The sequence below is a fragment of the Nelumbo lutea genome, chromosome 1, assembly GCF_056320005.1.
Source record: "Nelumbo lutea isolate HS-2025 chromosome 1, American lotus-T2T, whole genome shotgun sequence".
Classification (NCBI taxonomy): Eukaryota; Viridiplantae; Streptophyta; class Magnoliopsida; order Proteales; family Nelumbonaceae; genus Nelumbo; species Nelumbo lutea.
Genome location: NC_142684.1, coordinates 97,768,025 through 97,897,337, shown reverse-complemented (window position 1 = coordinate 97,897,337; position 129,313 = coordinate 97,768,025). Strand labels below are relative to the sequence as shown.

At 38.0% G+C, this 129,313-nt stretch overlaps 3 protein-coding genes and 1 long non-coding RNA gene across 20 annotated transcripts; 3 read left to right on the top strand and 1 right to left on the bottom strand.

Moving 5' to 3' along the window:
• Nucleotides 1-10,477: 10,477 nt before the first annotated feature.
• Nucleotides 10,478-66,762, top strand: LOC148876326 (S-adenosylmethionine carrier 1, chloroplastic/mitochondrial-like). Of its 14 annotated transcripts, none has more exons than XM_088966592.1 (14): nucleotides 10,484-10,665; nucleotides 10,967-11,030; nucleotides 14,257-14,381; nucleotides 23,350-23,436; nucleotides 38,602-38,674; nucleotides 52,516-52,606; nucleotides 53,151-53,204; nucleotides 53,280-53,375; nucleotides 55,796-55,834; nucleotides 64,656-64,745; nucleotides 64,986-65,037; nucleotides 65,352-65,413; nucleotides 65,587-65,667; nucleotides 66,374-66,762. In XM_088966592.1, exons 3-14 carry the CDS (start codon nucleotides 14,291-14,293, stop codon nucleotides 66,500-66,502), a joined length of 945 nt encoding a protein of 314 aa, XP_088822718.1. In that variant the 5' UTR covers nucleotides 10,484-10,665; nucleotides 10,967-11,030; nucleotides 14,257-14,290; the 3' UTR covers nucleotides 66,503-66,762. The 14 variants fall into 14 exon arrangements, with proteins under 14 accessions (XP_088822722.1, XP_088822718.1, XP_088822717.1 ...); XM_088966586.1 differs by having other exon boundaries at nucleotides 10,493-10,665; nucleotides 14,274-14,381; XM_088966588.1 differs by lacking the exon at nucleotides 10,967-11,030 and adding an exon at nucleotides 12,608-12,667 and having other exon boundaries at nucleotides 10,526-10,665; nucleotides 14,274-14,381.
• A 3,824-nt stretch (nucleotides 66,763-70,586) lies between these two features.
• Nucleotides 70,587-74,403, bottom strand: LOC148876325 (zinc finger A20 and AN1 domain-containing stress-associated protein 8-like). Its single transcript, XM_088966581.1, has 2 exons — nucleotides 73,147-74,403; nucleotides 70,587-70,777 (listed from the first exon to the last, which is right to left on the bottom strand). The coding sequence occupies exon 1, from the start codon at nucleotides 73,725-73,727 to the stop codon at nucleotides 73,236-73,238; it is 492 nt and encodes a 163-aa protein (XP_088822707.1). The 5' UTR covers nucleotides 73,728-74,403; the 3' UTR covers nucleotides 70,587-70,777; nucleotides 73,147-73,235.
• A 14,305-nt stretch (nucleotides 74,404-88,708) lies between these two features.
• On the top strand, nucleotides 88,709-103,423 carry LOC148876324 (uncharacterized). The gene is made up of 2 exons (XR_016104585.1): nucleotides 88,709-88,955; nucleotides 102,975-103,423. It is a non-coding gene; the product is annotated as an uncharacterized LOC148876324 (long non-coding RNA).
• A 10,453-nt stretch (nucleotides 103,424-113,876) lies between these two features.
• On the top strand, nucleotides 113,877-120,465 carry LOC148876323 (WRKY transcription factor 28-like). Of its 4 annotated transcripts, none has more exons than XM_088985226.1 (4): nucleotides 114,223-114,713; nucleotides 115,039-115,257; nucleotides 119,397-119,535; nucleotides 120,104-120,241. In XM_088985226.1, the coding sequence occupies exons 1-4, from the start codon at nucleotides 114,430-114,432 to the stop codon at nucleotides 120,194-120,196; spliced, it is 735 nt and encodes a 244-aa protein (XP_088841352.1). In that variant the 5' UTR covers nucleotides 114,223-114,429; the 3' UTR covers nucleotides 120,197-120,241. The 4 variants fall into 4 exon arrangements, with proteins under 4 accessions (XP_088841386.1, XP_088841352.1, XP_088841363.1 ...); XM_088985237.1 differs by having other exon boundaries at nucleotides 114,292-114,713; nucleotides 119,403-119,535; nucleotides 120,104-120,465; XM_088985249.1 differs by having other exon boundaries at nucleotides 114,342-114,713; nucleotides 119,397-119,591; nucleotides 120,104-120,465.
• Nucleotides 120,466-129,313: the final 8,848 nt, after the last annotated feature.

Here is a 129,313-nt window from a genome sequence, read left to right as displayed (position 1 = left end):
ATCCCCGATCATTACCTTTGTCCGACAAAAGGGTTGATCCTGTCACTATGATCACTCACTCAGATGAATTCTCAGACTGTCCCAACATACCCAGGTTTTAACCCCCGCTAAGGATCTCACTGATTGGTATATCAAAGACAGCCTAATCCGACACCAAGTGCAGTATCATAATCGAGTCTAGGGGTCAGGTGTAATTTTCCAGTTTTGCCCATCAATCTACAAAGTCCAGGGCAACACTAGAAATTTGGTCCAGTTCAAAGATTCAATTAATCCTACATTGTATGTGCCTAGGGTCTCACCCTGGCAGTTGACACAGGCCACTCCAGCCGATTTGGTGGCACAACAGTGTCAGCCTTGTCAGGATAGGTCTCCCCAGACCGACCCACTGGCTGTGAACATTCTAAACTAACACGAGTCTCATTAAGTATCCAGTTTAAGGGTATTACACAGAAACATACCAAGGGAACATGAATCAAATATGCACTATTATTCATTTACAATAAATTCATAAAGTACATCATCTTGATTGAAGCTAAGGGCATACAAAACTGTCTAACATGTTTATTTCTTATTTTCTATGAAACCAAAGATAGCCTAAATTTTCTTTGCTATTTGTCATCATATTTTCATTTCAGAAATCTATACTTTTACAATTGTTTTTTTTTTTTGTTTACAATTTTATTACTCATGCATGTTGGCCCTCCTGGTAGGTAAAACATATGTGCTTATCTACACACATATATATAGATAGATAGATGAGGTATAGTCAGACCTATTCAACCTAGACGGTTGAACTAGTGATCTATGGCCCAGAGGAAAAAATGGTTCAACCTTTAGGTTGGTTTTTAAAACAATGACTCTGACCTGTTCACAACCAACAATGTACTTTATTAGGACTTTTAAATAAATACCTTTTGAATAGATATGCATTAGACAAACATTGCTTGATGTGATGTTCTTAATAGGCCTTTCCTTTATGAAAGGGCTTTTCGAGAAGAAGCTAGAAGCTAGAAGCCATTTTTTTGCTTCTTCATTATTATTATTTTTTATTTCTTTTAAAGAGGCTACACAATGGAGGGGTAGCCCATCCCCCAACCTATAAGTTCATTAATGGAAGAAGTTAATTTATCAAAATATCCACTCAAAAAGCTTATGTAACATGGAATTTGCAACAAAAAAAAAAAAAACTAAGAAACTTATATGAAAACCTGAAATTGCAACAAATAAATTGAGATAAATTGATTGGAAATAAAAATTATTTGGTATTATAATATAATTATTTGAACTGAAGTTGTTAAGTTAACTAAGTTAATTTATTGAGCTTTATTAAGATAATTAATTTAACTAAGTTAATTATGATAAGTTAAGTTAAATTAATGTGCTTTTTTAATTAAGTTATTTAAGGAAATTTGATTAAGTTAATTAAGGTTGTAAGTTAGTTATTAATTTTTTTCATTATTTATTTATATGATTAATCCTTTTTAGTTATGTAAACAACTTTTAATTGCTTAATCATTTTTTTATTTTATCAAGCTTAGTTAATTAAGTTGATTAATTTAAGTTAATTAGTGTAATTAAGTTAATTAATTTAACTTAGGAACTAAGTAAAGTTTTAACTTAATTATTAATTTAATTAGGTTATCTTATGTATAAAAGTTTCTATTTTGCCTAATCATGAGAACTGTTCACACACACAAGCCTAGGGGGTGGATTCAAGCTGCCAAACATTAGACTATTTTAGGTTGGCTCAATAAAAAACTATAGGCTCAAGTTAAATTGAGCTTGAGAACGATTCAAGCTAGAAATGCTAACTCGAATTTGATTAAACTCAAAAGCTCATATTTTTTTTAGCTTGGCTCAACTTGAGCTCAAACCCACCCAAAAAAATTAAAATATATGTATAAGCCTTATATATATAGGAAAAAATATACACGTATGTATGTATTTATGTATGTATATTCATATAAGTTCAATTAGGCTCGTGAGTTTCACAAGTCGAGCTTCATTAGATTCAATCTCAGCTTGATTAGCAAACAAGCCTATATATTAGATTTGAGCTTGGCTTGGCTCAAATCAAGTTTTTATTGAGCTTTGCTTAAATAGTTCATTGATTCGTATCCACCCTTGGAGATTTCTATAATGACTATAAGTTTAGGAGAGGGAGATATTTTAGGAGAGAGAGATTTTAGATAATTGGGTAGGAATGGCAACGGGGCGGGGTTGGGGCGAGGATCATATTCCCCGTCCCCAACCCCGATTATGAAATTGACCCCGATCCCCGTTGGGAATAAAATTTGTCTTCCATCCTCGATCCCTGACGGTGATGGGTTCCTCGCGGGGACCCAAATCCCTATATATTTTTTTTAAATAACAGTATTTATTTAAAAAAATACTTAAATTAAATAAACATTTTAAATTATAAACAAAAAATTAAATATGTTTTGATATATATATATATATATATATAAAATAAATAATATAATAATATATATACATAATCGGGGTTAGGGTGGGGTGGGGACCTCAATCCCCATCCCCAACCCGATGCCCGTCAGGGTTGGGAATATTTAATGTATGTTTGCACTTTGCACATGTTATATCATTAGGATGAGGATTTTGGAGTAAAAATAGTTAATGTGATGTGGCTCAAGTTTTTTAGTATATAGTAATAGTTATATTTGATTAAAAAAGAAATAAAAAAAAATATTAGAACTCTTTCAAGTAGGAGTGTAAGAAAGCCAAGCCAACTCGCAAGCTACTTGGGCTCGACTCAAAGATTATGAAGTTGAGTTGATCCTAACTCGAATTGAATAGTTAATCAAGCTGAGTCTTTGTAATACCTGGCTCGAGTAGCTCACGAGCCTAATAAAATATTATTTTATATATATTCAAGTTTTATAATATTTTAAATATTAGTTTATTTGTACTTTTTAATAGCAATTTAATTATAATTGGTTCAAGTCAAGTCAAGCTTGAGTAGCTCATGAGTATTTACTTGAATCAAGTTTGAGTATCTTACTCAAAACTTAATATGGCTCTAGTCCAGTTTCAAGCTTTGAGTTTTTGGGACAAGTTCAAGCTCAAGCCACCCAAAACTTGGTTGAATTACACCCCTACTCTCAAGGATCAAAGATTCAAAATATCTATACACCCAACACAAAAAAATGGGTATTGGTCAATATTAATAAAACCGATACTATTTTTTTTCTTTGATTTTATCATACTAAGAGGGATGCTTTCTACAATCTCAATCTTTCAAAAGTCACAGCCCTATGTTTATATAGGCGTATCATGAGTCTCCATGACCTTGGATACATATCCGATATATCCAATATGAAGCTTATCATATCAATACTTTGACCTTTGCTTTCCCTCAACTTTTCTCTGCTATTTGTCATCCTATTTTCATTTCAAAAATCTATACTTTTGAAATTATTATTATTTTTATTTTTACAATTTTATTACTCATGCATGTTGGCTCTCCTATTAGGTAAAACTTATGTCTGCACCACATCAGTTTGACAATTTGCTTATGTACAATAGGAAACATCAATTTTTTTTGCTCAACAGGTATAGCCATCCTCCATCCCCTTAACCACTCCAACCCTGGTGGCAACAAGATTTGATCCTAGGTCTCTACCATCTCATTGGAGTTTATCAATCTCTCTTTCTTTTTCTTCTATGACATGGTGGATTTATAGGCTACAAGGGAGATCCTGACAGGAAAACGTTTCCTTCGCAGGAAGGTAATGGATTTGCTTATTCCAATTTGAGGGTTGTTGAGTTGGGCTTCTTTAGGCCCAAGTCGAATAGGATTATCATGGATTTCATCTTGTTGGCTTGTCTCCTACACCAAAAAATCAATGGCAACGTCGCACCAATAGCATGGCAAACATAGAAGATCCTCCCTAACCGACATGGATTCTTGCAGAATTGAGTGGGCATTGTGCAAATGAAAAAGATTCTGGAACTTTCAAATAAAAATGGAATTAAAAAAATTATAAAATTAAAGATAAAATTAATAATATGAAGGAGAACTAACAATCATCAAAGTGATAATTGTATATGACTATATTCAATAATGATAATTTATTAAGAAAGTCATAAAATATAGTAGAACATCATATAATCATGCCCTATATTTCTCATTTTCATTCTTTGAGGAAGCTCTATGTTGGCGATTTATAATCGCTGGCCTACTTCTCACAAACCACTGACAGATTTTTACTGGCACATAGTTATCGATTAATGTCCGTCGGCATAAGGTTTCACAATAGCAATGGCCGAGTTAACTGTCAGCCCCTCCATCGGTAAAATCTATGTTGGCGGTTTGTGAGATCTGGGCCAACGGTGTATGACGATTGGCATAGAGCTTGTTTGAAAAATGAAAATGAACAGCATGGAGGGCTGTTATTTTTAGTATTGCAAATTACCTCATTTTTTGTGCTGTAGACTCGTTTTCCATTCTAAAATGAAAGAAGCTCATGGCAAGATTGACTATGAATGATTAAGAATTGAAAGAATGAGGCCTATGACAGCGAGCCAAATATGGCATAATTTACCATGTCATCATTCCATGTGACTTAATCAATATAGTGATGTAGATTGCACATCTAGGAGCACGAGTTCAGATAAATGTTTTCAACCCGTTTGTTGACTGGTTAGTCGAACCATTCAAATTGTCACCTACCCATGGTTTTATCTTTGGTTCTCTTAAAACCCAATGATCGATCAAAAATCATTTTTGACTTGGGTGGTTGAATCATTGACCCATTCGACTTGGTGACCATGTTGCGGTTGCACACTAAAAGTGTATGCAAACTTTTAAAGGCCATAACTTTGTGCTTGGATGTCCAACTGGGGCGATCTTTTTTTTTTTATTTTGGGTAATTTTTAAAGATCTATGTGTTGGCTGTCTCACTATTTTAGCGGAAGAAAAAACCTTTTGGACCTAAATCACAATTTTTAATATTTTTAAAAATATTAAAAACTGAATTAAAACATATAAATTGAATAATATAAAATAGTACATATGTTAAGTGTATAATATAATCATACATCATTTATTGATAAAATATGTGCTTATCTACACACACACACACACACACACACCACACACACACATATATATATTTTTTATATTTATATATATATATATATATATATATATATATATATGTATATAACTTAGATAGTCGAACCAGTGATCCGTGGCCCAAATGAAAGAACGGTTCAACCTTTAGGTTGGTTTTTAGAATATTGATTATGACGTGTTAACAACCAACAATGTACTTATTAACTTGTGTTTAGTGGGCTTCTAAATAAGTACTTTTTGAATAAATATTTATTAGATAAGCATTGTTTAATGTGGTGTTCTTAATGGGATTTGAATTTCTTACCAACTAGCTGCCCGAATCACCTAATGTGGCGACGGATTCTTAACATGCTTTCAAACAACTAAGCCACCTTGTGTGTGTGCTTCTTCTGAATACAATTTTCAGTTATTTTGGGGGTGAAAAAATGTTTTCACCACCACCAAACGATATTTCTAAATTTTTGAGGTGCTTTTATTTAAAATGCAATAAGCTACATAAACAATTGTTAGGTTAGGGATGTTATTAGGACTGAGAAAAATCATTATGGTCTTAATGTGACTGATGAATGGTTTTTTACATTTCCATGTAATCCTATCACAATGAATCATTGCCTCCTTCCAACCATAGTAAGATGGTTCACGTGTTATATGTTGCTTTAGGGCAGCGGCAATTGTGAATTACCCCCTAAACTTTCATTTGTGATCATTGATTAAGTATGTGTTTGGTTCTGATTTTATTTTTTCATTCAATGTTTGTACTTTATTTAATTGCAAAATTAAGAAATGTAATAATTATAACCAATTATGACAAATAGGTGCCACTAGGCACCACATCAACCTAACAGTGACAAAATGCCTAACTGTTTGTAGAAGCTTTAAAAAATAACTTCCCCAAGCGGTAGGTGTGCACAAAAATCGAAATCCACTTTTGCCATTCTAGATTTTGATAAAGGTCTTCATTTTTTCTTAAATTCATTAATGGAATAAGTTAATTTATCGAAATATTCACTAAAAGAGCTTATGTAACATGGAAATTGCAACAAATAGAAAATGGTGAATCACAAAAACCCCCTTATACTGTGGGGTCTTTCATGTTGCAAGTTGGGGCAAGACCCCCTCCTAACTTCAAAAAAGATTCTCATTTAGCTATTTGAAGCCTTTTAAATCCTAAAATTGTCATTTTATTATTTTCTTGGATGATTTTACCATTTCACTTACACATTGATAATCCAACAATTCTTGAAAATATTGGTTCTCATATGGTTAAAATAGCTAATGTGGCATTTGTGTGTACTAGTAATTAAGTGCGTGCATTTGCACATGAAAATTCTAAATTATGAAAACTATTATCATCATCATCATCATCACTATTATTATTATTATTATTATTATTATTAAACATTGTATTCCATTTCTAGAATAAATAAAAATAATTTTTATTTTCATAATTATTTTGTATTTAATATGATGAATATACAACATTAAATGTTCCCAAATGTTTTCGATAAAATTATGTACTTTTTCATTTTTTGTGTTTTATCTTTTTTTTAAGTATTTATTATTCAATTATCACATCATGGGTTTCTTTGAAAAGTTAGATCATTGACTCACCATATAAATAATAAAATAGCTTCGCTTTTTTATTAGTTTTAAATTATATATTTCATCTATATTATATAAATAATTACTTATCACACTTAATTTTTGTTTGACATAATTAATATATATTTTGTATATATTATTTTGATTATCTGTACTTTTTATTTTTTAAATATTTATTATTTAACTATCGTATCATCGATTAATCTATTAGACCCAAATCACAAACCCACTACCTGAAAAAAAAATAGTTTGATTTCTAGGTTGACATTAAATTTTGTATTACATCTCCGTCATTGATAAAATTATTTCCTATGTATAATACTTATTTTTGTTCAATATAATGATTGCACAATAATATAGATTTACCCAGTATTTTATTTTTATAAATATATAACATTAAATATGTGCACAATTTTTTCTCTATTCTTTTATTTTAGTGATTCTTTGTATTTTTTGTTTTTTAAAAATTTATTATTTGATTGTGACATCATTTTATTTCTATTTTGATTTTAAATTTGGCATTCCATTTTGATAATTAATAAAAATACTTCTTACATTTCATACTTATTTTTGTTTAATATAATGAATATACAATATTAAAGATATGCCCAATTCTTTTTTTTTATTACATATTTTATTATTTAATTATATGATTATTTATTAACCCATTTGACCCCAAATGTTTGAATACTTGAACTGATCACCCACCGCTGGGAGGGAAGAAAATGGTTTTGTTTTCAGATTATTTTTCAAAATATTTATTTGTATACTATTAAAATCAATATTGTAGATTTAATTAGTTTAATTTAATGATAAAAAAATATCTTAAATATAGGATTTAATGAGAGAATATACCTTAGATATGAGATTTAATGAGGGAGAATATGAAAATAATTTTATTTCTAATTGGTTTTAAATTTTACATTCCATTTACATCAATAATAAAAACATTTATTATTTATCATACTTATTATTGTTTCATATGTTGAGTATATGATGTTAAAAATGTTTCCATTTTTTAAGTTCAATTTTTTTTTTGCATTTTATCTATTATTGAATTTTATCATTTAATTTTGACAACATGGATTGGCCCATTTGACCCAAAGTGGTTTAATTTCTTACCACCACTTAGACAAAAGCACTATTTTTTTGAGGTAGATTTTAAAAGTATAAGGTTTTATGTTATTGCAATTATTAGTTTATTAGGTATTAATTTAATTAATAGAATTTAATGATGAGAAGAAACAAAAATGCCTTAAATATATGATTAAATGAAGGTGAGTGGAAGTTAATACCTTAAATGCTGGATTTAATGAGAGGGGATTGAATACATTAAATATCTTAAAATTACCTTTTTTTTTACTCATTTAATATAAATTACAAATTACCCTATCTGCCATCATTTTTTATCAATAAATTTAAAGATGGAGGGGTAAATATTGTCCTAAGAAAATTCCATAATTATTTTTAAGGTTGTTCGTGTTTTTTAAAATAGTATAGATATGTTCTTTAAAATTACATTCTTCTTTGACAATGACGTAAAAGATACAAATGATTTTTTTGGTATCATCTAAGATTTTTCTATATTTTACGATTGTGTACTAGACAACTCTTCACCAGTGAGATAGCGGTATCAATTTCCGACGAAGACCAATGTAGGGTTCTTGTCAAATGGTTATTTGACAGTATGCTTGTGTAGGTTAGGGTTTTAAACCAGAAATGGGCGAGGAATAGACAAAAGGGTGAATGGTTTTCCTCTTTTTTTTTGTCATTTTGGTAATTTATTGTTTTTAGCGAGGGCATTTTGGTTATTTATTGTTTTTTATAAATTGACTAACGGTAAGAGGGGTCTTTGTCGTAACATAAAAGCCCACGAGGTCTTCATCACAAATAAAACTAAAGGGAGTCTTTGTAGTTTACCCAATGTAAAAATGTAATTAACATCAATTAAACCACTAATAAATGGAAAGGAAAAAGGGTAAAAATACTTAAACCTGCCTTGATATTTCACTTAAATACTAAAACATCCCACAACTTTTCAAATTGGACTTAGACCTCCTTTCTTAGATTTCTAAACCATTATCTCTAAGGCTATATTTGGTTTGAAGGAAAAAGTAGGGAAAGGAAGGAAAAGGTAGGAAAACCTTTATAAATCTTATATAGGTTTCCTTACCTTTCCCTACATTTTCCTTCAAACCAAATGTAGCCTAAAGGAACAAGGAAAATAACTAATTTACCCAGGTTAAGTTTGGAATTAAACTAATTTGTAATTAATTTAAAGAAAAAACCCATCATCTTCAACCTTAATGAAAACTTGACCGCTGATGGAATTGCATCTAACCACCAATCCACCTATTTTCTTGCATGCAAATTAATTAAAAATAATTTTAAATAAGAAACATAACTACATAAGGGTGCACTTGACATTTAATTTGTTTGTATATATTTTAAAAAATGTTTGCAAAACCATAAATGAGTAACCAACTGAGGGCACATTTGACATTTAATTTGGCCATGTGTGACACAATTGACTAAGCAAATATGCATTAAAGGGCAAAATTGGATTTTTCAAAAAACCTAAATTGCACATGATGTGATGTGCTAACAAGTACATAGGGAGAGTTAACATATGAGTAATTAACCAACCGAGGGGTGGCTCGTTGTTATATTAACTGATTTGGGGGAATACCAAAAAGAAAAAGTTAGCATATGATATGAGTGGTTTGTGTATGCTGATCATTGATGTCATCTAACATGGTGTTTGGAAGTGTAGGCGCTTTTTGGGATTGATTTTCAAGAAAAATTGTTCATGCTTCTAAGACCCGTTTTTTATAAAAAAACGCTTTTGCCATGTAGGCAATGAGCAACACTATGCTGTTTGGTAATGTGATTTTCATCAATGTTTTTCATGTATGTGCTGATAGGTAAGCACCAATAGGATACACATCAGTCAGCCGTTGGGGGAAACGAGTCACCACATAGGATACACCACCGATGCATCACATAGGATACACATAAGTCCCGATTTTCGAGGCATGCCTGATTTTTTAATAATCAGTTGAACCAAACAATGAGATACATGAGCGTTTATTGAAATGCCTATGTGGATTCGACGTGGCACTGTTTTTTTTTTTTTTGAAAAATGGTCACGGTTCCAAACATTCCTAGGATAAGCCTAAGTGAGGGAATATTTTAATATTTAGGTGAATTGGTGAAGGTATGAAGGGAGGTTTAAGTGTTTTAGAAAAAACGAAAAGGCTTGTGGAGCACACTAAGGTTTCTATAAAAAATAACGAAAAAGCTAAAATGAACCCCAACACTTGTTTTAGAAAATCTTTATAAAAACAATAATTTATTAGAAATTTAGAAAAATTTAAGGTTGCATTTGATTGCCATGTAAATCAACCGCTGTAAATTTTATATTTGTATGCGTTTAGAAAGAGGGTATAATTATTATCAACGTAAAATGATACGGTTCAGTTTGCATGATTTAAATGAAGTATCGATATAAAACCTCTTTAACTCTAAAATTTTACATAGATAATAAATATAAAGTTAATCAATATATTAACTTTACATTCTTCCACCCATCATTATTTTCAAAAGAAAGTAACGATCGCTTTTTAATTCAGTGATGACGTTTTTACATTGATTTCAAACACTGCCCAAACAATCACATAAGAATATTCTTTTTTTTTTTTTTTTGTTTTTTCGGAATTCTAAAGTTCAAGGGCTAATTCCAGTTTATTGGTCTTGTTTTTAGGATGTCATATCTTTTCCATGGTCGAACCCATTAAATTTACCCTTTTTTACCCCTTTGCAAAATTATAACACTTCCGGTCCGAAGTCCAGATTCCAGAGCTCTTTTCACTCTTCAGTCTTCGACTCCGGGTACGGATCTCCTTGACTCCACATCTCTTCCTTTCGCAGTGCGGAGAGTACTCAAGATTTAACAGCTTGCCCAACAGGTGTAGCCTCTGTCTCCCCTAAACTCGGTGCTCTTTTCTTCTTATTTTTATATGCTTCTTACTCTATTACATGAAGAGGCATTTCGTGATTTGATGAAGTCAAATCAACAAGTGCTACATTTAGACTGAACGCTTTGGTTATTGGAAATGATTTTCTCATTTCATTCTAACGAATACCATTTTTTTGATAATGTGAAATGATTTTTTGTTCCTCATTTCTCATTTCTCTGTTCGATTTTTAATGCGGACAAATTCAGTGGTGTTGAACTATGATTTTTTTTCTCAATAATACCAATTTCAGGTTTTTTCTCGGATTTTAATGTGTCCTCCATCACTAACCATGGATGTCAAAAGCTCTCCTGCAGGTTCCTCTCGTAATTCCTTTTTGAGACGACCAATTATATAGATTTATAGGCGTTATTTATTTATTTATTTTTGGGTGGGGGTGTTGTTTGGTGTACACACTTGAGTTCTGCAGGAACAGGGTAAGTTGGTCAGTTTCTTTTTTTTCATGGAAACTGTTATTTTTGTAATTGGAGACTTTGATGCATTGGTTTACGTTGGTTGCGACGCGTTGAATGACTTTTGAGGTTTCTTATCATATGCTCTTTGCATTGAGTTGAATGAGTTTGAAGGCTCTTAGGTAGGTAAGTTGATGACAATATTTTCTGTAGTAAGTTTAATCCAGAATGAGTGAATATGGTCTTTCTCTTAAGTGACCACTTTCTCTTTTTTCTCTTCACCATTTTCTATATGCATAAGTTCCATTTTTGGCTTCTTACATGAAAAGCATTGAAGGAAAGCTAACAAAAGATTATAAAACAAGAAATATTCTTGTTGAAACTGAAGAAGAGTATATGATACAAAATGGGGACAAACCCAGTGCCACACCCACAAAAGAAGAAAATGAGGTCTGAACTTTGCAGGACAACAAGGACTAACTGTAATCCGTTCTAGGAGACCACATCAGCCTTTTCATGGGTTAAGCGAGGACCTTGGGGGAATAAGGTGTTCTTGCAGAAGCTCAAGCTGCCATGTTACTAGAATCCCCTTCAACAGTGGATCTTCAATTTTTGAAAATCTTTAGCTGAACTATAAGTGCTGAAGTTCTGATATTTTCTGCACCATTAACAATTGATCTATCTAAATCACCAATTCTAATATTATTAGTAAGAATGACTCTGTTGTTACTCCCATTGAAACCTACATTGAGCTACCCTCCGATCGAGGAGGCAGAACACCTAAAGGTCTGGATTGGGTACTGCAATTCCTTTAAATGTTAGACCAACATCCATTATTCAATTAGAGAAATATCTTTTGAAACAGGGAAAGATGAAAATTTGTCCAGATACTTCCAGATGAAGCCAGGGATAACTATAAGTTTAATTAAATTGAATTACCATGTATTGCACAAAGGGCCATTGCTTGGCCAACTGGTAAAATCTTGGGCTGACAAGCATGAAAATGCAGGTTTGAGTCCGATAGTACATAGTAGTCACTTTGTGCAAAAAATGCTAAAGGGCAAGTCTGTATCCTATTCTATTAATAAAGAGAGAACACTATTAAAATTGACGAAAAAACTTAAAGATATTGTTATAAAATTTTGGGATAAAAACATGAGAATGTAGGCTTGAGTTTGAGAGTCTCATTCGTGCAAGAAAATGCTGAAGGTTAGGTCCATATCTAATCCACCCCTTCTAAGACCCCAGATAGCCAGGATCAACATTGAGTAATGGCCTCATATTACATTTTTTTTTGATATCTTTTGAAGGGCTACACAATGGGGGATAGCCCATCCCCCAACCAAGGTGCAGGCAGGATTTGATCCCAAGTCTCCGCTACAACCAGCAGGAGACCTAACCAACCAGCTGGTTGGCACCTTGCAATGGCCTCATATTACATGCATATATGTTATTCTAACATGCAACTGTTTGCCTTGTAGTTCTGATAGAGAGACAAGACTATAAAGGTCAGAGAAGAAAATTAAAGATTTGTTAAACAGGTATAGAGTTATTTATGGAGGAACACCTCATTTTTTTTGAACTGTAAGGTAAAGTATTCATTCATGATGATCAAAAGAAACAAAATTCCCATGTACAATGAGGCTCTGTACAAAGGATAAACAATCAGCTATATGACTTTACATCAACACCTTTCCATATTAGCATACACAAAGTTTATCCCTATAAAAAAAGTATTACAATTTCTTCCTTTAAATAATTTCTGATTTGCCATCCTAGAACACACCATGCCCATCATTGTCTTGATGATCTCCTTTACGGGCTCTCTTTTCCTTCAAATATCCAAGAATCCCCTCCACACATTTCAACCCCGAATAAATCCATTATTTTAATGTAAGCCAACAGAATATGGTAAGGTGGTGGTGGTGGGGCTCCAAAAGTTCAAGAGGGAACGACAGTGGTTGCAGGGAGTCTGAAAAAGAGAGACCAAGGTGAAGAGGATAAAAAAAATCAAAAGAAAGAGAGAATCTGGACCTCTCCAGTCTCCACCATAATGGGTTTAATGGATGTATTCCTAAGGAGTGTCTTGTTAATGGGTCGCCATGTGGGTATGAGGTCCTATTTATAATGTTTTGGGCTTCCATATTTTGGAACTTTTCTCTATTTTGCTTTTGCCCATTTTACCCTTTAATTGTTATTCTGGAATGTTCTATTACTTAATTATATTATTCCAGAAAGTTCTAGCCTTTAAGTTGATGCAAGTAACTTTAATTAAGTGAATGAATGATTTGAACTGGTCCGGTCAGACTTGGGTTTATGCTGGGTTGACTGGGTTAATGTACTATAAATCCACTATCTTAAATTTAGTCCATGGCCAATGCACAAAATCATAATGCAACAAGAGATGATATGCTGTTTCTTCATATCTGCAGCGCCTCACACACCTTACATCCTTCACTTCAGTACTCCTAATCATATTGTCTTTGGTTAAAATCTTGTTTAAAGCTGCCGTCCAAAGTGAAACTTGTTTCCTCTGGGTCACAAAAAAGTGAGCCATTGCTGAGCAGTTGTGTTGTTTCTAGTTGCTTCCTTTTATCTTGTAGTTCTAGCAAGTGAACTCAAGAACTATAGAAACTGCATAAGCATTTAAGACACTTGGGAACTTTCTAAGTCATTTATTTATTTATTTTTTTTGTTTTTAGATAAAGGTCTTGAAAGGATTTGAAGATTTTCCCAATTGATTCAAAATTTACACGTGTAAATCTGCAACATTCTCCAGAGTGATCACAAAATCCAACTTAGAGATAACAGAAACAAATTTCTGCAAAGATGTCTTAGTAATGACTCCCATTGTGCTCAATAAAAGGATTACAGTAAATGAAAAAAAAAAAAGAAATTATCAGCATACTTGCCAACAAGAAATTATTCATCAAACTTAAATTTTGTTTCTTTTTCTTTATTCATTTGCATTGCATGCCTTTCTTTATTGTACTAGATGCTAACACCCTCGAGTTAGCGTCATTCCTAAGAAATCTCTTCTTCTATAATGTTCCAATAATCTTGTGACATTATGTGTCATCTAAATAGTTTTTTGCAATATGGGATTCATTTTAGTGCTTCTTTTGAGCAGGCCATTTGGTTTTGCAGATGCACTCAAGAACAAAATGAGTAACTCTCAGTTGGAGCCACAGAAGTTTTTTGCATCCGTCAGCATGGGTGAAGAAAAACCATTTGATTTCTTACGTATTTTATTTGGTATGTTCTATGAATATTGCTGAAATTGGAACACTGGATTTTGGTAGGAATACTGATCATATATGAAACAACTAAACATGTTCAGGAAGAGATCCTTTGGTGCTTGTTGTTTGTTGATAGCATTATTTTAATTGATGAAGTAACAAAGGATTAAATGTACAATTAAGTTTATGGACAAAAACATTGGAAGCAAAAGGTTTTAAAATAAGTAGGACTAAAATAGAATATATGTTATGCAAAATTAATAATAATAGGAGTGAAAGTCAGTGTACATTTATGATTGGAGACCATGTGATAACTCAATGTGACCTTTTCTGGTAGTTCAATAATTCATAACAAGGGAGAGATTGAAGAGGATGTCACCCACAGGATTAGAGCAGGATGGGCAAATGGAGGGATGCGTCTGGAGTCTAACGTAATAGGCAAATATCACTTAGGTTAAAAGGAAAATTCTATGAAACAGTTGTAAGGCACTGAGGCTTTTTTCAATTCTGTATGGAGCAAAGTGCTGGGCATCTTATAGACAACATGTTGTAAAAAGGAGTGTGACAGAAATGCATATGCTGACTTGCTGAGATGGAGGAGTGGAAAAACTAAAGGATAGAGTCAGAAATGAAGTCACATTCCAAGGAACCAAGGAGTAACTCCAATAGGTGATAAAATGAGAGAAAGTAGACTAAGATGGTTTGGTCACATGCATAGAAGACCATCTACAACACCCATATGAAGAAGCAATCAGTTGCAAGTTGAAGTGGCTAGAAGGGCTAGGGGCAGACCAAAAGGAGCATGGGTTGAAATAATTAGAAATGATTTAAGCACTCATAATTGAACACTGGATTTGACACTAATGAGCGAAATGGCAAAACAGGATTCATGTTGCTGACCCCATGTAGCTGGGGTAAGGCTTAAATGATGACAATGATGATATCATATATGCTTTGGATGTTTGTCAGATAACTTCTTAAGAGGGTTGATTAGATCGATCAAAACCCTCAAATTCTGGTTTCACCGATAGGCGATAGCCAATCCAGAATCATTGGTCCGACTGATGCACCTCTGTCCTTCATCTTTCAAAAAATTCATCTATTTCTTTCCTGTCGTAACCCTCAAAACTTTGGAAATGGTATAAAACTTCAGCATATCATGGCTTTTGCTACCACTGTTGAACCTTGGCCTTGGCCAGGAAGAGAAAAAAAGAAAAATCTCATGAGGCCGAGAAGGTGTAAACGCAAGATGATTGAACAGGCTGAAGAAATAAGATCAAATTAAAGTTGCCACTTGACAATGAATAAATATATGGTTATGTTCTTGATCCTGATTCCTAAAATAACACAATCGCCAGCCAGAAGATAGCCTTTATTCTTCAAATGATCAATGGTAAGAATAGAATCCAGAAGCACTGACCACACAGATGGAACATCTCTTGGAGGTATCAAGAGAGGGAGGGAGGGAAAGCCACCTAGAACCACATTCTATTACTTATGGAATTACTCTCTCTCTCTATATATTTATATTTATTTATTTATATATTGTATGCACGTATGCATGTATGTATAACATTAAAACTAAGAATTTTGAAATTACAATTTACCATAAGTCCTAATCTACTTAAACAATGACCTCTGAAAATTCAAATATAAATTAAGGCTAAACAAATCCAATTACCTTTTTCTTAGTTTTATGCAAAAGATGTAGTTTGATCATTTTGATAATTTTTTTTGTGCTTTAGGATTGTTTCCAATTTATTTTGGCAAAACTAGTGAAATTTCCCTGATATTTTTGATGAAAATTGTAATATTTGCGTATAAAAAATTGATTTTTATATATTAAAATTTTCTGAAGTATGAGGGAACTTGGAATTTTTTGATTCCAGGATGTTTTTGTTCCACCCCTTGCAGAAATAGAAAAATTTCACTATAAAAGGCCATTATTCAATGTTGGTCCCAGTGTTCTCATGCTTGTCAGAGATAAATTTCACTGTATTTCAGAAAAAAAACTGTGAACTATGATTGTAAGGTTATATATTAAGTGCCGTTGCACAAAACTGTAGAGAACTATTGTGTAATAGGTAAAGCACTTCAGAGAAAATCTAGAATGCTGAAAGTGCTTTTTCTAAATGTTTTTTTCTTCTCACTTGATAACACTCAATTGAACTTCTCCATGATAGTGGTTTAAATAATGCATATTTAGGTAGCCCCTACAAATGGATTTCAATGCCCATTGCAAGACCATATTCTTTTTGTACTTGTAAGTTAGGTCCAAGGGAACCACATGCAGAAATATACTGTGGTCGGGATCAAACAGTTCTGCTCTGCATAGGTGTACATATTGGCAATGCATCCATCTACTTATTTTATCAAGGAAAATGTATCAAATTGAGAAAATTGAAGCATAAACTACTATCAACAATGATGTTTTTATTGTGAAGTAGGTGAGGGTGTATGTTTTGGTTGTACTTGTCCATGAAGCTGATCTTCTTGATTTTGACTAAAATATGGAGTACTAATGGAGGGGCCCCTGTGTTGCAGGGGCTCGCTCGATTCGAATTAGAGACTTGAGCTCGAGCTTGAGCTCGGAAGTTCGAGCTCAACTACCTTTGATTCTAGGTCTCTCAAGCAGCCGAGGTCTCCCTCAGCTGCTGAAGTGTTGTGCTGAGGTTTCCCTAGCAGGGGAGCTGTCGACCTAAGGTCTCCCTTAGTTAACGAGATGCCGAGTTGAGGTCTCCCTCAGTTGTCGAGGTGTTGAGCCGAGATCTCCCTCAGTGACCGAGGTCTCCCTCAATGGTCGAGATGTCGTCTAGCTTGAGCTCGATTTGAATTAGAGACTTGAGATTGAGCTCAGAAGTTCAAGCTTGGCTTGGCTCGAACTCAACTACCTTTGATTGCAGGTCCTCTAGCAGCCGAGATGCCATGTTGAGGTCTCCCTCAGTTGGAGAGAGAGTGTGTCATTCTTGTAATTTGAGAGAGAGAGAGAGAGAGAGAGAGAGAGAGAGAGAGAGAGAGAGAGAGAGAGAGAGAGAGAGAGAGAGGAGTTGGTAGGAGAGAGTGGCATTCTTGTAATTTGAAAGAAAAAAAGAAAAAGAGAGAGAGAGTTGGTAGAGAGTGGCATTCGTGTAATTTCTAAGAAAAAAGGCAAAAAATACTGCTAGATTCCATTTCCCTCATCCTCAGTCTTACGTACACATTTCAACTTAATATATTTATATAGATTTTTCCAGAGGTATAGTTTCAGTCCAGTTGGTTTGATGTGGTTTAAAGTTTTGTTATCGAACTTGAGTTCATTAAACACTTCTTTATGCTAGAAGCTTGTTTTGTTACTATTACTAAGAAATAAGGAAGATAATTGTAGAGAACACTGATGTGGGTTCCATAGCTATGGTCCCACTGTGTTCGTAGGGTAGAATGTGTTCTAGTCATCCTAGGGTTAGCTGGTGGTCAGTTGGTTATTTCAGTTGTTATTTATTTCAGTTTTATTTTGTTCTATTTGTTATGTAAATACTAAGGGCAGATCTGTCCTTTCCATGTAATGAGCATAACCTATAAATACTAAATAGAAGTGGCGGCGACAAAACATTCAGATTCTGTCCCTCCTTTCAACCCTTTGTGTTCTACAGTTCTCTCTTCTCTTTCTCTTCTCTTCTCTACATTTTCCTTCTATTTTCGAACTTGAAATCTATTAGGGTTCAAGACTGATAGCAGTCTTGAACTTCTACTTGGTATCAGAGCATGGTTAGGGTTTCTCATGTGAGTCTAGTCCAACCGACCACATGAGAACCATCTAGGCTGGAAGCTGAGAAAGTATAGTTCGTTGACTGATTCTTGGAGATCGCCAGAGGGTTTAGCAGCTGTTGAAGACTTGCCACGATTGCAAAGTGTTGGTGATCAGGAAGAATCAGAGAAGGCTAGGGTTCGGGTAACCTTGGAAGGCAGCGAACAACATTCTCTTCGTATCAGATCATTCTGGTTCAGCATATCAGATCTTTTAAGGGGTGAAAACTGTACAGACTGTTGCCGTTGTGTTTGCTAATTGGTTTCAGATCAGACTTATACTGGTTTCATGCACATATACCGTGAATACAGATTAGTTCTATACTGATTTTTGATTGTGATTGATAGTCCAAGTGCTATTCTTCGACTGTAGTAACCCTAATTTTTGAGACTACTGGTTCTTGAACGAAATGGAGTTTAAAAATCAGGCAGAAGGCAGTTTTGGGAACAACAGTTCTGGTAGTGTTTCTGAGACATGTTTTCAGATTACAACCGTAAGATTTGATGGATCAAACTATTTGAAATGGGCCCAATCAGCCATGATGGCTATTGGGGGAAGGGGTAAATTAGGGTATCTCTTGGGAGATGTGAAAGAACCTTCCAAGGGAGACCCCATGTATACCAAGTGGGTCCAAGAAAACTACCTGGTTATGACATGGCTGTGTAATTCTGTGCAGCCTTATATCAACCGAAATTACCTGTGGGCAAAGATAGCCTAGGAGATATGGGATGTTATGAAAGAAATTTATTCCCAACCCCTTAATGTTGCCAGAGCTTATGAATTGAAATGTGAAGTGAACACTCTTAAACAAGGAGAGAAACCGGTTTCGGTCTACTTCTCTACCTTGAAGTCCCTGTGGCATGAGATTGATCACTTAGAGACTTGAGTGGGAGAGTTCCAAAGATGCACAGACCCATAGAAAGCAAGTCGAGACAAACAGGGTGTTTGAGTTTCTAGCAGGTCTGAATGCAGAGTATGATATTGTGCGGCAACAGATATTGACCAGAGATGGTGTGTCTCTCTCCTAGGCATACTCCTTAGTGCATAGTGAAGAGACCAAGAGGAAAGTCATGATGCAACTTCAGCTTCTTACACCAGCCCTTGTAGCTGTTAAACCCAAATCAGGAGGTGATTCATAAAGGGACAGGAAGAAGGAAGATAAAAGAGATGTGGTATGTGAGCATTGTAAGAAACCCAAACACACAAAAGAAACATGTTGGAAACTGCATCCTCATTTGGTCTTGACAAAGTTGAGAAGCAAGAAGGGTAATGCTCATGTGGCCGTGAACACTGATTCAGCATCCTCGTCTGGCACAAGAGGCACACCTTTAGAGACCTTAGCTGCAGTTTAGGCTGCTTTAATACAGTTGGAAAAGGAAGTTGGGAACTCAGCTACCATGCCACCGCAGTCACCATCAGCCCCTGCCACATCTGCTTTCGCATATTTAGGTACTCGAGCCTTAGCCTACCATGTCTCAGCTCCAGGTACTACTGCACTCTGTTGGGTAATAGATTCAGGTGCATCCGACCATATGACTAGCTTGCCTTCATTGTTTACCACTTATCATTTGTCTTCTGGTAGGGGTAAAGTATATATTGCTGATGGTTCTCTTGTCCCCATTTCTGGCAAGGGTGACATCAAACTATCGGATACTATCTCCTTGTCCTTTGTCTTGCATGTTCCTAAGCTTGATACTAACATTCTTTTAGTCAGTAGTATTACCAAACATATGAATTGCTCAGTAGCTTTCTTCCATGACCGATGTGTTTTTCCGGACTTGGAGAAGAAGAAGGTGTTTGAGACTGGCCGTGAGATGAATGGGATCTATCTGCTCGGGGAGAGTTCTCGTCGGGAAGAGTCAGTGGATAAGAAGTCACTTGTTTATCAGATTGTGAGTCTGGTTATGCTTTGGCATAACCGATTGGGTCATTTGTCTTTCCGGTCCTTAAATAGTCTGTTTCCTACTTTGTTTGAGTCTGTTGAGTTGTCCTAGTTGAAATGTGAAAGTTGTGAGTTTGCTAAGCATTGTAGAAAATTTTATTCATTGAGTAATAAAAATGAGTAATAGTTCTTTTGATATTGTGCATACTGATGTTTGGGAGCCATATCACATCCCTTCTATGGGTGGGTACAAATATTTTTTGTTATTTGTTGATGACCATACTCGGTTTTCTTGGGTTTATCTTATGCGTTCACAAGATGAGGTTCCCGCCCTGACCCAAAACTTCCACCAAATGATCCTAGCCCAATTTGATGCCAAGATCAAAGTTCTTAGATCTGATAATGCAAATGAATACTTTGCTAAGCCATTGGCATCTTACCTTCTTAATCATGGGGTTATCCACCGGAGCACTTGCCCTCATACACCTCAGCAGAATGGGGTTGCAGAAAGGAAGAATAGGCACATCTTGGAGGTGGATAGAAGTATTATGTTTACCTCCAATGTCCCTATTCGCTTCTGGGGTGATGCTATCCTCACAGCGGTATATCTTATTAATAGGGTTCCTTCTCGGGTTCTTGATATGAAATCTCCTTTTTCCCTTCTATACCCAAATGAGGAGTTGTTTACTGTTCCCCTTAAAACATTTGGTTGTACCTGTTTTGTTCAGCTTCTTAGACCCCATCACTCCAAGTTCGAACCAACGGCCTCCAAATGCATCTTTCTTGGTTATGCACAAACTCAAAAGGGTTATTGCTACTATGATCGTGTCTCAGGGAAGAAGTTTGTCTCCATGGATGTCACTTTCTTTGAGGAGACACCCTATTATTCTCGGGTTTCTCCTCAGGGGGAGAGTAGTGAGAGTGGGGATTTGGGTCTTTTTCTTTAGGGGGAGTACAGTGAGGGTAGGGTTAATACGTTTGGGGCTGTCCCCTTACCTATTACATTGGGTGATGAGGGCTGCAATAGTGAGGGTGGTCAGAGGGATAAGGAGTTGAGAGTCTATCACAGGCGATGCAGGCAAGTTGATCCCGGTCATCAGCAGTCTAGGCTAGCTCCAACCTCTTTTGCGGCTCCAAGTCCAGGTATTACAGTCCTAGGGCCCACAGAGACTCCTTCTACTGTTGCCACTTCACCTTCTGCAGACGACCTTGACCTTCCCATTGTCGTCCGTAAAGGGAAACGACATTGCACCACATCTACAACCCACTGCATTTCCCAGTTTTTATCCTATGATCGCCTATTTCCCTCCTATAGGTCCTATCTTACTTCTGTTGCCAATGCCCCTATTCCAAGAACAGTGCAAGAAGCCCTATCAGTCCCGGAGTGGAAAGGTGCAATGCAAGTTGAAATGGATGCCCTGTTGAAAAATAATACCTGGGAGCTAGTTGATTTGCCCAAAGGAAAGAAACCAGTTGGATGCAGATGGGTATTTACTGTGAAGCACAATGTGGATGGCTCCATTGAGAGGTACAAAGCTCGGCTAGTTGCAAAATGGTTCACCCAGACTTATGGTATAGATTACTTGGAGACCTTTGCCCCGGTAGCCAAGATGACCACCGTTCGAGTTCTATTATCTCTTGTAGCAAGCCACACTTAGCCTTTGTACCAAATGGATGTTAAAAAATGCTTTTCTGAATGGAGACCTGCAGGAAGAGGTTTACATGCGGTTGCTTCCTGGATTCTATGATACAGAGACATGTAAGAAGGTCTGTCGGCTCAATAAGGCATTGTATGGTTTGAAGCAGTCACCTAGAGCTTGGTTCGATAGATTCAGACTAGCCCTTGGGAAGTTCGGTTATGTATAGGCCCAGTCAGATCATACACTGTTCATCAAGAGGGTGGAGTCCTCTCTATCACTACTTGCAGTATATGTTGATGATATTGTGGTGACAGGAAATGATAGCCATGAGATTGAGTCCCTCAAACAATTCCTTCATCAAGAGTTTGAAGTGAAAGATCTTGGTGCACTACAGTATTTTTTGGGTATTGAGGTTGGTAGATCTAAACAGGGGATGCTTGTCTCTCAGAGGAAATATATTCTAGATCTGTTGGCGGAAACTGGAAAGTTAGGTGTCAAGCTTGCGGATACACCCATTGAACAGAACCACAGGATTAGTGCAGAGAGTGGGGAGCCTCTTGAAGACAAAGTTATGTTCCAGCGATTAGTGGGAAAGCTCTTATATCTCTGCCTCATTTGGCCAGATATCAGTTATGCAGTTAGTGTTGTCAGCCAGTACATGCATTCTCCTAGAACCACGCACCTTCTTGCAGCAGAAAGAATATTAGCATACTTGAAAAGATGCCCGGGTAGAGGTGTACTGTTTAAGAACAATGACCACATGAAAGTGGAGGTCTATATGGATGCCGATTGGGCTGGGAGTGTTGATGACAGAAGGTCTACCTTTGGATATTGTGCCCTTATGGGAGGTAACCTTGTCTGTTGGAGGAGTAAAAAACAAAGTGTTGTCTCCTGATCTAGTATTGAAGCTGAATACAGGTCAATGACTAACGGAGTGGCTGAAATTCTATGGCTGAGATCACTACTTGAGGAGTTGGGTATTGAGTATGAGAAGCCCCTGATGCTGTATTGTGATAATCAAGCAGCTTTTAATATAGCATACAATCCGGTGCAGCATGACAGAACTAAACATATTGAAGTTGATCGACATTTTGTACCAGAGAGGGTCTCATCACAAGAAGTGTGTCTCCTGTACATCACATCCAACATGCAGCTAGCAGATATTCTCATCAAAGCTGTACCAAGGAAGAAGCTAGAGGTGGATCTATCCAAGTTGGGAATGATAAACATTTATTCCCAACTTGAGGGGGAGTATAGAGAACACTGATGTGGGCCCCACAGCTATGGTCCCACTGTGTTCGTAGGGTAGAATGTGTTCTAATCATCCTAGTGTTAGTTGGTGGTCAGTTGGTTATTTCAGTTGTTATTTATTTCAGTTTTATTTTTTTCTTTTGTTATGTAAATACTAAGGGTAGATCTGTCCTTTCCATGTAATGAGCATAACCTATAAATACTAAATAGAAGTGGCAGCGGCAGAACATTCAGATTCTGTCCCTCCTTTCAAGCTTTTGTGTTCTACAGTTTTCTCTTCTCTTTCTCTTGTCTTCCCTACATTTTCCTTCTATTTTCGAACCTGAAATCTATTAGGGTTCAAGGCTGATAGCAGTCTTGAACTTCTACTATAATGATTACTGTCCATGCTTCCATATTTGTAATTATGTTGCACTGGATTTTGCAGAGGGAGTTATAGCAGGAGGTACTGCTGGAGTTGTGGTTGAAACAGCTTTATACCCAATTGATACCATAAAAACTCGTCTGCAGGCAGGTGGACCAGATAACAAAATCCATTATGGTTGTGCTTTTGTTGCATAATAGCGGATATTGTCAATTCAACTTATTTTGGTTAGCTACAGAAATGATCATGTTCTGGTAGCATTCATGATATACCATTTTTATAGGAAATGATTAATTGTATTGAATTTGTGTAACTTTTTGGATGAGTTTCCTTTTTGGGATTTACATGATACAAGAAATTACAGTCTGCCCAAACCCCGTTTGCAAGCAAAAAAGCACAGCAGGAGACAAAAGACAAAAAGCTTGAATTTAGAATCTGATTGCCTTATAATATCAACCATTTTTGTCCTGGTAGCATATATGATATGAGGAGCCTACTTGAAATTTTCTTCTATTGAAAAATGTAATGTGGTTGTAATACCTAGACACTATTGCACTGACAGATGGTAGAAGAGGAATGGTTGTTAAAACTGTTAAAAATCTGCAGTTTAGTGCTGCAGGGGCACATATGTAATTTTTCCTTTTTAAATTTTTTTTTTTTTCGGTTGCCCTAATATAAATATAGAAGCTGGTGCCGCCAGCCAATGTTTTTGATTCCAAGTCTTTTCTCTCTTCTCTCTGTTCTGACTTTCTACTGGCCTTTTACCAAGAAGACAGTTGTCAAAATTTAAAGTGGTTATGTGGGCTGGGGAATGGGGTGGGTACATTTTAAATTTTTAATGCATACAAAGTCACACAAAAATCCTTGAATCAAGTAGTAACAGCACCAATTGATCTAGCAGTAAGAAAGAAAGAGAAACAAAACTAATTAGAATGATGAAAATGGAAAAAGGAAAAAGAAATAGAAAAATGACCTGTTGAGTTGGACGAGCCTCACAAGAGAAGGGAAAAATTTCTGTCCAAGAAGATACAAAATTCTATTCAGAAAACATTATTCACATTATCATCAACACTGTTTATAAATCCCTGTAAAACCCACTAGAACTTAAAGAGAATGTGTAAAATTCATATTGGATAATTAAAACAGCTTTAAACCTTAAGGACCCAATATTGAAATGCTGAAAATAACAAAAAAAATTTGTCGTTACAAGATTTTGTAAACTAACTGTAACTTACAAAATAGGTACTTTATCTTAACCCAATTAAACCTAATTAAAGACTACTAGGCTCTCCTGGATTGGTCAAGACATCCTAGTGGGCCCTCTCTGGTTGATTGGAGAGCAGAAGGGCATTATTTACATTTTTGCATATGGAGATACTCTTTACATCTTTTTCAGCCTTGGTTAGTTTTGAAACAGTGATCAGAGCTGAGATTTTAGCATCATTGCAGATTTCAATGCTTATCTATTAATTGGATTTTCAAAGATTGGAACATGAAGAAAACTTCCAAATTATTGGATGGATGAAAAATGCAGTGGATACGGTGGTCCTTGGAAAATGCCACATTTCATTAGAGAATCTATAGCTCTTTTTTTTTTGATAATTGAAAATGATTTCATTAAACAATAGGAATAAGATTTTACAAGAATCCCTTGGAGAGGCATGAGATGCAGCCTCCCCTAACCGTTACAAAAGATCAGAAGAAATTACAATGCTGCCCAGAATAAATGGTCCCCAGTAGCCCCCTGTTTAGCAAGACGATCAGCGAAAACATTTGCTTCCCTATCCACCCACTGATATCTACATGTTATGTGCCTTGTTAAACATTTAACTTTTTTGATGAGATCCCTATAACTCCAAACAACCGAATCTGGATTTGACGGCCAGCCCACAATCACCTTAGAATCCCCTTCAATCAATAGGTTCTCCACTCCTAGTTGATTAGCAATCTGAATTCCCTGTACTGCAGCCAATATCTCAGCTCTTGTAGAGTCCCCTATCCCTATCGGGCCTGAGAATAAGGATATGATGTTGCCATTTTCATTCCTCAATACTCCTCCAATGCCAGACGATCCTGGGTTACCTTGGATGCTTCCGTCAAAATTCAGTTTAAAAAAACCTTTTGGGGGAGTTACCCAAATTATAGTGGCTCTGGTTTTCCTAACCGAAGTGTGTGCAATTGTGGCCCAATTTCTCCAGATGTCATCAAATGAAAAAGAGCTGAAAGAAGCCAAGGATTTCAGCCAATGGATAGTCCTAGTTAAGATACATTCCTTCACTTCTGTAAAGGACCTCTCTTTATCTTGGAAAATTCTAGCGTTTCTTTCTTCCCAGATTGTTCATAAGGTGGCTGCTCTGAAACATCTCCACATACTTCTTCATCTTTTTGTTAGGCAAACAAAGGTAGTTGGTGTGAATAATGATTTTACTTCTGTTGGGTGATTCCATCTACATCCAAACAAAACAAACATCCATTCCCAAAGAGTTGCAACAAAGGAACAAGAAACCAGTAAGTGGTAACAGTCCTCACTATGAGAATTGCACAGTACACACCAGTCTGGGACAAACAAATAAAAGGCTTTTTCTTTTATAAGTTCTCCAAAGTGTTGATCTTACCAAGGTACACTTCCCAGCAAAAAACAACAATTTTGGGTGGCACAGGCTTTGTCCAAACTTCTTTCACTGGGAAAGGCTCAAAAGAGGTGCTCAAACAAAGGGATTTGAAGAATGATGCACAAGTGAAAGAACCTTTTGGGATAGGAGTCCACACCCTTTTATCAGGAGAGGAGGGGTTCAAACAAACACTCTCTAGAATGGATAGAAGTTGAGTAACACAAGCAAGCTTCTCCTCCCTTAAGCCTCTATGAAAACCAAAGTCCCAGTTCAAGGATAAAGGTAAAATTGGAGGGGGAAGAAGGACAGAGATAACCTCCTTTTTATATGGGAAAATGACATACAAAGAAGGAAATAGGTCTTTTTGAGGTAAATTTCCCACCCAAGTGTCTTTCCAAAAAAGAACCAAATTTCCAGAATAAGTATCATACCTTACAAATTGAAGGAACTTGGGGAGGACGCCATGTATTGCCTTCCATGGTGTTGTTTGGGTAGCCCGATGAGATACCCCAGCATCCCAACTAGAGACAGAACAACCATGAATACTAAGCATAACCCTGTGCCACAAACTTTCTCTTTCCAGAGACCATCTCCATAGTCACTTTCCCAATAAAGCTTCATTTTTTAAGACCAAATTCCCTAATCCCAGACCCCCAACCTCTTTACTTCGACAAACTGTCTCCCAATTAACTAAGTGATCATTTTTCTCCTCCCCTGGTTCCCAAAGAAAATCTCTCATCATTTTTTCTAATTTCCTAGCCTCCCTACGGGGGATCCTAAACACAGAGAGATAATAGATTGGTAAATTGGCAAGTGCAGCCTTAATCAAAGTTACCCTTCCTCTCATTGTGATATAATTCTTTTTCTAAGTTGTCAACTTTCTTTCAAATTTCTCAACCACTGGGTATCAAAATCTGCTTTCCCTAGGATTCCCACCCAAAGGTAAACCCAAATAAGTCAAGGGCCAAGAGGAAATAGAGCAATCCAAATAGTTAGCAATAGACTCAACTTCATTGTCATCCAGATTGACCCCTACTACACAACTTTTTTCAAAGTTGATCTTTAGATTGGAAACTCTCTCAAAGTATAAAATTAGATCCTTAAGATTTCGCACTCTTCTTGGCTCGCTTCCCTTACAAAAATTAATAATATCATCTGCAAACTGGAGATGAGTTACAGAGACATTATTCCTTCCGATCTTCCAACCACCTATTACCCCCTCCCTATCTGCTTTTGATGTTAATCTACTCAACACATCTGCCACCAAAGTAAAAAGAAAAGGAGAAAGAGGATCACTCTGTATCAACCCTTTGCAGGCTGGAAAGAAGTCCTTTACCACTCCATTCACTAGCACAGGGTAATGAACCGAAGTGAGGCAATCAATCATTCATAAACACCATCTCTCCCCAAACCCACAAGTCCTAAGTATCTCCTAGAGGAAACTCCAACCCACCATATCATATTCCTTCTCAAGGTCCAACTTGCAAGCAAAGCCTGAACCCCCCAATTTCCTCATATCCTCTACACAATCATTTGCTATTTAGGATTTGATCGGTTATTTGCCTACCTTGTATGAAGGTTCCTTGAGCTTGACTAATGATAGATGGTAAAACCACTTTGATCCTTAAGGATAACACCTTTGCCAAGATTTTATAGATGCTCGTCACCAAACTAATGGGCCTATAGTCTTTTGGGTGTTTAGCATCAGTCTTTTTTGAAACGAGGGCTAAAAAAGTGGCATTTATTCCAAGGCTAATCACATGTCTCTCTTCAAACTCCTTTAAAACCTCAACCATATCCTCCGTAATTATTCTCCAACAATCTTGGTAAAAAGCCATGGTGAAACCATCTAGGCCTGGTGCCTTTGATCTATCCATAGAGAACACTTCTTGTTTGATTTCTTCTTCTTCAAAGTTCCTTTCCAGCCAACTTGAAATGCTCTCATCTAGCCTTGGCCACTCTAATCCTTCCAGCTTCTCTCTAATGTTTAGAGGTCCTCTCATCCTTGATTTGAAGTGATCCACAAAAATCCTTCCTATCTCTTCTTGAGAGGAGAAGATTTCTTCATCAATTTCTAATTTGGTCACATAATTTTTTCTTATTCTCCCATTGGACAAAGCATGAAAATATTTGGTATTCCCATCACCTTCCTTGATCCATCTATGCCTTGACTTTTGCCTCCATGAGATTTCCTCTCTATAGAGCACTTCTTCCAATTCTTTTTTTAGTTTCCATCTTAACTCTCTCTCCTGTTCATTCATTATTCTTTGGGCTTCCTTCTCATCCAAAGTCTCAATACTTGAAAGTAAATTGGATATGTGCTCCTTTGTTCTCCTAAATTGATCTTTGTTCCACTCTTTTATTTTGGCCTTCAACATTTTCAGTTTTTTTGTGGAGCCACTCTCCTTTCCATTTTACACCCCTCAATTCCTCACTCCACCATTCCCCAACCTTCTTTACAAAATTTGGGTGTGTCAACCACATGCTCTCAAATCTAAAAGGCCTAGGCCCACCACCTAATCGTTCCTGTCCTAACATAATAGGGCACTGACAGAAGTGACTCTAGGTAAGGCTTTTGTCACCAAACCCCTCCGAAGATTTTCCCATGCTGCATTAAAAAGAAAACAGTCCAGCTTTGAGCAGGTTGGGTTTTCTTGGAAGTTACTCCAAGTAAAGATGGCTTGAAGTAATGGGAATTCCTTTCGCTCACAAAGGTTGACTAGGTCATTAAACTTCTTCATACTGGTTGTAATTGGCTATTAGGGGTTATTTGATTCCTCTGTAAATCTAATAACATTAAAATCCCCACCCAAACACCAAGGGCCCTCCCATAATCCTCTTATTGCATATAGCTCTTCCCAAAACTCATTTATCTCTCTGTAGTTGTTAGGCCCATACACATTTGTTAGTACCCACATAGAGCCATCCTCCAGGTTCCTAAATTTCAGAGAAATTGAGAAATCGCCTATTAATTCCTCCAGAGCTTCCACCACGTCCTCTTTCCGGAAAGTGACTAGCCCCCCCGAGGCACCCCAAGAGGGTGCATTAGTCCATCTCACTCTTCTAATCTTCCAAACACTTCTTGCCCACCTTCTATCTAACTCCGATAACTTAGTTTCTTAAAGCATTACAATGTCAGGCTTTTCTCTTCTCAACAAGTCCTTTATTAGCCTTCTTTTACTAGCGCTTCCAAGTCCCCTCACATTCCAACTAACTATTTTCATTGGCAACATATATAGAAGACTCACTTCAATCACTCTCCCCCACTACTTGGAACCCTTCCTTCTCTCCCCTCTCCCACTAAATTCATTGTCCCCCTCAATATCCGAAATTAATCACTCCACTTCTGATTTTTTTGTTTTTTTTTTCCTTTCATTGTCCTAAAGGGCTCTTCACCTACTGCTACCTTCTCACCCCCTTTCTCAAATCTAGAAGGAATCAATTTCTCTGTATTTGTATCCATAGATTCCTCTTTTTGTTTATATTCCTCCAACAACAAACAAATTTGGTCCCAAATCCTTTCTAGCTCCTCTTCCTTTCTCCTTTTCAGGTGTAGAACTCTCTCATCTTCTCCCAGTTGCATACTTTCACCCCTTCCACTACTGGCTGTTTTTTCTAGTTGGGAATCCAGAGCACCTGTTTCAAGCAAAGAACCCAAGTTAGTATCTAAAACCGAATGGACATGCATACCTGGTTCCACGGGAGCTGAAAGGAGGAGGTCAGAAAGTGAAGTTCCAATGTTGTGAGTGTGGGCAGAATCCATTCCCTGTGTTTTACCAATCTGTGGAGGTGTACTATGTTCAACCAACTCTTTGTCAAACTTACAAGTAGAATCAACCTCTGATAAATTGTTCCTAGCTGGAGTCTGGTGGGACCCAAACACTCCCTCCGAACCCAACTATAGGTGTGGAGCAGGCCACCACCGAGCAGCATTTCACTAGAAGACAGAGAGGCTAGCATGACACGTGGCAGAGCCTTCCAGAGTTAGTTACACTGCCACCATAAGATATTCTCTTCATGATTGCATACATGTAAGCTAGCTATATAAGGCCCTGATCATGTAATAAGTGGCGTGAATGAATATCACTTTCATCTCTCTCTCTGTGTCATCTTCTTCCTACCTTTCCCCCTTTCCCTCCCATCTTCTGTTTCAGGAGATCCAAGGTGAGTGGTAACTCATTAGATTGGTATCAGAGTCAGGCTATCCAAATCCCAGGCTTCACGATGCCACAAACACGTTCACTACCGTGGATGAAAGGGTCGACCAGCTTGAGGTTGGGTTTCACCAGGTGTTGAACGAACTCAAGGAACTCAAAGTGGTCTCTAGCTTTGTCTCTCAGCAACAGTTCGGTGAGACCAGTCACCTAGCAGGAGCGGAAGCCTCTGCTTCTAGTAGCCAAAGAACAGGGGATTACCCCACTGGAAAAGTCACTAAGATCAACCTTTCCAACTATTCCGGTGGAGATCCCATTCCTTGGATCTTCTGAGCAGAAAGATATTTCGAATACCACGAAACTCCCGCACACCAGCGTGTCTCTATCGCCTCCATTCATCCAGAAGGAGACACGATTCTATGACTCCAGTGGTATCGCCGGAATCATCCCCAAGTAACTTGGGCGGAGTTCACCGAAGCTTTGTGCATCCGCTTTGGGCCGACGACGTTCGTGGACTACGACGAGCTGATCACCCGGTTGAAGCAGACTGGAACGGTAGCAAAGTACCAGCTTGAGTTCGAGCGGATGGCGACCAGGGTACACGACTGGATGGAGAAAGCCTTAGTAGGATGTTTTGTGGGAGGTCTCAGAGAGGAAATCCGTCTAGAGGTGAGTGCTCTCCGTCCGACGATTGTCATGGCTACAGTGGGATTGGCTCGCCTGCAAGAAGAAAGAATCGACGACCTTAGTAGAGCTAGCAAACCGACCTACCTGAATTTGAGGACTCCTCCACGGGTCGATTAGCAATCCATGAAACTGGCTGGTGATCATTAGAAGCCCATATTGCTCCGACCCACTATGCCTTTCAAACGTCTCCCATGGGCTGAGATGCAAGCCCGACGTGAGAAAGGCCTTTGTTATAACTGTGATGATAAGTTTGGACCTGGCCATAAATGCTAGGTCCAGCGGGTGTTTCTCCTACAGACAGAGGAAGAGCCGGAAGAGACAGACCCGGAGCACTTAATTGACTATGAAATGATTCCAGATAGGCTAGAACCTGATGGGGCTGAGATCTCCTTACACGCCCTCATGGGCCTCAACTCTCTTCAGTCCATGCGCGTAGAAGGAAGATTGATGGGCCGGACTGTGATGGTTTTGATTGACAGTGGCTCTACCTTGAATTTCATCACTTGTCGTTTGGCTAAGCAGCTAGGTATTACCATACAACCCACTCCTCTCTTTTCAATCCATGTGGCTAATGGGAGTCAAATGTTGTGTAATGGTGTATGTAAAAAGGAGAAAATCCTCATACAGGGCCATAATTTTGTGGTGGATCTCCACCTTTTGGATATCTCGGGGGCTGATATTATTTTGGGGGTTAATTGGTTGCGTGGCCTGGGCCTTGCCCTATGTGATTGGGCCAAAATGACAATGGATTTTCACCAGGATGGCTAGTCTTGTCATTTACAAGGGGTGCGGCCCCCTGGTCCACAAAGTGACACTTTAGCCTCCATGATACGGACCTCCAAGGATGTTGGCCAACCCATATTTATGCACTTAGGCATTTAGCCCACAGTCTCAATTCTGGACAACTAGGGCTGTGTTCACCCTACTGGAGCCCAACACAGGGCCTTACGGTCGATACTCGATCAGTTTGGCGATGTATTTGAGGAGCCGAACCAATTACCTCCACCCCGGGCTCGTGATCATTAGATACCTCTCTTACCCGGTTCTAATCCGGCCAATGTGAGGCCATATAGATACCCTTACTTTCAGAAGCTAGAAGTTGAGAAGGCAGTGAGAAAACTATTGGAAAAAGGGCATATACAGACCGACACCAGCCCTTTTTCATCTCCTATACTCTTAGTAAAGAAGAAGGATGGTAGTTGGCGCTTTGTGTAGATTACCGGGCCTTAAATCAGATTACTGTAAAGGACAAGTTTCCTATACCCTTCATTGACGAACTACTGGATGAGTTAGGAGAGGCACGAGTGTTCTCCAAATTAGACCTGCGGTCCGGGTATCATCAGATTCGGGTCCACTAGGCTGACATCCACAAGACGGCCTTTAGGACCCACGATGGCCATTATGAGTTCTTGGTTATGCCTTTTGGACTCACAAACGCCCCTCCACCTTTCAGGCCCTCATGAATGACGTCTTCAGGCCATTTCTAAGGCAATTTATTCTGGTGTTTTTCGATGATATTCTGGTGTACAACAGGGATTGGGACAGACATATGGAACATCTGAAACTCACCCTCACAACTCTAAAGGGGCACCAACTACATGCCAAAATGACAAAGTGTTCCTTTGGACAAGGACAAATTCAGTACTTAGGCCATGTGGTTGCAGCAGGTTGGGTCATGGCAGACCCAGAAAAGGTAGACGCCATTCAGAAGTGGCCCAAGCCCACTACTATAAAAGCTCCATGGGGCTTTCTTGGGCTTACCGGATATTATAGGCGCTTCATTAAGGGGTATGGGCTTATGGCCGCCCCACTAACGCGTCTATTAAAGAAGGATTCCTTCAGTTGGACTGAAGAAGCCCAACGAGCTTTTGAAGACTTGAAGACAACAGTTTCCAGCCCTCCAGTCCTCACTCTTCCAAACTTCTCTAGCCCTTTGAAATAGAATGTAATGCATCGGGTGTAGGAGTAGGGGCCGTCTTGATGCAGAAAGGGCAGCCCATTGCTTATTTCAGCAAGGCTCTCTCAATCAGTCCACTTATGTCAAAGAAATGATGGCTGTGGTAATGGCAGTGCAAAAGTGGCGTGCATACCTATTGGGATGCCAATTTGTTATTAGGACAGACCAACGAAGTTTGAGGTACATAGCAGAGCAAAGGGTGCACACCCCGGAGCAGCAAAAATGGCTTAGTAAACTGATGGGCTTTGACTACCTCATAGAATATAAGCCAGGGCCCGCAAACAGAGTAGCTAATGCCTTGTCACGAGTAGAAGAGTTAGCCCATCTGATCTGCTCTCAGCCCAGCTTCCCTTTGTTTGAAGCTATACGGCAAGAAGCCAGGTCTGATCCGCAGTTGCAGGTCATTAGAGATAAGTGGAGGCGGGACCCTTCACAAGTTGTTGGTTACCAAGTTGTGGGGCTTGATCTTTTCTTTAGGGGTCGGTTTGTTGTTGCATAGAATTCGGCCCACAAAGCTGAATTGCTAAGGTTGTTTCATGACTCCGCCTTGGGAGGGCACTCAGGGGTGCTATGGACCATAAAGAGGCTCAACAATCACTATCATTGGGAAGGAATGCGTAAGGATGTATTACAATATGTATTCGAATGCCAAACCTGCCAACAACAGAAATACTCGTCACAGTCTCCCGTTGGCCTTCTACAACCTCTCAACATTCCAGATCAATTGTGGGAAGACCTTTCCATGGACTTCATCACGGGTCTTCCTCGTTCTGCAGGAAAGGAGGTTATCATGGTAGTGGTTGACCGTCTCACCAAGTACAGCCATTTCTCTGCATTACCTCACCCTTACACCACAGCGATGGTGGCTGACATCTTCATCCGGGATGCGGACAAGCTGCATGGAACCCCAAGATCCATTGTCTCAGATTGGGACCCTGCTTTCTTGAGTTCATTCTGGAAGGAATATTTTCGGTTGCAAGGAACCCAACTGCACCCTCCACGAGTTATCACCCGTAGACTAATGGGCAGATTGAAGTTCTTAATCGTTGCTTGGAAGCCTACCTTAGATGTTTTGTAGGGGAAAAGCCCCGATAGTGGGCTCACTGGCTTCCGTGGGCAAAATACTGGTACAATTCGACTTATCAGTCGGCTATTGGAATGACACCCTTCAAGGCTCTTTATGGCAGAGAACCTCCTCCCATATTACCTTATGAATATGAGTCATCCAAGGTGGCAGACGTAGAGACTCGTCTACTTGCGAGAGACGAGATTCTTAGATTGCTTAAGTCCAACTTGACAAAAGCCCAACAATGAATGAAGGCCTTCTATGACACTCACCAACGCCCGTTAGAATTTCGGGTGGGTGACTTCGTTTACCTTAAGCTCCAATTTTACCGCCAGACCTCAGTGGCAAGACGGGCTTGGCACAAGTTAGCACCCAGGTATTATGGGCCTTATAAGGTTCTAGAGAGAGTGGGCTCTGTTGCTTATCGGTTGGACCTCCCTGCAACCTCAAAGCTTCATCCAGTGTTTCACACCTCACTTTTGTTAGACAGTGTATGCCCTTAGCTCCAATCAGATTGATGTACAATATGACATTTATTGTAAATGAATAAAGTACATATTTGATTCATGTTATTGTGGTGTGTTTCTGTGTAATACCCTTGAACTGGACACTTATGAGACTCGTGTTAGTTTAGAATGTTCACAGCCGTTGGATAAGTTTGGGGAGATTTATCCTGCTAAGGCTGACACTGATGTGTCACCAAGTGTTGGGGTGGCCTGTCTCAGCTGCCAGGGTGAGACCCGAGGTACATGTAGTGTAGGTTTACTAGAAACCCTAAACCGGACTAGATTTCCAGTATTGCCCTGGACCTTGGAGATTGATGGGCAAAACTGGAAAGTTACACCTGACCCCTAGACTCGATTATGATACTGCACTAGGTGTCGGATTGGGCTATCTTTGATATGCCAATCAGTGAGATCCTTAGAGGGGGTCAAAACCTGGGTATGTTGGGACAGTCAGAGAATTCATCTGAATGGGTGATCACAGTGACAGGATCAGTCCCTTTGTCGGACAAAGGTAATGATCGGGGATGCACTCTCTCTGATGGAAACCAAGACTGCCGGCAGCCGATTTCAATCGTTGAAATTTGTTTTGCAAAATATATTTATATACGGATATACATATATATATATATTATGGTTTCAAAATTTTTGCAAAAGGTTTTAATTCTCGGGATCCATGTGAGTAGAGAGTGCAACACTGTTTGCAAAAGGTTTGCAAAAGGTTTTGATCATTATGGGCTGAGAGGTTAAGTGTAAGACCATTGAGGGTAATACCTGATGGGCTAATCTTGCATTTGCCCACAGTCCCTGGGTTTTTATAAGGTGGTTTGGCCCTAGGGACCACTTAGTGTAAGTGTTGGGCTCATTAGGAGCCCATGTGATGGGCTCAGGGGGTGCACGTGCACTGTCCATAACAGTGTATTCGGCCAGGCCTTGTAACAGAGGCTGGGATGAACCCATGTGGCTGATGTGTAGATCAATGTTTGGGTCCCACGCCATACAAAGAAGCCCAACTGGGCAACAGTTTGGAAGGCTACTGAGCACATAAGACTTATTGGGCCTAAAGCCCATTTCGAACTGGTTTAGTTAGACTAATTAAATAAGGGTGGATCTTGGGATTTGGATTAGTAGATAGGATAGAGAATTATCCCTATCCACTCAGAGAGCCTAGATTCAAATAAGGATTTGAATATGGATACCTCCTAACGAGATTAGGAGAGAGCTAATCTAATCTGTAGATAAGATAAGGACTTATCCTTATCTCTTAAAGAGAACTCCTTATCCAAATACAGATTTGGATTAGGAAACTCCTAATGAGATTAGGAGCTCTCTTTAAGGCTATAAAAGGAGGAGGGGGCGAACCATTCAGTTCATCCAAAAACATCTAAAAACATCCAAAATCCTAGAGATCAGATCTCAGATCACACAGAGAGAAGACAACAACAGTGTGAATGCGCCATCTTCTCCCTGCGTTCTCCTCCAATTGCCGCCTACTGCCAGTTCGATCTCCAGTTTTGTAGGAGTGATCAAGAACAGTTCTTGATATCAGCCTCTGGAGAAAGGCTGATCCGAAGTCGTGCTTACAGCCTCCATCGAATTCTTGCTGAAGGGTTCGGTTCTTGGGAAGAACACTACTGATTCTGCTCCACCCTACACTGTTTCATCTTTAGTGGGAACAGTCTTTGGAGATTTTCTTTGGGCGTGAACACCTTCATTGGGAGATATTATTTCTTTGTATCAGGTATATTCCTCTCATACTTTTGGTTTCAGATCTGGTTCGGTTTAGGGTTCAAGATTGATCATTGAAAATGCAGATTTTCTAAAACAGGGAATGTGATTCCCAGATGGGAGAGAGAGAAACTTTTGAAATTTCGCCCTACCTTCCTGCATGGTTCGGCCATTCATATGATGGATCTCTCATCCCATCAACTTCTTAAGAAGGTGGTGGGAAATCATACACATGTCTCACCTAACTTACCCTAATTCACTGAAGAAGGGGACATTGACACGGAGCCTATCAGAATTGTGGATTTCCATTGGGTTCGACGAGGTGGTCAGGTTGCGCCAGAAGCCAAGGTGGAATGGGCTGGGCTTCCTCTAGATGATGCCACTTGGGAATCTTATCGTAGGCTGAATGAGAGGTTTCCAAACCTAGACCTTGAGGGCAAGGTCAATGCTAAGGGGGGGGGGAGGAATTGTTGGGACCCAAACACTCCCTCTGAACCCAACTATAGGTGTGGAGCAGGCCACCACTGAGCAGCATTTCACTAGAAGACAGAGAGGCTAGCGTGACACGCAGCAGAGCCTCCCAGAGTAAGTTACACTGCCACCAGAAGATATTTTCTTCATGATTGCATACATGTAGGCCAGCTATACAAGGCCTTGATCATGTAATAAGTGGTGTGAATGAATATCCCTTTCATCTCTCTCTCCATGTCATCTTCTTCCTACCTTTCCCCCTTTCCCTCCCATCTTCTGTTTCAGGAAGTTAAGCCACCCTCGAAGGGGCTTACAAGGTGAGCGGTAACTCATCGGAGTCTGTGCAAAACTGCAAAGGAAGGTCCTGCCCCTCAAAACCGATAGCCATTTCTAGCTGAACTCTATTGGGGGACTTGTTTGCTGGAAGAGAGGGAACTTGTGCTGCCTCCAAGTTTATTGGTCACATTTCCTCTTCCCTGGCTGCCAAGAGAGGGAAAGAGAAGCTCTCCATCTGAACAGGGTTCAAAATAAAAGCTCCCAACTGGCTTTCACCCACAATCAGCTGTGATTTGCTAATCCCGTCACCAATGGACTCACTCGTCTCCTCTTCCAAGAAGAGTTGTACAGTATTTAAGCTTCCCTCATCGAGAGGATCCTTGGGAGATTGCATCTCCACACTACCGATGCTTGTTGCGTCATCGGATTCTGTCTCATAGTCAGAATCCTCCTCTTCTGAAATTATCTGATCTTGCATCTCTGGTTCCTTACGTTGCAAACATCTAGGGTTTCATCTCTCAGGTGACAATCGAGCAGACTTCTCCACTGGTACCCATTTCATCGAACTGTTAACAGAGCAGCCGCTAGAGAATCTATAGCTCTTACTGATAGTTTATCCAGACCGGGGCCAAATAGGACTATTTGTATTAGATTATGCTATTCCTTGAAAATGGCTTGTTTTTTCGGTGCTTGCAAAGGTTTTTGTAGTAGTCTTCTTTGAAGACTGGGTTAGTACTCACTTTGGTCCTTTGTAATATTATTTACTATTTATGTATCCAATTCCTGGATATCTGGAACTGGTTATTATTTGAGAACCTTGTGAAACCATCACCTTCTTTTGGTTGTGTGTGTATGTTTTTATTTTTTTAATATAATTTGGGAATAGTCTTGTAAATTGCATTTGCATCATTTCTGTTTTGTGGTATTGTCAAGGTAGCATTTTTTCCCCTTCTGTGGTCACTGATTCTAGGTGAGGCCTGGTTTGTCACTGTCACATTCTTGTTTTGGGACATTGTTGGGTTTCTTATATGGTGCTTGGGAAGATGAGTCTTTTGCAGATTTTTCTGTATGGGGGAGGTAGCATTTATGTTCTTTAAGAGTTTTGGCTTTCAATTTCATTTTCTTTTCTTTTCTTTTTTGGTTTTTGTCCTGCTTTTCAATTTTCATTTGTTCTTCTCTTTCTTCTCTTTGCCTTGTGTCTTTGCCATTCTTTCTTTTTCTTTAACAATAAATAGAATTTTATTAAAAAGAAAGATTGTATAAACAGAGAAAGAGTGCTGAGGTGACACATCCGTATCTTCAAACGATTATCTATTATCCTTAATGAAATATCATTACTGACTAGAGAAAAAATACACAGGATACCATAAAATGATTGCCTATTATCCTGGATATCAAGGTTGCTTTATAACAGGTTTACCAAAACAATTGGTCTCAATGTTCTGGCTGCTTATTGTCCATGGAACTACAAGTGGATCAAAATAGTGATCTGTTTCTCTGACTTAAATTTGGAATTGGGTGATTAATCTGAAGGGTTTAAGTTCTTCTGTATGCTGTAATTCCATCATACTTTGTTGGATTATCAGTCAAGATGTTAGAAATGTTCACATTTATCCTCTTTCTCCTCTTCTCTTCTCTTCTCTTCTCTGTCTGTCACTCTCTCAAATTATATTGCTCTTTGTTTCTTAGCATGTTAATTGAAGTTAAGATGTCTGCTTTGATATTTACTTGAAGGGAGAGAAACATATCTTCCCTAACCTGTCATTGTTCACCACTTTTAAGTTTTCTAGAAACTTTGATATTGTTATATTTCTCTCATAACATTATTGTATTGGACTGCCTATATTGGTTTTATAGGCAGCTCGTGGTGGAGGAAAAATTCTTTTGAAGGGCCTGTATTCCGGACTGGCTGGAAATCTTGCTGGTGTCTTACCGTATGTGTCTCATGCTAAGTTGCAAATGTGCCTTTTGCTTTCTCTTGGAATCCACATCTGATTCTCGTTGCAACTCAAGGACTAGATTTCAAATTGTGGTTTGCTTGTAAATGTTGTTTATTGTTTTCAAACCTACCTCACTTGCATTCTCAACACTGTTCTGGACTTTCCTCTTGCCAATGCCAGATCCTATAATTATGTAAATGTCTTATAGATTGATTGAATGGGTTAAAGCTATTTCTGAAAATGTGATCTTTGACCTCTAGTGTCAGGCCTCCTTTTTCCTTGCCCAAGATTACCGAACTGCATATGTTGTTATAACTTGCAACTCCATACTTGTCATCTTTTGCCTCAAACATTTATATTTCGAAGTCTACATCACAGATGATAATAAAAAAGGGCCATTACCCAATTCTGACCCCGGCTATCATGAGTCTTGGGAGGGATGGATGGATATGGACCTGACCTTAGGCATTTCATTCACCAAGTGACCTCTCTCAGACCTGAACCTGCATTTTTACCATTGTGTTAAGCAATAACCCTAATCAACAAAATAAACTGCAAAAACCATATCAAAAATCCTGTCTCCAATCAAAAGACAGCTTACTGAGAGAGAAATTTTTGATTAGTGAAGAGTAATTGTATTACTATTACATATATGAAAATTTAGGAATTGTGTAAGAAAAGGATCTACCACCTAAATATGAATCCCTCGTAGCCAAGGATTTACGCATGGTGTGGAAATACAGTCAAACCTAACCCCATTTCTCATAGAAAAACGAGAAGCAGAAACATGAGCATTTATGATAACTGGATACCTGCACATAAATAGTGTACTAGTGTCATATGCAATATTTGTCAGATATGATACTGGATACTGCATGGATACTTCTAGATGTAATCTGTAGCATTTACATTGTGAACATATGTACACTTATAAGTATTAACAAATTATACTGTAAAAATATCTGTACATGTTAGAAACTTTGTTAAATTTGGCAAGACGTAAGTCTTGAAAAATGACATTTAGCTTCAAAGACTAGATAAAAATGCATAATATAAGCATATTACATGGAATACCTGTACCCATGGCTATGTCCAGGATTTTAGGAAATGGAGAGTCATATCCATATCCCTGTTTTCCATATCCATATTTGGGCATCATAGATGAGCATAATTAACACTAAAATTTGTAGGTTGGACTTTGCTTTGAATATTCTTCCATTGGAAACAGAAAATGTTGTCACACTCCATAACAATTAGCTTTTCCTCTCAAACTGCACTTATGGCCATCTTCCATTGCTTAATTAGTAGGAGAGGTCCAAACTACCCAAAAAAAGAGGAAGTTGTTAGAGTCGGCTGTACAAGGGTAGTACAGTCCTTTTATGTTTAGTTATATATGTATTGCTTTGCTGATGTGGCCCTCACTTAAGTGAGGGCACAACGGTAATCCTTGTATATCTTAGAAGAGTATAAATAAAAGAAGGGCCGACTAGAGGTTTTGAGATTTTTCTCTCTAGTTCGGTTGTGACTTTTCTCCTTTTTCTTCTCTTTCTCTTTTTCCTTCTCTCTCTCTTTTCCTTTTCTTTCTTCTGATCTGAACATATACGAACATCTAATCTGAGTTTTATCATGGTATCAGAGCCACGATAATCTGTTCAGATCAGTTGTCTCCTTTTCTCTCTGTTCTGTGCATTCCTCTCTAGGGTTTTGCAGAATTCTTATTGATATTTAGAGAGTTTTCCAAAAAGGAAGAAAAGGACTGGTCGTTTTTTCCTTTTGGGGGTTTCCATGCCTCCAATGAGTGCAGTTGTTGTGGTTTTGTGTGGTTGGTAGAAAACCCTCTACTCACAATTCGAAGAGGGCTGGTTTTGTGATGGTGACAGTGCAGACTTGGTACCCTCTACTCGACAGGTACATGATCTTTGAACTAAGTTGTGGTATGTTGCAAGTTTCTTTTATATGTTGCAGAACTGAAAATATTATTTGTGAGGTGTGTTGTGAGGGTTTCTAGTGCTGACAGTAAACGGCAACAGTAGTGCTGTTGCTAAAAGTGGTGAACAGTAGTGAATATTATTGCTGAAACAGTGGTGAATAGTGTGAGTGTTGTTGCTGAAACCTGGTACTAGGAACCCTAGTGGTGTTCAGTCATTCGTGTGAGTGTGGTGATTTATTAGGGCAGTAGAGTAACAATTTAGTGGTACAACCTCCCACTGTTTTTTTGTGTAGTCATGGGAGACAACACTGAATACAAATCAAGTGTGATGGTGCCTTCTGATTATCTGAATGTGCAGATGACTTCTATAAAACTGAATGGTGAGAATTATGTCCCTTGGGCCAAGTCTGTTGAAGTTTTCCTGAAAGCCAAAAAGAAAGTGAAACATGTGAGGGAAGATAAACCCCCAATTGATTCTCCTGGATATGATGAATGGGAGCAGGAGGATGCTCAAATTATGACCTGGCTATGGAACGACATGGAGTCCAAAATTAGTGTGAACTTCATGTTTTTAGATACAACTAAGGAAGTCTGGGATCATGCAAGGAAACTATATTCTAGACAAGATATCACTATTAGGGTTTACCAATTGTACCAAGAGTACTTCAATCTGCAACAAGGGAATCAGAGTCTTGAGGACTATTATGCCAGTATGAGAAATTTACGAAATGAGTTGAATGTTTATCATCCTCGTCAAAATTCAGCAACAACAAAAAGAGCAGTTGGATGTGACCAGATTTGTAGTAGGGCTGAAATCTGAGTATGAACCTGTAAGGGCATAGATATTAGGTGGATTTGCCCTTCCCTCTCTTGAGGAAGTGTTTGCTCATCTTTGGAGGATTTCAGTTGGACCCATAGAGACTTCCACTATGTCAGATAGGTTTGCATTTGCAGTTACGAGAGGGGGAGGTCGTGGTGGTAGAGGAGGTCAGCATGGACGTGGTAGTGGTGGTGGACCCATGTATGGTCGTGGTGGTGGTGGAATGTATAATCGTGGTGGTGGTCGTGTTGGAGGACGAGATTCAGGGGGAGCTCGTGGTAGGGGACGTGGTAATACTCAGAGAAGGTGTACTCATTATGGTATGGAGGGACATACTATCAACTTTTGCTACGATCTCCATGGCCCACTTTCAAGCTGGGCGAATCAAGCAGCTGTAAATGGTGGTAGCTCAAGACAAGAATCTTAAGTCACTGATCAGATCCCCACTACATCTACATATACTTCCAGAAAGGAGACGGTGAGTGTTTCATGGGATGAGCATGAGCGGCTCATTCAAGGTACATCTCAACAGAACACAACTACCCTTGCACACACAGGTACAACTTGTTTGGCATCCACATCTTCTCATTGAATTATAGATTTTGGAGCTTCCGATCATATGACTGGACACACATGAGACTCGTGTTAGTTTAGAATCTTCACAGCCGTTGGATAGATCTGGGGAGATTTATCTTGCCAAGGCTGACACTGATGTGCCGCCAAGTTGGTTGGGGTGGCTTGTCTCAGCTGCCAGGGTGAGACCTGAGGTACATGCAGTGTGGGTTTTCTTGAAACCCAAAACCGAACCAAATTTCCAGTATTGCCCTGGACCTTGGAGATAGATGGGCAAAACTGAAATGTTACACCTGACCCCTAGACTCGATTATGATACTACACTAGGTGTCGGATTGGGTTATCTTTGATATGCCAATCAATGAGATTCTTAGAGGGGGTCAAAACCTGGGTATGTTGGGACAGTCCGAGAATTCATCTGAGTGGGTGATCATAGTGACAGGATCAGCCCCTTTGTCGGACAAAGTGAATGATCGGGAATGCACTCTCTCTAATGGAAACCAAAACTGCCAGCAGTCGGTTTCAACCGTTGAAATTTGTTTTGCAAAATATCTTTATATAGAGATATTCATATATATATATATATATATATTATGGTTTCAAAATGTTTGCAAAAGATTCCTGGGATCCATGTGAGTAGAGAGTGCAGAATTGTACCTTGCAGCCGAGGGAGAGGTCCTCTCTTGTCGGGCAGTGTTTGATCATTATGGGCTGAGAGGTTAAGTGTAAGACCATTGAGGGTAATACCTGATGGGCTAATCTTGCATTTGTCCACAGTCCTTAGGTTTTTATAAGGTGGCTTGACCCAATGACCATTTAGTGTAAATGTTGGGCCCATTAAGAGCCCATGGTGATGGACTCAGGGGTTCACTGTCTCCTACAATGAATTCGGCCAGGCCTTGTAACAGAGGCTGGGCTAAACCCATGTGGCTGATGTGTAGATCAATGTTTGGGTCCCACGCCTTACAAGGATAGCCAACTAGGCAGTAGATTAAGAGGTTAAGTGAGCACATAGACTTAATGGGCCTAAAGCCCAATTCGAACTGGCTTAATAAGATTAATTAAATGGGGGCGGTTCTGGGATTTGGATCCAAATAAAGATTTGGATCGGGAAACTCCTAATTTGATTAGGAAGGCTGATTTTTATCTGCGGATAAGATAAGGGATTATCCTTATCTCTTAAAGAGAGTCTAGATCGAAATAAAAGATTTGGATTAGGAAACTCCTAATGGGATTAGGAGATCCTCTCTTTAAGGTTATAAATAGGAGAGCAGGGCAGACCTTCACACACTCATAGTCTGCTGAATTATATAGAGGGACAACACAGTTTGATTGTACTTGTGTTCTGCTCTTGTTTTTTCCTACTCTTGCCGCCCTACCCAGTTCGATCTCCACCAGTGGGAGTGATCAAGAACTGTTCTTGATATTGCCTTTTGCTAGAAGAGGCAATCTGAAGTCGTGCTTACCAGCCCTCCATCATATTCTTGTTGAAGAATTCGGTTCTTGCTGAAGAACCATCCTACTGATTCTGCTTCACCTCACACCGTGTCATATTCGGTGGAAGCAGTCTTTGGTCTTCTCCTTGGGCGTGAACACCTTCATTGAGGGTTTACTTTTACTCTGTATCAGGTATATCCCTCTACTCCCTTTTGGTTTCAGATCTGGTCCGGTTTGGTTTCAAGATTGATCCTTGAAAATGCAGTTTTCTAAAATAGGGAATACGATTCCCACATGGGAGAGAGAGAATGTTTGAAATTTCGCCCAACCTTCCTACAGGGTTTGGCCATCCATATGATGGATCTCTCATCCTTTCAGTGGTATCAGAGCCAGGTTCAAATCTTGAACCAAATTAAACTAGATCTGGATCTGTGCAAATGGGCAGAAGGCGTTCTACCCGATTTGCGCAGTTAACATTTTTCTGGGAAATTGGTTCCCAGTTTTGGGCGATTGATCTGAAATTAAATCTTTATTAATCTGGCTAATATTTAGAGCTGTTCTATATATTTTTCTTGATTTTTGGGCTGTTCGTATGGTGGAGATTGAATTCTTTAATGGCACAAGAAATCTGTGCACCTGTTGTTCTATTCATTCTTGGTCTGTAATTAATTATTTTTAATTTTTAGTCGGAATGTATAGGAATTCAATTCTGATGTAATATTAATAGAAAATAGGTTTTCTATTTTATTTCATTCAAAGATGAAGCAAAATGCGCAGAGGAGAGATTTTCGCAGATTTGGGTTCAACCATTTGCGATTTGCAGTTTTGGAAACTGCATTCTGCGATCTAATCTTTGTTTTGCAAGGTAGCAGTCTTACGAACAACCCTCCTACTGGTTCTTGATTGTCTTGTATCAGTTTTTATTTTCAGATCATCTTCTTGAATTGAATCTTGAATTGAACATCAAACCCTAGACCCATTCGAACCAAATTGGACCAAACTGGTTGAACCGAATCTGTGGTTCGATGGGGGCTGTTCTCAGCCCTAAAATATTTAATATGGGCCAAGATTTGATGGTTAATTGCAAGATGCAATTTGGTCCACATCTGTAAAACCCAGTTTTAATCTGTTAAAACTGCTTTAGCCCAATTCAGCATAAAAGCTATATGGGTCGAACTGCTCTTTGTAGTTCAGTCCATATACCTAGATAATATTAATTAGTAATATTGTGAAAATATATGGGCTTTAATTATGGGTTTTATAGTTATTTAATTGATTGGATCAGTTATGGATTTCATGCATGTGATGTATGGATGTGTGATGTGCTACGTTCATGGGTCATAGGTACTTGGCCTATGCTGATTCGATAAGTGGCTCCTACGCACACCATGGCTTAATGCACATCATTGCCATGGTGTCCCTTAAGATCAATGGATGATCTCCCTTCGTGGTGGGCCCCACACCAGTTTCCTCCCCAAGAGGAACCGTGCAGATCCCTAGCCGTTTAGGGCCCATCGAAATCTGGCTTTGAGAAAGTCAGTGGGAGCCACTTTGGTTTGATTTAAATAAAACTAGGGCGCAATATTTCGTTCCCTCCACTGAAATATGAGTGCATGTGATAGGGAGATTCATGTGATGAACCTCATGTACTTACACCCCACACTTTCAAGAATATTTGGAAAAACATGGCATTATCCATCAAACCTCATGTACGTACACCCCTCAACAAATTGAGGTGACTGAAAGAAAAAATCGTCACCTTTTGGAAACTTCTCGGTCCCTCTTACATCAGATGAATGTCCCCAAACCCTTTTGGAGTGATGCTGTACTCACATCTTGCTTTCTTATTAACTGCATGCCCATGTCTATCTTTGAAGGTCAGTCCCCTTTCTCTGTTCTGTTTCCCACGTCTCCTTTTCCCCTTACTCCTAGAGTTTTTGGATGCGTGTGTTTCGTTCATAATCTTGGGCTTGGAATGGACAAGCTAGATGTTAGATCCACTAAGTGTGCTTTCTTGGCTATTCCAAGACTCAAAAGGGGTATAAGTGTTATAACCCTCGTTCTCGGCGTTCTTTTGTGTGTTCTGATGTTACATTTTTTGAGTTTGTTTCTTTCTTCTCTAGGTCGGATACTTCTTCTCCTCTGTTGCCATCACCCCCTCTTCTAGTTCCTGTTGAGGATCCCGTTCCTCTTGTTCCGGTCGTGACCCAGTCTTTGCCTCCAATGCAGCTACCTGAGAGAGGACCACCTATCTGGCAAGTGTATACACATCGTCAGGCATCGGCTCTTCCCCTAGCTTCGTCACCGTCGACAGATCTGGCAGTTGATCCCACCCCAACCCCATCTCCTAGTTCTAACCTTGATCTTCCTATTGCTTTGCGGAAAGATAAACACAGTTGCACTCTCCATTCCATTTCCAATTTTGTTTTTGTATCTCACATTTCGGCTTCCCATCGACAGTTTGTTTCTATGTTATCCTTTGTCTCTGTTCCCAAGGATGTCTAGGAAGCCATCAATTCTCCAGGGTGGCGCCAAGCAATGGAAGAACTCTCGGCCCTGACTCGTACTCATATGTGGGACTTCACTACTCTTCCTCTTGGTAATCATGTGGTCGACTGTAAGTGGGTGTACACGGTTAAAAACTTACCTGATGGAAGTGTTGAACGGTTGAAAGCTTGGTTAGTTGCCAAAGGTTATTCATAGCAGTATGGTATTGATTACACAGACACCTCTCCGGTTGCCAAAATTGGGTTAGTTCGTGTTCTAATTTCTCTTGCTGCTATGTTTGATTGGCCCTTGTTTCAACTTGACATCAAGAATGCCTTTTTACATGGTGATCTTCTTGAGGAGGTGTACATGGAGCAACCACCAGGGTTTGTTGCTCAGGGGGAGGGTGAGAAGGTTTGTAGACTTAAGAAGGCTATTTATGGACTTAAACAATCTCCCCAGGCATGGTTTGGGAGATTTAGTGAATTGGTGAAGAAGTTTGGAATGAAACAGTGTCAAGTTGATCATTCCGTATTAAGCTATGAATCAAATGCTGGGAAGATTCTCTTGGTGGTATATGTAGATGACATTCTTATCACAGGCAGTGACAGACCAGGAATTGACAGGTTGAAGACTTACTTGCATGGTCACTTCCAGACAAAGGATCTTGGCAAATTAAGATACTTCCTAGGGATAGAGGTTGCAAGGTCCAAGAACGGTATTTATCTGTGCCAGAGGAAATATGTTCTTGATTTGCTAGAGGAAACAGGGTTGTTGGGTGCCAGACCAGCTTAAACACCTATGGAACTGAATGCTAGATTGGGTAGTGATACAGGTGAGGAGTTTGAGGATCCAGGAAGGTACAGAAGGCTGGTGGGTAAGCTTAATTACCTAACCATCACTCGACTTGATATCTCATTTGCGGTCAGTGTAGTGAGTCAATTTATGCAGAATCCGAGAATCCACACTGGGAGGTAGTCCTAAGGATTGTGAGGTATTTGAGGGGTGCTCCGGGTCGTGGTTTGTTGTATGAGAGTGGAGGAAGTCTTGAGATAGAGGGATACATGGATGCTGATTGGGCCGGGTCCGTATCTGATAGAAGGTCCACTACAGGGTATTGCACTTTTCTTGGTGGGAACTTAGTGATATGGAAGAGTAAGAAGCAGACAGTGGTAGCAAGAAGCAGTGCAGATGCTGAATATAGGGCTATGGCTCACACAACATGCGAACTGGTGTGGTTGAAGCATCTACTAGAGGAGATGGGGTAGTTGATTGACACTCCTATGGAGCTATACTGTGATAGCCAAGGTGCAGTTCATATCTCCTTTAATCCAGTGTTTCACGAAAGGACGAAGCACATAGAAGTGGATTGCCACTTTGTACGTGAGAAGGTGCTTAGTGGAGTGATAAGTACAACATATGTGAACACAAGAAATCAATGGGCAGATCTGTTTACCAAAGGGTTGAATCGAGGAAGAGTGGACTACATATGTAACAAGCTGGGACTATATGACATATACTCACTAGCTTGAGGGGGAGTGTTAGAGTCGGCTGTACAAGGGTAGTACAATCCTTTTATGTTTAGTTATATATGTATTGCTCTGCTGATGTAAGTGAGGGCACAATGGTAATCCTTGTATATCTTAGAAGAGTATAAATAAAAGAAGGGCCGACTAGAGGTTTTGAGATTTTTCTCTCTAGTTCGGCTGTGACTTTTTTCTCCTTTTTCTTCTCTTTTTCCTTCTCCTTCTCTCTCTCTTTTCCTTCTCTTTCTTTTGATCTGAACATATACGAACATCTAATATGAGTTTTATCAGAAGTTCATATGCCCTGGGCTATCTTGCAGTCTATAACTCTTATATATAGATGCAGACAATCCTCCTTCCTTGATGGCTAAGAGAAATTTAAAGGAAAAAATGGAAAGGAAAAGGATTGGTGCTGATATTGGATCCCAAGTTTTGGATGGCTCTTTTGGCAGCAACTTGTGGTTAGCATGTGATGTAGTAATGGATGTATAGTCTCCTATATCCTGACTTCTTGTAGTTTTATTAGAAATTAGATTGCAGATTTAGATGAATTCCTTGTGAAGAGAAAGAAGAAGAAGATGAAGAGTTTCAACAGTAGAGAAGAAAAGAGTAGGAAGTCAACCAGAATTGAGTTAGATCTGGCTGCCAACCCCTCATTATAATTTATACTTGACTTGAATGATATATTACAAGAACACCCTTAGTAGGGTGGCTACTGAAGTTGCTGAACAGTCACAACTTAAAAACATAAACTAATGGACCTAAAGCCCAACAACTTCCTAACTTAATAACTTAAAATAAGAATAAAAAAACAAATGGGCCCAATAACTAGAAACCGGCCCATCTCAACATTCCCCCTCAAGTTGGGAGTAAATGTCACACATTCCCAACTTGTGTAGATCATGCTCCAGCTTGTTCCTTGCAACACCTTTTGTGAGAACATCAGCGAGCTGCAGATCAGAAGCAATGTATGGAAGATAAACTTCCCTAGAAGTCGCTCTTTCTCTGATAAAATGGCTATCCACTTCAATGTGCTTAGTTTGGTCATGCTGGATTGGGTTATGGGCAATGTTAATTGCTGCCTGGTTATCACAGTACAACATCATAGGTTCTTCTGCCTATACACCAATTTCTCCTAATAGGGAACGGATGCAGAGAAGTTCTGAAACTCCATGTGCCATGGCCCTGTATTCAACTTCAACACTTGATCTTGCCACTATTGTTTGTTTCTTACTCTTCCACGAGACGAGGTTACCCCCAACAAGGGTGCATATTCCTGAAGTGGATCTCCTGTCATTAAGGCATCCTGCCGAATCTGCATCTGTATAAGCCTCTAGTTTCAACTGTCCATGATTAGTAAACAATATGCCTCTGCCCGGGTGTCCCTTCGAATAAGCAAGAATCCTGTCAACAACCTCCTAATGCTAGACTCGTGGAGCATGCATGTACTGACTTACCACACTTACTGCATAGGAAATGTCTGCTCTTGTCATACACAAGTATTAGCAGCCGACCCACAAGTCTCTGATATCTCCTAATGTCCTTTACTGGCTCACCTTTTGATGCATTGATTCTGTGGTTCTGATCAATAGGTGTACTGATTGCCTTCGTTCCAAGCTTCCCTGTTTCTTGAAGAATATCCAAGACATACTTCCTCTGAGAGATAAAAATACCATGTTTTGATCTTGCAACTTCGAGCGGTGAGGACCAAGGAGATGTGCAAAGCAGACACACCCAAACACCCTGAGAGGAATATGAAACATCTCTCCCTTAGGAAAAAGGAGACTGAATGGGGTGCTGAATTCAAGTATACGAGAGGGCACCCTGTTAATCAAATATACTGCTGTGAAGACTGCATCACCCCAAAACCGAACTGGAACTGTAGATGTGATCATCATGCTTCTTGCAATCTCAACAATGTGCCCGTTCTTCCTTTTTGCAACACCATTCTAGGGTGGACTGTAGGAACAACTGCTCTAATGGACAACACCATATTCTAACAGATATTAAGCAAGGTGTTTTTCAAAATATTCCCTGGCATTGTCTGATCTGAACACCTTTATTCTTGTTCCAAACTGTGTTAGCATCACCTGATGAAATTGCCTCGCCAAGGATGGTACTTCATCGTGGGATCTCATCAAGTAAATCCAAGAGTATCGTGAGAAATCATCCACAAATAAGAGAAAATATCGATAGCTTCCCATAGAAGGAACATGGTAAGGTTCCCACACATCAGAATGAATAATATCAAAAGAAGACCACCTTTTATTACTAGCTTTAAATGAATATTTACAATGCTTTCCAAGTTGACAACCTTCACACTCCAGACTTGACAAACTAACAGACTCAAAAAGTTTTGGAAACAAAAGACTCAAAGAAGAAAAAGGCAAATGACCCAAACGGTTATGCCAAAACATAATATGATACATAGACCTTGACTCACTATCCCTGCTGACATGATGACTCTGATGAGGAGGAAGCACATCCAGGAGGTAGATTCCATTCACTTCACGACCACTCCCAATCGTCCTCTTTGAATCCAGATCCTGCAAGATACAATGACCAGGAGAAAAAATTATTGAGCAGTTCAGGTTCTTAAGCAAACCACTAACAGATAACAAATTAGTGCTCAATCTAGGAACATGAAGGACAGAGGGAAGGGAAATAGAATCACTAATCTTGACAGATCCCTTCCCAGCAATGGAAACATGGTATCCATCAGCTGTGGAGACCCTATCTCTGCCAGAACAGAGCTGGTAAGAGGAAAAAAATAGTAGAGCTATGGGTCATGTGCTCTGAGGCTCCAAAATCTATAATCCAAGGAGGTCCCTCCTTACCTGAAGTAGAAACATAATTTGCAGTGACATGTGAACTAACTGTATGAGTAAAAGAAGTAGAGTGAACTCCACCAGTACAACCTGTACCTTGCTGTCCGCCTATTGCTGAATTAGAACTGCCTGTATCCCGTTGGTTCAGAAGCTGCCCATACCTCTCAAGTTTGGCCCTTGCTGCAGTAGCTGCAACAGACTCCAGAGCAGCTGTAGTAGGAGGGGCCGGAATGTCACCAGTGACTGCCATGTGAGCATTTCCCTTCTTATTTTTCAGTCTATTCGGCACAAGATGTGGGTGAAGCTTCCAACGAGTATGTCTTGTGTGTTTAGGCTTCTTACTGTAGTCACGGATCAAATCTTTTTTATCTTCCTTCTTGATTTCACTGCCACCCCGATCTCCACCTTGTTTAGGTCTCACAGTACTCACTATGGCTGACTGATAAAAAACAGGATTTTTCATCATCACATCTCTCCTGCTCTCCTCCCCTAACACAAAAGCATATGCCTGGGAGAGGGTAACAGTGTCCCTAGAAAGAAGATGTCTTGCAATATCATACTCAGGATTAAGGCCAGCAAGAAATTCAAACACCCTATACTTCTTTAGATGTTTCTGATAGGTAGCCGCATCCTTAGTGGTTTCCCAAGCAAATGTCTCTAAATGGTCACTCTCCTACCACAGGGTTTTAAGGGCTGAAAAATAAGCTGCAATAGGTCTATCTCCCTGCCTTGTAGCATTAATCTGATTTCTCAACTGATAAGTCCTAGCAACATTCTCCCTCTGTGAATGGGTTTTTGCAACCCCATCCCATATTTCCTTAGTTGTATTTGCCCATAAAAAAATTTTACTTATATGGGGCAGCATGGAATTACATAACCAAGTCATCACCATATAATTCTCCTATACCCACCAGGAGTTGCTAGTCTTGGGTTTCACACTTCTTCACCAATGATATACCCTAATTTCCCACGAGCAGCAATGGCCATCTTTGTAGATTGTGACCATTTTAAGTAATTTGAACCATCCAACTTAACTGTAGTAATGGTCCCAGTCCCGAAAAGGTCTCTAGCACCTCCTCTCACTGGTCCTATTTCACTCCCGGGCTTATTTTCAACTCCGTGACCCTCCACGCTTCTCAAAAAGTGCAAAGAAAATAATTATAATATGCAAGATCAAAAGAAACACTTTTGGAACCAACAACACCTTTCTGGTGCCCTAGATAGTCTTCCCACAAAAGATTCCTTTTCTGCGGGACAGGAGAAGAGAGAGAAGAGGCAGCTGCTCTCTCCAGAAGCCTCCAAATTAGGCAGGACTTGAACCGCCCCCTACAGAAAACTCCAAGGAACCCTAAAAAATTAGGGCACCACTTCCTAGGTCAAAATTGAAGAGTCCAAAAGAAATAGGACTCTCCTTTCTCCAGTTTTTCCTGATTTTGATGAGAAACCCTAGACCAGTTACAGGGTAAACAGATCCACCAAAAAATCCAAAAACTGGGCTTACCTGAGATCTTCGATCAGCCTCTTAAATCACCATGCAGTCGGCCGATCTAGGGCTGCATGAGAACAACTCAAGGAACCTTCGGCCTGCTCTGATACCAAGTAGAAATTATTGATTGCAGATTTAGATGAATTCCTTGTGAAGAGAAAGAAGAAGAAGATGAAGAGTTTCAGCAATAGAGAAGAAAAGAGTAGGAAGTCAACCAGAATTGAATTAGATCTGGCCGCCAACCCCTCATTATAATTTATACTTAAAGAATGAGATATTACAAGAACACCCTTAGTAGGGCGGCTACTAAAGTAGCTGAACAGTCACAACTTAAAAACATAAACTAATGGGCCTAAAGCCCAACAACTTCCTAACTTAATAACTTAAAATAAGAATAAAAAAACAAATGGGCCCAATAACTAGAAACCAGCCCAACTCCAACAGTTTTTATATTCTTCTAATGTTTCATGAATGAAAGTAGTTAAGCACATATACCTGATTCAGTGTTTGCTAGAAAAGCAGAATTCCTGGAACATGAAATATTATAGATAAGTAGTTTTTAGGTTGATCATATATTAACTTATAAATTATTCTGTCTCCTCCCCCCACCCAAAAAATAAAAAAATAAAAATGTAAATAAATAAATAATTGATAAAGAAAAAGAAAAATGAAGAGAAAACAACGAATGATGTATGGGTTTTATAATCTTAACCCTGAATTGGTTAATGATTTTGTTTTTAATCTGCAGGGCTTCTGCTATTTTTGTTGGTGTATATGAACCTACAAAGCAGAAATTATTACAGAGCTTCCCTGAAAACCTTAGTGCTGTTGCTCATTTGGTAAGCAGATATGAACTGATGGGATTTATCTATTTTGGTAATTTATTACAAGAATACAATCAAAATTTCAGTTAAGACCATTTTGATTTGTTATACAAAAAAAAAAAGGTCTCTGTACCTAGTGGAATGTAACAAATCATTGACCTTTCTTTTCTGTTCTCTTTTTATTTTTATTTTTATTTTGATAGGAAATGGTATTCTCTTCTCTTTTTAATTGACAACAATAAAAAATGAGTATTCATACAAGAAATAAATGGTAGTACAGAAAAAAATGTCATGTTGGTGTCTATAGTTTGAGTATTCTTTTACTACACATATATATATATTCTCACTGGTGGTCAAACTAGGGTTTATGAGAGATTTATTTTTTAGAAGCTAATTTCAGTTGTGACTACAGTGAATTTCACAGGGGTTCATGCCCAAAATCTGTTTTTCCCCTTTTTTTTTTCTTTTCTATTTCTTGCAATTGAGAAACATTTTCTATTCCACATAATAGGTGAGCTTTCCTTTGTTTTTTTCTAAAGGATTATCAGACTCCATGTAGACTGCAGGTGCCATTGGTGGAGCTGCTTCTTCTCTCATTCGTGTACCAACAGAGGTTAAGTTGACTTCTTCAGCCCCTATGCTCTAGAACCACTTCACTTGGCTTGTTCTCATCTTCAGCAGCTTCCAGGTTGTCAAACAAAGAATGCAGACTGGGCAATTTGTTTCAGCTCCTGATGCTGTCCGCCTTATAGTTGCCAAGGAGGGTTTTAAAGGTCTTTATGCGGTATGATATTCTATTTCCCTTATTTTAAAATTACCAATTCAAGAAGCCGCTTTGTTCTGAAATTATGCCTTCGATACCACTTTCTTGTATTACTGAAAGAGTAAAAGCTTTTGCTATTACAATGAGTAGCTCATTGGGAAAAGACATTAGAAGACTTGTATTTTCAACAGAGATAAATCATTAGAAGTTGGTATGTGGTGGCTTCCTCTTCAACTAAGAGGAATAGCTCTTGATTTTCTCAAGAAGTAAAATCTTGTTAGTGTATTAGCATAGTTTTCAAGGTGCCTAGTCACCTAGTCGCCTAGGCGATAAAAATTGTTGAAGATTAATTAGTTTTATGATGTTTTTCTAAGTAGATGTTTTATGTTAGTTGTTAGATAGGAGGTGGGGACCACAGTAGTTATGTGAGTCCAAATTTTATTATGTTTTTGAGTGTTATATATGTTGTTTTATGTTTTGCCGCCCTATAAGGGCATAGTTGTCTTTGTACAGTTCTATTATTTTAGTATAAATAAGTGAAGGGGGTGGCTAGATGATTGCTCTTTTTTCTTTCCAACTTCTCTTCTCCTTCTCTCTTCCTTCTCTCTTCAAGAAACTACTTTTCTTTTATATTTTTTAATTCAGTAGATTTCTACTTGGTATCAGAGCATCGGCTAGGGTTTCTTGAAGCATTCTGATGCAGCCCTAGATCAGCTGACTGCATGAAGTAGTAAAGGGCCGATCGATCTACTATAGATTGCTCAGTTCTTGGAGTTTTTGGTGGGATCTAGTCATCAGGAAGGTGATCTATTGTTCGGCTTTAAAATCATGAAGAATTGGAGTACGGGGAAGAGTCCTAGAAAAGTTGGACTCTTTGTTTTTGATCTGATCTTGGGCGCCTGGGTATTGTTAATTTTCTTTTGATCTTCTAAAGAGGGCGGTTTGGTTTCTGGAATTTTCGGGGCCTCTCGGTGTGATTGATTCACTTTTCTCTCTGTTGGGAGGCGTGGGGAGGAGAGAGATTTTCCTCCAGTTAGGGTTTTCTTCTTTTGGAAGGGTTGGTTTCTGTGTGATATTAAATTATTTTTTGAAGGTCTTCAATCTATTTTTTTCTTACTATTGAACTGTTTGAAGTAAAATGGAGAGTTGGAATACTGAGGTGAAATCTTCTGGTACTATGGGACTGGGTGTTGGAGGTAGTAGTGATATTTTTGGGTCTGGGATCATTACTACAGTAAAACTTGATGGTACAAGTTATTTGGAGTGGCCACAATCAGCTAAGATGGCTATTGGTGCCCATGGAAAATTAGGGTATCTCACTGGGGAGGAGAAGAAACTTGATACAGACTCTTCCCGATGGGTGCAGGAGATGTCCTGGTTGTGTAATTCTATGTTACCTCATATTGCAAAAAATTTCCTATGGGGTAATACTGCTAAGGAGATTTGGGATGGAGTGACTAAAACCAACTCTCAGAAGCAAAATGAAGCCAGAGCCTATCAGTTAAGAAATCAGGTGATAAGTATGAAACAAGGAGACAAACCTCTTGCTGTGTATTTCTCCATGCTGAAAACCCTATGGCAGGAAATAGATCACTTAGAAACTGTGGTATGGGGAAGTGTAAATGATGCAGCAACTTATCTTGGCAGGGCTAAACCCTGAATTTGACATTGCTAGGCAACATATTCTTTTTAGGGAGGGTGTGACACTCTCTCAGGCCTATGCCTTTGTTTCTGGAGAGGAGAGTAGGAGGAATGTAATGTTGAGACAGCCTAGGATTGACCAGTCGGCTATGGTTGGTACAATAAAACCTAAGTCGAATGGAGGCAGGGGGAGTAGTGAGACTAGAAGGGAAGATAAGAAGGACTTGGTGTGTGATTATTGCAAGAAGCCTAAGCATACCAGGGATATTTGTTGGAAGCTTCATCCAAATCTTATGCCTGCTCGAATAAGAAACAAGAAGGGAAATGCAAATGTAGCCACTACAAGAGACTCTTCAGCCTCTCTCTCCCAAATTGATTGGGAATCTATTGTAGTAGCAGCAGTGAGAACATAATTGGAGAGGTTTGGACAGCTTATGAGTAAGAAAGATTCACCTAATTCTAGCCTTCCAAATTGACAGCAGAATACAGGAGCCAACTACACCACTTCCTTTGCACATACAGGTAGTTCATATGCAACTGCAAATCTTGCATCCACTTCAGGTAAGGAGGGACCTCCCTGGATTATAGACTCAGGAGCATCTGAGCATATGACTAATGTCCCTACAGATGGTTCACATATGCCCATTGCTGGGAAGGGGACTGTTAGAGTGACTAATGATATAACTTTGTCTTTTGTTTTACATGTCTCTAGACTTCATACCAACCTATTGTCTGTTAGTTTTTTGACAAACAATTTGAATTGTTCCGTGACCTTTCTTCCTGGTAATTGTGTTTTGCAGGATCTGGAGTCAAAGAAGATGATTGGGAGTGGTCGTGAGGTGAATGGAATCTACCTTCTGGATGAGATTCCGAGACATCAAGGCCATCGTGTTATCAACAGTAGTAGTAGTGGGTCAGAGCTGGTGAACCAAATTATGCTTTGGTACAATCGCTTGGGACATCTTTCTTTTAGTTCTTTGAAATGTCTTTTCCCAAAGTTGTTCGAGTCTGTTCAGTTATCTACTTTGGAGTTTGAGAGTTGTCGGTTAGGAAAGCATTGTAGACAGTCTTTTAAACCAAGTAATAAAAGAAGTACTTTTGCTTTTAATATTGTTCAAACTGATGTATGGGGGCCATATCATATCCTTTCCATGTGAGGATTATGTTATTTTCTCTTGTTTGTGGATGATTATACACGATATTCTTGGATACATTTGATGAGATCACATGATGAGGTTCATAACTTGGTACGACAGTTCCACTAGATGGTTCTTACACAATTTGGAGTGAGAACTAAGGCTTTTAGATAAGATAATGCCAGAGAGCAGTTGTGCATATGCATCGCAATAGAATGGAGTTGCTGAGAGGAAAAACAAACACATTGTGGAGGTGGCAAGGAGTCTTATGGTGTGTGCTTCAGTTTCTGTGCAGTTCTAGGGAAATGCAGTTCTTACAGCCGTGCATTTGATTAACCGTGTTCTTTCACGGACTTTGGGGTTTAAGGTGCCATTTAGCCTTTTTTTTTTTCAGATGGAGAGAGATTTCATATACCTCTGAGGTTTTTGGTTGTGTTTCTTTTGTTCACATTCTTGGCCCTCATCGCAAGAAATTGAATCCTAAGGCCAAGAAATGTGTTTTTCTTGGGTATGTTCAGAACCAAAAGGGGTATTGTTGTTATGACCCAGTGTCGAGGAGTAGATTTGTCACTATGGATGTTACCTTCTTTGAATCCACATTCTTCTCAAGCGGTTCTTCTCAGGGGGGGAGTTTTGGGGAGGAGAACTCACAATCTGTTCCTCTTCCTGTTTCTGTGGTGCCTCCATTAGTTCAGCCAACATCTACATCAGTTCAGCCAGCACTTGCACCTCCAGTTTCATTACCTGAGCCACTACGGGCAGCCTCACAGAAATATCAGCGTCGGCAGATGATGGTTGACTCCACACATCCTCAACCCACACCACTCTTTGTCAGTCCATTTGAAACTCTAGATTCGGTAGATACAGTTCCAGGTATTCCTCTTGAGCCTGAGCCTATTATGTTTTCTGATGATAATGTTTTTGTCCCTAACACCATTGTTGCACCTGATCCCACTGACTTTGATCTTCCCATTGCACTTCGTAAGGGAAAGAGAAAGTATACAACCCACTGCATTTCACACCATCTTTCCTATAGTGCCTTATCACCTCCTACCGTGCTTTTCTTTCTTCCCTGGATTCTGTGTCTATACCCAGGAATGTTACTGAGGCTCTCTCCAAACTTGAGTGGAAAACAGCCATGCGAGATGAGATGGATGCTTTGATCAAAAGCCAAACTTGGGAAATAGTTGATCTCCCCCCAGACAAGGAGACAATCGGATGTAGATGGGTATTCACAGTGAAGTATTAGGCCGATGGCAAGATAGAGAGGTACAAGGCAAGGTTGGTAGCAAAAGGGTATACTCAGACCTATGGTGTTGATTATCTGGAAACCTTTGCACCAGTAGCTAAGATGAGTTCAGTTCATATCCTTTTATCTCTAGCAGCCACGTATTCATGGCCCTTGTTCCAGCTTGATGTCAAAAATGCTTTCCTCAATGGTGATTTACAGGAGGAGGTATATATGGACATTCCAATAGGGTTTTATGAAAATGTTGGTAAAGGAAATGTGTGCAGATTAAGAAAATCTCTGTATGGACTGAAACAGTCACCTAGGGCTTGGTTTGACAGGTTCAGAGGGGCATTCATCCGTTTTGGATACACACAGACAGTCTGATCACACCCTCTTTGTGAAGAGGAGAGATGCTCTGGTGTCAATTGTAATTGTGTATGTGGATGTTATAGTGGTGACATGAAATGATCTAGAGGAGATTGATGATATCAAAAAATCATTGCAGCAAGAATTTGAGATCAAAGATCTTGGTGAACTCAAATACTTCTTAGGGATTGAAGTTGCAAGATCCAAGCATGGAATCCTCATTTCATAGAGAAAGTATGTACTTGACCTATTACGGGAGACTGGGAAGTTGGGGATCAAACTAGCAGACACTTCTATTGATCCAAATCATTGAATTAATGGTGTGGAAGGTGAGTTGGTAAAGGATGTGGGGAGATATCAAAGAATGGTGGGCCGACTACTGTATTTGTGTATGACACGACCAGATATTTCTTATGCTGTCAGTGTTGTGAGTCAGTACATGCATGCACCTCGGGTTCAGCATTGGGAAGCTATTGAGAGAATGCTTGCGTATCTGAAAAAGCACCCTGGCAGAGGTATTCTTTTCTCAAATAATGAGAATCTGAAGCTAGAATCCTATACAGATGCAGACTGGGCAGGATGCTTAGATGACAGGAGGTCTACATTAGGAGTGTGTACCTTTGTATGTGGAAACTTGATCTCCTAGAAGAGTAAGAAGCAAGTGGTTGTGGCAAGGTCAAGTGTAGAGGCTGAGTATAGATCCACGGCTCAGTGTGTCTCAGAGCTTCTTTGGGTTAGATCTCTTTTGAGTGAGATTGGGGTGAAAGCAGAGGAACCTATGATGTTATACTGTGACAATCAGGCTGCAATCAATATTGCCCACAATCCAATTCAGCATGATAGGACAAAACACATTGAAATTGATAGACACTTTATAAGAGAATGAAGGGATGAAAGATCCATCGTATGGATGCCTAAATCTTGCGGAATAAAGGGGTGAATTTAAAAAAATTCTCCCTTCAACTGGGATCACATTCCCTATTTAGAAAATCATATTTTCAAGGATCATTCTTGAACCATAAACTGAATCAGATTTGAACCAAAAGGAGTAGGAGAGGATTATACCTGATACGGAGAAATGGTATCTCCCACTGAAGATGACGCAGTGCAGGATGGAGCAGAATCAACAGTGTTCTTCTCCAAGAACTCTGTCCTTCACAAGAAACAACAGGATGGCACGTGAGTACAGCTTCGTATCAATTATTCCTCAAAGAACTGATGTCAAGATCGAATCTTGACTTCTCCTACAACTGGAGATCGAACTGGCAAACAGGGCGGCAAGAAAGAAATTCTGCAGGGTTGCTTAATTCTTTCTTCTGTGTTTTTCACCACTGAAGATGATCTGAATATCTCTGTCTCCTAAAGGCTGCCGCCCCCTCCTTCTTTTGTTAACCTAAAAGATCAACTCCTAATTCAATTAGGAGCTGCTTATCCAAATCATAATTGGATCAGCCCTCTCTTTAGGTGATAAGGATAAACCCTTATCTTATTTGCAGATTAGATTAGCATTCTCCTAATCTCATTAGGAGGCTTCTAGATCTGAATCACATTCAGATCTGGACTCTTTGAGTGGATAGGGTCAAGACCCTATCCTATCTACTAATCCATCTCAGAATTCGCCCCATAATCAATTAATTAAATAGCCCAGTTCGAAATGGGCTTTAGGCCCATTAAGCTTATGTGCTCACTTAACCTTCCTAATTGCTGCCCAGTTGGGCTTCCTTGTATGGTGTGGGACCCAAGCATTGATCTACACATCAGCCACATGGGTTCGGCCCAACCTTTGTCACAAGGCTTGGCCGAATACGCTATTATGGACAGTGCACCCCCTGAAACCCATCAAATGGGCTCTATAGGCTCAACACTTAGCCTAAGTGGTCTCTGGGCCAAGCCACCTTGTAACACCCAAGGACTGTGGGCAGATGCAAGATTAGCCCATCAGGTATTATCCTTAATGGTCATACACTTAACCTCTCAGCCCAAATTGATCATACATTGCCCGACAAGAGAGGACCTCTCCCTCGGCTGTAAGGAGCAGTGTTGCACTCTCTACTTGTATGTATCCCGGGAATTAAAACCTTCTTGCAAACATTTTAGAAACCATAATATATATACTTTTATATCTCATATAAAATATATTTTGCAAAACAAATCTCAACGATTGAAATCGACTGCCGGCAGTCTTGGTTTCCATCAGTGAGAGTGCATCCCCGATCATTACCTTTGTCCGACAAAGGGGCTGATCCTGTCACTTAGATCACCCACTCAGATGAATTCTCAGACTGTCCCAACATACCCAGGTTTTGACCCCCGCTAAGGATCTCACTGATTGGTATATCAAAGACAGCCCAATCTGACACCTAGTGCAGTATCATAATCGAGTCTAGGAGTCGGGTGTAACTTTTCAGTTTTGCCCATCAATCTCCAAGGTCTAGGGCAATACTGGAAATCTGGTCTAGTTCATAGATTCAATTAATCCGACATTGTATGTGCCTAGGGTCTCACCCTGGCAGCTGAGACAGGCCACCCCAACCGACTTGGTGGCACCACAGTGTCAGCCTTATCAGGATAGGTCTCCCCAGACCGACCCACTGGCTGTGAACATTCTAAACTAACACGAGTCTCATTAAGGGTCCAGTTTAAGGGTATTACACAGAAACATACCAAGGGAACATGAACCAAATATGCACTTTTATTCATTTACAATAAACTCATAAAGTACATCATTCTGATTGAAGCTAAGGGCATACAAAACTGTCTAACAGAGAAAGGGTAACAACCAGAGAAGTTTGTTTGCCTTATGTCTCTTCAGAGTTGCAGTTGGCTGATGTTCTCATTAAAGGGGTGGCAAAGAACAAGCTTGAGCATGATCTACGCAAGTTGGGAATGTGTGACATTTTCTTCCAATTTGAGGGGGAGTGTTGAAGATTATTTAGTTTTATGATGTTTTTCTGAGTAGATGCTTTATGTTAGTTATTAGATAGGAGGTGGGGACCACAGTAGTTATGTGAGTCCAAATTTTATTATGTTTTTGAGTGTTATGTATGCTGTTTTATGTTTTGCCGTCCTATAAGGGCATAGTTGTCTTTGTACTGTTCTATTATTTTAGTATGAATAATAAGTGAAGGGGGTGGCCAGATTATTGCTCTTTTTTCTTTCCAACTTCTCTTATTCTATTCTTCTCCTTCTCTCTTCCTTCTCTCTTCAAAAACTACTTTTCTTTTATATTTTTTAATTCAGCAGATTTCTACTAAAATTTTATAATATAAAAAACTGACTTTTGGCTAGTTTCCTAGTTTTAAATACCATTCAGCATGAATGTTAATCGAGAAAATAACAATTCTCTTTATTATGAACATTAAATTTCCTCTAAAAATGTGACATATCATCACATTGAAAAAATAAAAATCTTTTACATATATTAAGTTCATTATTTTCAAAAATAATACTATTATAACAAGTATTTAATAGTGCAAATTCATATTAATTAGCAGCTAAAGAAGGTTGTTAACTTTATATGATAAGTATTCAAGATGGAAAGTAAAATAGAAAAAAAAAACAAGGATGGAGTTTCTGTTTTATTTAATTAGAAGAGAGAGAATAGAAAAAAGGACTTTATTATTCTATTCTTTCTTTCCTATTCTTTTCTTTCTTTCTTTCTTTCTTTCTTTCTTTCTTTTTCTCTTCTCAAAACCCTTTGATCTTTTAAATTTCAATAGTAAAACATTAAAACAAATTATAATTGATATATATAGCATATAATAAAATGTATTAACACATACATTAATAAGATACAGCAATATGAATGATATTATAAAAGGCGCCTGCCTTCTCATTTTTGTCGCCTAGGCGGGCGTTTAGTTGCCTAGAAGGGTGCCTAGTTGCTAAAAGTCAAGGCATTTGGGTGAGGCACCCAGCCAAGGGCGCCTAGTCGCCTAGGCAACGCCTAGGTGGGTGCCTTGACAACTATGTGTACTGGGTTCCAATTGGTGATGGGTCCTCAATCTGGGATGATCTGTTCTCTTTTACTTCAAGGGTTGAAAATGGAATTTTCCATGGACTACTCTAGTTTGGAGATTGAAGGAATTAGTGATGAATGGATGGATGAAGGAGGATATCCTAACCCATGGCTGTATTTAGATTCTATTGGAGTGGTAAAATCTCTGGCATAGGCTGAATACCTCATTCGGTTGGTCTGGAAATCTGCAAAAGGGGCAATTAAGAGTTGTACTGGCCCAAGGGGGGGAAGAGCAAATTGTTATTGGGGAATTTTTATGTTTATCATTAGCTTCTGGCTTCTCTTTAGCCTAGCTGCTGGCTGCTGCTATTCCTTGTACTTATTATTTAATAAGGTTTTGTATTGATCTGTTAATGATCCAAATCAGAAAAACAAAAGAGTAGGGAGTTCTATTATTCTTTTAGAATTGAGGCTAGAGGGTTGGTGTGGTTGTGCACTGGAAAGTGACCATTATGATTTCTTTCTCTGTATACTAGCTAGGGCCTAGGTGGGATAGTGGCATATGTGTTGCAAGTACTGATTATGGAAAGACCCTAAATCAGTTTTGATGTACTTTTGATATTTAATGTAAATAAATGAAGTACATGTTTGATTCATGTTGTGTGGTATACTTCTGTGTGTAAGACCCTAAAACTGGACACTTAATGAGATTTGTGTTGGTTTTAAATGTTCACAGCCATTGGATAAGTCTGGGGAGATTTATCTTGCCAAGACTGACACTGGTGTGCTGCCAACTGTTGGGGTGGCTTGTCTCAGCCGTCAGGGTGAGACCCAAGGCACACGCAGTGTAGGATTACTTGAACCCTTGAACCGGACTAGATTTCCAGTATTGCCCTGGACCTTGGAGATTGATGGGCAAAACTGGAAAGTTACACCTGACCCCTAGACCCGATTATGGTACTGCACTAGGTGTCGGATTGGACTATCTTTGATATGCCAATCAGTGAAATCCTTAGCGGGGGTCAAAACCTGGGTATGTTGGGACAGTTTGAGAATTCATCTGAGTGGGTGATCATAGTGACGGGATCAGCCCCTTTGTCAGACAAAGGTAATGATCGGGGATGCACTCTCTCTGATGGAAACCAAATTGCCGGCAGTTGATTTCAATCGTTGGAATTTTGTTTTGCAAAATTTATATATATGATATATATTTAAGTATGGTTTCAAAATGTTTGCAAATGGTTTTAATTCCCGGGATCCATGTGAGTAGAGAGTGCAACACCGTTCCTTGCAGCCGAGGGAGAGGTCATCTCTTGTCGGGCAGTGCTTGATCATTATGGGCTGAGAGGTTAAGTGTAAGGCCAAACACCTGATGGGCTAATCTTGCACCTGCCCACAGTTCCTGGGTTTTTATAAGATGGCTTGGCCCAAGGACCACTTAGTGTAAGTGTTGGGCCCATAGGGTCCATGTGATGGGCTCAGGGGGTTCACTGGGCTCTCCAGTGAATTTGGCCAGGCCTTGTAATAGAGGCTGGGCCGAACCCATGTGGCTGGTGTGTAGATCAATGCTTGGGTTCCACGCTATACAAAGAAGCCCAACTAGGCAGTAGTTAGGAAGGCTTTGAGCACATAAGCTTATTGGGCCTAAAGCCCATTTCGAACTGGGCTGATTTGATCAGTCATTAACAAAGGGCAGATCTGAGATTAGGATGAGCCCAAAAGTTTATCTAATCTGCAGATAGGATTAAGAAGAGTCCTAATCCAAATACAGATTTGGATAAGGGCAACTCCTGATATGATCAGGAGATCTTTTCTTAATCATTAAGCAACTGGAGGAAACCCTATTCGATTTACAAGAATTCGAACCCTAGGGGATTTACATAGAACACACTCTGCAGTTTTGTGAGATAGGATCTCAGAAACCCTAGAGAAAAGAAAAGCAGTTCGCCATCTTCTTCTCTAGCTCCCTCTTGTTGCAGCCGCCACTATCTATTGCAGTTCGTTTTCTCTGTCAGAGAGAGATCAAGAAAAGTTCTTGATATCAGTCTTTGTTGAAAGGCTGATTCTGTTTGGTGCTCATTGTCATCCAAAGGATTCTTGTGAAGGATTCAGTGTGTAGGACGCACTCTGCTGGTTTTGTTCCACAGTTGCTGTGTCATCTTCAGTAGGAGCAGATCTTGGTACATTCTTTGGGCGTGAACACCAACTTTGGGAGATATTATTTCTCTGGATTAGGTATAATTACTCCCTTCACTTTTGATTCAGATCTGATTCGGTTCTGGTTCAAGTAGGATTCTTGAATCTTGATTTTAAAATTAGGGAATGTGATTCCCAGTTGAAAGGTAGGTAGAAAATTTTTGAAATTTGCCCACCCATTCCGCAACTGTTATGGCGTCCATACGATGGATTCTACCATCCCTTTCAAGATAGACATTCTATCATATGGGAATAATATTGCAACACAAGAACTCATGTTATCAAGTAGGGTAACATGGTGCCTTATCGTGCTTCAGAAAAGAAAAGGGTAACATGGCAAACAAAATTCAGAACAACAGGAATAATTTTAATACAGGGCAGATAAGGGGCCGTTACTTGGTGTAATGGTAAAATCTCGGGTTGGAAAATGTGAGAACGCAGGTCTGAGTATGAGAGTGGCCACTTTGTGCAAAAAATGTCCAAGGTTAGGACTGTATCCAGTCTACCCCTCCCAGGACCAGATGGTTAGGGGTTCATGTTGGGTACACAGTTTTAAGATTTTACAGTGCATCAGGCCTGGGTTTCTGGGCTGGGCCCATTCAAATTTCTATAAAACCCCAACCCAAGTTGCACCCCTACAGATGACTGAGACCAACATTGGGTAATGGCCTTTTTAAGATATGTGCCGAATGAATATTTAATCCATGTGATTAGCTTTTGCATATCATGAAACATTATGTATTGAGATTGACCTCTTAAAATTGAAATTGTAGGGATATGGGTCTTTTTTATTGCGAGATTTGCCATTTGATGCCATCCAATTCTGTATCTATGAGCAGCTTCGGATTGGTTATAAGCTAGCGGTAAGCTTACTTCTGCTATTATTAGATATTTACCTAGATTTGTTGGACAGCTTGACTGGTTTTGCTTATTTATTGGGTTCACCAATGTCCCACTTAACATTACAATCTTTCAATCTTATTTTGTAGAGTTGTCATTTAAGATTCTGTATCTTGGCTCAAGCAGTTCTGTTACTTGATCCAGAGAGTGCATAAATATATGCAAAATGATTGATTTTTTTTTTTCTTTATTTGCTCATGCAGGCAAGAAGAGATTTAAATGATCCAGAAAATGCTATCATTGGTGCTTTTGCTGGTAACTTAAAGCTCCAAATATGCTTTTGGTTTGTGTTCCCCCCTTTTTCTGTAGAAGAGCTATATGCTTTGGTTTTCCATGTTTTTTGAAGGGACATACACTTCAGTTCCATGGTGCCCTACCTATTTGTTACAGTATCACTTTTCCACTCAATGCTTATGAAAATTTTTTCCTGCTACCAGATCTCTTAACATAATACTTAACTGTAAGGTTGAAATGAAGAACTAGGAATTGATGCTGTAGAAAAGTTCATTTCTCATGCATATTTACATATGTATGAAACATTCCATTAATTGAACATTTTTGTTTCATAGGTGCACTGACTGGAGCTGTAACTACACCGCTAGATGTCATTAAGACAAGATTGATGGTCCAGGTACACTCTAATCTGTTTACGTTTGGCGAACTACACATACACATTAATCTACATATTAGGTTAAAGATTTTTTTTTTTGAGTTTCCCACGTGTATTTCAACTGTTTTACATCAGATCTTGTTATCCATTTGGATGTTGTTTAGTTGATGAATTTTTCCTTTTGTTGTATGTAGGGATCTGCAAACCAGTACAAAGGAATTATTGATTGTGTTCAAACCATTGTTAGAGAAGAAGGAACTCAGGCTTTTTTGAAGGTATTTCCATCCTATGTTTTACCATGTATTCTTGTAACTTGTATGAAATGCAGGAGCATGTGAAGCACAGGAGAGCTTCAAGCATGTAGAAGCTGAGAGAAAAACATCCCTTATTTTTGAGAACCCCTTAGTTAGACCAGTGAAGAAGGAAAAAATGTCCCCATTAAGATATTGCCTTTATGAAGTTGGGAAGGTTTCCCAACTATCTCATTTAAGATGACAAGTAATCTTAGAAAAAAGGTGATTTCTCTTTTGAGTGGCAACCTTATCCAGGCTCTAGTATTCTTGTTTTATTATGCATGGAAGATCTGAAATCTATTTTGTCCATATAGCCTTCTAAACAGCATAGTAATGAATACAACAGAGAGAGAGAGAGAGAGAGAGAGAGAGAGAGAGAGAGAGAGAGAGAGAGGCAGTATAAGGATATAAAAGATGATGTCCATGAATTTAAGTGGGATGAGAATGTTTAGAGTTGATAGGAGGGACTTGGTGAAACTAATAGGTAATAGATATAATCATAAAGTAGACTATAGGCATATTTTGGGCCTTTATTATTAAACTTCATTGCTCCACTGCTCCAACAATTTATGAGAAATCTTGGAGAACTTGTTGGTACATTTGCCATGTTGTGCCTGGGAAAATTTAAAGTTGCATACAGCTTTTAGTAATATTTATTCTTGCTTTGTGTTTTTGCTGCTTCTCACAGGGTATTGGGCCAAGGGTACTTTGGATAGGAGTTGGTGGTTCGATTTTCTTTGGTGTTCTTGAGAGAACAAAGCAGTTGCTTGCTCAAAGACGTCCAGGAGCTCAAAAAGAAAACTTCAAGCAGTGCTGATGGTGGTTCTTTCCATGTCCATATTTCTGATAACGTAGTCAATTTGGTGGTTTTCTTCGTCAGGTTTAATTTGTGACCTCCATCCAAAATGGAGAGAAAAAGTCATTAAGATCCAGGCATGCCAAGTAGATGACTAATTATGCTTTCTAGAGTTTTTTTATTATTCTTGTTTTGAAACGCCTAGACTTGAATTTGAAAATTTGAAATTATTCTTCTATTTTAATGAAACAAAAAAAAAAAAAAAACGTTTTTGCAATGCATTTGGCGCTTCATCGTTGCATCTACTACTACTACTATGCTCATCTCATTTGTTCTTAAGCTGTTCATCATAACAACTTTCATTAAAGATTAAACTTTAGGCTGTGTTTGGTTGCAATGCAAATAAATTTGCACTGATGCAAAATCATGACGGTGCAAATGATTTGAGTGTAAATTCTGACCTATTTCTGTTTTAGCTTATTTTGTTTGATTGCAGTACAAATGAAGTAAATTAAGTCATAAAGCAGAATAAAGTAAAATCCAAAACAAAGTTAAACAAGAATTTGCATTTTTTACATTTGTACTATTTGCACAAGCTAAACAGAGCCTTAAGTTCAAGAAAGGAGAGATAAACTATCTTAGCTCCACTAAAAGAGACTAAAGGCCGCCCAAATAGAACAAGTAAAACAATTAGAAATAAGTACATAATAAAGATTCCCTATTCACCCCTTGTTTGGCTGATCCATCCGTAAAAGAATTTGTTATTCACCCAATTACATTTTACATCAATGTCATTTGTCCGCCATTTAAATTTCTTTCTTTTTATTTTTTATTTTTTGATAAATGTCTTTCATTTTATTGCTTCAGTTTCAAATCCCATTATTGTCTTCTTTTAACCAACACACCAAGGTTTTTAAAATCTAATCGGACAATGAACTGGTCAGGGGTCCAATTACTAGGTTGAATGGTCTGGCCATTTGAATCATGGCTTTTAAAACCGACTTGGTGACTGAACTGGTCAGGGGTCCGGTTATCGGGTCGAATGGCCCGACCCTTCGAATCGAACGCTCGGCCCATTATGACAAAAAAAATAAAAAAATATAAAAAATAAAAAACAGTCAAACCGTTTTGGGGGAAAATGGAACCGGTCACCTTCTCGGTTCCTAGTTTTTTTGATTCGATCGTTCGGTCCGGTCCGGTTTTGAAAACCATGGTTTGAATCGAACGGACTACCCATTTTGACAACAAAAAAATAAAAAAATGGCCAAACCGTTGGACAGTTCGAATGGTTTGAATGGTTCAACTACCTAGGTCAACGGTTTGTTTACCAAATCAATGGTTTTCGGGGAAATAACAGTTCTGGGGTAAAACAAAACTGATCACCTGACTGGTTCCCGGTTTTCTGGTCTGATCTTCCAGTCTGATTCGGTTTTGAAAACCATGCAACACACTACCACCTATAACTAACTTACAAATATTCAGCTCTTCAACTCTTTGAATCCCTTCCATAACTGCCACCATTTCAGCCCTGAGGGAGTTGCCTATTCCAATTGGACCTGAACAAAGAGCTCTTACATTCCCTTCCTCATTCCTTAATACTCCTCGATGACCCTAGGTTTCCAACACTATTACCATGGGAGCAAGGTTCTAAATATTGATATGACCGATATGCCGGTAGGGGCGTATAAGGCAGTATTGGTATTGTTTTTTTCAAATCTGGTTTAGGGGGGCCGGTTTAAGGTTCCTCCAGCCCTTAAACCAGTCAAAACCCCGATGCACCCTGGCCAATACAGGCCAATACGTGTCAATTTTTTGAACCTTGCATGGGAGGAGTCCCTTGTTTCTTGGCTTGTCCAACAACTAACCTACACTATGTAGTGTAATAACGGTAGAGCTTATCATCTACATGAACATATGTCGCAGATTTATAAATTACAAACAGATCTTTTCGACGTTTTCAACTCCAAATGGGAAGACGGAAGACCTTATAAGATTCTTCCTTCACCATAATAGAATGTGTAACTTAATCAAACAATTACGATGGCCTACCAGGAAGCCAGATCTAACTGATCTATCTCCACCTTCCATCTCCGACTAATTAGACATCATGATCTTCACGGTTTCTAAGATTACATGTTTTGCTGAAAGCAGATTCAGGTAAGAATACAAAATTCTCATCTACCTATTGTAGTGGTAATTCATTATCACACTATTATTACTTCTACAATTAACAACTATTAAAAATCAAAATGTATCAATTGTTGGTTCCTTTATAGGTGTGCACTGATAAAGGTTATAGGACGAGCATAAAATGAGAGAATTTTACGTCATGTCAACTTGAGTTCAATGGGTGCTTTTCATGAGTCCGGAACTCCGGATTTAGTGGGCACAGCATTGTAAGCAATTAAGCATAGCGAATGAACACAATAAATATTCTACACCTGTATCAAAAGTTGATTTTAATCTTTCTCAAGATAAGCTGAGGGTATTTTAAGGGATTAGTGTCAAAAGAAATAAAAAAAAAAAAGAAAAAACTTCCAAGTGCTTTCTCATGACACTCGGTTAAGAGCTCTGAAGCTTCTCAAGGCTTCCTAAAAGATGGAAGAAAAGAACTTTTCGAATTTGGATACAAAACAACGAGGGGAAAAATTGAGCAAGATTCCATCAGTATCAAAACGTTTCTCTATCCAGACAGTCACACCTCAAAGCTGTACTTAATTAGGGCCTTCTCCAGCAAAGAAGGTAGATTATTAGAAACTCTTACTGCTATCAAATCTTCCTTAAGCATATTGGATCAAACTAAATTATTTAACAATCGTCTAAGCTTAAAAGTGAAAATTCTCACTTTTGCAGCTTAATAACTCATGCATGGTTTCGTAGGTTAAATAACATTTTCTTTTCTTTTTTGACAAAAGAAAAACATAAAAACATTCTTCAGTAGCCGTGATGTCCAAGTGCATGCATAATTTTCAGACGGGTCTTTTCAGTTAATTTTCATCCCCGTGGGATACGTGAGTTGTAGTCTTGTAGGGTGGTGGATCAAATTCCCAAGTCCCAAATTCCTGAGTGGTACACCGTAGTACCAGGACTCCTGCTCGGTTTTTCAGACTTCGGGGTTCCATACACAAACATAATGCATCAAATTTAGTCGGCTTCTTCACCCTTCTGGCTTTGCTAATTATAACTTCTCAGTGAAAAAGGATCTGTCTCTTCAACTGGAGATACAAGACGAAAGTCATCCAACAACTGCATGTCAAACGTATCATCATTTTGTCTCTTAATGGCCGGACTGACCTAAAAAGAATGACATTTAAGACTCAAATGTTTTCCAGGGCAAGGCTTTGGCTTTACGGAACAGTGTCTTAGAAACGCCATCAACCAGGCAACTTGGTCAAATTGAAGCAGCAACCGATAAGCCAGAACTGGATCTCATTTTATTAAGGCCAGTTCAGTCTTTAGGTTGAAAGAAAACAAGTCCACCACCGTAGTCCATACCATGCTTCAATTATTCCAAGGTCAGTTCTGTTTCATCTAGGTTTCATTCCCCAGTTCCCCTTAAACATCAGCAAGACAATTTCCGCATCTTTTCGAAATGTACCATTCCTTTTCCATCTCCATCATGCAGATTAGCAAAAACTAAAAACTCCAGTTTTTGCTCAAGGTAATGATTCACACCCTAGCTTTCCAACATAAATCTAGAAGCTTGATCATCCTTTTTTCAATCCAACAAAATATATCAAAGGTTCATGTTCTTTCCTGCCAAAAAGGGGGAAAATCCTTATGACATTCTGATCTTTCACTAGTACCTTGGAAAGAATGTAAACTGCAAGACTGGATGACAAAGGAGACAGGTATCTAATCCCTTCTGCTCATGCATATGCTGATGCCCATCACTACCAAGGTACCAGCCAAAGGTGGCCCTGGCTAGCAGTAAAGTAAGCACTTAACATCAGATGCAACTGAGTAAGCACCATTTATGTGAACGTCATCACGAAGTATCAGATTCTCATGTCATTAAATGGTGCACTTGGTCCTTAAATATCAGATTCCTACAAGTCTCTATCCCTGCTTGCACTGAGTAAATACCATCATACACGTTGCATTATGATGATCTTGGGTATCTATTATCAATAATAAGGCATTAGAATGAATTAGCAATCAACTATGCATCTCCGCCAACAACAAATAGTTAAACTTGCAATTTTCAAATAGAACAAAAAAAAGCCAAATTATTTTGTTGCCTCCAAGCGATCCAGAACCTGGGAGTAAGCTCGTGTGTCTCAAACTCTTCAATTACTGAGCAGACACCATAAAACAAAAGCTCCATCAGAGAAAAAAACTGGCTAAGACCAGAAAATTAGATTAAGTATCAACTCATTTAAATAATGTTATGTGGGTAAGCAAGCATCCAATTCAGGCACGGACAATTTTTGTCAATGCAAGACATATTTTCCTATTTCAGCCAAATAAGACCAATCGAATTAGGCATACAGGTATTCACAATAAAACCAATAACAATCAACTAAACCATTTCCAGATCAGCCACCAAAAGATACATTAGCTAACTGTCAAAGACGTCCAGCCAGTCCCTGTGATAATAGTTGTATCAATTATCCCATCCATGAGTTTGTCCCATTAATAATCAACAAAGGATGTTAGATAGGATATGCATTGCACATGGGTATTGTTTTGGTTGTGTAGGCTTGAGAATTCTGCTTTGCACCTCTAATTTCCTATGTTCTGCCTGTGAATAAAACCTAAGACGTTGATATGGAAACAAGAGTAGGTTAGTAACTCCTCCCAAGTCCTACCATTTACTTTTGAAGCCTTTTCTTGAACAGAAAGGAATACAATATCCAAGCAATATATGCTTGAATATAAGATATTCTTTTCCTCAATATGGGCATTACATGTTCAATGGTGAACAACAAAAGAAACAGTCTACCTCCAACTAACCAGGAATAAGTCAATCATATAAATTCAAAGGAATAGGTTTAGCAGAAGTTTCAGATCACCCAGGCAATCAGACAGTTTCCAACAAGTAGAAGAGGCATTTCCCATGCAAATTATTCCTCCACTATTCTACGGCACCTCCATTTAAAAATTTAAGTCTTTTTTTTTTGGGTAAGTTGGTTAGGTCTTAGATTGTTGAATTGCATAAAACCACATGCAATAAAGATAATATGAGAATTAAAAAAAAAAAAACGAGAATTTTGGAGACCACATACTTAGGAGTTGTTGGGGGTTCTGACAGATCTGATAAATGGAGTTAGATATACATACATCTGACCTTGTAAATAGTCATCATCAAGAGGCCAAATGTTCAAACTCAATGGTTTCCTCTTCCAATAGAAGGACATCAATACCCTGGTGACACTATACAGGATGGGAAGAATGAAATTGATGAATTTCTTCCATATTTTCCTTTGATTCAATCAATCTCAACTCAAACTAAGCCAGAGATGAAACTTCATTTCAAGAAATTAAGATCACTATCAAATCTGTCAGTTCTGAAAGTAGTCTAAGGAGCCTCTTTGTGATTAGATGGCTGCAAAGAAAGGTAACTCAATACATTGAAGACATTAACAAACAACTAACATTTGGCACTGCTTTATTGTTTTTTTTTTCATCAACAATAATGATACAAGATTTTATTAATGGCTACTGACCAAAAACAATTAATGGCATTAACAGGTAAGAAAGTGAAAACAGCTCCCACTTTGAATGATGGGGGTGAGGATAAACAGAAAAATATGCTGGCCATATGATCACAATGAGAAAAAAAAAAGATGAAAAATATATAGATGAAAAGATACAATAAACAAGGAAAAGGATTTTAAATTGTTAACACTGATTTTTATTCTAGAGACATTTGGATGAAAGGGCTGTTTCCCTGAATCTGTCTCTCTTTCTATCAAGTTGACAGATTGGAGTCACCAAGAAAGGGCAAACAGTTTGGGGTCTTTTTTCCTGGCACTATTCTGGTGTAAGTAATCTGAAAGGAATGCCCAAATATTAATGATACCTCTTGCTCATGGAAAGAAGTTGTAAGAAAACTTAAAGGCATGCTGTGCTCTTGGTGCATTACCTACAGAGATTTCAAGGGACTCTCTTATAGATGTTTTGAAAAAGATTTTTTATATTATATGTTAATATGTGCTAGTTGGTTATACTGTGTATAGCCTATGTAGAGGGCTTTAATATACATGGTTATGACTTTGTAATCCCTTTCGACAACAATACAATACCTTGCCTTAAAAAATGATATTCCTATCCCCTTCTGCAATTCAGTAAGTTTCTTGTACTGCGTCTTGCAAGAAAGATAGGTTACTACATCAGAATAAATGCTGTGCCACTGACATGAGAAGCTACCGAATACATGCAGTAAAAAGGGAAAACTGAAATAATACTGTAAAACACAAACAACCCATGGAAAACAAGGGCACTGAACTAATACCTTGACCCATAAATTGCAAATTCATGGCAGGGATATACAAAATATTAAAATCCAGGACTTTGCAAGAGGAAGCACAGAATAAGGTGTCACCCATATTTCTACTTTCAGTAACACTAAGCCATAATAGATATAACCAAACTGTACAAATGAGACATAAATAATCAGAAAGACAGCCATTTATTTCTAGAAGCATCAGACCAATTGATACCATCCTTCATGTAGCAGAAGACCCTTTCATCACATTCCACGAGCAAACCATGATCCTTCCCACAAGAGATCTCCAAGCCGCCATCAGCATCATATCTTCTCAATCTTGTCGGCCTTCACAACAGGATTTGCTTTTGCAATCGCATCCTGCCCTGCAGTTTTGTAATCAAAGAGGCAGTTGTGCTTGTCGGTGTAGCGATGGAGAGAGCAAAATGTCTGCCCACAGCGGCACTTGAAACCCGTCAGTCCCACACGCTTCCTACAGAAGCTGCAACGATTGGCAGGTAACTTCCCTGGATCCCCAGAAGTGGTTCCTTCCTCACTCAGGGTAGCCTTAGCTTCTTGACCAACTCCAACCTGGCCTGCCTTTTCCACAACAGGTTCTTCAACCTTCTTCTCTGCAACTACAGAGGCAGCAGCAACCTTGGATTGCTTCAGAAAGAAATCCCTGTAGCATTTCGAGCACAGATTATTGGTGGCGGGAGTTCCAAAGAACCCGCAGTTATTCGAGCAGAGTATCGGAGCATTTGGGGATTGGCATCCACTTTCACTAACTTCCCTCTTCTGCCCCTCTTGCTCCATATCGATAAATGAAGCCCTAGCAAACCGAACCGACTGACAAGTTTAAAAGCTTTGACCTCGTCTCTAGCAACAAAAAAACCAACAACTTCGAATTCGAAGCTACGAATCAAAACCCCCAATCAATTCATCTATCTATAAACATTACGAACAGGTAGCCCTTCAAACTCCAAAACCCTAATCAATACAGAAACAAAAAAAAAAAGGTCTCAAATTTTCCAATCACAATTACCACCAATCTTCACTGTATAATCACTTGCCATGAATCATGATAAAAAATCCCCAGCAAATTCAGCTTCGAACCCCATGATTCAATTCGAACTCACCAGAGCGATTTACCGACTTGAGAGCTGTCGATTCTCAGCCCCTAACCGACGAGTGGATACTACATAAAGATGGGATAGAGGAATATAAAAGGCGGAATGGATTGATACTTTATCGCGACGAGTAATCGAGAGTTGCAATTACCGATTTAAGATCTCGGTGCTACAGAACCAGACTGATTTCGATTCTCTTCTTCGTTTGCTCCATTTTTATCTTTCCTCTTCCTTCCTTTAAGATGATCTTCTGAAACAATCTGTGGTGATGGACGATATGGATTGGTCGGAAGAGAGGAGAAATCCTCTCTCCGGAAGGGTCGAAGCTACACGGGAAAACTCTCTCAGGCTGGGAAGGTGGCGTCTGAATTCGATATTGTTGGTTTTTATATTCGGGCGACTGTATCGGCTACCATGTTTCAAAAACCGATCCAGAGGCCGAACCGTCTGAATTCGATATTGTTGGTTTTATATCGGATCAACGGTTCAACCGTTCGGTCGAACGCTGATGTATATAGAATAAATAATTTATAGGGTAAAAGACTTAAACCTAGTATTTTCGTAAATACTGAATTCTCCCCTCTGTTTTCAAAATTGGATTAAATCATCCCTGACAAAATAATGTCTGATGGAATCACTAAAAATCACTTTTACCCTTGCCAAATCTTCAAATTTTCAAAATAGTGGAATTCAACCACTTAGGTGCATTTAATAAATTTAAAAATTCAGATCTGAAAAGTTAAAAAGATATTAAATGTACGCAAAATTTAAAAAGAGGCATAATTGCTTTTAATTTGATAGTCAGTGTTGATTAATCAGAGCTTCAATCTTCATGAAATTGGAAGGGTGTATATATGTCAGTCATAAAATACATTGTCTCACTTAGCATTTACTGGAGTAGAGTGTTAACATTTGTATGTGTCTGTGTGTTTTCAAAGTTATTGCCTAGAACTGATCACATGCTTAAAACTTAGTTTTTATTGTGATCAAAGATGTTTCGGAGCTTCTAAAAAGTTTATCTGCCTCTTTCAAACTCATTATTATTTTATTAGGGTCTTATTTGGTTTGTAGTTAGAATCAAAATGGCAGAATTGGAATTGTCTATTGCCCTTATCCCCCCTTATCTGTTTGGTTCAGGCTGGAATTAAAATTGAATTTCATGCACGACTTACAAAGAGGGTTGGTGTCAAGTAAACAGGAATAGGGATTGGGGGTTTAAGACTTGTTTACGACTTTATGCACTTGTCATATGCATGAGCAAAAGGAATCAGATGCCTATCACCTTCCTCATTTCATCCAACCAAACTGTTGGAATCAGAATACTACATTCTGATTCTGATTCCAGACCCTTATTCCCACAAATCAAATCGATCCTTTTTAATTTTGGTATCATGTATTGACTCAAACGGTTAAACCACTGGCCTGTTACCTAAATAGAAAAATAATTTCATTTTTGTATCAATTTAAAAATAAAAAAATAAAAAAAGTATTAATCATCAAATCTCTCTTATTTAAATCATCATTATTATCAACATCTAAGCCTTATCCTAACTATATGGGATTACGGGATTGATACACACATCTCTATCACGTAAATGATGCCAATAACTTTTTGTCCTAAGAAAACGGCAGACATGTATTATCCTCAGCTGTTACAATTCATAACTGCAATATATATTTGGAGTCATCCAATAGGTATCCATGGGCCATCCTAACCCATCCACTAAAGGGCTTTGCTCCGTATCATCTCTTTACATAGCATAGGTTTTCCCTTTTTTTTTTTTTTTTCAAATGTTTCGTTTTCTCCTCTAATTAGTGTTGATTCATTTCGGTCCAACCCAGCTTAGAAATTTGCAGGCCAGGACCAGACCAGGAATTGTAAATGTATATGCATTAATTGTATATAACTATATAAATATTTCTGTACATATATAAATACCGTACACACATTTACTTGTATATACCTATATAAATATAAGATTTTATTAATTTGTATTGGTAAGCCTGGCCCAATTTGGCCCAGTATCGAGTTGAGGTTAGGCTATGCCTAGGCGAATTTAGATTTGTTGAATACTTTTGCTGTTTAGCAGGCTGTGGAATCAATGATGAGGTTTCACGCCAGTATTAAATTCATGGGCCCTATTGTAAAAGATATGAGCCCCATGTATTTAATACTGACATGGAATCTTATCATTGGCCCCACATCCCGCTGAACAACTAAATCATTCAGTTAAACCTCACTCAGCTTAGACAGCCCTAAAGATTATTATTATTTTATAAAAACCCAATCTGAGCCCGGCCCATTCTATGATCCTCCCTACTCTCTTAATGTTTGTGATTCACAGTCTGCTGATAAATAAAGATAGGCAAAAATTGTCAAGAAGTATAAACAAAGGGTCTTCTTGGCCTCCAGCAAGAGAAACAGTGGGAAGGAGAAGAAAAAGGGGATGTCTTTTCCTTCTTTTAACATCTTTGAAGAATTATGACAAACACACAAGCAACAATTGACATGAATCCACTAGAAACTAGTGCTTTTTAGCATTCCCCATGCCACCAAAGACTATTCTTCCCACTGCACTACTTCAGAAAAGACAATTGAACCGCAAATGAGTTTCTGCTTTTTAGAAGAGGATGGTCATCAAAGCTTGACTCACTGAGTCACTGGAATGAAAGAATTTACTTGATCAATGTTTTCAACCCGCCGTTGTATCAGATGGTCCAATCATTTGAACCACCAATTGGCCTTATTTCCAATTTCAAATTTCCTAAAACCCATACCACCAAAAACCGTTGGCTTGATTAGAGGAGTCCGGATCTCCTACCTACGAGAACTTTGCCCATGTTTATCGCAGCCACATATGGAGAATATCTCATCTACATAGTATTATGCAGGGGGAGATGTTCCCAATTCACGGGGGATAGTGTATTGTAGGTAGGAGATCAGGGGTCTGGTTAGAGATCCATTGACCAGGGTAGTTGAACATATAGGTTCCCTATACTTAGAAATAAAAATATATAAATTACAGATAGATACCCTATATTTTGGGGTTAATGACACTTAAAGGACCTAAACTTTCAAATGTGACATTTTAGTATCATAAACTTTCCGAAATATACACTTGAGTCCAACTCTGTTAAAACTAATATAAAATTACAAAAATGACCATGTTGAGATTCTCTTTTACTCGTTAAACTTTTATTTCACTCTTTTTTTTTTTTTTTTTTCATATGAAACCATTCTATACTTCTCTTCAACAAAGAATAAAAGTATTTGAATGGAACAATAAAAACAATAAAAAAGAAGAAGAAAATCTGAATATAGGCATTTTTGTAAAATTATCCTCCCCCCAACTCTGTTAAAATTAGCGTTGTAGGGAGGACAATTTTACAAAAATGCCTATATTCAGATTTTCTTCTTCTTTTTGTTTTTATTGTTCCATTCAAATACTTTTATTCTTTGTTGAAAAGAAGTATAGAATGGTTTCATATGGAAAAAAATAGTGAAATAAAAGTTTAACGAGTAAAAGAGAATCTCAACATAGTCATTTTTGTAATTTTATATCAGTTTTAACAGAGTTGGGCTCAAGTGTATATTTCGAAAAGTTTATGGTACTAAAATGTCACATTTGAAAGCTTAGGTCCTTTAAATGTCATTAACCCCAAAATATAGGGTACCTATCTATAATTTATATATTTTTATTTCTAATTATAGGGTGAGTCTCTAACCAGACTCTTGATCTCCTACCCACAAGAATTTTGCCCACGCCTACCCACAATACACTATCCCCCCGTGAATTGGGAACATCTCCCCCTACATAATACCATGCAGAGGATGAGATGTTCTCCATATGTGACTGTGATAAGCATGGGCAGAGTTCTCGTGAGCAGGAGATCCGGACTCCTCTAACCAAGCCAATGGTTTTTGGTGGTATGGGTTTTAGGAAAATTAAAATGAAAATAAGGCCAAGTGGTAGTTCAAATGATTGGACCATCTGAGACAAGGGCGGACTGAAAACATTGATCAAGTAAATTCTTTCATTCCAGTGACTCAGTGAGTAAGTCAGGCTTTGATGACCAACCTCTTCTAAAAGGAGAAACTCATTTGCGGTTCAATTATCTTTTATGAATTAGTGCAGTGGGAAGAATAGTCTTTGGTGGCATGGGGAATGCTAAAAAGCACTAGTTTCTGGTGGATTCATGTCAATTGTTGCTTATGTGTTTGTCCTAATTCTTCAAAGATGTTAAAAGAAGGAAAAGACACCCCCTTTTTCTTCTCCTTCCCACTGTTTCTCTTGCTGGAGGCCAAGAAGACTCTTTGTTTTTACTTCTTGACAATTTTTGCCTATCTTTATTTATCAGCAGACGGTGAATCACAAACACTAGAAGAGTAGGGAGGATCATAGAATGGGCCGGGCCCAGATTGGGTTTTTATAGCATAATAATAATCTTTAGGGCTGTCTGGGCTGAGTGAGGTTTAGCCGAATATTTTAGATGTTCAGCAGGCTGTGGGACCAATGATAAGATTCCATATCAGTATTAAATACATGGGACTCACATCTTTTACGGTAGAGCCCATGAATTTAATACTGGTGTAAAACCTCATCATTGATTTCAGAGCCTGCTGAACAGCCAAAGCATTAAGTTAATCCAAATTCGCCTAGGCATAGCCTGATCTCACTCGATACTGGGCCAAATTGGGCCAGGCTTACCAATACAAATTAATAAAGTCATGTTTTATTAAAAATTAAAATCTTATATTTATAAAGGTATATACATATAAATGTGTGTACGGTATTTATATATGTACAGAAATATTTATATAATTATATACAATTAATACATATACATTTAAAATTTCTGGTCTGGCCTGCAAATTTCTAAGCTGGGTTGGGCCGAAATGAATCAACACTAATTAGAGGAGAAAACAAAAAATTTGAAAAAATAAAGGAAAAACTTATGCTATGTAAAGAGATGATACCGGAGCAAAGCCCTTTGGTGGATGGGTTAGGATGGACCATGGATGCCGATTGGATGACTCCAAATATATATTGCAGTTATGAATTGTAACAGCTGAGGATAATACATGTCTGCCGTTTTCTTAGGAGAAAAGTTATAGACATCATTTACCTGATAGAGAAAAGTTATAGTTAGGATAAGACTTAGATGCTGATAATGATGATGACTTAAATGAGAGAGATTTGATGATGAATATTCTTTTTTATTTTTTTTTAAATTGATGCAAAAATGAAACTATTTTTCCATTTAGGTAATGGGCCAGTGATTTAACCGTTTGAGTCAATACATGATATCAAAATTAAAGAAAGATCGATTTGGTTTGTGGGAATAGGGGTTTGGAATCAGAACGGAATGATACATTCTGATTCCAACAGTTTGGTTGGGTGGAATGAGGAAGGCGATAGGCATCTGATTCCTTTTGCTCATGCATATGACAAGTGCATAAAGTCGTAAACAAGTCTTAAACCCCCAACCCCTATTCCTGTTTACTTGACACCAACCCTCTTTGTAAATCGTGCATGAAATTCAATTTTAATTCCAGCCTGAACCAACAGATAAGAGGAATAGACAATTCCAATTCTGCGATTTTGATTTCAACTACGAACCAAATAAGACGTCAATAAAATAATAATGAGTTTGAAAGAGGCTGATAAAGTTTTGAGAAGCTCCAAAACATCTTTGATCACAATAAAAACTAAGTTTTAAGCATGTGATCAGTTCTAGGCAATAACTTTGAAAACACACAGACACATACAAATGTTAACACTCTACTCCAGTAAATGCTAAGTGAGACAATGTATTTTATGACTGACATATATACACCCTTCCAATTTCATGAAGATTGAAGCTTTGATTAATCAACACTGACTATCAGATTAAAATCCTATTTTCCTATGAAGATCACTGAACAAAGGATTAAGATGAGATTATCACAGAATGAAAAAAGAAATTAGAACATAGTTGGCTGTTAACGGTGAAGCTTCTTTACTTCACAACTCAAAAGTGAGCTGGTACACTTCTCCCTCTCCATTCACGTATTGAGCTGACGTGGGGCGTTTCTATTGGTGACACAGCAGCACACTTGGTGCAGCTAACGTGGACTATCATATCGTTTGTTTGGGGAGAATCCAATGTCCAAAACCATGTATGGTGGCGGATCCTCTTACTCTCTTAGTGCCAATCTATTTTCTCCCCTTAATCCATTTTCTTCAAATGATATCAATTTATGTGTCAATTTCAATTGTTCATTGGAATAAAATTCCTTGAAACAGATCTTAGTTTAAGCAAGTTACAAGAAGAGATGTTGGGCAGAAAATTTTCCCACAAGGCCACAAATAGAGGACTTTGAATGGAACATGTAAGTCGTTTGAAGTTTGGATCCCCAGTAGAAGGTTCTTAAATTCTGTGAACATTTTGTGATCTATAACACTTGAGTATCAAACTAGTATTTATTTTCTATCAGAATACTAACTTATGCATTAACTTAAACCAGAAGCATTTAAATTGCTAAAAAAACATCATTCTATTTCTACCAAAAAAATCCAAAACATTAGACAACCAATCAAGGAGTTGGGTATCGCCATATTCTATCCTGCAACTAAGAGTTCATCTTCTCTGAGCTACCATGTGATCAGCTAAATACCAGTTCGACATAAAGCCAAACGGGATCTTATTTAATATGTACATTGATCTAATATTAAGGCCGCATATGGGAGGACTTATCTCCTTTTTGCAGTTAAAATGCTCCTATAAACACTGAATTTTTAACAGTAAAAAGGAGATAAGTTCTTAAAATAAGGAATGTCAAATGCAGCCTAAGGCCCCTTTGAGAGTGCTTATTTTAATTTTTAAACATTTATTGGAAAAAGTGTTATTTTAGGTCGGGATTACATTAATAAGTGCTTATATGTGTTTGGAAAATATTCCTATTTTGAATAAGTTCAAAATTTTGACTCTTTTTAAAGTACTTTCCAATGTTTTCAAAAGCGGACCGGACTGGACAGTCGGACTGGAAAAATCGGGAACCGGTCACCTGACCGGTTCTGTTTTACCCCAAAACTACTATTTAGCTAAAAACCATTGATTTGGTCAACGAATCGCTAACCCGAACAGCCGAACCGTCAAACCATTTGACTTAGGAATGCTTTTTGGCCATTTTTTGGGTTTTTATTTTTTATTTTTTTATTAGAACAGGCGATATGTTCGACCGTTCGACCCAGAAACTGGGCCCCAAAACGGTTCCCTATATGGTCCGGTTTTAAAAACCTTAGTACTTTTTAAATAAGCATTTATTGTGTTTCTGGCTTGTCTTGGCCAGCCACATAATTTTCAAAATACCCATACTACTCCATTTGAGCTATTTCACCCAACACTCTAAGCACTTGTTAGGATAATCAGTTATTTATCAACACTTATCCTATAAGCACTTATATATCCCATTAAGTACTCCTAATGACCACTAACCGAAAAGAGATACACAAGAGGGATAATTCCACCCCACAAATCATCCCAATAAATAAAAGCTAAAGACTGAGGCAAATTAACATTACAAAAAGGAAAGAGGGGAGTGTGGATAGGATAGAACCTCCTTCGCCACCCAGTCTAATCAGATGTAATGGTACTCCACGATCAGCAGTTCAGAAGCCTTCATAATTTGACTCCACTAGAATAGATTATCATCTCAACAAATTAAATTTCCTACAAGATCAGTCAGTTGTAATTAAAAAGGAAATTTAAGTGCAAGATTCTCTTTACTGACATTGAAAGAAATTCGAAACCATTTCTCTTTTGGTGCTTTCAAGCAAATTGTTGTTCCAACTTTGCCTATCCTTATAATCTTACGTAGGGATGATATTTTGTCCCAAAAACATGTTAATGTTTGCCAAGAATGGAGATTTTATAATAATAAAAAAAGGAGAGTTCCTTCAGTTCAATTTGGTTTTGGCTACTTTTAATTTGACCCACTAATATTACAAATTAAGGTTGTGCTTGGTTGCTGTGCAAATTTATATGTATAGGTGTAAATGCATGGGAACGTAAGTAGGTTGATTTACTTTGCTTCAGATTCAACCTTGTCTTGTTTGTTTGTGAAAAGTGAAATAAGAAATATATACTGCAGCCCCATCGCAAGATGATGTGGTACTTGTAACCACTTTATATGAGAGAATTGAGGTAGAGGAAGGTGATACAAATTTTGAGTCGATTTGAGATGCAAGATTTACATCGTTAGTGACTGCATAAGAAACAAATGAGTGTAAATTTTGAATCAGGTAAAAGTGCAAATCATAATTATAAATAGATAGATGCAAAATTTGTATTTAATTCAGATTTGCAATGCAACCAAATACAACCTAAAGACAAAGAAAGGAATAGCGATTCAATCCTGGTTCAATTCGGTCCAATCGTACATAGATATTGATTCTAAATAAGGTCACTAGTGCATCCAATTGCTATCAATTATTTGCTTTTATTTATGGGCTTTTTGCAAAATAAATGACAAAGTTTGATAAATTTGCAAGCTCAGTTACGTTTGGAAAAATGCGACCAAATCAGCGAGCGGGACAAAATTTTAAAATTTTGGACAAAATTACCCTTAATAAAAAATAAAAATAAAAAAGAAAGCTAAACACTGACAACAATATACCCAACTCTTTTATGTTTCCTGATCAAAACCCCTTCCCTTATTCTGTCTTTGTATTTGGTAATAAACAACTATAACAAATCAAATTGATCGTAGAAAAACTCAATACGGGTTATCAAGGTGGATCTGACTTTCCAAAGCAAAGACAAAGTTAAAAAGGAGATTTGATCATATTTCTAATTGTTGGGGATTTACAAAACAAAGACTCTCCAGAGAAGGCATGGACGATGATATCGTGGTGCTATCACAAGTTCAGAGATAATTAGAAGCATTTCATTTTGTAGTAACTGCTCCAAATCCTTTGCTCTGAAAATATATTTCTTTAATATATTTCTAACATTGAATATAATTCTGCTACGGGGTTCTCCGGCTTTTTTCACCACTGGAATTAGGGGAATCAGCAGTCATACTCTGTTTTGGTTTGAGGGTAGAGGAAGACGTGGTTCATTTCTGTTTTGTTTTGATTTTCAGTGGAGTTTGGACCCAGCCTTGGGTCAGTTATAAAAATGGAAAGATGGGAGAAAGGAGGAGTTGTTGAATCTGGGAAGCTGACAGGTTGTTGATCCTATTATTAGGTTCTGGTACAAATAATGGGAAATCAGACCCAGATGGTTGCTGATGGGGTTTAAGGAGGAGCCTTGGTATTTTCGCAGACGAGGATTCTTCAGATTCATGCACATTTTTCCATTGCTGCAGATGGTAGCTCACGAGGAGTATGGTTTTAAAAAACGATTTAAAAATGGAATCGTTCTGGCCATCAGTTTTCAGGGTTGATGGTTTGACTGTCCGGTTTGGGTGGTCCATTCTGACAAAAAAAAAATAAAAAATAAAAAACAAAAATGACCAAAAACTATTAAATAAGTCGATGGTTCGACCACTTGAACTAATATATCGTTAACTGATTCAAAGGTTTTTATCTAAAGACCGAATTTGAGGTAAAATAGAACTAGATACCTAAACTGTCCGAGGCCAAAAGGTCCAACCGTCTTATTCAACAGCGATTAGAAATACATGTGGAAGAGAGAGAGAGATGGGTTTTGCTTCGCTTGGCCTGAATGGGTTTAACAGTGTCTAGGATTGATCGCTGGGTTGGGTGGGTGTTTGAAGGGGAAGTTTTGTAAAGACGAGAGAGAGAGAGAGAGAGGAAGCTTGTTTTACGGCCCTTGTTATGGCGTTCCAAGGAAGGAGACATGAACAGTGCCAATGAAATATGGGGTGGTGTGCAAAATTTAAAAAAGGGTAATATGGTTAGAATTTTTTTTAATATATTTTTACAATGTTTTAAAAAACGATTCGGAAATGGAACCGTTCTGAGCATTGGTTTCTGAGTTGATGGTTTAATTGTTCGGTTCGAATGAACGGTCTGTTTTGATAGCAAAATTAAAAAAAAATTAAAAAGTAATTAAAAATAAAAAACGGTCAAAAATTGTTGAGCGGTTTGACCGCCTAGGTCAACGGTTTATTGACTTTTTCAACAGTTTTTGACCAGATTTCGGGTTTGGGATAAAACCAAACCGATTGTCTAGACGGTTCCTGGGCCAAATGATCCGATCATTTGAGTCAACGGTGATTCAAAAACGTTGTATTTTTTAAACGTATCTGATTTTATTAATTCATTAAACTTTTTAATTTTTTTTTTAAAAAGCCCTTTATTTATTAGCCACCAATTTAATTTTCCCATTTTTCCAACCTAACAAGTGACACTACTAATATGGACCACCCGTTTTACAAGGAAACAATGACAAAAACTAAAACTGGTCAGTAATAGCGAAGACCTTTCTTTACTTTCATTTTTGTTTTCTAAGAGTTAGTCCAAGGCATCGTACTTTTGCACCGGTTTAAAAAAGGCACTTTTATATTCAAATTTCTGTTTCTTGTTTTCTATATCAAACTGAATATTTCGGCTATGTTTTATTTGAAGGAAAAGATAGGGAAAAGAAAGGAAAGGCAAGAAAACCTATACAATATTTATAAATGTTTTTTTACCTTTCTCTACTTTTTCTTTCAAACCAAACACAGGCTATATTAGATACATGAGTGTCAACATGAGTACACAGGATATGCTATATTGAATAAAAAAGATAATGAAATAAATATGATGAATCAAAATATATGCTATGATGACAACTAAAAAGAATAAAAAAATATAACTAAACCAAATGATATAATTTAGTGAAATTAAATAACTTAAAAAGAATAAAAAAGAGGTATTCACTATCAAAACTTTAACAAGATTAAAGATGTAAACTGTGGCGTGTCGTTTTATTACTAGTTCACATTTTTTTTTGCTTCACGATGAAATACATACACAATAGATTTTTCCTTCCATTAACGTGTGTTTTCAAATTTGTATGATTTTATTTTCAAAATAGAAACACATTGTATAAGCAAATTAAAATCATATTAGTTTTGGTAACGTAGTAGTTGTTTTTGTTTTGAAAATCAGAAAAATCCCAACCATTGGGAGAAATATCAGTTGCTTGATGATGTATCGTGCCAAGGAATCTTAAGAGTTCAGCTGCCTAAGTATGAAAATCAAGAGTTGAAGGGGGAAAAGGCTGAGTTTACATTGTGTGAATCCGTGGGTTCACGGGAATGGCTTAACAGGCAAGCTAACGGGAACTAACGGAGTTATCCTATTAAGTGCCGTTTCATTGGTTGAATCAGGCAGTAAAAGACAAAAAAAAAAAAACCACGAAAATCCTCTAACAAGACCAGATCACCGACATTTGACGAAGTTATTCCGGCAAAAAACGAACAGCGCAGGCAGCAGTAACATTCATTAATTTGGTAAACTTTTCTGTCCAATGACCGGCGGGAACAGAAAATCAGACACTCTAATGCTAGAGCTTGTTTCATTTAGTATCTGCTTTTTTCTCAATTTGATGAGGAGACTAATGGTGTTTATTTGAAGCTTTAGTCGTTTCAGAGTAGCGGTTCCTACCGATTTGAAGCTTCAGATGTTTGAGATAGGAAGGAGGTAGGGTACCTCTTGTTTTCGAATCATTCAAAAGCAAAAGAAAAAAATAATAATAATTATAAGAGCTGAATTTATAGGGAAAGAAAAAGCAGTAGAAGGAACCGGGGATGATCTAATCCGATGGTCAATAGTGGAGGGCATGACTGTGGGCAAGGGGATCCGTCGTTGAAGTTGCAGCAGTGGTAACGTCGTTGGGGGAAACAGGGGATGACGGAAAGAGAAAGAAAGAAAGAGAGGGAAAAATAATGAGAGAGAGGAAATTGATATGAAAGAGGAGAGAGTGAGAGAGTGAGAGAGAGATTGGAGAGGAAGGAGACTTTTAGCCGCTGCTCTGCCTCTATTTAGTGTCGCTGCGAGAAGAAAAAGAAGAAGGGGAATTTATTTTTCACTGGAATAATATTGTCAGATGCCTGTTGTCCTACACATCGCCGATGATCTGATCTGGCTAGGGTTAGTCCAACCAATGAAACGACCGTTAACAGAGGACAACTCATTAGTTCCCGTTAAATTATCTGATCACACATTATTGGTAACGTGTTCAATTCGTATTGGTGGATTCACGCTTCCTATGAACCCACGGGTTCAGAGAATGTGAGCTCAAGCTTGGATCTTAACTCGAAATGGACGTTTTTCAATAAAATCTGTCTATAAACAAGTGAGATCGGAGGAACGTGGCTCATATATTGATAAGAAATATTCCATTTGTTAGATTGAAGTTGTACCCCCAGAATAGTAGCTTTTACCATGGTTTTCAAAACCAGATCGGACCACGGTTGGACCAAAAAAAATCGGGACCGGTTCCGTTTTTCCCAAAAACTGGATTCCTCCTAAAACTGTTGATTTTAGTCAATGAATCGCTGAACCGGGTGGTTAATCATTAACGATTTTGATCATTTTTTTTTTTATTTTTTGTTAAAATTGCCTAAGCAATTGGTTCAAATGGTCAGATTGTTTGACCCGTTAATAGACCCCTGACCAGTTCAGTCACGGGTCGGTTTTAAAAATCATGGCTTTTACGGAGAAATTCGGACAGACCCAATGCAGATTTCTGATTTTCACTGCAAAACTAACATTCAAAAGGTAAAAAACACACACTTATACACCCTACTCGTGAATTCGCATCAATTCTAAACTGACACCTAACCAAAATGTACTTTGAACCTACAAATTCTGACCCTAGGCTGAACTGTCATTCTCCCTAGCTTTTATTTGTGTAATCGACCTCGCGTCAGTCTCTTTTAGCTCGAGAATGGCTACATAAGTTCTGCTCAACAGCCTCCTCTTGAACTTCGTCCAAACATTCTCATAAAGTTCTCCATCCACTTGGTTTATTTGTGTTCCTAAGTTCCCAAGTAAGTTTTTGTAGCGAGTTGCCTTCCGAACCTTCTCCCTATCATTGCGTTACATCAGGTACCTCCCTAATAGTTGTCATTTTCTTCTGTTTTTTCACTAAGTTCCCCAGCGATTCCCTATTCCCCTAACCTAGCTTCAGAAGACTTTTGTGTGCCTGTTCTTGTCTCTTTTATGAGTCAATCGCCCATTTTCTTACTCTAATAGTCCCTGACTTGGATTCTATGTCCCAGCACAATGCATCTATCAGGACATAGCAACATCCATCCACGTGAATCTCAGTCATGCAGACGCTAACATCCAAAGGGAAAGAAGTTATTGTGGAACCATCTACTGTGCATGCCTTAAAAGATATAGTCCCTTTTTTCACATGTAGTAAATGTGGGTATTGATGACCAACCACCATCCTTCGACCCCATTGAAGAGGTGGAACAAATTGTAGCACTAATCTTAAAAGGTAGAATATTCCCACGCTAGCAGATACAGGAAGAAACCTTGGCTGCTCATGTCCAACAACAATGGAGGTCCTTGGGCCCAGTGTTTGTGAGGTTTCTTGATGGAGGAAATCTAGAGTTCTCATTCTCGAACCCAAGAGATCAGACCATTGCTCTTGAGGAAGGCCCTTGGTTTTATCACTCCAGCTGGATACTATTAGAAGAATGGTCGGACTCTCATACGGGAGCAATTGAAAAGGTTTGGACAAAAGAGTGTGGCTCCAGATTCATATTCTACCAAGTGGTTCAGTAGAGGATAGTAGAGTTTGTTATCTTGCCAGTGCTGCGGGTTCGGTCATTCCAAGCCAGGAACGTGTTACTACAGGTCATCTCCTCTGAGGCATTTATGTTCATAAGAAAATCTTAATAGATATCAGACATTCCCTACTACCAGGTCGGTTCATCTTCTACAAGGGTAAACCTATATGGCTAAGATTCTGTTATGAGCAATTGCCTCGCACTTGTGCAAATTGTGGTCTCATTGGTCATATTTGGCATAACTACAAAAGATTGGATCCCTCCATTTTGGATTACAAGAGTTATCTAGAAGGATGTACCATAGACTTCCCAGGGGAGTGGCTCCGAGTAGATTTTCGTCCAGAAAAGCCATTAAACCTGCCGGTATATTCTTCTACTACTAGACCATTAGGTTCTTATAAGACAAGACATAGCGAATTTGGTTCCGAGGATGGCTCCGATGGTCACAAGCGACGGTGTCTAGGCCAAAAAAGTGACTTACTTGCTCAAATCTCCGATCATCCTTCATTGCCGGTAATCCCAGACACCATCGACAACAACCACGGTGGTACGAAACATCATCATTCTTCACAAGCGTCTGTGGAATCGTGCTTGGCCTTGCATGTCGAGAATTTTGGTGAAGAGCCACGTAAGGCTCATGCATGTGCCCTGCATCAGACGGACCAACTACGTTTCTCGCATGCAAATGACACACAATCACTTGCCCCCGTCCCACCACGTACCATGCATGCATTGGGGCAAGACTCTCTAGATCTGAACAGTCTGAAACCAGCTATCACCGCCCACTACTTCACTAAAACCAGAGGTTTAGGCTCTATTGATCTCATGATAGGCAAAAGACGATGTGGCGGACCGAAAACCTACCACATGGACATGCTGTCTAATATGTTAATCGCCATTCATAATAAACAAATGATTGATTTCTTCATACGCCAAGTCATCCCACCTGAAAGGGTGTTGTCCCAAACAGTAGTCACATTACCTTAGCTCCCCTTCTCGGCATCAAATGACCACCCTTTGCAGAACCAGCATCACCACCCATCCGCGGCAATGTAGATAGAGATGGAAAACCCTATGTTTCCGGTGGATCATTGTGCTACGGACCAATCATCTTTGATCCCAGTTGACTCTTCTAGCATCCTCCCTCATTTGTCATCCCCGTGTCCGCATTTGCAGGTATGTTTCTTCATTCAATTGTGGTCTCTTTGTTTCCTAACCTATTGGTGTATCACCATGAAAATCATTGCATGGAACATAAGAGGAGCCAATGACGTCAAGAAAGTTAGGGAGCTCATAAAATTTGTCAAAACAAAAAAAAACTGACATCTTATTTCTCTAGGAAATTAAGCTTACTACTGAAAAGAGTTCTCGACTGGCTAGCAAATTGAGATTTACAAATTTCACCTTCTATGAGGCTACCGGTTAGTCCGACATTCTTCTTTGTTGCTAGTCAAGCTTGATTCAAATCAGTGTTAAATACAAATGCACTCACTTAATTCACTTACACATTCTAAACTACCCTAGTCAATCTCCCTGGTAGATCCTTCTCTTCTATGGCCATCCCATTAGGAGTTACCGGGGTAAACTATGGGAAGACACTTGTCATCTTTAGGCTCCCTCTCAATCACCATGGATTATAATGGGTGATTTAAATGATATCTATAAATCAGAGAACCACAAGTCCTATAGGGGCAAGCCTCCCCACCTATCCAAGCATCTCCAAAACTTCATACAATTTTTAACTTAATTGACTTTGATCCTGTGGGGCCACAATTTACTTGGACCAATGGTCAAAAGGGTGCTCCTAAAGTGCTTGAAAGACTTGACCGAGCCTTAGATACCCCTTCTTGGTGTCAGTTATTCCCCAATACCATCCTTCGTCACTACCCAATTATTAACTCAGACATGTCCCTCTGTCTATGGATACCTACCCAGTTACCCCTCACAGGAAACCCATTTCCATTTTATGCCATTCTGGGTTGACCACCACAGGTGCAAAGAATTAATTATTGAGCTGTGGAGTCAGACCATGCAAGGTTCACCAAGACACCAAATTGTCAACAAACTAAGATCCTGCAAAAATGCGCTCAATCTCTGGTTCCTAGTTCGGGCAAATATAAAACCACATCTGGGGAGTCTATGAGAAAATATCAAATTTACAAATGAGGGCTTCATCAAGGGAAGAACAACAAGAACTACACTCTCTTAAAAACCAATATAACTATTGGCTGGCAAAAAAAGAGCAATTGCGGCGAGTGAAACCAAGGGAGTTATGGCTTAGGAGAAGGAGAAAGAAACACTAAATTCTTTCACAACATGGCTAATTTCAAGAACTCCAAGAACACCGTTGATTGGCTAAAATGTCTAGATGGCTTGGTCCTCAAATAGGGACTCTATAATTAATACTTTCAAAGATGCACTTCTACAAGTGGGAGGCCTTCTAGAGGTCTTTAATCCAACTCAACTCAATGACCTGAATTTCCTAACTCTATCCCCACAACAACATGACTCGCTTTTAGTTCCCCCTACCTTTGAGGAAGTTTCATCAATGGTTCAACAATTTAACCCTCATAAGGCCCCAGGACCCGATGGCTTTACCCCTTTCTTCTTCTAGTATTTCTGGAATATAATTGGTCAAGACATTTATTCCATGGTACTATGGTTTTTTAACACAAAATTTCTACCTAAAGCAATAAACAACACAAATGTTGTCTTTGTTCCCAAAAACAACAAGCTGGTAGATGTCTCCAGCTTCAGGTCGATCAGCTTATGTAATGTCCTCTACAAGATTATCACAAAATAGATGGTGTAGTGCCTGCGGCCAGTTCTGCAAGACTTAGTCTCACCTAATCAATCGGGTTTCCTGAAAGGGAGACAAATTTCAAACAGTGTCTTGCTAGCGAAGGAAATTCTGCAAAAAATGAAATCCCAGTCCAAAGGTAAGAAATACATGGCTATTAAATTAGACATGTCGAAAGCTTTTGATCGTATGGGCTGGTCTTTCTTATCTCATCTGCTCAGTACGATGGGATTTCCAGACAAATGGTGCAATTTAATTCATCAGTGTATATCTACAACCTCTTGCTCTATAAAAATAGCAAGTGAATCTCATGGCCACTTTTCTCTAAAAGAAGGTCTAAGACAAGGCGACCCAATCTCTCCATATTTGTTCATACTAGGGATAGAGGCCCTCACTTAGCTACTAAACAAAGCAATGTCTTTGGGTCAGCTTGAAGGAGTAAAATTAAGTTGTTCCGGATCTCCAATCACTCACCTTCTATTTGCCGATGACTGTATCATCTTTGGCAAAGCGGAAGTTGGGGAAGCAAGATCTTTGGTTTTAGTTTTGCAAGAATTTGAAGAAATGTCAAGTTAGAAAATAAATTATTCCAAGTCAAGTCTATTCTTTAGCCACAATGTCCCCAGACATCACCAAAGAATCCTCTCCCACATGTTCCACATATCCCGATTTATGATTGGCTCTAAGTACCTCGGTACCCACATTGATTCAAACCAATGCTCCTTACACAAAGATATCATAGAGAAGGTTTTCTTCAAGAGCCTCGTCTTGAAGCTCACAACTTCTTTCTCAAGTTGGGAGAACTACTCTAGTTCATTCGGTATTGTAGGCCATACCAGTGTACACCATGTCCACAGAACTAATCCCTCAATCAGTTTCGGTGAAGTTGGAAAAAATCATAAGATCATTTCAGTGGGGGAAGTCCAACAAAGCATCTACACATACAATCTCATGGAACAAAATCTATCGGCCCAAGAACCTGGGAGGTCTAGGCTTCAGATCAATATAAGCCATGAACAAAGCTATGTTTTCGAAGTAAATATGCAGACTCCTAACAACCACCTCAAGCATTTGAAGTTGCCAATTAAAGCCAAATACTTCCCTCACAGTTCGTTATTCGCAGCTAAGAAAGGTCACTAGAGTTCTAAATGGTGGCAACATGCTTTCAAACTACTACAACAGCTTCAGAAAAACCTTTTCTGGGTAGTGCACAATGGGAATTCCATTCATGCAATTTTAGACCCATGGGTCCCCACCCTTGCTGAGAATAAACCACTTTTGAAAGAACCATTACTACAACCAACATCTACCAACCTATTAGTCTTTGATCTTCTAAAGCCAGATGGTTCCTAGGACATCCATAAGTTACAACACTTCTTTCAAGATCTTTCTATTATACATATCACAAACATCACTCCAAAGCTTAGCTCCTCGAATAACAATTTGATATGGAAAGGTAACTCTCCGGGGACCTATTTGGTGAAATCAGGCTACAAAGTCTTCGTCTCAGAAGAGAGATCCTCATCAACAACTTATTTCGAGTGGAAGCTCATATGGAAACTCAAAATTCCATATAGATTTCAACTATTCCTATGGAAGCTAGTGTGGAAAGTGATGAGGGCGGATTTGGCCCACCAGTGAAATTGTGACACCTGGCACCTCATGCAAACCAAGTGCAGCCTCTTGACAACTGGGTAGCTCGGGCAGCTCGAAAGAGCTCGCCACAAGCAGCTTGGCATAGCTCGGGGAGCTCGGTATAGCTAAAGGCAGCTCGGCATAGGCAGCTGGCCACTCCGCAGGCAGCCTGTGTCTTACGAAGAGCTCGCCACTTAGGGGTAGCTCGGCACTTATAGGTAGCTCGGCCTAGGCAGCTTGCCACAAGTAGCTGGCCACTCCACAAGCAGCCTGGCGTCTTACGAAGAGTTCGCCACCTAGGGGCAGCTCAGCACTTATAGGTAGCTCGGCATTGGTAGCTCGACACTTAGGGGCAACTCAGCGTATCGCAGGAAGATCTCCTACCTGACAATCGTACCTGAGAGATCCGGAGACCTGTGCCCACGTCTCTCGCTAGGCGGCGTCGTGCCTGCCACTCCTGAGAGCTGTCCCTTGACTAGAAGAGCCGTACTCTGCAGCATCCACCTGCACCCACCACCTCAGCTCTAGCAGTAACGGCTACGACAAAGAGACAGAGGCAGTTATGCCTGACTTGACAGAGGTTGTTACGCCTGATTTGACAGGACACCACTATATAAGGACTCCGACCCCCAAAGACAAGGGGAGAGAATGAAAAAATGGAGGTAATCCCTACTCTCTAGCTCTCTCATTCCTCTCCAAGCTCCCTACAATCAGAATGCTAACTTAGGCATCGGAGAGTCCCACCGGGAAAATACCCCCGGGTCCTCTGATTCAGTTCTCACAGGTTCCATAGCTCCCACCGCCTACAAAGAGGAGAAAAAGATGGAGTTCTCGCAGGTCCCTCAGATCCTGCCGCCTACAAAGGAGAGGAGATCATCTCATGCAAAGGGTAGTCGGGTTGCGCTACACCAGGGAGCTCTACCATCCCCTAAGTTACAGGCCGCCTAGGACCATATCAAATGACGAGTCCACCCAGCTCGTCACCAGGTAGCTCACCGCCAGGGAGCTCATCACCAAGTAGCTCACAATCAGGGAGCTCGTCACCAGGTAGCTCACCACCAGGGAGCTCATCCCCAAGTAGCTCACCACCAGGGAGCTCGTCACCAAGTAGCTCACCACCAGGGAGCTTGTCACCAGGGAGCTTGTCACCAAGTAGCTCACCACCAGGGAGCTCGTCACCAAGTAGCTCACCACTAGGGAGCTCCACCATCCTCTCCTTGGACTAGGTCAAATGGCGAGGCACTTAGCCAAAAAAAAATTGATACATCACAAAAAATTGGTACTTGACCAGAAACGGTTACATCAATTAGCGTTGTTTGTGGGAACACTCTACAAAAAGCTAAGTACTCATCCTACAAAAGCCAAGTCCTCTTCTCCTAGAAAGCTAAGTCCTCACTTCTTAGAAATTGAAGCTCTCGCTTTATGGTTTACATTTTTAATGAAATAAAAAACTACGCAGGGAGCTAACAGACTAAGTTTACTTTCAATTCAGTTAAAGCCTCATTAGTCCTCTTCGCAAGGTCCCCCATACAAAGATGATCTCTTCGTGGCTTCCACAGGACTAGGCGGCCAACAAACTACATAGATGCCCGTACTGGTCGAGACTTCCACGACTCCCGTGTGAGCTAGCGACCTAAAGTCAGTAGTGCTGCCCCCGAAGGCCGAGCTCCTAGTAGTTTCTTGTAGGAGTGGGTGACCGGCATTACAAAGCTGATGCAACGCAATCATAGCTCTAAGGCACCCACTTTGTTGGCTCGGCACCTTAAAGGGAGCTCGTCACCAGGTAGCTCACCACCAGGGAGCTCGTCACCAGGTAGCTCACCACTTGGGAGCTCGTCACCAAGTAGCTCACGACTAGGGATCTCGTCACCAGGTAGCTCACTACCAGGCTGCTCGTCACCAGGTATCTCACCACCAGGGAGCTCGTCCCCAGGTAGCTCACCACCGGGGAGCTCGTCCCCAGGTAGTTCACCACCGGGGAGCTCGTCACCAGGTAGTTCACCACCGGGGAGCTCGTCACCAGGTAGCTCACCACCAGGGAGCTCGTCACCACGTAGTTCACCACTAGGCAGCTCGTCACTAGGTATCTCACCACCAGAGAGCTCGTCACCAAGTAGCTCACCACCAGGGAGCTCGTCATCAAGTAGCTCAGCACTAGGGAGCTCGTCACCAGATAGCTCACCACCAGGGAGTTCATCACCAAGTAGCTCACCACCAGGGAGCTCCACCATCCTCTCCTTGGACCAGGTCAAGTGGCGAAGCACTTAGCCAAAAAAAAATTGATACATCACAAAAATTTGGTACGTGACAAGAAACGGTTACATCAATTAGCGTCGTCTATGGGAACACTCTTCAAAAAACTAAGTTCTCATCCTACAAAAGCTAAGTCCTCTTCTCCTAGAAAGCTAAGTTCTCACTTTTTAGAAATTAAAGCTCTCACTTTATGGTTTACATTTTTAATGAACTCAAAGACTACGCAGGGAGATAACAAACTAAGTTTACTTTCAATTCAGTTAATGCCTCATCAGTCCTCTTCGCAAGGTCCTCACTACAAAGATGAGCTCTTCGTGGCTTCCACGGGAGTGGCGGCCAACAAACTACATAGGCGACCTTACTGGTCGAGCCTTTCACGACTCCCATGTGAGCTGGCGACCTAAAGTTAGTAGTGCTGTCCCCGAAGATCGAGCTCCTATTAGCTTTTTGTAGGAGTGGGTGACTGACATTACAAAGTTGATGCAGCGCAATCATAGCTCTAAGGCACCCACCTGGTTGGCTTGGCACCTTACAGGTAGCTCGGCACCTCACTGGTAGCTCGGCACCTTGCAGGTAGCTCGGCACCTGGTCAGCTCGACACCTCATTTGTAGCTTGGCACCTCGCAGGCAGCTCAGCACCTGGTCAATTCGGCACGTCACAGGCAGCTTGACACCTGGTAAGCCCGACACCTCATAGGTAGCTCGACACCTGGTCAATTGGGCACTTCACAGGCAAAGCCGATGAGCCACATTAGACCTAGTTGCCTCTTCGGCACGGGCAAAGTCAAAGAAGAGTGGACTACGAGTCGCTCCCAAAGCCTATGGGCCACATTACTTCTTAAGAACCAGTCGCCTCTTCAACATGGGCAAAGTCAAGAAAAGTGGACTACGAGTCGCTCCCATGGCCTACGGGCCACACTATTGCTAAATACCCAGTCACTTCCTCAACATGAGCAAAATCAGCAAAAGTGAACTATAAGTTGGTCCTAGAGCCTAAGGGCTATACTACTGAACTGGCGGAGACCTCCTCACCTTACAAGCAGCTCGCCATTGGCAGGCAGCTCCTAAAGCCTAAGGAATTGGATCAGCACTTACTAGCTCATCGACTTACAGGCCAAAAGAAAAAATCTACTCCCTTCGCTGAGTTACTCTCAGCTTGGGAGTGGGGGGCAAATGGTGAGGGCGGATTTGGCCCTCCTGTGAAATTGTGACACCTGACACCTCATGCAAACCAAGTGCAGCCTCTTGACAACTGGGTAGCTCGATAGAGCTCGCCACAAGTAGCTCGGCATAGCTTGGGGAGCTCGGTATAGCTAGGGGTAGCTCGGCATAGGCAGCTGGCCACTCCGCAGGCAGCCTGGCGTCTTACGAAGAGCTCGTCACTTAGGGGCAGCTCGACACATACAGGTAGCTCGGCATAGGCAGCTCACCACAGGCAACTGGCCACTCCGCAGGCAGCCTAGCGTCTTAAGAAGAGCTCTCCACTTAGGGGCAGCTCGGCACTTACAAGTAGCTCGGCATAGGTAGCTCGACACTTAGGGGCAGCTCAGCGTATCGCAGGAAGATCTCCTGCCTGACAACTGTACCTGACAGATCCGAAGACCTGCGCCTATGTCTCTCGCTCGGTAGCGGCGTGCCTGCCAGTCCTGAGAGCTGTCCCTTGACTGGAAGAGCCGTACTCTGCAATATTCGCTTGCACCCGCCACCTCAGCTCTGGCAGTAAGGGTTGCGGCAGAGAGACAGAGGTAGTTATGCCTGACTTGATAGAGGTTGTTATGCCTGATTTGACAAGACACCACTATATAAGGACTCCGACCCCCAAAGACAAAGGGAGAGAATGAGAAAATGGAGGTAATCCCTGCTCTCTAGCTCTCTCATTCCTCTCCAAGCTCCCTACAATTAGAATGCAAACATAGGCATCGGAGAGTCCCCACTGGGAAAATACCCCCGGGTCCTCTTATTCAGTTCTCGCAGGTTCCTCAGCTACCGCCGCTTACAAAGAGGAGGAAAAGATGGAGTTCTCGCAGGTCAATCAGCTCCTGCCGCCTACAAAGGAGAGGAGATCACCTCATGCAGAGGGCAGTCGGGTTGCGCTATACCAGGGAGCTGCACCATCCCCCGAGTTACAGGCCGCCTAGGAACAGGTCAAATGACGAGTCCACCCAGGTAGCTCACCACCATGGAGCTCGTCACCAGGTAGCTCACCACCAGGGAACTCGTCACCAATTAGCTTACCACCAGGGAGCTCGTCACCAGGTAACTCACCACCAGGGAGCTCGTCACCAAGTAGCTCACCACCAGGGAGCTCGTCACCAAGTAGCTCACCACCAGGGAGCTCGTCACCAGGTATCTCACCACCAGGGAGCTCGTCACCAAGTAGCTCACCACCCGGGAGCTCCACCATCCTCTCCTTGGACCTGGTCAAATAGCGAGGCACTTAGCCAAAAAAAAATTGATACATTACAAAAATTTGGTACGTGACCAGAAACTGTTACATCAATTGGCGACGTCTGTGGGAACACTACAAAAAGCTAAGTTCTCATCCTACAAAAGCTAAGTCCTCTTCTCCTAGAAAGCTAAGTCCTCATTTTTTAGAAAGTGAAGCTCTCGCTTTATGGTTTACATTTTTATGAACTCAAAGACTACGTAGGGAGCTAATAAACTAAGTTTACTTTCAATTCAGTTAAAGCCACATCAGTCCTTTTTGCAAGGTCCCCCATACAAAGATGATCTCTTCGTGGCTTCCATGGGAGTGGCGGCCAACAAACTACATAGGCGCCCTTACTGGCTGAGCCTTCCACGGCTCCCGTGTGAGCTGGCGACCTAAAGTTAGTAGTGCTGTCCCCGAAGGTCGAGCTCCTAGTAGCTTTTTGTAGGAGTGGGTGACCGGTATTACAAAGTTGATGCAGCACAGTCATAGCTCTAAGGCACCCACCTAGTTAGCTTGGCACCTTACAGGTAGCTCGACACCTCACTGGTAGCTCGGCACCTGGTCAACTCAGCACCTTGCAGGTAGCTCGGCACCACGTCGGCAACTCAACACCTGGTTAGTTCGGCACGTCATAGGCAGCTCGACACCTGATAAGCCCGACACCTCACAGGTAGCTCGACACCTGGTCAGTTCGGCACCTCATAGGGAAAGCCGACAAACCACATTACTACTTAAGACCCAGTCGCCTCTTCGACACGGGAAAAGTCAAAGAAGAGTGGACTACGAGTCGCTCCCAAAGCCTACGGGCCACATTACTGCTTAAGACCCAGTCGTCTCTTTGGCATGGGCAAAGTCAAGAAAAGTGGACTTCGAGTCGCTCCCAAAGCCTACGGGCCACACTATTGCTAAATACCTAGTCGCTTCCTCAACATGAGCAAAATCAGCAAAAGTGAACTATAAGTTGCCCCTAGAGCCTAAGGTCTACATTACTGAACTGGCAAAGACCTCCTCACCTTACAAGCAGCTCTCCATTGCAGATAGCTTGCCGCATACAGGCAGCTCCCAAAGTCTAAGGAATTGGATCAGCACTTTCTAGCTCATCGACTTACGGGCCAAAAGAAAAAATCTACTCCCTTCGTTGAGTTACTCTCAGGTCTGGAGTGGGGGGCAAATGATGAGGGCGGATTTGGCCCTGTAGTGAAATTGTGACACCTGGCACCTCATGCAAACCAAGTGCAGCCTCTTGACAATTGGGCAGCTCAACAGAGCTCACCACAAGCAGCTCGGCATAGCTCGGGGAGCTTGGTATAGCTAGGAGCAGCTCGGCATAGGCAGCTGGCCACTTTGCAGGCAGCCTGGCATCTTACGAAGAGCTCACCACTTAGGGGCAGCTCGACACTTACAGGTAGCTCGGCATAGGCTGCTCGCCACAGGTAGTTGGCCACTCCGCAGGCAGCCTGGCGTCTTACGAAGAGCTCGCCACTTAGGGGCAGCTCGGCGTATCGCAGGAAGATCTCCTGCCTGACAACCATACTTGACAAGATCCAGAGACATGCGCCCATGTCTCTCGCTAGGCGGAGCCGTGCCTGCCAGTCCTGAGAGCTGTCCCTTGACTGGAAGAGCCATACTCTGCAGCAGCCGCCTGCACCTGCCACCTCAGCTCTGGCAATAACGGTTGCAATAGAGAGACAGAGGCAGTTACGCCTGACTTGACAGAGGTTGTTACGCCTGATTTGACAAGACACCACTATATAAGGACTCCAACCCCCAAAGACAAGGAGAGAGAATGAAAAAATGGAGGTAATCCCTGCTCTCTAGCTCTCTCATTCCTCTCTAAGCTCCCTACAATTAGAATGCAAACTTAGGCATCAAAGAGTCCCCGCTGGGAAAATACCCCCAGGTCCTCTTATTTAGTTCTTGCAGGTTCCTCAGCTCCCACCACTTACAAAGCAGAGGTGAAGATGGAGTTCTCACAGGTCCCTCAGCTCCTGCCACCTACAAAGGAGTGGAGATCACCTCATGCAGTGTGCAGTCGGGTTGCGCTATGTAAGGGAGCTCCACCATCCCCTTAGTTACAGGCCGCCTGGGAGTAGGTCAAATGATGAGTCCACCCAGGTAGCTCACCACCATGGAGCTCTTCACCAGGTAGCTTACCACCATGGAGCTCGTCACCAGGTAGCTCACCACTAGGGAACTCGTCACCAAGTAGCTCACCACCAGGGAGCTCATCACTAGGTAGCTCACCACCAGGGAGCTCATCACCAAGTAGCTCACCACCAGGGAGCTCATCACCAGGTAGCTCACCACCAGGGAGCTCGTCACCAAGTAGCTCACCACCAGGTAGCTTGTCACAATTAGCTCACCACCAAGGAGTTCGTCACCAAGTAGCTTGCCACCAGGGAGCTCGTCACCAGGTAACTCACCACTAGGGAGCTCGTCACCAGGTAGCTCACCACCAGGGAGCTCGTCCCCAGGTAACTCACCACCAGGGAGCTCGTCACCAAGTAGCTCACCACCAGGGAGCTCGTCACCAAGTAGCTCACCACCAGGGAGCTTGTCACCAGGTAGCACACCGCCAGGGAGCTCATCACTAGATAGCTCACCACCAGGGAGTTCGTCACCAAGTAGCTCACCACTAGGAAGCTCCACCAACCTTTCCTGGGACCCGGTCAAATGGCGAGGCACTTACAAAAAAAAAAAATGATACATCACAAAAAATTGGTATGTGACAAAAAACGGTTACATCAATTATTTGGCCCGACCTCGCAGCACGGGTACACGTGGGCGTGGCCTTGCACAAACAGTGACTCAACGTGACAGCGTAGCTGACTTAACCGCAACTCGGGGAGAGGGTCTCACCGAGTTGAGTTCAGCAACTGGGCGGATAAACTACTCGCCAGAAGCCGTCTTGCTTGCATCTCCTCCCCGGGGTTAAGACACTTTGAGGTGCCCCGAGGTCGAGGTACCCTGACCTTTCTCGATACCCGAGCTCCTACCGATGGACTTCGGGCCAATCCCCGGTGGGAGCTTACCGACCCAATTCTAGACACTCCAGGGTGAAAACACTTCGAGCCAGACAGCTCGGCATAGCTTTCCACAGGCAGCTTGCCGCCTATGGGATAGCCCGGCATAAGGTAACTCGCGAAAGGGTAGTTCGGCGTACCGCCGAAAGATCTCTTGCCCGACCACCGTACCCGACAAACCTGGGGACAGTGTCGCACCTGCCACCTTTAGAAGGTGCCTTACACCTGACAGGCACGTACCCTGTGATGATGGCCTCGCGCGTGCCACCTCAGCCTTGCCTGTAACGGCTGTGGCAGACTGACAGTGGCAGTTATACCTGCCCTGTCAGAAGCCAGGGGGCCTGATGCAACAGAATTCTGTTATAAGGGGCTTATTCTCAAGGAGCAAGGTATCTTTGAACCACTTGTGCAATTTGCACTCTTAGCCTTTGTCTTCCCTTCGCTTCTCACACAGAATATTGACTTAATCGTCGGAGCATTCCCACCGGACAAATCCCCCGGGAATTCTTCTTCTTCCTCCTCGTTTCAGGTACCTCTCAGGAGCCACGTGTGTGCCAGTTAGGAGTGACCAGATTGCGCTACATCATTTGGCGCCGTCTATGGGAAACGCTTTGAAAAGCCTTTCTCCAAACTTTCACGTCTCTTTACTCTCTAGAAACTTAACACTCATGGCTTCCTCTAGCAACATTGGATGAAGTACAGAGATGGATAACTCTAGAGAACAACCCCAGCTTCCTACTGTCTGCATTCGACAGTTCACCGTCCCCCTCTCGGCGGACGTAATCGCCAGCTTGAATATGCCTCTTGCAGTGGCATCCATCGTCGCGTCGCTCCCTGCTACAGTCAGAGTGACCTTCACCGAACCTTCGATCGTGCCCCTAGCGGCCAGCCCGAACCAACTAGAGGACTTGATGCAATGCATGTGGACCATGTAGGCTCAAATGCAACAGTTCCAACAATTTCAGCTCTATCAACAACATGTGTTGCACTAGGTCTCCCAGTATCAGTATCAACAACAGTTTCCCCAGTTGCCTCAACCTCAGCTTCAGCAATCGCAGCTTCCCCCTCGGCACCCAGTCTCGCAGCGAGCTAGGTCTCGCCGTCAGGAGGAGTACCCACCTCGCTAAGGAGAGGCCCCCTAGAACCCTCCAAGGAGCCAGGCCTCCTCCCGCGGCAGACAGGAAAGACCGGCCACTCCGACCTCTAGTGAAATTTAGCCCACCAGTGAAATTGTGACACCTGGCACCTCATGCAAACCAAATGCATTCACTTGACAACTGGGCAGCTCGGAAAGCTCGGGCAGCTCGACAGAGCTCGCCACAAGTAGCTCGTCATTGCTCGGGGAGCTTGGTATAGCTAGGGGCAGCTCGGCATAGGCAGCTGACCACTCCGCAGGCAGCCTAGCATCTTACGAAGAGCTCGCCACTTAGGGGCAACTCGGCACTTACAGGTAGCTCGGCATAGGCAGCTCGCCACAGGTAGCTGGCCACTCTGCAGGTAGCCTGATGTCTTATGAAGAGCTCACCACCAGGGGGCTCGTTACCAGGTAGCTCACCACCAGGGAGCTCATCAGCAAGTAGCTCACCACCAGGGAGCTTGTCACCAAGTAGCTCACCACCAGGGAGCTCCACCATCCTCTCCTTGGACCAGGTCAAATGGCGGGGCACTTAGCCAAAAAAAAATTGATACATCACAAAAAAAATGGTACATGACCAGAAACGGTTACATCGATTGGCGCCGTCTGTGGGAACACACTACAAAAAGCTAAGTTCTCATCCTACAAAAACTAAGTCCTCTTCTCCTAGAATGCTAAGTTCTCACTTTTTAGAAATTGAAGCTCTCACTTTATAGTTTACATTTTTTATGAACTCAAAGACTACGTAAGGAGCTAACAGACTAAGTTTACTTTCAATTCAATTAAAACCTCATCAGTCGTCTTCGCAAGGTCCCCCATACAAAGATGAGTTCTTCGTGGCTTCCACAGGAGTTGGCGGCCAAAAAACTACATAGGCGCCCTTACTGGTCGAGCCTTCCATGGCTCCCATGTGAGCTGGCGACCTAAAGTTAGTAGTGTTGCCCCCGAAGGTCAAGATCCTAGTAGCTTCTTGTAGGAGAGGGTGACCAGCATTACAAAGCTGATGCAGTGCAATCATAGCTCTAAGGCACCCACTTGGTCGGCTTGGCACCTTACATGGAGATCGTCACCAAGTAGCTCACCACCAGGGATCTCGTCACCAGGTAGCTCACCACCAGGGAGCTCGTCACCATGTAGCTCACCACCAGGGAGCTCGTCACCAGGTAGCTCACCACCAGGGAGCTCGTCACCAAGTAGCTCACCATCAGGGAGCTCGTCACTAGGTATCTCACCACCAGGGAGCTCGTCACCAAGTAGCTCACCACCAGGGAGCTCGTCACCAAGTAGCTTACCACCAGGGAGCTCGTCACCAAGTAGCTCACCACTAGGGAGCTCCACCATCCTCTCCTGGGACCAGGTCAAATGGCGAGGCACTTAGCAAAAATAAAATTGATACATCCCAAAAAATTGGTACTTGACCAGAAACGATTACATCAGAAAGGAATATCAACTAAAAATAAATATCATGCTTGGTTTCAGGAAGGGGATCAAATATGTGTCATCTATAAGACTCAAGTAGAGACATCCCCTCACCTTTTCTTTCAATGCCCTTTTGCTAGGGCAGTCTGGTGTGAAGCTCAAATCGGGTTAAATCCATTATTTTTGGCCATAAAGCCCATACATTAGGTCATAAAAGAGTGGTTCCATGAGTTAACTATTCACTTTGGTAAGCAACAAGCTATAAATAGCTTAGCCCGCTTCAACATCCTACACTATCAAATATGGAAAGCTAGGAATAACAAATTATTTGATCTCATGGATTCAGATCCAAAACAAGTAGCCAGCCTTGTGTCCCAGTTCCAGTATGATGAACCATCAGCATAAACCCTTCTTGAGGCAACTAATCGAGCTCTCAGTGGCATGGATACATATTCACTTTTCGTAGATGGCTCTTTTAATCCTTCTCTTGGTTATGTAGGATGTGGGTTCTACATCATCCACTCCAATCACGACCTGGTTTCCTAAGAGGAGCACCTTGCTGGGCTTTCAACAGCCATGACGCTGAAGTTAGAGCACTCTTAGTTGGATTGCATGAAGCCCCGGCGCATGTTATCTCTCATCTGAAGGTCTTTTTTGATAATGAATCTTTGGTAAATATGGAAAAGTTTGGCACGATGAGCCATTAGGTTGATCAGCTACACAAGAGCCAACTTAAAATTCTAATATCTACTTTTAATTCCATCTCTTTTGAACATGTACATAGGCAGTATAATCAACTGTCCCACACTTTTGCTTCCTTATCGTGTAAGGGCCAGTTTAAGTTGCACTTCAACTCACGCTTATCACCTCTTGTAACTTTCAGCTTATAATTATATTAGTATATATTTCTTTAAAAAAAGAATAAAAGGAATTTGCAGTCTTTTCCTTTATGCTCCTCTCAGATTGAGACGATTCATCATATTCTTTCTCACTTAGGCCTAGGAACTGGAGATTCAAAGAATTTGCTGAGAGAATGGCTACAGATTTGGAAAAACTTGCCAACAAATGGATCCACCCTGATTAGATATATCTGGTAGAAGGAATGATAATTGCATGGAACATTTGGAACACACAACCTGGTCTCCCGGTCAGTATTTGGACAGGTCCAAACACAAACCCGTCACAATTAAAAAAAAAATAATTGAAACAAAAAAAGGTCAAAAATGTAAATTGGGTCGAATGGGTCAGCGGTTCGACCACTCAGGTCAATGGTTCACTAACCAAGTCAATGTGTTTTGGCTAAAGACCGGGTTTGGGGTGAAACAGAACCGATTGCCTGGATGGTTTTCAAGCCGAATGGGCCAACCATCCAGGTCAATAACAGTTCGGAAACATTGTATATAATCCTTTTCTTTCCATCTCTTTGCCCCTAAATCATGTAATAAGGTAGAGCTAGTTAAACTAGCCATATCTTATGGGTTTTCGCAAAGGCTTAGATTGAAAAGAAGATGTACTCTTATGCAGATGATGAATGAAATGAGCCTCAGGGTTTATGCAGATGATGAATGAAATGAACCTCAGGGTTTTTTCCCAAAGGCTTAGTTTTGAAAAAAAAAAAACAAACAAATACAAATATGTACAATACAAATACATATAAAATAATACAAAATATTATTTTATATATTTTGCAGTCTATATATTTGTATGTATACTCCTTCTAAACTTAGCCAAAAAAAAAAGAATAGAAAAAGAAAAACATAATCACACATATTGGCCAACACCCCTTAAGTCTCTAATAAGTAATAATATGAATAAGCACATGCATATGTGAGAAATAACCTTTGCTTTCCATATTATTAGACACCCCCAAACTCCCAACTTTAACTCTTGCTTATTAGCTCTTTCCGAATTTATTTTTTATCTAAAGTGGGACAAAAAATTTTAAATGTAAAATATCACAAGAGAATTTGAGAAGAAATTAAATGAAAAGTCAAATTAAAATAAATTTGCAAGTTAAAGAAAAATATCTAGAGATCGATAAAAGTACAAATTTAACAAAGATGAAAGATAAAAATTTATAAATATTAGAATAAATAAATAACACAACTATAGTACATTAATACTACATTTCATTGCTTTTCAAAAAAAAAAAGAAAAAAGAAAACTACATTTCATTTAAGATACCAGATGTATCCCGATATATCTGCAAAATAAAGTAATCAATAATAACTGAATAATGAGTAATCCTTAATTGAACTCATTAGGCCCACTTTGGAAAGAATACGAATAAAAAATACATAAAGTGCAAAATCATGTATTTTTGTATTATTTTATAAGGTGAATCATTGTTTTCAAAACTGAACTGGACCGGATGGTTGGACTAGAAAAACTGGGAATCTATCACTTTACTGGTTCTGTTTTCACTCCAAAATTGTCTTTTAGCCAAAAACCATTGATTTGGTAAGTGAATTGTTCACTCAAGTAGTTGAACCCTCGACCTAAACAATGGTTTTTTTTATCTTTTATCTTTTTTTTTTAACTTTTTCTATTAGAGCGAACCATTCGTTCAAACCAGACGGTCAAACTGTTCGACCCAAGAAATAGACCACAAAATAGTTCCCTATCCGATCCAGTTTTAAAAACCTTGGGGTAAATTGTTAAAACCTCCCTTGAAGTTTTTGGTTGTTGTTGAAACATCCCTTGAAATCACCTCTGTGAAGTTTCTAACATAGATCCCCTCTATTAGAATCCTCTAAAAATAGGTGTGAAATGCCTAAAATACCCATACAATTACTTTTGACCAAAATGTTTATTTTCCAAATTTTCTCTTCATATGAATATCTACTCCAAACCCCTTCAATCTCTTTTCTGAAATTGATTAATTTTTAAAATTTACTATCAATTGCTCAAAAGCTAAGAGATTGGCTTCAGTCCTCGCAAGACCATGCTCACACCATTTGCATAGCCTTTTACGGCCATGCATTGAGAATATCTTTGTACTTACATACTTTTTCTCATTGGGAGATATTTCCAATGCAAGGCTGCAAGGGACTGTGTGAATGGTGTGAGCACAATCTTATGAGGACCAAATCCGATTTCCAAAGCTAAAGGTGCAAATTTAAATTCTTTTTTTTTTTTTTGTTGTTCATAAAATTTGTATTATTTTCTATAGAAACCAGCCTTAATAGTAACTAGTAGGGATGTATTTAAAATATTAACCTAGTTTTTCTTAAATAAATTAATATTTATATAATAATTTATTAAAATAAATAAATAAATAAAAATTTATTGGGATGGGACTAGTATAGGCTATCTCAAACTAGACCCAACCTGTTGATAGCCCTAAATATGGGCTCAAGGGGAGAGAATATTATTTTAGTAAATTATTTCTAAATATTAAAATATTTTCTCAATGCCACATGTCCTTTATTTTACTAATTTATTTTATTCAAATAAGTATTTTATTTAATTTTATTAAATAAATAAATGTTTAGATAATAATAATAAAATAATAAATGAATAAATAAAAATTGAGATGGAGAATAAGAAGAGAGAGAGAATCAAAAAAGAAAAATGATGGCATAATCATAAATAATTGTATGTGGCACTCCTATAATTTTCGAATGCCATAGAGTCAATTACATAAAGAGATTTGTCTTATATGTGGCACTCTTGTAATTTTTAAATATCATAAAGGCAACTACATGGAAAGGCAAAGAAAGTGCATTTGTCTTATAGGTGGCATTTATGTAATTTTCAAATATTATAGAATCAATTATATAGAAAGGGGGTTTGTCTTATATGTGACACTCTTGTAATTTTCAAATGCCAGAGTAAAGAGAGGTGGGAGATAAGAAAAAGTAAAGGAGGGATAAACACGTGTCAATAATTTAGACATGCCTGTCGAGGCAAGAGCAAAATCATGTGTAAACCTCCAAACACCGCCATACATCTTTGTAATGCTTTAAGTATATAATTATAAATTATAAATTGCATGAGTATTTTGGATATTTCTAAACCTCTTGTTAATAGTGGGATTTTACTTGCAACTGTGTTAGGAAGTTCATGGAGATGATTGCAATTACCAAACCTCAAGAAATGTTTCAGTCATGGACATAAACTTTAGGGGAGGTTCAACAACTTACCCTATTTTATATGTATTTATATAATGCATATTTATATTTATAATTTCCAAGCTAAGAAGGGGTGGAATCTCTCTTTCTCTCTCTCTATATATAACCTAAAAGCAAAAGGTTGTACAGCTGATTGTTGTGCGTTTAGGAAATGAAATCTTTCTTTTATATAACCTAATATAGGCATCTAGATAACCTACATTCTTTAACAACTGGGCTCCCGATTTTAACCATTGGGTGACGGGTCTTTAACCAGGTGAGGTGTAAAAACCCATCAACTAATCCCATGGACTAATAGTTTTTTGCTTTAATTTAGACAAGTATTTAAGCATTGGTCTCCCGACTTTAACCATTGAGCAACATGTCTTTAACCATGGGAGGTGTAAAAACCCATCAACCAGGGCCGGAACTAGAAAATTTTTATAAGAGGGCCAAAACCTAAATGAATGATGGATGGACACATAAGGGGAGCCAACCATTGAAGGGGAAAGTGGGGGAAGGGGAAAATTTACATAAAAAACTTCGTTATTGTAAAGATTTTCTGAACATAAGGGGGTCATGGCTCCCATGGGTCCGCCTTGGCTCCGCCCCTGCCATCAACGAATCCCATTAGCCAATGGTTTTTTGCTTTAATTTTTGTGTAAAAACCCATCAACTAATCCCATCGACCAATGCTTTTTTGCTTTAATTTTTGTATAAAAACCCATCAACTAATTTCATGGACCAATGGTTTTTTGCTTTAATTTTGACATGTCTTTAATCATTGGGTGACAGGTCATAAACCATGTGAGGTGTAAAAACCCATCAACTAATCCCATCGACCAATGCTTTTTTGCTTTAATTTTTGTGCACATATTTTGTTTTAACTTAAAATATTTTAGTTCATTAACTTAAGTTCGAATAGCCCCAATTGGAACCATTTGTGCACATATTTTGTTTTAACTTAAAATATTTTAGTTCATTAACTTAAGTTCGAATAGCCCCAATTGGAACCATTTGTGCACATATTTTGCTTTAACTTAAAATATTTAAGTTTATTAACTCAAGTGCGCATAACCCCAATTGGAGCCATTTGTGCACATATTTTGCTTTAACTTAAAATATTTAACTTTATTAACTCAAGTGCGCATAACCCCAATTGGAGCCATTTGTGCACATATTTTGCTTTAACTTAAAATATTTAAGTTTATTGACTCAAGTACGCATAGCCCCAATTGGAACCATTTGTGCACATATTTTATATTTTTATTTCATTTATATGTATGGAGTTTGTTTTTTATTTTTTACTTTGATTGTGGTACATGTGTAGTGTGTTGTGGTGTAAGTCGTATTCTCTTCCATTAATTATGCCAATATAATTTACACCTTAAATTACAGCAACTTAATTATATTGATTAATTTCACTTAGCTTTGTCATAAGTGGTGGTTAAAAAAATTTAGCACAAGTCGTAGCAAAAAAAAAAAAAAAATCTTCAACACAAGTCATTTCAGCTAAGAGATTCTATTAATTTAACAACTTCCTGTATTTTTATTGTTGTACTAACATCCTTAAAATATTTTTTTTATGATTTTTATTATTGTTTAATGTTAGAAATAGAAGACGCGATTTTTTTATTTTTTCTATTTTTATCTTATTTGTTAAAATATTTTTAATTTAATCAAAGTGAACTTAAATCAATTAATTAATCTATAAATTTTTTAATATTCTTTCTAATATTATTAATAGCTTGACTTTGATATATTTTCATTATTTTCTATTTTTATCTTTATTAAAATATATTTAATTTAATCAACTTTACTTGGACCAATTAATTAATTTATATTACACATGTATCAAAATGGAGAGGGGATAGAAAGAGATAGAGAGGGGTTGTGTGGGACCTGATGGGGGCCGTGTTAGTGGGAGAGGTTGTGTGGAACTTGATGGGGCCTAGTGTTAGAGAGAGAGAGAGAGAGAGAGAGAGAGAAGGGTTATGTGTAACCTAATAGGGTATGACATTAGAGAGGGAGAATTTGTGTGAGACTTGATGGAGCCCTGTGTTAGAGAGAGAGAGAGAGAAACTTAAAATGACAAATAAAAACTAGTGAGATGGGCCCTTTGTGAATCATTACCTTACCTGAAAGGATAGTTTTATCGGTCTACCTCTACGTGTGTCAAATTTCTTTCTTGCTTATGTTTTATAGAGTAGACTATACAAGCCTAACAAGAATCGTTTTTTGTTGAGCTATTGAATCGATGAGCTTTAATTTCAAATAGTTGAATGACATAGTACAATTGATCCGTCCCGTCTCCTAACAACCACTTGTTATAATTAAGTTTGTAATGTAGTTAATTTAATTATTTAGATTAAATTAACTTATTTAATGATTTAAAAAAATATGTTTAGAAATATAATTATCGAATCTAAAATTAATTAACAAAATATTTAAAAAATACATTGCATGAATTTAATTTATTTCACATAACTCAATTTTCTAAATCAATTTAACATAATTCAATCACATAAAATTAATTACTTTATTTGTTTAATTTATTTAATTCAATCACATAAGAGTGAAGCATTATTATTAGATACAAAGCTTAAAATAGCTATTGTGTTCAACTAAGATTATCTTTGTTTGGTTAGATAACATGTGGATCAAAATGGATAAAAAGAGAGAGAGAGAGAGAGAGAGGGGCATGGGTTGTTTGGGGCCTAATGAGGCTATGAGAGAGAAGTTTGTTTAGGGCATTATGTTACAAAGAGAGGTTATGTGGGGCCGATAGGGCTTGGTATTAGCAAAGAGAGGTTATATATGTTTTATTTTTCAAGAATTTTAAATTTTTTATTTTAATAAAAACTATTTATTTTTCTTTTATTTAAAAAGACAGTTTATTTTTTCTTTTTGTAATGAATTTCATACAACCCTTGAACAAAACTATTTATTTGAAAAGTATTTCAATCTTACAACCCTACAACTATTTATCATAAAGAACAAAAACAAGTCATCTGCAAGTCTGCAGTACTGGAGACCATTTTTCAAATAAAAGGATTTTATTAAATTTAGCATCTGAATGACATATTTCGTAATAATGACGTCCACCCCTGCTTAAAAAAAAAAGAGAATTAATTAATGTCCACTCGTGAGCAGCGACAAAAAGAAATGATGTCGATTGCCAGTTGCCACCCCCACAACTCAACTACACCATCCATTTTTTTTTCTCCTCTATTTGTTAGCTTTTCCCAAATCAAAAAGCTACACAGAATAAAATAAATAAAAATTAAGTTAAAATTCTTTAATTCAATATCCCCGAAGATGATGCTTAGATATTATTCCGTTTGTTCCCTTGGCTGTGACATCATATGTACGTTAGTCCTACGTAAGAATGCAACGTCAATTGTTGTTGTGTAGTCTAGCTGGGTCTCACGTCCAGACTACCATTACTTTCACTCCACACTACTCCCGACGACTTTGGCCGGAAAGATCAACAGGGGTTCTTCCAAATCTTCTCTCTTCTGTAGATTTAGAGCAAAAGAAAAAAAAAAGCATCTCTTAATTTATTAATAATATAGCAGATTTAGGTCGTTTGGATTAATTTCTTTGAATTCAAATTATTAATGCCATGTAAAACTTTTTTTTGTCCAAATTAAACTAAATTATTAATAAAATATCATACAAATTTAATGATGTGGCAATTGAATCATGTTATGAAACCGGACTGGATTCAATGGGCACACCTTTACGAGTTACTAAATAAATGTTATAATTGATGTCTTAGAATTTTGTTTAAATCATTTTAAGGGTAGAGGGTATTTTATATGGAAAGGTACGGACAGGTTGAATGCAGATTTCTGAATTCTACTATAAATCTATAAATATTTAAAATGTCAAAAACCCTTATTTTATACATCAATGTCTGCCCGTGAATTGACATCAATTTCAAAAACCCTCATTCTATACATCAATGCCCACCACGAATTAGCATCAATTCCGAGCTGGTACTTGCCCAACTGTACTTTAGGCCTAAAAATTCTGATCCTGGGCTGAACCATTATTCTCCCTTTATATGACAGGTGTCACAATTTCCAGCTTATAAGTTAATTATGTGTAAAAAACAATTCATGCTCAACATTATCTTTAAACCAGAAATTCAAGAATTTTGTATTTCAGTTTTAAAAACAAAAAATACATACAACAAATTCATGCATGCTTTTGCTTTAAGACCCCAATTTATTTTCAAACCTGATGGTTTAATTTGTTTTAGAATTCACAATACAAGACACTAGGCCTCATTTGGTTTGTAAGAATAGGGGTTTAGAATCAGAATTAGAATGAGCTATTCTGATTTCAACTGTTTGGTTGGGCAGAATCAGAATCACATTCCCATTCTGCATTCTCTCATTTAAGATAATGGCCATTCCCTGTCCCTCTCTTCCTTTGGGAATGAAATCTCATTCCTGCTATTCTAATTTCTATTCTCACTCACTATGGGAATAGACCATTCCAATTCCAATTCTGAAGAATTTCGATTCCAATCCCAATTTTGCATGTGAACCAAATGGACCCCTTATTTTGTGACACAAAGTTGAACATGAAATATAATCACATGAATACACAAAACATGTCAAACCAGAAGGATTGCTTCACTACTTGAGAGCCAGTACTTGCTGATTCAACCCGAAACAGATCTGAAGGGACACTAGGGATTTCACTTCAGAATCCCACTTCATGTTAATTTATATATCTGGATTTGTGTTTGACACTTGTACCACAGATATATCTTCTGCTGACTATATATAGTACAATTTTAATTGTACCCTATAATGAAAATTGTCTTTAATTACAACTTTTGCAACCGTGCATTAGGAACATCTATCCTTGTTTTTATTCATAGAGAAAAATTCCCAATATACAGCTGCAAGAGGCTGTTAGGACGGTGTGATGACAGTTTTGTGAGAATCAAATTCGATTTTATAACAGGTTATCCAGACAGTCTATTCATGTTCATGGTTGATAAACTGTATATCTTGGATTAACAGAGAAAAAAAGGTAGTTGAAGATTTAAATTAAAGGTCCATTAATTTATATTAAATGTTTCTCCTTCTGTGCCTCTCCCTTTCAAAGTCGCATACCTGTTGCTGTCTTGTGATTGTCTCCTACAAACTAAAGATTTGGATTGACCTATATATTGAACTCTTTCACTCGTAACAACAGCAATTAAAAGTTTGAACCCATCAAGCTAAAGGAAGGCCTAGGATTTATAGGAACTTCTTTGACAAAGGTTGATTACTGCTTTTCCGGCCGTGTGATGTATCAACAATGAAACTGCCTGAATCAAATGGATCAACCTGTGATGATATAAATTAAATGAAATTATATAAAAATATGAAAAATATAAAAAAAAAACTGTAGAAAAATTAGGTATGTCTCTAATATCATATATGCATCATATTAAATAAAAATAAGTGTGATAAATTGTTTTATTAATGATTAAAATGACTAAGAACTAAAAAAAAAAGAAAAAATTGGGCTATTCTAGGACATGAATGTTTTTGTTTTGATTTGTTTTTGGAATCGCTACATCAGCAAAAAAACAAAAACATGTTCTTGAACTATGTTTTTGTTTTCAAAAGGAAAAGCAAGTTGGTTTTGCACAAAATATTGGTTTTTAAAACAAAAACAAACTTTCTAGTACAGAAATTATTTGACTTATAGAACATGATGTTGAATAGTAAGATGAAAATATGTTTTTGAAATCAGATTCGAGAACATGTTTTGATTTCAATTTTGAAAAAAAAAAACACATACAACCAAGAACATGTTTCTTGTGCTTTTGTTTTAAGAAACAACCTATTTCCAAACCAGATGGTTTTGATTTACTTTTAAAACCGACAATAAGAAAAACAATTCACATCGTAGAACGCTCCCTAAATCATCAGCACTTGAAGACTTGGTTTAAAGCATTGCTAATGCCTTGATGGATGAAAAATTTTGTTTGAAATATTTCACAGTAAAAATTTTCCTCCTATCATACATTGAAACATGAGGGGCTCACACGGTTTTTCCATATATAATTAAGGCTCCTCTTTGTTCATCACCTTTCTTTGCCTGCCCCTAGATATCTGGTCCAAGGCAGATGCTTCCAATGACATTCCTTACGACTTTTCTCCCTAACACCCCTTTTCCAAAAAAAAAAAGAACAAAATAATAAATAAAGAATAAAAGCTCATCAAAGTGTTCCAGCCCATAGTGTCAAGAAAAATTAGATATTTGAAAATTTTCACAAGATCAGTGGAGAAAAAGGATTATTACCACAGCTATCAAGTTCAGTTGATCCTGAGTGATGTAAAAAGCAAACACATTCCTCACATAGAAGAGTTTGTGGGTCAAAACCAGATTCAATCCTCACAAAAGTTTTTTTCACACCATCCTCACAACAATTGCATACATTGAGAATGAATTTGGCTTTGGTCAGGGCAAAGCAGTTCGAACAGCCTTTATAGCCTTACATTGAGAATATATCCATACTTCTATACTTTATTTTATGAGGAGATTTTTCCAATGCAAGATTGAAAAAGGCAGTTAGAAGAGTATGGGCACAGAATGGAAGTCGATCTCATTGAGAATATCTCCCAATAAATGAAAATATATATATATAATTATGGAGATGTTCTAAATACAGGGCTATAATTAAGTATTGTGAGGATGGTGTAATAACAGGTCTTGTGAGCACTGAATCCGGTCTATGTACATGGAATCGATCTTTTCTGCGTTTCATGTTTAAACGTGTATGTTAGCACAAAGTAGATTGAGACCAGTGGTTGGTTAAGACACGGCAGGTCGGCAGCTACCAGCTACCCCCACTAACACACATATAACAATGTCATTATTGTTCTAAATTGTTAATTACCCAGTTTTTAAAGTAAAACTGTGAGAGATTTCAAGTTTTTCCTTCGGGAATGGCTCTCTCAGACATCAATGGAATGGGCAGTGAAGATGATTATAACATGAACGGAAAAAAGGTCACATGGAAGGAAGATAAAGCAAGAGAAAAGGATTGAAGCTTTTTCCAGTAAGCCCTCTTTCATCGAATCATAATAATACCATCACCGCCGAAGTGGACGGGAAAGCTTTGCACCCAAGATTCATCATCATTGCTTGATACTTTTAGGGTTCCACAAAGAAAACCTATTTCACTCGTTGTGGCATCTTTCTTCTGTTATTATGTACTCATCTGAACCACAAGAATAATATCATAATTCATCTCTCTCTGATAGATGTTAAGTACTCATCTGAACGACAAGAATCCATAATTCATATCTCTCTTTCTCTCTGTGCTTGAGATGAAAAAAAATAAGGTCTTATATATTTATGTGTAGATAAAATAGATACATACTGATACTATGTATAGTTTTTTTTGCTTGTTTTTTGGATTTAAATGAATAATTAATAATAAGGAGTTAAAACTTTTGGAGAGTGATTAGGACACACCCCTAGTTAATTAAAAGACAAAGAAGCATCTGTTATTAGATAATCAAACACCAAAACATGTTGTCTTTTGGTCTATCAGGATATGCACTCACTCTATCAAATTGGGTTGTGCCCAAATCACTCACCAAACATTTTCTCCTCATACTATTCGTTAATTTCTGTGTCATAAATAAAAAGTAACTTCTAGAGTTGAGAGATGAGAAACTAATACATATCATCCTCTATTAAGTTTTAATATAGATCTAGTACATAGAGAATCAGATATATGATTAGCAGGAAGAGAGAGGGATAAGGCTTTACCTTTTTCTGAGAACCAAGAAGTCTACTCTCCTATCACTCGAGAGAGAAATGTCCACGTCCCAAATCGCGCTTAACCAGGGGTTGTCTGAAGACCAAGAGAAGCCCTCGCAAATGGGTTTGTACTCTTGTTCCAGCAGAAGCTTTTCTCAATTCAAATGTCATCAATCTTTGAGATCCCTCAGCATTAACAACCCTTCTTCTCTAGGAGAAGATGGTACTTGTCAGCTAAATGAAAGCCCATCTTCTAGAGCTTTAAAGCAGAGAGATATTATTGCTTCTCATCTCGGTGAATTTGAAGCTTCTTCAGTGCAAAAATCCACTACTAGTCTTTGGTAATTGAACTGTTCTTATCTTATGATACGTTCACAGTGTTACAAAATGAAAAGACACACAGACCCAAGTTAAGAATAAAACTATTTTCCAGTATGATCATTTCAGTTTTTTTATTTTTTTTATTTGGTGGTATGATCATTTAATAAAAAACAATTTTATTCTCATAATCATGAAATTTCCTAACCGAGTACAAAAAATTCTTAGATTTTCATGCAGAAATATCAGGAAATTGCTCTCTCTCTCTCTCTCTCTCTCTCTCTCTCTCTCTCTCTCTCTCTCTCTCCAGTTTTCTCATTTGTTGGTTTGGTTTTGGTTGGAACTCAGGCCATGGGTACAAGACAGTGAGCGCTTGAGCCGTAAAAGATATGGTGAAGATGAGCACATGGGTGTTTCTGCAATGAAGATGAAGAAGGTGAAGGCAAGGAGGAAGGTGAGGGAGCCCAGGTTTTGCTTCAAAACCATGAGCGACGTGGATGTCTTGGACGATGGTTACAAGTGGAGGAAGTACGGCCAAAAAGTAGTGAAGAACACACAGCATCCAAGGTATATTGCATCAGTTAATTATGTTTGAAAAATTATTTCCTCTATTGCTTCATCATGCTGTCTCATTAAGGATTCATAGGCTTAGTTTATTTAGGGTTAGTGTCTCAGTGCGTAACTGCAAATGCATTTTGTTTTCTTCTCTCTCTCTCTCAAAATACACAGACATGCACACAATAGGCTAATAATTTTTTCCAACTAGCTATATCCTTGATGATCTGAAGTCTGATGTGTAAATATAGTTAGCTAATGATATAATTTTAATTTATCCATTCAAAGAAAAGGGTAAAGGTTGGGATAAGATCATTTATGACCATACATTAGTCTGAGCTCCAGTTCTTTGTTGCATTTGGATTAAAAGCTTCCTCTCTCAATCAAGGGCTGTAATCTTCAATACTCAATCTTATGTCTTTTGTATTTCTAATGATCCCCTCTAATCTAATTAAGTTGTTAATTTTACACTGATTAATGAATATTTCTGCCTTGACATGTAGTGGGTTAATACTACAAACATGAAAGGTTTCTGGACGTTCATCTATAGAAAATTCTGAGACAGTCCTTGAACTATCATAGTCCAAATAGCCATCATTTTCGGGTCCTAAGAAATCATAGGTGATGCCACAAATACACTGTTTAACTTGTGAAGATATGAGGAAAATGCACTAATGAATGGTTGTGTTCGAATAAACAAAATGACCTTTTATGGTTTTGGAACAGAGCACTGAGAACCCTGAAACAACTTCTGAATAGCAACAAAAGCTAATGATACGTGGAAGCTATTTACAGGAATCTTATATCTTAATCCTTCTTTGATCTATTGGACACATCACACGCTCCTGGAACACAATGTCAGGTATCGGCACAATCAACCTCTATGGTTCTAGAACTATATACATTATACATTCAAGGACCTCACCTAACTGTCTCAACTAATAGCTTAAGCTCATCTCGTTATAATTAATTAAATTATGGATAGGCCTGTGCATGTCCACACTTGAAGCCCAATGGACTTTTTTGTAAGGGAAAGTATTAGAGAATAAAAACCTATTTAGGAACTCACCTAACAGTTTAATTGGGTTCCTTGAGAGTGGTCTATCTTGTTTCAGTCACCTAGATTCCAAAGTACAGGAATATGATAGATTCAAATTTGATGGGGGCAAGAGCTCACATCAAGCAAGCACTGGACTCACAGTCAAGCGCATTTTCAGTCACTTGGAATTGCATTGGTGTAGCCTGTAGGGTAGCCATGTTGGACACTATTAGCTTGACATGACAATCTCTTTTCAACTGTGATTGGTTGCAATACAAATAAATTTGCACTGATGTAAAACTATTGGTGCAAATGATTTAAATGTAAATTCTGACCTATTTTTGTTTCAAATTTTAGATTATTTTATCTGATTGCAGTGCAAATGAAGTAAATTATGACATGAAACAGAATAAAGTGAAACCCAAAACAAAATTAAACAAGAATATACATTTTTTTTTTCATTTGCACTCTTATGCATTTGTACTAGTACAAATAAAACTGCACTGCAACCAAACACAGCCTTAGTATCATTGGACCTATTCAAGAAGAGAGACATAGACGTTTGCAGAGTGTTTGGAACTTAGTATAAGAGCTTGATGAGACGTGCATTGCTAGCTTTTCTATGGCTTCAGCTAACCCCCAAGAATTTGTTAGAACTAATTGTTTTATGGTCTTGGATTCCAAGAGGTAAGTTACAATGTCAACCTGAAAAAAAGGGATAGATGAGTGGCTGAACTAGAAGACTTTGCATATGTTTAGAACTGAATGGCGTACGAATAGGAGTGAACAAATGAGTTGGTTATACCTAGAACCTAGTGGAACTGACCTCAAATCTACCCTACCCAATCTGTAAGGGTAGGATCTGGTTCCAAATTCTTGGAACCAACCCTAGTCCATATTAGGCAGATTCTAGAGTCTAGTGGCTTACCCTATTCCTGGAGAATTTGCCCTGATTGGCTTGGGTGTACCTAACCTTCGTAGACTTTGGTGAAATCAGCCTTGGAACCAGGCTTGCCTTAAAATAAGGAGAGAATGACGGTTCAGCCCAAGGATAAGAATTTTTAGGCCCAAAGTACAGTTGGGGTGGGTGCCAGCTCGGAATTAATACCAATTCACAGGCGGGCATTGGTGTATAGAGTGGGGGGTTTTGACATTTTGAATGTTTATAACTCTGTAGTGGAATTCAGAAATTTGCATTGGGCTTGTTTGTACTTTTCTGTAAAATAAATCTCAAAATACTTTGAGGATGTGAATTTTTGCACCCAGGTTACAAAGACCATATCGTTGACCATTAATCCACTTAAGACTCCGTTTGATTTGTGAGAAGATTTGGGTGGGATGGGAAGGTGTAAAAATTTATTTCTTCATTGTTTGGTTTTGTATATGAGAAAATAGTAGGAAAAGTATTGTCGCAATCTAGTTTTTCACCGGATTCATGTAAGATGAAGAAGAGAGCTCCATGACTGCAACTCCCCTGTTATCTTTGACAAAGAGAGGAGGTTGGCAGTGACCTAATGATGAAACAAAAAGCACACCATATATATATATATATATATATATAGAGAGAGAGAGAGAGAGAGAGGGGGGGGAATGAGGGAGTAAGAGAGAGATCGGAGTGTCAAGAAAGTAGGTTCCCACCGGAGTCGCATTATTTTGGTGTGATCCCGATTACACGATTTTGGGATCTCGCATCCCACGTTTTTTTCATCCCATCCCTCTATTTCCCTCGAAAAAATAAGAGAAAAAGATTATTTTTGGAATATTCCCTTTTTTCTCATCCCTATCTCACAAATCAAACGGAGCCTAAGTGAATTGATAAATTTTCTTTAATTTAATATTTTTATGTATATAACATGTAGTGTGAAAAAGTAATATTTACAAATTTTAAAATATAATGATAAATTTTAAATTATATATTAATATATTATGATAACCTATAGAATTATTTAATAAAGGTAATATAAGTTTTGAACTATGTATTCTTATTATCCAAAATGAAGTTTAAACATTTTATGACTGTGATTTCTAATCAATCATATATATTGCTAGTAACATTATCACTGACGCAATTTGTGATTATGTAATTATGTCACATTTATAATCCTTAATGTTATGAAAAACATAACACATAGTATTATATTAATCTCAACAACATATATAGCTATCTAGTTTGATTCTTGAAGTTAAGTAATGTTTATTTTTTTTGTAAGAAAATGTTTTTTCTTTTTGTAAAGAAAAAATCGTGTTCCAGGTTCTGCCTTGAAACGAAGCTGAAGTGACACATACTCACCCCTACCTGCAACCTATGAATAATCCCAGTACGTAACAAAAATACGGTCAGTAGAGAATTTTTGCCAGTTCGGTTATTGCCATGAAAACCATTAATGGCACAAATAAGAAGGAATACTTTAGCTGCAATGTAACCCCTAGAGAAGTTCTCTTCTGCGGATATGGTAGCTTGAAATTCAAATTAATGTGTAATTAGAAAGTTATTATCATGCATGTAACCAAAACCATGGTTTTCAAAGCCAAATCTGAGCGGACGGTTAGATTGGAAAAACTGGGAACTGGTTAGCTGTTTTACCTCAGAACCGTTATTTTTTCAAAAATCGTTGATTTGGTCAGCAAATTATTGATTCGGCCAGTTGAACTGTTCAACAGTTTGATTGTTTTTTTATTATTTTTTATTTTTTTATCAGAATGGGCCATCTGTTTAATTCTAACGGTTAGACTGTTCGACCCGAAAACCAAACTCTTTACCATTTCATTATCCGGTTCGGTTTTAAAAACTTTGACCCAAACCAATGGCAAAAACTAAATATTGGTCAGGGCATGGTTCTTGTTACAGAAGGATTATCTAGTAAAACATGCTACTCTTGTATGCTTACTAGAGTCATTTGAACCAGTAATCTGGCCATTTTACTGGTACAATATTGTTTGGCTTGGGTACGTACCATATCAGCAGCTAATGTTCAATGACATGATGAGCACAAGTAAAATGTAGTTTTGCAAGTTTAACAACATTGATTGGACTCATGGTTTAAAGTATCAATGCATATTGGTCCATATTATCTGACAGTATTGGTTTTGATGGTTTCTTAATATTGACAAGGCACAGGTGGAATAGCGGAAATTCCATGACATTCCACATATCAGCTGATATTAGCGGTGCGACTTGGGCATTGCTCTGGGCTAGCCCCATTGAAATTTTGATAAAGCTTAAGTCAATCCTGTTTAAGCATTTATACGAGGTGATTCTACCACAGTGCAGGTGGAATTTGATTCCAAGTCTCTACTACAATTAAAGGTGCCAATGGATTGGATGCCAACTAAGTCAAAATCAATTTGGATGAAATAGATGGACCAATAAAATATATCGAATTGAGCTAATACAGAATTAATGGTTCAAAGTATTTATTGGATTGGATTGGACCTGGTCCTTCCATAATGCATTTATATTGGTTTAGATTGGGTAGAACCAATATCTGGTCCATTGATAAAAGATAATAATACATGTGTCAATGGACCAGGTTCAGGTTGAAACCAATTAAAATTAAAATCCATTTGAACAAATTGGATAGTCCAGACATTAAATTGAAGTGGTCCAAAATGGTGAGATGCATTAGATTGAACCTGATCCATCTATAATGGACTCATATCGAACCGGATTGGATTGGACCAAATCCAGTACTGTAATTAGCTAGCCAGCAGGCATTTGTGACACTTGCTTACTTACATTATCACGCATAATTCAGTTATAAACACTTGATTGCACCAAGTGATCATGTCTCAACTATCAAGTAATTAATGTGTATGCAGGAGTTATTACCGTTGTACACAGGACAACTGCCGTGTAAAGAAGCGAGTGGAGAGATTAGCAGAGGACCCGCGGATGGTAATCACAACCTATGAAGGAAGACACATACATTCTCCGTCCCATGATCTCGACAACTCCCAAGCCCCACCCCAGATTAGCAAATTCTTCTGGTAACAGAGCTGGTTATTATTCTCTGTGCTTCCACTTTCATGATTGTAAAATAAAACTCTTTTGTGGCAAGCGCCTCTATCCCAACTTCCCGAATCTGATACATAGCTAATAAGTTAATTCCGTGGTTTTGTTTAAAGAAAAGGAGTTGCTTCGAGTTGAACTTAAAGCAAGAAATTCATATTAATTGCTCTAACATTCTTGGTTTCAGCCTTTCAGTGCACGTGCTCCAAGTGAGAAAAGTAATAACTTTTGCTTTTAAAGCAAAACTTGTTTTACATATGGTTTTGAAAATCGGATCAGGTCGGAAGGTCAGACCAGAAAACCTAAGAACCGGTTAGGCAACTAGTTGTGTTTAATCCTAAAATCACTTTTTGGTTAGAAACTGTTAATTTGGTCAGCGACCCATTGACCCAGGTGATTGAACTGTTGAGCTATTAACTCAAAGAACAGTTTGTGGCCTTTTTCATTTTTATTTTTTTTTTAAGTTAGTCTGTTCGAATCGGACTGATGGACCATTCGACCTGGGAACCGGTCCCAGAACAGTTCCATGTCCAGTCTAGTTTAAAAAACCTTGGTTTTACATGATATTTCTATAACACCCAAATCTTTGATATATTAATTTTCTGTAGTACCTTTTTTACCAATTTTCCTCTCTTTTCTCTCTTTGCTTTTCTTTCATTTCATTTGACACCACAGTCAGACGCCAATGGAAGTATAGATAAGTTTGTTGTATAATTTAAGGCTGTACTTGGTTGCAATATAAATTTCAGTTGCACTGGTGTAAATGCATGGGTGTGCAAAAGGTTGAATGTAAATTCTGGTTTACTTTGCTTCATATAAGAAGTAAAATGAAGTGATCTTTACTTTTATATGAAAGAGAATATTGGTAGGAGGGCTATCTATCTAGGAATAAGTTAGGATGCATGATGATGTGGTTTGCACTGTATATATGAAAATGAGAAATGATTGAAGTAGGAGGAAGGTGATGCAAATTTTGCATCAGTTTTGGGATGTAAATATTGCACCTGCAGTTAGGGGTGTCAATTGGAATGGATTTGGTCCAATCTGGTCCAGTCCAATGTGAATCCATTACAAATGGATCTGGTCCAATCCAGTCCAATAAATATTTTAGACCATTTTGGGCTGGTCCAGAGACTGTTCAATCTGTTCTAATTCCTATTAATTGAGACTGGTTTCAACTCAAACCTGGTCCATTGACACCTATCTTCTTATCTTCTATCAATGGACCAGATATTAGCTCAATCCAATATGAATTCATTATGGATGGATCAGGTCCAATCCAATATGTCATATTGGTCTTCCAGTCCATCCAAATTCAACATGTCTTATTGGTCCATCCAATCATTCCAAATGGATTTTGATTTGGACGGAGTCCAACCCAAAACCGGTTCATCGATACCCCTACCTGCAGTGAGTGCAAAAGAGAAAAAAAAAAAGAGATGGAAATGTAAATCATAATTACAAACAAATGAAAAGCAAAATTGAATTGAGTACAAATTTTGCGCCCAATCAAGATTTGCATTGCAACCAAAGGCAACTTAAAGAAATAAATCTAATTCTATTCTTTCATTATCCCTCTAATACAAATAATAACTTCATTGCTTGGTGCAATGGTAAACTTGGGACAAGCGTGAAAATGGGAACAATCCTAGGGATGGCAATTTTACACATTTCCCCAATCCCCGGGGGACCCACTCCATTGAGGCAGGGATGGGAATGATTTTTCCCCTATGGGGACGGGGATGGGGAAATTTTCATCCCTACTGGCATAGATGAGAAAAGCACTCCCTACTCCACGGGGATCACCTCGATCCCCGTCCCATGGTTGAATATATTTTAATCTTTTTCAAAAGAATTGTAAATTTTAATTATTTTATTTACAAAATAGTTGACATTATAAAAAAATCAAGGAAAGTGAATATCCCTACGGGGATGAGGATCATTGTGGGGACGGGCATAGAGATAATCATGTCCTCATTGGCAGGGACGGATGGAAATATTTGCAGGGACGGGGATGGGGAGTGGCTCCCCGCCCCGTTGCCATTCCTAAATTCCTGAGAGAACCACTCAAAGCAATCAATAACGAAAGTTAATTGGTAATGAATTCATTTTAATGCATGTGGGTTGTTCCAAGTTCCAAATAATGTAGATGAAATCACAAGATTTCTGGTTTTCAGTCCAGTCCTAGTCTGATAACATTGGAAAACAGGAATGTGTAAATTCTAGGACAAGAGGTAGGTAGGGCTGTCAATGGGTTGCGTCTACCTGATGGACTTGAGTTGATTGAACCAAATAAAGTGGCTCTGATTTTATGATTTTGTCTTGATTAATTATTAGCGAGGATCCGTGTGATGCACGGGATTTATTAAGCAAAAGATAAATAATAAAATGGGTCATTTACTAAAATACCATAGTTTCATGGATTTACTTAAATATACCCTATAGTTAGCATTTTATTAAAACACCACTTATAATTTGCAACGGATTTAGTCAATCTTCCATTAGATGATAGTGGAAAATGATAGTGTTGACCCAAATGTTCATTTAAATAAATTTAATCAAAAGAAAATAGAAATAAAAATACCATTTTTGCCCTTAATAAGACATGGGCAACCACTCTATTGGTTATATTTGGCCAATTTTTTTGTATAAAAAAGTGTTAAGGGTATTTTTGAAATAAAAAATCATGAACTTAATGAAAAAATAAACACTCCTTAATGAAATGTTGATTAAGTAAATAAGTTATAAAATATATGAAATATTTTAGTAAAATGAAAACTATAAGGTAGGTTTAATTAAATCTATAAAATTATAAGGTGTGTTTTAGTAAATGACCTAATAGAAACATATAAGAGTATACGATTGTTTTATATTTTCAAATTTTTAAATAATTAATAATTATTCATATTTTATATATTACTTTTAATAATTTTTTTATAATACCAAAATAACAACAATTAATTTCAATTAGGTTTATTCATCAAACTTATGAAACCAACCAACTTGATCAACTCGACCCGAATTAGTCATTTTCTAGTATTTTATATCGGCTTTGGTTCAAACAATTCCTAATTCAACGAAATTGGATCAGTTTCACTTTGGCCATTTATAAATCAACCAAAATCAAATGACCTAACCATGGATATATATATATATATATACATATATTTTAAATATAACTTTTAATATGAAAAAGTGAGAAATTTTTCATATTTCTTAGTCTAAAATGTTTTATTTCATAAATATAATTTTTTAATAATTACATTATAATTTTTAAAATTAAATTAAATTTTTAAGTTTAAATCTTTTGAACCGACTAACCTTTTGTGAAACCAACCCAAACCAATACAACTTTTGTGGGTCAATTTTCATAAAAGGTTAGTCGGCTTCACTAACCAACTCCCCAACTTGACCAGGCCAATTTGGTTGGCCAAATAACCTATGGCCGAACCAAACCAACTCATGAATACTCATAATTTTAGCTAAATTAATAATCTCATCTCCGATAAATAACAATAGTTTAATCTCCAATAATTATTAAAAATTTATAGCAAAAATACACATTTACTTAAAATATTTTGATAATAAAAAATACAATAAGATCTAAAAATATATTAACTTGGTCAATAAATAGTATAATCTCTAATAAATATTAATTAACCAATAAGTTATAACAAAAATACAATAAATACAATAAGTACAATAAATTAAATTTAAAAAATTCAATAATAGTAGTTTAATCTCCAATAATTATTGAAAATTTTCTGTTAAATAACAAAACAAAATAAATTTATGCATAATCGTTGAAAATATATCTATCATAAAAAACAGTAAACAATTACTGAAACACAACAAATATTAATTTTAGAATATATAATTATATAATAAATATAGATTAAGAGTTTAAAATTATTATTAATAAATATTAATTTTTTGAAAGTTATTTTCTTGAATTATTACTTGATATAAGTGAACTTAGTTATTTACAAAATTATGTAAAATATTAAATTATTATTAATTTCAATATTATGTTATAATTATTTTTCTACTTTTCATAATTTTTTAAATTTATTACATAATTTCTTTGTTTTAACTATTTAAAATTTAGTTATGTTAAATTTTTATTTAAAATATTTAGTTATTTAAATACTCAAATAATATGTAAAATATTTAAATTTTAAAATATTAATTATTTATTGAATTTAATTATCCATAAAATCATAATTTGTAATATTACTACATAATTTCATTATTCACTTTGTAATATATTAAATTATTATTAATTTCAATGTTATGTTATAATTATATTTCTACTTTGAAGAATTTTTTTAAATTTATTACGTAATTCTATTATTTTAACTATTTAAAATCTAGTTAAGATAAATATTTAAATAATCTATAAAATATTTAATATTTTTGTTATTTGAATTTTATTTATTTAAATCTATTACATATTATTAAATATTTTAAAAACATTTGAATTGATAATCCAAAAAAACATAATTTAAATTGTTAGTATATAATTTTGTGATATATTTTGTAAAAATATAAAATTAATTTTTTGTGTGTTTTTAATAAATATTTTAAACTTACTATATAATTTTGTTAGAATATATAAATAATTTTTAAATTTTTTAATCCAAACTATCTTTAGATAGATATAGATAAAAAGTAGAGGAGAGGATAAGTAGAAATTAGAGATAATTTTGGAGATAAATAAGAATTAGAGATAATTTAGAAGATAAATAGGAATTAGAGATAGTTTTGGAGAAAGTGGGGGAGGTAGTTTAGGATAAATTTTAGGAGAAGAAATTATTTAGGTGATTGGAAAGTGCATCTCATTGGTTGTTTCAAAAATGATATAGAACTAAAAAATAAAATATTCAAAAAAAGAAATTTTCTTCACTGCCTTGTTTTAATATATATATATTAGTGGGGTCACGTGCAATGCATGGAGTTTATTAAACAAAAGATAAATAATAGAAAGGATCATTTACTAAAATACCCTTATAGTTTCATAGATTTACTAAAATCTATCCTATGGTTAGCATTTTACTAAAACACCATTTATAATTTGCAATGGATTTAATCAATCTACCATTAGATGATACTGGAAAATGACAGTGTTGATATTGATGTTCATTTAAATAAATTTAATCAAAAGAAAATAGAAATAAAAATACCATTCTTACCCTTAATAAGGCATAGGCAACCACTCTATTGGCTATATTTAGCCAATTTTATTTTCAGTATAAAAAAGTGTTAAGGGTATTTTTGGAATAAAAAATCATGGACCTAATGGCAAAACAAACAATCATTAATGAAAGGTTGACTAAGTAAATAAATTTTAAAATATATGGGATGTTTTAATAAAAGAAAACTATAAGGTAGGCTTAAGTAAATATATAAAACTATAAAGTGTGTTCTATTAAATGACCGTAATAGAAACACATAAGAGTATACAATTGTTTTATATTTTCAAAATTTTAAAGAATTGATAATTATTCATATTTTGTATATTAATTTAATAATTTTTTTATAATACCAAAATAACAATAATTAATTTCAGTTACGTTTATTCATCAAACTTATGAAACCGACCAACTCGATCAACTCAAACAGAGTTGGTCAGTTTTCTAGTATTTTATATTGCCTTTGGCTCAAAAAATTCCCAATTCAACTAAGTTGGATCAGTTTCACTTTTGCCATTTGTAAATTAACCAAAATCGAACGACCTAACCATGGATATATATTTATATTTTATATTTAATTTTTAATATGAAAAAGTGAGAAATTTTCTATATTTCTTAGTCTATAATGTTTTATTTCATAAATCTAATTTTTAAATTAATTTTTTAAAAATTCCATTGTAATTTTTAAAATTTAATTTAGTTTTTTAGTTTAAATCTTTTAAACCGACTGACCTTTTGTGAAAACCAACCCAAACCGATACAACCTGAGTGGATCGGTTTTCACAAAAGGTCAATCGATTTCAGTTGACCAGCTCCCCAATCTAACTAGGTCAATTTGGTTGGCCAAATAGCGTACAATAGACTGAACCAACTCATGAACATTCACAATTTTAGCTAAATTAATAGTCTTATCTCCGATAAATAACAATAGTTTAATTTCCAATAATTATTGAAATTTTATAGCAAAAATACACAATTATTGAAAATATATTTGGTAACGTAAAAAATACAATAATTACAAAAGCACAATAAGGACTAAAAATATATTAACTTAGTTAATAAATAGTATAGTCTCAAACAATAGTTTAATCTCTAACAAATATTAACTAGTCAATAATTTATAACAAAAATACAATAAGTACATTACGTACAAAAAATTAAATTTAAAAAATTCAATAATAATAGTTTAATCTTCAATAATTATTGAAAGTTTTTTGTTAAATAACAAAACAAAATAAATTTATACATGATCATTGGAAATACATCTATCACAAAAAAAGTAAACAATTACTCAAATACAACAAATATTAATTTTAGAATATATAATTATATAATAAATATAGATTAAGAGTTTAAAATTATAATTACTTGATATAAGTGAAATTAGTTATTTACAATATTATGTAAGAATGTTAAATTGTTATTAATTTCAATATTATGTTATAATTATTTTTATACTTTTCATAATTTTTTAAATTTATTACATAATTTCTTTATTTTAACTATTTAAAATCTAGCTATGTTAAATTTTTTTATTTAAAATATTTAGTTGTTTAAATACTTAAATAATATGCAAAATATTATTTATTTATTGAATTTAATTATCCATAAAATCATAATTATACTATTATTACATAATTTCACTTATAGTTTTATATTAATGTTTTATTTTTTAAATTTAATTTTTTTACATAAAAAAGTGAGAAAGCTCCCATATTTCTTAGTAAAAAATGTTTTATTTCATAAATTTATTTTCTAATAATCACACTGTAATATTTAAAATTAAATTTAATTTTTAAGTTTAAATCTTTTGAACCGACTGACCTTTTGTGAGAACTGATACAACTTGAGTGGGTCAGTTTTCACAAAAGGCCAGTCGGTTTCAGTTGACCAACTCCCAAACCTAACTAGGTCAATTTGGTTGGCCAAATAATGGACGGTCAGACCGAACCAACTCATGAACACTCATAATTTTAGCTAAACTGATAGTTTTATCTCCAATAAATAACAATAGTATAATCTCCAATAATTATTGAAAATTTATAGCAAAAACACACAATTATTGGAAATACATTGGTAAAGAAAAATACAATAATTATAATAATTACAAAAATACAATATGTACTAAAGATATATTAACTTAGTCAATAAATAGTATAATCTCAAATAATAGTTTAATCTCTAATAAATATTAATTAAACAATAAGCTATGACAAAAATATAATAAGGGCAATAAATTAAATTAAAAGTCAATAATAGTAGTTTAATCTCCAATAATAATTGAAATTTTCTATTAAATAACAAAACAAAATAAATGTATACATAATCATTGAAAATACATGTATTATGAAAACAATAAATAATTACTGAAATACAATAAATTTTAATATTAATATAATTATATAATTATATAATAAATACACATTAAGAGTTTAAAAATATTATTAATAAATATTAATTTTTTTGAAAATTATTACTTGATATAAGTGAAATTATTTTTTTTACAATATTATGTTATAATTATTTTTCCACCTTTTCAGAATTTTTTTAAATTTATTATATAATTTCTTTATTTTAAGTATTACATTATTATTTTAACTATTTAGTTAATTAATTACTTAAATAATATGTAAAATATTTAAATTTTAAAATATTAATTATTTATTAAATTTAATTATACATAAAATCATAGTTTATACTATTATTACATAATTTCATTAATAATTTTGTAATATGTTAAATTATTATTACTTTCAATATTATGTTATAATTATATTTCTACTTTGAAGAAATGTTTTAAATTTATTAGATAATAGCATTTTTTTAACTATTTAAAATCTAGTTATGATAAATATTTAAATAATCTATGAAATATTTAAATTTTTTTGTTATATAAATTTTATTTATTTAAAGATATTACATATTATTAAATATTTGAAAAGCATTTAAATTTATAATCTGGAAAAACATAATTTAATTTATTAATACATAATTTCGTGATATATTTTGTAAAAATATAAAATTATTTTTTATATTTTCAATAAATATTTTAAATTTATTATATAATTTTGTTAGAATATTTAAATAATTTTTAACTTTTTAATGCAAACTTTCTTTAGATAGATATAGATAAGAAGTAGTGGAGAGGTTTAATAGGAATTAGAGATAATGTTCGAGAAAGTGGGGAGGTAGCTTAGGAGAATAGATTATTTAGGTTCTTGAAAAGTGCATCTCATTGGTTGTTTCAAAAATGACATGGAATAAAAAATAAAAAATTCAAAAAGATGAGAAAATTTATTGACCGCTTTATTTTAATATCTATATCTATCTATCTATCTATCTATCTATCTATCTATCTATCTATCTACCTATATATATATATATATATAAACTGGTTCGTCCATGTCAGCATAGCTCTCCTTTGAGAGAAGCTATGAATCTATTTTCTCCTTTTTTATATTTTCTTATTTTTTTATTTTAGAAATATAAAATTGTAATCATTCTTTATCTTGATTACATTAAACAACCAATGAAATGCACTTTCCCAAAACCTAAATAATCTTTTCTCCTAAAATTTCTCCTAAATACCTCCCCCACTTTCTCCAAAATTATCACTAATTCTATTTGTCTTCTAAATTATCTCTAATTCTTATTTATCTCCAAAATTATCTCTAATTTAGTAGAGAGTTACTCTCCTAAATTATCTTTAATTCCTATTTATCCTCTCCCCTACTTTCTATCTATATCTATCTAAATAAAGTTTGGAATAAAAAATATAAGAGTCATTTAAATATTCTAACAAAAATATACAATAACATTAAAATATTT

What these genes read in the sequence shown, in the direction of transcription:
- LOC148876325 (XM_088966581.1), bottom strand. Translation starts at nt 73,727, where the DNA reads ATGGAGCAAGAGGGGCAGAAGAGGGAAGTTAGTGAAAGTGGATGCCAA.
- LOC148876323 (XM_088985226.1), top strand. Translation starts at nt 114,430, where the DNA reads ATGTCCACGTCCCAAATCGCGCTTAACCAGGGGTTGTCTGAAGACCAA. An exon ending in AAGAACACACAGCATCCAAG is followed by an intron (nt 115,258 to 119,396) that starts GTATATTGCATC and finishes AATATTGACAAG; the next exon opens with GCACAGGTGGAATAGCGGAA. An exon ending in TGTTTAAGCATTTATACGAG is followed by an intron (nt 119,536 to 120,103) that starts GTGATTCTACCA and finishes ATGTGTATGCAG; the next exon opens with GAGTTATTACCGTTGTACAC.
- LOC148876326 (XM_088966586.1), top strand. Translation starts at nt 10,985, where the DNA reads ATGTGTCCTCCATCACTAACCATGGATGTCAAAAGCTCTCCTGCAG. An exon ending in TTTCTTACGTATTTTATTTG is followed by an intron (nt 14,382 to 23,349) that starts GTATGTTCTATG and finishes TGGATTTTGCAG; the next exon opens with AGGGAGTTATAGCAGGAGGT. An exon ending in AATCTTGCTGGTGTCTTACC is followed by an intron (nt 38,675 to 52,515) that starts GTATGTGTCTCA and finishes TTTAATCTGCAG; the next exon opens with GGCTTCTGCTATTTTTGTTG.